This window comes from Xenopus laevis, chromosome 2S, assembly GCF_017654675.1.
Source record: "Xenopus laevis strain J_2021 chromosome 2S, Xenopus_laevis_v10.1, whole genome shotgun sequence".
Taxonomy (NCBI): domain Eukaryota; kingdom Metazoa; phylum Chordata; class Amphibia; order Anura; family Pipidae; genus Xenopus; species Xenopus laevis.
This window is the reverse complement of record NC_054374.1, coordinates 46,534,677-46,678,855: the sequence shown is the minus strand read 5'-3', so window position 1 is coordinate 46,678,855 and position 144,179 is coordinate 46,534,677. Positions and strand designations below refer to the sequence as shown.

General features: G+C 38.3%; 2 protein-coding genes across 6 annotated transcripts; both read left to right on the top strand.

Moving 5' to 3' along the window:
* Window positions 1-54,789: 54,789 nt before the first annotated feature.
* On the top strand, window positions 54,790-92,459 carry adora1.S (adenosine A1 receptor S homeolog). Of its 2 annotated transcripts, XM_018249198.2 has the most exons (3): window positions 54,793-55,067; window positions 64,329-64,700; window positions 90,999-92,459. In XM_018249198.2, the coding sequence occupies exons 2-3, from the start codon at window positions 64,366-64,368 to the stop codon at window positions 91,639-91,641; spliced, it is 978 nt and encodes a 325-aa protein (XP_018104687.1). In that variant the 5' UTR covers window positions 54,793-55,067; window positions 64,329-64,365; the 3' UTR covers window positions 91,642-92,459. The 2 variants fall into 2 exon arrangements, with proteins under 2 accessions (XP_041439673.1, XP_018104687.1); XM_041583739.1 differs by lacking the exon at window positions 64,329-64,700 and having other exon boundaries at window positions 54,790-55,067.
* A 27,551-nt stretch (window positions 92,460-120,010) lies between these two features.
* Window positions 120,011-127,487, top strand: srsf3.S (serine/arginine-rich splicing factor 3 S homeolog). 4 transcript variants are annotated; one of them, XM_041583738.1, is made up of 6 exons: window positions 120,011-120,169; window positions 122,464-122,671; window positions 122,925-123,059; window positions 125,073-125,111; window positions 126,197-126,271; window positions 126,710-127,487. In XM_041583738.1, the coding sequence occupies exons 2-6, from the start codon at window positions 122,466-122,468 to the stop codon at window positions 126,735-126,737; spliced, it is 483 nt and encodes a 160-aa protein (XP_041439672.1). In that variant the 5' UTR covers window positions 120,011-120,169; window positions 122,464-122,465; the 3' UTR covers window positions 126,738-127,487. The 4 variants fall into 4 exon arrangements, with proteins under 4 accessions (XP_041439672.1, XP_041439671.1, XP_041439670.1 ...); XM_041583737.1 differs by having other exon boundaries at window positions 126,185-126,271; XM_041583736.1 differs by having other exon boundaries at window positions 120,032-120,400.
* Window positions 127,488-144,179: the final 16,692 nt, after the last annotated feature.

Sequence of the window (144,179 nt, the reverse complement as noted above, 5' to 3'; positions counted from 1 at the left end):
CATGGCTTGGTTTTTAACCAGGTGGGGAGGGCTTTGCTATGACCAGGTGAATGGACTGTGAGCCTTTGCTGTTCCTTTTGTGAACTGTTGCCAATAGACTTGAAGATCAGATGTCCTTTTGTGTGATAAATAAACTGGAAATGAAATGATTGTAATGTCTCTTCTAGCGACAACAGGCAATGATGAACTACTGTATATTGTGTTGCAACTGGTGTTGCAACTTTTGTTGAACTCTCGTTCTGAACTGCACTTTCATAGTATATACTGTATGGCAGAATAGGGATCATCTCAGTAACTGATACTCAGCAGTAGTGATTGGCAAATTTGACCCGTTTCTCTTTGCTGAAAAATTTGCCAAATGCATTTTTTATGGGCAAAAAATTTTTTTGACATTTTTGGGAGTCCAAATTATCATGCAGTTAGTGGGATTCGAACAATCGTACATCTTACGATTTTTCGGCCGACATCTGTCACAAAATTGATCGGCCAGGTTTAAAAATCTTTATCGGTCCCAGTGCAATCTATGTTTGCAGGGCCAAGCAGGCAGCTACACGCAATATCGCCTGAAATGGTCTTTTTAGTTGATGGACACATTATACATTTAAACGATCATTTTGAGATAATCGTGGTCTCACGATAACGATTGGATCTTTTAAAAATCTTTACATCTATGGCCAGCTTTACTGATTTTCCTGTGGACCAAACAACCTAATCACTATGTAGAAATACAGGATTATACCGGTCAGCACTGACCTCTCAGGGCCATCAGTCAACATAATTTTTTTCTTTTGGCCTAAAATAATATGAAATATATAAAAGCCTGGTTCTTGTGTATCAATGCAATGGGTGATACTTATGTTCCTTTAAATCTTTTTGTTCAAGCTTTACAGGTGGCTGCTGTTAGAAAGGCAATTGTACAAGAAGTCCTTTGACTGAAAGTGAATAAAGAAATGTGCCCATTCAAGTATTAAATTAGCTCTAAAGTGTACCGACTGCTGATTTGCCTTTTAACCTAGCACTTGTCAAGCTTTCTTTCTGCAGATTGAAACCTCGTGTTTAATACCCCTACATAAAAGGCAGTGGAGAGTAATTAGGTAAAGTAATTGAATTTCTTTAGAAAACCTAATTGCTGCATATTTAAAGTCAGATTAGTGACCAGACCCCAAGATACCCATATTTACGGAATAAGGATCATGTCAAACAAATGTAATAGTATATCTGACTTTGTAACTAACCTTAACTACAGAAGAACTGGGAGTATTTTCAATTTAATGATTCAAAGTGTTCCTTACATGGAGCCAATATTTAATATATAAAATTATGATCCAACTCTAAATTATCTTAGTGGACACATTAAGAAGAATAGCAGGAACACCATGCAATCAGAACAATGCATTCTAACGTGGAATGGTTAAGTCTGATTGTACAAAGGGCATTCTCATCAGGAAGTCCTCTGGAAAACCAGTATAATACATAGATATTAAAATATTTTATTAGTATTATGGTACGTGGTATAGCTTTCATTCCAACAAATATGTGAGAACAGCTGTGCCAGAAATCCAAGCTTTTTTGTTGCTCTAATGGCTCAGATCAAGTTTACTTTTCTTTTTTGGGTTCTAACCTTGTTAATTTTTCCACACTGATGTGTACTGAAAGAATGATGCCTGATCATTAATTGGAGCTGCTACAATCTTTAATTACAATTTGCTGGCATTACTAGAAGTAGTAGAACTTCTACCTGAAGAAGTAACAATTAGATCCAAGGTACATGACATGACCAAAAGTATACAAGATACTTGCCTCTCTAACATTACTGAGTACTAAATTTGGGGATCCAGCCTGCTTCATGGTTAACTTCTGATTCATCCCATAAACAGATTCAGCAAAAATCTAATTTCTATGAGCCTCACTTTGCATACGGTGTAGAAACAGGAAAAAGCCTTCTGCAAACTATTGCCATAAGGTAAAAAGCAAGGTAGATGACACATTGTATGCTGTAACCTTATTTTATTTCATTGGAACAAGGGGCCTAGTGATGAGCAGGTTGACCCATAACTTGCAGGTGACCCACAGGTTGGGTTGGTTTGAGATTAAATTTGGCCAACCATTGCAGTTTACGTTTGGGGGTGGGTTAGACTGCGGAACTACACTTCTCGACTTCTATACTTCCTGTCTTGTAACCAGAGGTGCGCACAGAAGTAGTGTACATAGCAAGAAGATGTGGGTAACAGTCCTACAATGGCAACATTTTGCAGATTAAGCTTGGGTGCAGGTTAAGGTTTTGCAGGTTAAGATCGAGAGACCTTCATATCACTACAAGGGCCCTAGCCAAGCAATAAAAAAACAGCAAAACAACTAAATATTTATCATTAGCATTATGCATTCAGGCGGATAGTGTCCTACTTGCATCTGCATTACCCATAGTTTTTAGCAGAATTTGCTAATTGGTTGTTTTGTGTTACTAAACCGCTAGCAATCCTTGCAGCTCGTATTATACCCCCTATTGGGAATCACTGAGGGCAGGTTGATTAAGCATCACATATACTGATGCAACACTGTGATAAAAATGAAGTCCATACATCTTAGTGGGGGACTACAAAGCTTATCACAGTGTTGCATCAGTATGTGTGATGCTTAAGTACATACTAATTATTAAGATGGATGGACTTCATTGTTATACTTGCACCAGGTTTTGCACCTGGGGAATGTATTTTAATATTTAAGCCTCTGAGGCAAATGTAACTCTCAGGTCATATTAATGTGCCAAAATTGTACTAGCACAATTTTTTTTTATCCAGACCCACTAAATCCAGCAAATACATTTAACATCCACTAGATAATCATTTCTATTGATTGAGCTTTATATCCACACACAGTATATCTGTATCCAGAAGACTCCTCTGTCAGAACCAAGAATAGTAACTATAGCTCCTGAAACACCATAAATCAACTGTAAATAAAACAAAAGCCAGGTCAAAGAACCAGAGCTAAAATGCTGCAGACACTTTCAGTCTCAGTAAATATAGGGGTCTCAAGGTGCCAGCATTCAACATGATCAGCACTTTTAGCAGATCCCTGCTTGTTTGCACAGCTGCCCATTTGTCTGACCTCACGCTCAGATGGGCAATGTTTTATACTTAACCACAAAGTTCTGGGTAAACATTGAAAAAGCAGAAATATTCTACATAGTACTAGCACAGAGTCGTGTATTAACAGAACACTAGCATTTGTTTGTGAATGTTATAATACTTAATATGAAAATGCACGGTAATTATAAATTCTGGCCAACTGCTTTTCTGAAAATGTGATTTAAAAAAGTATAATTGAAGACTTCTTGTAAATTCTGTGTAATTTCACTACACTGGTCCAATGTAGGGTTGGACTGGCCCTAACTGGGAGAATTCAAATGGGCCCAGGATGGCACAAGTGTGTGTTTCGGGCAGATTTGCATGGAGGAGATGATAGTGGAAGTAATATTTACCACATCAGGGTGTGTGTGACTGATATTATCAGCCATGATGGTTAGAGAGGTCAGTGGTGGTGGGGCCCTTGAAGTCCGGTGGGCCCAAGGGACCCCAATCTGACACTGATCCAATGCCCTCAGGCTTTACATTATTAAGCCTGTGGAAATCGGTGTTGCTTGATTTCCAATCATGGTGAAGTAGGGGACCAGTAGAAGAAACAATACCGGGTGCACACTAATTGCTATTACTGGGGGCTGTTATTTTTTTAGTTATATCATATGGTACTGAGCTTTGAACCCTTGGACACTGGAGTTTAAATGATTCCTGTAAGGGTGGCTTTCTATAAACTGGGTGATGTTCATAGTGATCTGAGAGAGATCAGTGTCTGGTGCAAATTATACCATTCTCCAAAATATTTTAAATTTAGAACTGGTAATTGTAGGTTTATTTAACTAACAGGCACCCATATTGAAAGAGGGGCGTTCTGAAAGCCCCCTACTAGTCAGAATTTTATAGCCATGTCAAATCTTTTAAGGGATTCTGTCATTATTTTTATGGTATACTTTTTATTTCTAAATTACACTGTTTACATTACAAATAGTTCACTCTACCTTTTAAAATGTTATTCTAGAACCAACAAATGTAATATTGTTTCACTGTAATGTTGGTGCAGAGGCAGCCATCTAGCCTGATTTTGGGCTTTGAATAAGAGCTTTAAGTACTGCTTTGAGACAGCTATTGTTTCTTCCCTTCTTATTATATCTAACCATGACCCAAGCCATGTTCCCTAGTGGTAGACGTAATGGCACCCAAGCAGGAAAAGGCATTCCAACTGCAGTCTAGCGGTAAAGACCCAGTTTTTCCAGTTAGTTAAATCATTTGAAGTTTTCAGAAAGTGGAGTGATGCACTGAATCATTTAATTTAATAGTTGCAAAGTATATGGGCATTAATCCCTGGGTACAAGTACAAGAGCAGTAACCGGCGCACAAGTGTACACCTTAGTACTCTTTTAGAAAGCTCTTGCACCCAGAGGTTTATTGCTCTCTGCACAGTGCTGGGTCTTTTCCTATACTGATCCCAAAAGTCACTTGCTATATATCAATATTTATTATTTGAAAAAATAGTTGAATTAAGGCAGATTCCAGGTATGCAAAATATAAATAGGATGAAAATGAGTTTTTTATGCATAAGGGGAGTGCTTGGTATCATGTGATTTTCCTAACTGCAGTTTATTAGTATGTTTCTTAGTAATTATCAGCAACAACATTAATTTAACAGCGGGCAGGAAACAATGAATGAGTCAGCATCCGCAATCCATATCCTAAAGCAGGCTGGATAAAGTTGCTAGCAATAAAACTTTATGGATAGCTGCCCAGAGTAATATATGTCTATATGGCGTATTCCTGCTGGATCATTCATGTGTATTTACTAGCATATGCTACAATTTCACATTTGGTATTTAAAAGTAGACACATACTTATCTTTTTTTCTAACAAGGAAATAAATAATTTGGAAGCATATTAGGGTATTCTTAGTCTCAATATTTAACTGTTTATTGATAACAGTTTTTATAGTGTAATAATGGACACAATTCTAAGGGTAAGGGCACACCTCTCCTCTTCTTTGGGGCGGTTAATCTCCCCAAACGCTTCCCTCTGTCTTGCGCCAGCTGTAATGAAAAGTTGCCTGCGGCATGGCACACACAGCACTTCGTATTGCCTCACGAGGAAACTTCGGGCAACTTCAGAATACGAAGCGTCGCGTGTGCCATGCCACAGGCGACTTTTCATTATAGCCGCTTTGTTTTGTGAGCTGAATAAACACTGACCACCGAATCAATTGCATCAGCTGTATCACAGGTCTCTTGTTTTGCTATATACAGTTTTTGGGCTTTGGGCAGCATTCGGCCCAATACCTGATGGCACCTGACACCCATCTGGTGTTTCAGGCCTGGAGCAGCACTCCATTGTTGGTTTTCATTATAGCCAGCGCAAGACAGAGGGAAGGCGCTCGGGGAGATTAGTCGCCCCAACGAAGAAGCGATTAGTCTCCAGGCGACTAAATCTCCCCGAATCGCCAGGTGTGCCCTTACCCTTAACTTGTTATTGTGCTTAGCAATGTGCCTAATTTTATTAAATGCCCCTCTAATGCTATGAAGCAGGTATACCTCCTGGTAATTAAACCAATAAAACCAAGAATGGAAGGACACAACGTAATCTTCGATCCAATGATGTACTGTGATACATAGGAAGGCCTATTTAACAAAATTCAAATTTGCGAATTTAGAGGTATTTTAAATTCAAATAACTTGAATGTTATTTATTAAAAGAAATTTGAATGTATAAGAAATTGATCTAATAAACCATGGGTCTACAAGTTCTTCAAAAAATGTGAAAAATCTTAATTTTGCCTAGGACAGCTCCCTTTGAGTTTAACATATGCAAGCTTTTAAAGGACAAGGAAAGTCCGAACACAATACTGTGTCCATGTAAAGGCATACCTCAATCCTCTTTCATACTCTTCCTAATTCGCACAATTATGAAGCCATTTAGAAGATATTAATCTTCACTTTCCTCAAAACTGCTGGATAGAGAAAAAAAATACCACTAATGCATCGCTCCCGGTCTAAGCCCAAGATAGCATTATATATTTATATAGTTATAAAAACACAGAAAATCTTTAGTTAATTTTCCCTTTTCTTGTTTAGCAAATGTCTCCATAGTTTTTTAGGCAACCGTGGAAAATACTTTTCATGAAATATTCTCATAGCCCGACAACCTATTATCTTAATATTATCACATCATCTTTAACCCTGAGATTTTCCCTGAATAGCAGTGTTTTTGTAAAACGAGAAGCTGGAATTTGCTAAGATTTATTATTGCTTTTACAGTGTGTAAACTCTCCTCTTATAATAGTCTTGCTCTCATATAAGACACTTTTAAACTCTAAAGAGAATATAACCTAACCATTATGCAGTAAAGCATACTAAGGTGTGTGTTTCTGTATACAAAATATTGTATGTGTGTTTGCTTATGAGGGGGAGCTGCCACAATTGTTGCTCTGCTTAGTACATACCATAGCTGAATCATAAACTGGATAAACAATTAGATTTTAATGTCTGTAGAAAGGAGAAAGGTGTACTATAAAAATTTTTTCGTAAATTTAAGATGTAAGCGGGAGTGCTTAGGAAAAATCCAAGGCCAGGTCAACAATGCACAGTGGGGGGGGTAAGCAATCTGGGAGAGAAATACCTTAGCACATGTGTAATGCTTTATTATTAGTTTATTGGAAGCATGAACTGTTTCCATCCCAAGCTGAAATGCTTGCACATAAATTATTTACTTTAATACCTGATATTGTTTGTGTGAATACATTTGCAGGACTGTAGGCAACCAGGTCTTGAGGATGAAACACCAACAGTGCCTCACATACAAAACTTGGTCATCAGCAAAAAAAAATAAAAAATGACTAGCACTAAAGTAAGTAATTACTAGCACTAAATTGCCCTTAAAAGGGCAGTCTAACTCACTTCATTGTGAGTTCAATTCAAGAAATTGTCCTGAACATACTTTATATATATATGTGGACTTTGATATATTTTGAACTAAACAGGGAAGTTGGAACTACTTTCAGCTTTGTTATTCTTGCCAGAAACTGTGGGAGAGCAGAAGGTAGGTAATTAAGTTTCCAGTGCGCAGATATACCCAAATTATAAAGCACTATTGCTTAATATAAACCAAAACAGTCACAACAAAGGAGAGGGAGTTTTATTTTACGCAGAGCTCATTATCTCTATTTAAACAAACAACATAAGACGAAGCAGGAAGAATTTAGTGTGGCCACCAACGCACCGATAATATTGTATGAAAAACCTGGATATCGGTTGGCTCATCAATTGGGCTGGCTAGAAATTTTTGATTGGGCGCCTTTGAAGGCTACTGTTACTGCTGTGTCTTCAGATACTTCTTCTATTGTTTCTACCTGTTTATCTGATGATTCAGCTCTAACATGTCACCAATGGTCACAGGACAGGCCATGATTGTTACGGTCAACTACAGTGCAAAAAGTATGGCATAATACTTTTCCACCACATTCTATTTATTATCTTCATGTTGAGGATATTTTCTTCATGTTGAGGAAAAGTGTAAATATAAGTACACTTTCCTTTCAAAATTTAAAAAGCATATTTTATATAAATAAAACATATTTTATATAAAAACAACAAGTGATAAATTATGAATCATTATGAATTAAAAGTAAGGAGATTAATGTTGCATGTGGCCATTAGTGATATGCTAATCTGAACCCTCATGAGTCAGCTTTGAACCCCCATACAAAACTCCGAGTAACTACTGAAGAAGTAGAACCCTGCTGGGGGAACTGTAACTTTTTTCCTTGGTAATAATGCCAGTGCTTAAAAACATACGTTACTGAAGAGGTTTAATGCCAGTTAAGAAATCTAGTGATGTATAACAGGGTTCCTTCCCTTAAACTCTTCCATTTGCTCCAAAGCTGTCCAAAGTAGACATCTAAGCTTAATTCCAGATACAAAAATAGTGATTTCTCCAGGGATATAATAGCCATCTTGCTGATATCTAAAATAATGGCCTTACTGTGCAATGTTTTAATTGATAGCTAGAAAAAAGAGAACTAAAGAAAACTGTTTAATGTTTCTAGTGATGAGCAAAAGCACAGAGAACCATTCTCTAGTATAAGGTTGGCCACTGTGTATGAGCTGCATTTGTCAAGAAGCCAGCCCTTTTGCTTGTAGACTACATTCGCCAGGGTACTTTTTAATAATATGCTTGACTATTATTTGCAATGTAGCCCTACAACAGTGCCTAAAAGGTAGAGCAAGATCTACCAGTAGACCTTAAGCTGGTGATCAGTAGATCTCAAGACACTGTCAACAAACATTTACTAAGGGCTCCATCTTTAAAACAGCTTGTCTAAATCATGCTCTTGTTTCATGTTTTTCATTCAGATATTTATTATGTTAAGGTTACATAAGAAATAGTTGTTTGTGAAATATAGCAATATACATTTCCCATAAATCAGTATTTAAGTAATATTTTCCATGGAACTGAATACTAACAATGCTTTTATGGATGTCGAGCCTCGTGGGAAAACATCACTAAAAGTAGACCTCACATTAGAAAAGTATGGGCACTCCTGCCCTACAACATTAGGTTTGAGCAACAAAATAGTTATCCTAAGGGACATATAAGGAAAGATGTGCATGTTTGTTCCAGCTAAGGATTAATCCTCTCATATCTGGTTTTGGCTTTGGGGCAATGCTGTGCTGAAGACTGGTCGCTAGCATTACGTCAGCAATGCAATTGAAAGTGAGGATGTGCTGGCTTCATTTCTGCTTAGCGCAAATTCGCTAGAGGTCTTGCACTCAGGTTATTTTACATACGGCGGGAAATTTAAAGTTAAATGGATGTCTTTATGTTATATGTTGCAGTAAATACATTACATTTCCACTGTTAATTATACATCTACAGGGAACCTGTTATTATTGACCTTTATGTATACAGTGCCAACATATGGGGTGCCGTTTGTCTGTATACAAAACTATCCCTAATACACATAATTAATGTCTCTCATGGTATATAAGTATTTGTGACCATACACAGATAAAAAAATATACAAAAGACTTATTTCTATTAAAGAATGAACGGGGAGAGACTTAACTCTCCCATACATGGGAGTGTGACAGCTCTTTTTTTTTCTGGTTAAAGTTTTTGCTTCAAGTGTTTTTTCACCTTGTAAACTGGCCTATTTTCCGATTGGTCAATATTTCAATCCCTGTCTTCTGATTGGTCGCTTCAAAAAAAGTCGCGAAAGCCGGCTATAAAAAGGCATGCCGATCGGTCTTCATTCTTCTACGGCGGCCGATGGGAGAGGATCGTTCTGGAAATGGCTGAAGAGGATTCCGGCGGCAGACTTCGCAACATCCTTCGATAGATCCAGGCGAAGGCGGGACATAAAGACATCCAGACGCTCCGTCAGCAGTGCCAGCTTGCATCAGCGACGACTCCAGAGGTGACGTCACTTCCGACTTCTGAACCTCCGGGATCGCCGTCAGAGGAAGCCGCATAATCTTCAGGAGCCGCTTCCGACGTCGCCATTCAGCGCACTCTAGCTACGCGTGGACCAGTAAAGAGGCAGGTCATCCTGACCAGGAGGGCCACCAGAGGAAAAAAAAACGGCGAAGAAAAGAACACAGATGACGTCAGCTGTCTCCGCCAAAAAGAGGATCGTCGCTGACCCACCTCAAGCAGGAGTTTGGCCATCGGCTTCCCCCCCTTCATCGCGAGCGAGTTCCACCACTGCTGAAAGTGGTGGGCCGCTCCAACAAATCAGCTGTAACACTTCAGGGCCCTTTCCTTCCACAGTACAGGGGGAGGTCTGGCAGTTGCAAGCTCCTACTCCGGGCATCATGTCGGCCTTCACAGCTACCCAGAGCCGGGGCCCTCCAGCTGTAACACTACACTACACTACACTACTACCCGGTTCTGCCATCTGGTGGCAGAGGACGCCCCTTTTCATCATCTGCCATAAACAGCGCACCCCAGCCTGCTGGTCCTACCCCTCAGGAGGAGCCGCAACCCATCCAAGTGATTGGTAACTATACTGCCAATGATTTCACAAAGTCTTTGTTAGCTTTGTTAACCCCTGGTGCGGCGACAACGCATATAAGCACATCCATCTATTCAAATGTATTGTGTGAGAAACACACGCTATTAGATCCAGGGCTATTTAAGCACATAGACATTATTCCTGAAGCATATAAAGCCTATGGGGCTTCCTGGTTTTTGTATAATGATAAATATAGACAGAAGATGTCCATTCAGAGGTCAATACTGCCATTCGTTGTATCAAAGATTTGTCTCAGTGGTAGGGACCCCAGTAAGTCTGATAACCCCAGTAAAGTTACCAGATATGCGCCAGTACCTAGAGCTATACCCATAGCGCCAGATGGCGTGCCTCTTAGAGAGGGGTATTGAAGCTGGCTTTTGGATACCATCAGCAGACCCTGTAACCCTCATATCATTTCCAAAGAATTTAAAATCAATTTAAAATCAGTTTAAACCCAAAAGTAGTAAAAGAAAAAATTGGGAAGGAACTAGAATTGGGCAGAATAGATGGCCCTTTTGAAGATCCTCCATTCAAGGATTTCAGGTTTTTGCCGGTTAAGTACCTAAGAAGGAGCCAGGAAGCTATTGTTTGATTCACCATTTATCTTATCCTTGGGGGGCATCTGTCAATGATGGAATTGGTCAGGAATTATCTTCAGTTTCATATACAACCTTTGACCAAGCAATATCGTTAATTCAGGAATATGGTCAAGGTTCATTATTGGCTAAAAGCGACATCCAATCTGCGTCCAGGCTACTGCCAATAAACCCTGATTGTTATAAACTTTTAGGCTTTCACTATGAAGGCAGTTTCTATTTTGACAGATGCCTCCCGATGGGCTGTTCCCTATCGTGCTTTTATTTTGAAGCCTTTGCTTCTTTTTTGCAATGGATAGTTCAAAGGAAAATAGGCTCTAAGGGGGTCATTCATTATTTAGATGATTTCCTATTTGTAGGTCCTGCAGGTTCCAGTTCATGTGCAATTTTGTTAAAGGGATACTGTCATGGGAAAAAAAAAATTTCAAAATGAATCAGTGCTGCTCCAGCAGAATTCTGCACTGAAATCCATTTCTCAAAAGAGCAAAAAGATTTTTTTATATTCAATTTTGAAATCTGACATGGGGCTAGGCATATTGTCAATTTCCCAGCTGCCCCAAGTCACCTGACTTGTGTTCTGATAAACTTCAATCACTCTTCACTGCTGTACTGCAAGTTAGAGTGATATCGCCCCCCTCCCTTTTTCCTCCCAGCAGCCAAACAAAAGAACAATGGGAAGGTAACCAGATAGCAGCTCCCTAACACAAGATAACAGCTGCCTGGTAGATCTAAGAACAACACTCAATAGTAAAAACCCATGTCCCACTGAGACACATTCAGTTACATTGAGAAGGAAAAACAGCAGCCTGCCAGAAAGCATTTCTCTCCTAAAGTGCAGGCACAAGTCACATGACTGGGGGCAGCTGGGAAATTGACAAAATGTCTAGCCCCATGTCAGATTTCAAAATTGAATATAAAAAAATCTGTTTGCTCTTCTGAGAAATGGATTTCATCATCATCATCATCATTTATTTATATAGCGCTGTCAAGATACGCAGTGCTTTACTGCAGTTATAGCAAACAGGGAATAAATGGTGGCTAACAGACAAGGATTACAGAGTACAATGGGGTTTACAAACTAAAAGGTTAGGGTACAATTGAGACATTAGGATTATATAAACACTTTGTCATTTTTGATACAGCAATGATTAATTAAGGTACAACGAATAGGCCTCTTTAAACAGATGGGTCTTTAAGGAGCGCTTGAAAGTTTGGAAGGAAGGAGAAAGTCTGACAGCTTGTGGCAGAGAGTTCCAGAGAAAAGCAGAAGCCCGAGAGAAGTCTTGTAGACGAGAATGGGCAGAAGTGACCAGAGGAGAAGTGAGGCGAAGATCAGAAGCAGAGCGTAGGTTTCGTGAAGGAGTGTATTTGGAGATTAGAGATGAAATATAGGGAGGGGTTTCATTATTAAGGGCCTTGAATGTGAGTGTAAGTAATTTGGATTTCAGTGCAGAATTCTGCTGGAGTAGCACTATAAACTGATACATTTTGAAAAAAACATGTTTTCCGATGACAGGATCCCTTTAAGTACTTTAACTTGGTTTGCAAGGAAATTTGGCATTCCGCTAGCTGTGGACAAAACTATATCCCCTACTACAACTTTGGAATTCCTTGGTATTCAGATAGACACTGTAAATCGTGAATTTTGCTTACCCAAAGTAAAAGTAGCTAAGCTTAGAAACATTCTAAATTCTGCTTTTAAAATAAAAAAACTGGCATTTAAGAATCCCTCAGGTAGATAAAGATGACCTTATCGTTTGGCAGGAATTTCTTGAGAATTTCAATGGCATTACTTATTGGCAGGGAGAATGCAGCATGGAACCTGTATACAGATGCGGCTGCTACAGCAGTATTTGGTGCAATCTTCGGCACACATTGGATTACGAATGCGTGGCCATCATTCTGGGCAGAGCTTACCAAAAATCTAGTGTTGCTTGAATTTTTTCCATTGCTAGTTGTATTGGAGGTGTGGGGCCTTCAATTGGCTAATAAACATATTGTTTGGCACTGCGATAATATGGGGGTGGTTCACGTAGTGAATAACCTCTCTTCTAACTCCCCCACAGTACTGAGATTACTTAAACAGGCAGTATTCCGAGCTCTAAAATTTAACATTTTGATCCAAGCAAAACATATCCCTGGTTGTAACAATGTTGTGGCTGACGCATTATCTCGATTTCAGTTCAACGAGTTCTGGGAAATCGCCAATTACTTGGACAAGGAAGGAACACCCTGCCTGCAGCATCTGTGGAATTTAGTATTGCCAGAATTTCAAAATGGTTAAGTATGTCATTGGCAGACAAAACTTGGCATGCTTACATCGCAAGCTGGAATGAGTGGATGAAGTTCAAAGCAAGTATACCCAAAGATCGTTATCAAGGGGACAATGATGTCCTATTGTCTTTTGTACTGGAGCAAGTTGAGGCTCAGTACTCTCTTTCAGCTATAAAGAAAAAAATTAGCAGGCATAGCTTTCTTTTTAAAGGTTCAGGGTGAAGCTGACATAACTAAATCCTTTTTGATCAAACAAATCCTTTGTGGTGTTGGTAGGATAACACAAGCTGTTGACATTAGGAGACCCATCACATTGTCATTGTTGAAGGATTTAGTTTTAGTTCTACCTCAAATATGCTATTCTCAGTTTGAAACAATCCTGTTTACTTTGTTGTTTTCGGTGTCTTTCTTTCTCCTTCGAGTAAGTCTCTCATAGTAAAAGCTCCCATCGGGATATTGGAAGGGATGACATTCATTTGGTTGATAATAAATTAAAAATTATACTGAAAATACTTAAAGGAGTTGTCAATAAATTAGGTATACCACCTGACCACTATAACACACATTCTTTCTGCATTGGAGCTGCCATGCAAGCCTCATTGATGGGTTTAGGGGAAGAGTTCATCAAAAAGCTAGGCAGATGGAACTCCTCTAGATATCAACTTTATGTTAGACCTACCCTTGTTTAGTAAGTTTTATCTTCTTTTTCGTTTACAGTTTCTCCCCCATTGGTTTGGATTATTGGACACTCTTTCGTCTGCAGAGCAAGAGCAGAACCGCAAACCTACACAACAAATTAGGCATTAAAGATGTTAGAATTGTTTGGATGGGCATCCGAGGCCTTAAATGGACAGATTTATTACCAATAATTTTGCAAATGAAAGCTCGTTGGGGTTTCCAGCAATTATTCTGATCCATTTATCTGGGAATGACATAGGAAAGGGCAGAAATATTGACTTAATTAGGCAATATAAAAAGAGACCTCGCTCAGATCAAATTTATTTTTCCTAATACTGTGATAATTTGATCTGAAGTTGTGCCCAGATTAGTCTGGCTTCAAGATGCAGGCTTTCATCCCCTTGAGAGATGCCGTAAAAAAACTTAATTTTGCTATTTAAAATTTTTCCAAAACAGTTAATATTTTGGTTTATAGGCACTATGAGCTGGAACAAGGTTATGAAGGTTTGTATTGCTCTGACAGGGTACATTTGTCAGAGATTGGTTTTGACATTCTGAACATGGGATTCCAAAATGCAATAGATAGAGCTTTACATGTGTGGGGAATGGTAATGGTTTAATTGGCCTTGACGTGCGGGTATGCCCCTGGCTAGGTGGTAAATAGGCGGGCTTAAGGATAATTATTGTTAATCTTTAAGGCGGTCTGCTGCAGAGATCTGATGCAGAGGCTGGCTGGGAAGATATGTATGAGCAGGTATTATTATTATTAGCAATGGTTACTGTTCTGATTGATGTGATACTTAATTAACAACAGCTGCGGCCATTCTCCACCATGTAGGTGTCTGTGTCTATTATTTGGTTGTTATGTCATAATTTTGTTGTTGGTAAGTAAGTAATGCTGTCTGCAACTCCCATGAGAACAAAATCTGGTTAGTGCACAAAAGGATGTCATTATATTACGAACTCCATTCTGTACATTTTAACAAGCGATCTGTGTTCAATCAGTGGCCAGTAGATGGCAATGTTCTAAAGTATAAAGTCCTGGGCAGCCGTGTGCTCAGGGTCCATTTTGTGTTAGCCATGGCCTGAGCAGGCAGGGCTCCAGTGGAACCTAGACAGGTCAGGTCTAGAAAGAATAGGCTACTCACCTTAAGAGGTAACTATGTTAGCCTATGGGGACCTTCTAATGCATTTTTCTAAGTTTTTTGTAGTCGAAGTAAAATCGTTCAATCGATCGCTGAAATCGTTCAATCAAACTATTTTACTTCAACCGCAAAACGGTCAAATTCGGTAAAAAAAACTTTGACTTTGATATTCGAAGTCGAAGTATAGCCATTCGATAGTCGAATTTCGAAGTATATTTCTCTTCGAAATTCGGCCTTTGATAAATCTGCAAGTGTTAAGACTTAGGGATGTGAGGTTCCCCTCAGATTCCACTTAGGGAAAAGGCTGAAAACTGTGTGTAACCTGAGCACTTACTGTTGTACATGTTCTCTTCCCTGTGGGGACTGATACTGACCAAAGGTGCTGTAAGTATATGACTATCCACTGTTGCTGTATGATCCTGTTTGCTCTGTATGTACATTCCTTTGTGGATGCTCCTGTTCAATAAACATGTTCTTTGGTTAAGTTATTAGAACTACTGGCGCCCAATTATCGTACCCTGCACCAAGTTACAGTTGTACTACAACCTGCCTCCACAACGTTTGAGAGGGCTTATCCGTAAGAATTAAGATCTCATCCAAAGCACAGTATAGAGGGGAAGCCTATACTGTAGATAGAGAACGCTGCAATCAATGCACTATAGCACTACACCTGGAATTTTCAAATTATATAAGATAGTGAAATAGGGGGGGTGCTTATGCGGCTCCCCACACCCACCCCGCATCAACTTGGAAAAGGTGCAAAAGGAGTATAAAAATATGGCAACATGGTCCTTTCTTTGCACTTTGTGCCTGGCCAGTTATCAGTTAATGAGCCCTATAATTTTATGCTTTAGTCATACCAGTGCTACAATTCTCAAATTTGCTTGGATCTCACCAAAAAGTGGACCATATTATGAAGAAGTTTGGGCAGATATATACACCAATTTTCTTGCACCTTTCATTTTCATTGTAGCATCTGAATTTCCCAACAAGTCATGTGCACCAAAGCAATGAAAATCCTGTGAAAGTCAACAGAGATACAATAGTGGAGATTTGAGAAGCAAATATCATTATTCATAACAAACAGAGTAGAATCTCAGCCACCATCAGCCCATCCCTTATTAATGGCTAGAGATTCTTTGTTCAGTAACAAAAGATGTATTTATATGTCATACTGAAATGCTTGACCTTATAAACTATGTTTCTGAGGTAGGATAGCTAATTGCATTTAGTGTAGTATATATGTGATTATATGAATTATCAGTGTTTTCTGACAAAAGAATGACTGAGCTACCTGAGTTATTGTAATAAAAGAACAAAGTTTGTGACTTTTATTATATTACCCCACTACGTAGGAAACATAGTTGTAAAATGTGGAAGTCCATGGAAACTGTCACAGATTATGACAGTATTAATGGAATTTTTTACCATCTGAAATCCAGAAATGCCAATGCCTAGTCATTAAAAAACAATTCTCTATTCCAGCTTAAGTAATTTTTTCTATGTAGGCATCCAATTGCCGCCTCCCAAAAACTGCCACCCTTGACACTAAGGGGGTGATTTATCAAGGTTCTAATTTTAATTCTTGCCAAAATTCTACATTTTTTTGCACAAAAACTCACAAATACAAATTATATTTTTGAAAACTTGAATGTCTAGTATTTCTTAAGCAAAAAAACCTTGAAAACTTGATTTAAAAAAATCTGCATGTAAAAGCTAGCGAGTTCATGTAGAAGTCAGTGGGAGCTGTCCTAGGCAAAATTCAACCCAATTTTTTAATTAGAGTTTTCAAGTTTGTCAACTGACAAATTCAAGTTTTTTTAAGCCTATAAACTCAAAAAATTCAAAGTATTTTAGTTTTTAAGCCTATAAACTCGAACAATTTTTCACGATTGTATTCACTCCAGTTTTTTCATTTTGATTTTTGTCATAAATAAGCAAACATTCAAGCTTTTTGAAATTGTGAGCTCACAAGCATCACAAATTTTATTTTTGATAAATCCACCCATAAATCTTCCATCATGATTTAGCCCTTGATAATATGCCAAGTATGCTGGCAGTTGAAGTCCAGCAACACTTGGATAGACTAACACTGCTATAAAAGGTTTAGCTACCCTTTAACTAAAACCCAGAGAGAGAAGTTTCTATTTAAAAAATAAGTACTTTCCTGTCTATTAATGGCATATAAAATTAAATCAAATGCCTAATTAGAAATAATACATTTGTCCTTTAAGTTAACTATATGTTTAACTTATTTTTAGGATCATACTACGTTAATTTTCAGCTAAATTAGACAAGCAACATATGAATATTTTATAGCGTTGCTGGATGTCTGTTTAATTATGTAAGCAAGCTATTCCCCATCCTTTGGGAAACTTCTCATTATTTTTATCATTATATACCAATTTACTTTTAGTCTCCCTGGACAATTACAAACTTAATTTTTAGCACGTCACACCTTCTTGTCTCCAATTAATCCTACAATATTAAGTTAAGAAAGGTGAATACAATATTGAACAAATTTGTAGCTCTCTTTTAGAAGGCTCTCTTTTTTCAATTTTTATGAAATTAAATTGATGTTAGTTAGGAATTAATTTGCAATTGGACAGTTACATGCCTCCACTATGTACAATCCTAGGAAATTTCATGATTAATCCAAATTCATACTGTTAAAATCACATACAGGTGTTTCCTGGCCCAAGCTGTATCCGTGGTTTGTGATTTTAACAGTATGAATTTGGATTGATCATGAAATTTCTTAGGATTGTACTTTAATTCCTTGGAATTGCCTTTATAGTGACATAAACTTTATAATGAGGGGCAATGGAACCCCTTCTCAAACAGTTTTTGATGTTGTTCACTCAGTGATTATAGCTTATAAGCTAGAACAGGGATAAAACCAGAACATGCAGGATTCTCTAGAATTTCACTCTTGGGGGTAGGGATTGGTTTGCATTTCTCATTTCCTATTTACAGTAGTAACCACTGATAATGCAATAAAACCCCATGCTTTCCATGTTGTTTATTATAAATGTACAACTTTTGGCTTAAAAGGGGCATTTAGTTCTTGATTCTGAGTTTGGGATTCTTCTTCAGTAGATAAAGAAAGATAGATAAATTAAACATGTAATGAACTTAATAGGGAACTCTGGATAGCAGTGTGCAGAATAGTTTTTATGTTTTTATCTCTAATTTAGCATTTTGCAGGGTAACTGATTCCAAAAGCCAGGTAGTGGATAATATATAAGAAGTAGGCCTTCTGGTTGGTGGAGAGATTAATATTTCAAAAGCCAAAATATAGATATGAATTGAATCATTTCTTTGATTCCTCTTCTAGCAACAAACAAAGAGGCAAATTCCCTAAGCGGCAAAAATTCGGCATCGACGGCTTCCCAGCCATCGCAACACTTCGCCAGGTGTAAATTCGCTAGGACAATGCTAATTCACTAAAGTGCGAAGTTGCGTCCAGGGAATGGAACGCTGGTGAATTTTCGCTGTGGCCACAATTTCAGTTGCTCATACTAATCTTTGGCAGCAGATCTTGTAATTCTGCATAGATAAGATGCATAATAAGCTTTTCTGCACAGAATCTGATCAAGTTTCTCTGTGACGGGAAAATGACATGTTGCCAGTGGCCAACTCATACAAGGCGACACCGAATGACCACCAGTCCACGCCATCATTGAAATCCTTCAGTGATACCATCTTCAAGAGGAACAGCAGATTATTTTGTTCAACAGAAATAAAATGACAGTCAATCTACCACCCATGTCCGTGCCATGAAAATTGTACAGAATTAGTCAGATTACTTTTACAGGGAGGCTAAAACAATATATTAATAAAAAGTAACAAACTATAAACTAGGTATTCTATTTTAATACATTCTGAGCGTGCATGACATACATAAATATGCAGCATGTTGTATTTAAAAAAAAGTCAAAAAACGTAATCAATGGAAATGATAATCAATGGAAATGAAATTGTGTCTATGACATTGGGAATCTTTTTATTCTCTCCATTCAAGTTGTACTCCAGCAGTACTAGGTTTAAGGTATGAATATATTACTCAACGTTTCATACCTCTGGGCTCTGTATCCAAGTGTTCCTGCAGGGTCATGGTGGATCTTGAGACCAAACATGTTTTAAAGAGAGGATTCACATGGCCCTCTTCATCCAGCTATACTATACTATATTGTAGTTGGCTTGATTCAACTACAATATAGAAGTATGGACAGTTTATGTAGTATGAGAAAAAGGGAAAAGGGTTCTGAAAGAGTGAGTTAAGCTGCTGTATAAAGTTAATTATGTTAAAACATCACAAAAGAATAAAGCAGCCACATAGCGAAAGAAACCGAGCTAAATGGTGCAAACATAAGAGGAAATGGTACCTCTTATTGACTCATGTTCATAATCATGTTATCATAGTTTCTAATTTCACAAAATAACAGATCTTAATTTATACAGTTGAATCACTAAATTCAAAGTATTTGAATATTTTTTATATGAAAAAATAACATATTTTAGTCCTATATATTGTTTATTATCAAACAGTAACAGCCATATCCTCTTCGTTATATATGAGACTTTTATCTTTTTGAATTAATGTGGTTTGAATAAGGCAAAGCCACATGATGCTATTTTGCCTTATTTTGAGAAATGTGCAATTTATAGTGTGATTATGGTTTCTGAATGATAAGAAGGATCGTCTTTTAATACACTCAGGTACATTTTGTAGTTAAAGTTAATTAACTGGCATCAATAATATTACATACAATTTCCATTCACTTTTGCTTTTATTTTTTATTTTTGTTAAAGAGCAATCTGCAGCATTTGGATTTTTTCAGAATTGTAGTATTTTGATATTTTGGTTTAAGTTCTACATTAAAAATCTAAACATTTTGCAAGGAGGTAATTAGCATTTAACAAAACCTTAGGGTTGTTTTGGAGAAGGGAATTTGCTGTCTAGGTGCTGCAAATCTATAGTCAATATAAAGTGTTGGTGCAGAAAGTTCAAATGTAATCCTTTCCGTGGCCTGTACTTGGTGCTCTGGAGCATATCTGGCTTTGAGTTTAGTGATGGGCGAATTTGCGCCGTTTCGATTCGCCTAAAAATTTGCGAATTTTGCGCGAAATGGCGAAAAATTCACAAAACTGCACAGGCGTCTCGTTTTCAACGCCGGCGCCCGTTTTTTTGACGCCGGCGTTTTTCCGTGAATTTTCACGGGCGTTTCGCGAATTTATTCGCTGGCGGCGAATCACGCAAATTCGCCGCGAATTCGCGCCTGGCGAATAAATTCGCCCATCACTAATTGAGTTATGTGCCAGCCCCCCCCCCACCAAGTTAAGTGATATTTTCCAGCCCAGAGTTGGTCTTCTGACAAAATGCTACACTCTCAGTTGCTGCAGTTAACAGAGACTACTAAAAGTTGCACAACCTCCAAATTGTGTGAATACCTGAACCTGTATGTACCATAGTTTAGTGTGCTACATCAATTTTTATTAATAAAGGTTTGAAAACCTGCATGTGCTTGACAAATAAAGGCACTTATTGATGCTAGTTTCAGAATGTGGTCCTCCTTCATGTTGGCTTTGCTCTTCTTCTAATCCCTCTTTTGTGTAAATTGCCACAAGTTTCATCTTGCCTGGAAAAGAAGCCAGCTTCACCTAAGAATAGAAAAAACCCCCGAGAATTATGGGTATAGTATGAAAATTGAGCTGAGTTAATAATTGGTTGTAGTATTAGAACACTGAAGGATTTGCTTCTGAATTTCTCAGATTTTATATTTTTATTGCTGAGAAACAATGGATCATAGAGATTAGGAAACTTGTACTTGAAATACCAGGGCCTGTTTTGATTCCTAGAGTGTAGGACTGACCAGACCAGAGATGACTTTGACGTAGTTGGCCAGCTTAAATGTATTGCAATATATGGACAAACAATCCCTGTTTTGTTTAAAAGGTAAGGCATTTTTTAAGTAGCTGTATGCACAAAATGTTTCAATGTCTTAAGTACTATATATTGATAATGGGTTGAGTGCAAAGGACCTCATGTATTTGTCTGTATGAATTTTGTGGTCACAGCCTCATTGCACCCCTGCTTCATGGTTTAAAAATTTGTGTTGAGCACAACTTCCCCTTTTTAGTTATACTACCTGCTCAACTTCTCATAAAAAGAAACTTCAATTAGTCTGGCAAGATCTTTTATGCACAAACTCATAGTATTATTATTTGCAATGAAATAAAGTATCTTATCCCTTAATACCCCTTCCTACCACTAATGTCAGACTAATTGGCCTATAGTTTTGAGACTAAGAACGTTTGAATAGCAGCACCACATTTTTCACAATTCGCCAGTCTCTCGGCACCATGCCTGATCTCAATGAATCCTGAAAAATCAAGTAAAGAGTTTTGGCAATCGCAGGACTAACCTCTCTAAGTACCCTGGGATGAATACCATCTGGTCCCAAACCTTTGTTTAGCTTTACATTTTCTAGTCTCTCTTGAATTTCCTCATACTTGAAGCATGCATCATTAGTTGTATTACTAGAATTGGTACTATAAAGAAGTGAATCTTCATTAGCTGGTTTCTCATTTGTGTAGACAGATGGAAAATAACAATTCAGGATTTCAGCTTTTTCTCATCAACCAACTGACCCCATCCCCTCAGTTGGTACCACCCCTTCCTGCTTAATTTTTTTATGCTTACATATTTAAAAAATAATTTTGGATTATTTTACTCTTTGCTGCAATACCCTTTTCCAACTAAATTTTAGCTTTTACTTACCCATCTCAACACCGACATTTCTATTAAACCACAAAGGTTTTGTTTTGCGGCTATGTTCTTTGATTACAAGGGGAATATACTTACATATATATTTATTAAGCAGTATTTTAAAGACACACAGTTTTTGTTCTGTGTTTAACCCTGTGAAAAGGCTTTCCACAGTTTGCACATTTAAAATTAAGTGTTATAGTTACTCCGTTATAGAGTTGCCTCTGTAACATAATCTCAAAGGAGACCATGTTATGATCACTATTCTATAAATGCTCACACACGAAATGCTAGAGATGAGTTTAGTAATATTAGTTATTACAAGGTCCAAAAGAGAATCATTCCTAGTAGGTTAACGAGCTGAAATAAAAAGTTGTCATCCAGCATATTTATAAACTTGCTTGTTTTTTTGACTTGGCAACCCCATTACCTTAGTCAGTGTCTGGATAATTGAAGGCAACCATAATAATAACTTATTATTGGGAAGCCACTCTTTGTAAAATAAGCTGGGCTTCATCACTTATACATGGTGGTTTGTAGCATACACCAATAATAATTTTCTTTGTAACCTTTTGCCCAGTTGAAATCTTTACCCAGAGGCATTCCACACCCTCTCCAGAGCCATCCATGGTTATTTCTAATTCAGCCTTTACATATAAACACAAGCCTCCACCCTTTTCAATCCCTCTGTCCTTCCTATAAAAGGTGTAACTATTTTAATTCACAGGCCAGTCACATGTTTGCCTCTCCGAACAAAAAAAAATCACCCTTTGCCTATGCTTTAAATTATCATAAGACTCAGAAGAAAACAAGGTAAAGGGGATGATCAATGCCCAGTGTCTTTGAGCATATTAGCCAGTATAATGAATAAAATGTATACAGTACAACATACAATTTGTACTTTCAAATAACGATCTTTACATCAGTTATAATAATTCCGAATAACCCTCTCTTCAGACTTTTCTTTCTGTTTCTAGACTATGTATAATGTCAGAATATTGAAATTATTGAAATCTAGAAAATGTTAAATAGTTCACCTTTATGAGATCTGTCCTGTCCTGTGACTTGTCTATAAGCAGCAGAGGTCTTTTTTTCTGTGCTCTTCTTCTTACTGTATTTCCACATCTCTGTGTTGCTCAGTCATCTAAAACAACACAGCTAATGACCTCACCATCACTAAATCCCATGGGCTTTCTCATTTTATTCATGCACTCAGCAGTATTTGAGCAAAGAACCAACCTGCTCTTGTTTACAATATCCACTTAGTTATTGAGAAGTAATTGATATCTACATATCATAGGAGGGAGGAAGGACACAGAGATAAAAATTGATGGAAGATTAATAATTACTAAATACTATAGTCTTAGGGGCACATTTACATAGGGGCCCATTTACTTAGCTCGAGTGAAGGAATTTCGAATGGTCGAATATGGCTACTTCGACCATTGAATGGGCTACTTCGACCTTCGACTACGACCTTCGACTTTGAATCGAACGATTCGAACTAAAAATCGTTCGACTATTCGACCATTCGATAGTCAAAGTACTGTCTCTTTAAAAATTTCTTTGACCCCCTAGTTCGCCACCTAAAACCTACCGAGGCCAATGTTAGACTATGGGGAAGGTCCCCATAGGCTTCCTAACAATTTCCTGATCGAAGGAATATCCTTTGATCGATGGATTAAAATCCTTCGAATCGTTCAATTCAAAGGATTTAATCGTTCGATCGAACGATTATTCCTTCGATCGTTGGAATAGCGCAAAATCCTTCGACTTCAATATTCGAAGTCGAAGGATTTTACTTCGATGGTCGAATATCGAGGGTTAATTAAACCTCGATATTCGACCCTAGGTAAATGTGCCCCCTAGTGTTGAATATCGAGGGTTAATTAACCCTCGATATTCGACTGTCGAAGTTAAATTTTACCGCAATTCGTTCATCATTGATCGAATGATTAAATCCTTCGAATCGAATGATTCGAAGGATTTTAATGCATCGATCGAACGATTTTTCTTCGACCAAAAAAAGCTTAGAAAGCTTATGGGGACCTTCCCCATAGGCTAACATTGAGGTTCGGTAGGTTTTATGTGGCGAAGTAGGGGGTCGAAGTTTTTATTAATGAGACAGTACTTTGACTATCGAATAGTTGAATAGTCGAACGATTTTTAGTTCGAATCGTTCCATTCGAAGCCGTAGTCAAAGGTTGAAGTAGCCAATTCTATGGTCGAAGTAGCCAAATAAAACTTTGAAATTCTACGTTTTTTGCATTCGAATCCTTCACTCGAGCTAAGTAAATGTGCCCCTTAGTATAGAATGTATGGGAATGTTTTGTAACATTTATAGAAGTATGTTAGGATTGTCCACAGGAAAATGCCTTTAAAGGGAAATAACATACCGTGGACTAGGCACTTCGAGCAGGCTGTGGCTACTGGGATACAATAACATCTCCTTACTGCTCCTTACTCATTTTCCCCTTAATGAATCCCCATTTGGGGTAAACCCAAGAAAGACCCATTATAATGAAAATTTCAGGTCTCAAGCATTCTGAATAACCAGCCCCATACCTGTCTTGTACTCTGATATATGTACTAAATATGGGCTGAAGTTGAACAACATTAGTTCCATTCAAAAAGGTTCTGCAACTCAGTATTTGATATGTGTAAGCTCAAATATTTTCTCCCCATTACCTAAGGTGTTATCCTTACATGATGAGATATCCATTATGCTCTAAAATCCTCTTTTTCCCCTTCCCCTTCCCCCATAAAAAACAAGTTAAACAAGTTTTAAAAATTATTAAAAAATTAAGTCACTTGGGGTTTGAATGGATGTTATGCGATGTGTAATTCCATAGCTATACATGGTGAGAGGGGATATGCTTCCAAGATAGAATATAAAAATAAATGCATGAAGAAGAGGTAAGGCTGATTTGTAAATCTGAATAAGATAGCTTCAATGAACTGCAATGCATGTTGTTTTAATTTATAGGGACCTAAAAGTCATCAATCAAATTAAATAAAATATGTTATGTAGATCTTAAAATAATACACAGGGAGACCCATTTATCAAAATTTAAATTTGTGTAATTTTAGAGTTAAATCAGTTTAAAAAACACAACCTTATTTATTAAAAAAATCAAATACAAAAAACACAACTGAATAAAAACCATGAAAAAATTAAGACATTGAATTTGCATTTTATTCATCATTTTTAAACGGATTGAAAAGCTCAAAAAAATTTGAAGAATGTTAATTCAATAGTTTACATTTTGCCTGGGACAGCTCCCACTGACTTCTACATGACATCGCAATTTATCAGATATGAAGATTTCCATTACAGTTTTTTTTGTTTCTTTTCACGAAATATCAAATGTTTTTTAAACCATTATTCAAAGATTTTTTAAAAAAGATTTGAATCACAAAAAAATCACAAAAAAGGTTGATAAAGAACCCCCTTGAATTATACATTGGCAGTATTTATGTAACTGTAATAGTTTATATTACAGCTCAGTCTATTAAGCCACATTTTTCTAATTACAACCCAGATTATACTATACCTAACATATACATAAGTGTATTGTTGAAGTAATTGACTAATCAATGTTTTATTGCAGGCAGTTTAGACAGTAGGTGATATATAAAGATATACATTGACAAAAATATTGTAAATGCATAATAGAAAAACAACTGTATTTATTTGTGATACAGCTCAGTCTATTAAGTCTACGTTATTCTAATTATAACTCCAAAGATACAATTATAACATTATATTTCGCTGCACCTTATAAATATATGTACGCAATGTTGGCGCAGGGGCCCACCAGAAAACCCTAGACCGTGGGCCCACTTTTCAAACTATTATTCCTCCTTTCCTCACTCAACCTCTTTATTCTCCTAGTCTTTTATATCTACTTACTATATTCTTGCATTATTAATCTTTTTTTCCCCATAAAGAAATAGGGAATGACCATGAAATAGGCTTAATGGTTAGAAGCAAGAAGGCCCACTGACACCCAGGCCCACCGGGAGTTTTCCTGGTATCCCGGTGGGCCAGTCCGATACTGTATGTAGGTGTATAGCTGAAGTAATTGACTAATCAATTTTTTGCTTCAGGAAGTTGAACAATAGGTGATAGAGTAATATATAACTATTATTTCAATACAGACAAAGTCCAATGGTCACATCCCCAGAGGCTGTAATGTCATTATCACCACAAGCATCCTATAACAAGGATTAAAGCTTTCATGATACTAATCTAATTCACATATTGGCACAAACATGTACAGTATGTCAGTAATTAATGACCCTTAAAACTGTATTGGTATTTAGGTACATCAATGTTTTAAATGTGTCTTTATATAGGTGGGAAAGCAAAGATAGCCTAAGAGTCCCAAATAAAGATTTAGTAGTCAAATACTATGCCTTTATGCAGGAGCTTGCTTAAGTGGAAATTTTATTTTTTAGGACTGTGGTTGTCTCTAAAATAAATGGCCATTAAAATGATTTATTGACCATAACAAAAAATTAACTGGGAGACTGCTTTAACAATTGTCACCAGGGAAGCCACGGAAGTCAACATTTGCATCAATTCCAGATCAGAGGTAATCAGTAGAACAGAAAGTATACATTTGCCTTGAACTTTGCTTTTGTTAATTTCTCTGGGTTTTATGACAAATATTTCAATTATTTCTTACTAAGGGCTATTTGACTTTAAGTGACTTCTAGCCGCATGGCCTGGAAACACTGTGCTCTACAAGTTATAAATGGAGATTTAAGAGAAGAGTTTGACCATTAACTAACCTTTTTCAACATAGTCCCAAAGATTACAAAACACTTGCTCAACAAGTTGAGAAGCCCTGCTACACCACGGAGTCCTTAAACAGAGAAGGGCAAGTTGTGCTCACCATTCATTCTTAAACCATTAAATGGGGGTTCAAAAATTGGCGAGCACAACCTTCCCTTGTTTGTTATAGTTTATACAGCTATGATGTAGATCCCACGCTGTCCAGCTATAGTCAGGTGGACCGAGTGGTGGCTAATAAAAGGGCAACCATGTTTGGGAGTTTTAACCATGAAAGCAATTGAGTTGCAGGTTAAACCTAGTCTCTGAGTAAAATGTAGAATGAAAACAGCAGAATTCTTAATGAATCAGATTAAAGTTGAGTGTATCACTGGCCAGACAAGGAATGACTTTGACATAGTTGGCCAGCTTAAATATATTTCAATATATGAACAAACTATCCCTGATTCATTTAAAGGGGAGGCATTTTAGTAGCTTAATGTAGAAAATGTCTCAATGTCTTAAATATATTGATAATGGGTTGAGTGCAGAGGGCCTCTTGTATTTGTACTTAAACAGAGAATATGCTAAATCTTTATCTTTTAACTACTCCTGCATCTCTGCATAACTATGGAAAATTAATAATTTAAAAATATTCACTTCCTACAATTATATATAAGGGGTCAAGTGTATATAGTCATTAAAACAGATATGTCTTATAGTCCTGCTTACAAATTATGCCCTCCATCATTTTCCATTGATCATGGCTCCCAAGATGGATGTGTCCATGAGTGGAATGTGTTTTCATACAACGAACCAATGCCGTCAACATGTGACATCATCACATTGCAGTTTAACACCAAATTTCTAATAGAAATGCTTGGTTATTGCTGGAATATAGCTTTTATCTTAAAAGTTCCTGGGAGTAATCTTAATTGTGTTTTATTGTTGTGTGCTGCTTGCTTCTTTGTTCAGACTCCAACCCCAAGATAAGGACAAGTACATTGCAACTTGACAAACAACATATCATAACAGCAAAAGCTTTTTTTAAGATCAGTCAAAAGATAGATTCCTTCTGAGATTGTGATTTAGTCACTGGCGCTATTTTGTGCAAATTCCCAATGGGCTAGGGGTGACTGAAAAATGTTTATTGAAAACATTTCTATTTGTATTTTTGCAATGTTTTTGCTTGTCTACTCTGAATTGTGCAAAATCCCCGGTCCTGTCTGGGGCCCATTGTTTTCTATGGAGCTTTGAAAGTTATTTAGAAATTAAATTACCATTCCCTTTGAAACTACAGGACAATAGGTGTAATTTATTAACATTTTCAAATCATGACTTTTTTCCCTTATTGTTAAAAAAGTTTTTTTCCATGCAGTTTACTATTATGTTGTTACACTGATCATTTATTCTGCAAAGAATGCTGGAATCTATAATTTTGACACAGTTTTAATAGTGGTTAAGGCCACCTCCAATCATGCAAACACATTTAAGTAATTTAATATTTTAAATAATCGTTGTTTGATTATTCAGGCCAGAGAAGGAGTTATCAAGCCTGTGTTGTATGTTGCAGCCATTCTGAGCGCCAGTGATCCATCAAGTACACATTATGGTTTAGTGATGATCACACCATAAGCATAAGTACTTCTTGATGTTTTCCACTGTTGTTTCAGCCTTAGAATGATAATATCCTGATATAGAATGCACTTTAATTCAACACTTTTGTACTATTTAACATTGTACATAATAATGATTCTTTGCAGAAGACAACACTCTTTTTAGCTTCCCCTTTCATATGACTTTCTATGGAGTGGTCATCTCAGATTGAACCAAGCTTGCTCTACCTGTACAAAGCAACATGGCGTACAATACAAAAATAAATAATTACTTTAACATCGAAAGAGTATGGTTATTATCTTATAGAAATGAAAAGAAGTAAAACCCCTCTCTATTCAATTGGCCACCAATTAAAGAAAATTCAAGTATTAGTGCAGCAGTGTCAGAGTTTATTAACAGTTTCGTTAACGGTTACTAACCCAGTGTTGCTTCAATTATTGGGCAGCCATTGCTGGGTTACCCAATAAAGTGCTATGTGCTAGGTGCTAATAATTCATTAGCAATTAAAAATCATGTAACAGGATTAATTAATATTGTGCTATAAAGTGCTAGTGCTTCAAATGAAATTAAGAAGTTAACTTAAATAACCAGGATTAAATTGACCCAGGTGAGATTAAAGTTAATTCATTATTATATATCACACATTAAAATCCATTCATTATAGAAGATTGTAAATAACTGATTAACTGTTAAAAAGTAAACTTTACTAAATTCATTAAAATTGCTGCAAATCAATTAAGGTAATCTTTGAAGACTGCATGAAAATTGGTGAGTAATAATTAATCCATACACCCCCGTTAAAGTTATAGGGTGTTAAAAAACGTTTGCATGAAATTATTCAAAGGAGACCAGCATTGAAAGAGAAAGGAGGAATAGGAAAATTGTTAGAGGTGGAGAAGTCCCAAGTTCTAGCTGCCTGTATTTTTCTAAGTCTGGGACCCCACACGGAGGAGAAAGTAGGTCACTGGGGACTGTAGTCTCAATTTTACCTTGCTATCTTATAATTCGGAGAGCTAATCTTCCCTATAAAACTACAAATCCCACAGTGCCATTGGATAACAGGTAAGATTATAAAAGAAGAATCAATGCGGTCGCAAGGGTTTAAAATCAATAGGAAATTATTTTGCAATAGTAAAAATAAGGAAAGCGCCCAGGAGACTTCACAAAAAGCGCTTCCCAGTGTGCTAAACCCTTGCGACCGCATTGATTCTTCTTTTATAATCTTACCTGTTATCCAATGGCACTGTGGGATTTGTAGTTTTATAGGGAAGATTAGCTCTCCGAAGATAGCAAGGTAAAATTGAGACTACAGTCCCCAGTGACCTACTTTCTCCTCCGTGTGGGGTCCCAGACTTAGAAAAATACAGGCAGCTAGAACTTGGGACTTCTCCACCTCTAACAATTTTCCTATTCCTCCTTTCTCTTTCAATGCTGGTCTCCTTTGAATAATTTCATGCAAACGTTTTTTAACACCCTATAACTTTAACGGGGGTGTATGGATTAATTATTACTCACCAATTTTCATGCAGTCTTCAAAGATTACCTTAATTGATTTGCAGCAATTTTAATGAATTTAGTAAAGTTTACTTTTTAACAGTTAATCAGTTATTTACAATCTTCTATAATGAATGGATTTTAATGTGTGATATATAATAATGAATTAACTTTAATCTCACCTGGGTCAATTTAATCCTGGTTATTTAAGTTAACTTCTTAATTTCATTTGAAGCACTAGCACTTTATAGCACAATATTAATTAATCCTGTTACATGATTTTTAATTGCTAATGAATTATTAGCACCTAGCACATAGCACTTTATTGGGTAACCCAGCAATGGCTGCCCAATAATTGAAGCAACACTGGGTTAGTAACCGTTAACGAAACTGTTAATAAACTCTGACACTGCTGCACTAATACTTGAATTTTCTTTAATTGGTGGCCAATTGAATAGAGAGGGGTTTTACTTCTTTTCATTTCTATAACACATTATTTTGGTAATCACACCTCTTTCGTTCGGAAAACGTATTGCTTTTTTAGGAAGGTACACTGAACAATTCTTTCTTTATATGGTTATTATCTTGTTAAGGCACATACCATCTGCAAGGAAAAACAAATAGACTTCTAGACTCACTGAACTGTAAAGACTGTTCTGAAATTGTGAATTTTCTCCTTCCATGACTGGTGAAGCTTTGAGCTCAGAACTTTTGGCGTTCACATACCATAACAAAATGTTTTACAAAACAATCTTTTTTTAAGGAATTTTTAATGAAAGTTAAAAATAACCAATATTTTAAGGTAAAGCAACTCCTTCTCCTCCAAACTGAAGCAGCACCATTTAGCATCAATCTCTCTCTCACACACAGCATCTTGTTAACAGGCTATGGCTCAAGAAAAAAAAAAACAAAGTAACAAGTATCATGGAGCAGCTGCCAGAGAGACCTGCAATGAAAACAATGCAGAGGTAGAGAATCAGCAGTTATTAAGATCTTAAAAAACATTATCTTTACCTGGGACAGTTGTTCCCCTGCTTCTCCTCATCATAAATCCGCTGTAAGTCAGATAAGCTTGGCAGTCCTATATCATCCTGAACCTGCTACCTCTCTATAATGGCAACACTGGTACATGCAAAGGGAACTCTAATGTACACCAAGACAGGAGCACTGTACTTATTCCTCTGAACCATGTATAACATAAAGAGCTTATCTTCTGTCCAGGAAGGATGGTAACCGAGCAATAAATCATGCAAGAACAAAATGCACACAAGGTTATCAAGAAGGTGCAACAGGCAATATTGGGTATATATAGGTGCTGGCAAAATGATTAGGGTTTGGGTGCTTGACCATACATGTACTACAGTACATTAATGCTTTGGATCCAGGCACATATTTAATCCAAATTGCTTAGTTCTTAGAGTGAAAAGAATATATATATATATATATATATATATATATATATATATATATATTTTTTTTTTTTTTTTTTTAAAGTACTGTCATTTTTATTTAGCATCAGAATATTAAATGTGTTAGGTTTGAATGGATAGGCTAATGGCATATGATTATTTTCAGGCATTTACAGGCTATATATATGGCACATGAAGCCATTTTGCCTTTTTATTCTCCATTTTTTCCTCAGTACAAGGACAGCATCAAATCACTAGAATTCACCCTGCAAATATGTGTAGAATTAAGACAGTCTGATCTTTTGCCTCAATTCTTTTTAAATCCTATTTAGCAGTGCAAATGAACATTCAGTTTTCTGTAAAACCAGAAACAAAGCTCTCAGAAGGACTCTAAGATTACTTCCGTGTAAAGTCAATAATTGTAAATAATATAAATATGATTGTGCTATGCATAAAATAGACATCGTCTCTCAAATCAATTACGTAAATACTCAGCGACAACATAAACTCTGAGCTGTGACCTTAGCATTGATCAAACTAAACCAGTTACGAGACTCAGATATCAAGATTTCCATTGAACAGCAAGAGATTCTGGAATATACTGTTCATACGTGTAAGGGAGTAGATATCAATTTTCAGATAACATACAAACCTTAAAGGGACAGCATGTAGCTAGGTTTAATAACATAAAAAAATAATACTATTTCAGATCTGAGTAGTATTGGTGTTCACTATACACTTAACAACTGATAATAGATGTTTAGATTATGATAAATTTTTTGAGGACAAAAATATTCTAGTATATATAGTCTAGTGTGCAAGTGTCAAAGCTATAGATACTATTTAACACCAGATACATGTCTTTCAAAAATGATTCAAATGAAAATCCCACCCAACAACTTACTATAACTTTCTGGCTCTATGCAAGGAGCTATTCAAAAATAGCTTAAAGTGATAGTGACACTAAAAAATTTATTTTCAAAATATTAATCTATTTTAAAAGTTACATATAGGTCAAGTTGATCATTTTTTGCTGATAGTTCTGCTTTTGTTAGTAATTATTACTATAATTTCCAGCACTAGAGGGTTGTTTGCAGCGGAAAAAAATATCTAATAAAAAATAAATAACAGAGACTACCAGTGTGAAACTGAATTCTTAAAAATTCGCTACAGGTTACTGCATCCTTTTAACAGTTCCTTTTAACCCTGTACAGAAGTGTTACAACTAGTATGTTGGTTTTAAGGAAACAATAGATTATTTACTCTTCCTAGGAAGTTTTTTTCTTGATAAAGGGTCCAGTTGGGCCCGAAACGTTGCCCTTTGTGTGTTTATATGGGCTAAATAAAACACTGAAGATTTTTCAACATTACTGGTGTGCTACTGGATTTTCTCTATAGGAAGTTTTTTTTCTGACTTAAATAGACACTCAAATTGACAATCTTGACTACTCACTATAGGAGTTATTAAATGCTTCCTCACTGACATGAGAAATGCAATCAATCGTGGAGAAAATGCATATTTCATCCATCACCCATGGGAGCAATATAGGATTTATGTTGTGCAACCAAATGGAGAAATGTTACAGTATGGAATAAATTAAAATTAAGCTAATCAACTGGTTTGATCATCTTGTGAAATGGATGGAGCCATAAAAAAATGGGCATATAGGGCTAATTGGGCATGTGATTCATTTGTGGTTTGATAAAAAATCTAACAAGAGAAAATATAAAAGGAAAATATAGCAGCCTCAATAAAAACCTTGACCTTGACTTGATTAAGTATATTTTGTACTCAAACGGCAATACAACATATTAAACCTCACACACCATGAAGTATGTAGTCTGGCTATGTGTAGTCTAGGGTTCAAATAATCATCTTCAGAATTTATAATGTAGAATACAGATTGAACTGTAATGTACAGACAGCATCAACAGAAGAAGAGGGTCTACAAAATGCAATATCAAATGACTGAAACCAAAGCATGCAATGCAGTATGGCAAAGTAAATGCTACTTTGCATATAAATGTGCATTTTAGCAAAACATAGCTGTGTGGGGGCTAATAACACTTTATAGCTCATTATTGAGAGCTAACTTTTAATTTTGTTTTTAGTTCTGGAGACATAGGTTAAAACAGTTCAGACAAGAGCAACTACAGCCAAGTATGGTCTTGTTAACAATGTATATGAGAAGGATAAAAAGGAAAGTTGCGCTCAGCAAAAATTGTTTGTTTGTCACCTGCAACCTGGTCTGGCCAGTCATACGTTCAGTTTCTTGTAAATCATGTGATTATATATATATATATATATATATATATATATATATATATATATATATATATATATATAGTTAAGGGATAAAGGGATATAAAGGTCCCAGACAGGACTGAAACGTTGACAATAAAAAAATTTCTGAGTTTGACTACATTATGAAGTCCTGGAGTACATCAATTATGGGGAACAACTATATATATATATATATATATATATATATATATATATATATATATTCACAATTATAATGTGAATTATAATGGTTACCTGACATAAAAACGGTTCTGACATTTTTTCTTGAAAATTTTTAAACAAACAATAATGCATACTAATTATTAGCTAGTAAATGTAATTTGCATGTGTATGATGTACTCAAATGAGTGCTCTATTTGGTCTGTCCATCTCTGCATATTTATGTAAGAAATGCATATTGTATTATTTAACACAACTTGGATCATAAGCAACAGCTTATTATGAAAGCATCTTCATTATGAGGATTGAATCATTCAGTTGCTGACACAGATGTTTCATGTAATCTTTTGTTGATAATCATAATCAATATCTGTATTGAGTATTGGCACGGTTACAATAAATGGTATCAAGAGTCAGGCTTCTTCCCCAAAATTGAAATCCTGATTCACTTTACTATGATTGTAGATTCTGTTTCCAGCCCATTACAATATGTGCAACTGTATTATTCAGCTGAAAATGGTGTCCCAACTATAAATGAAACTATTCATGAACTGTACTGCTGTAAGGGTAATGTAAGGGTACTTTCCAGAGAAAATATCAAATTTTTATATTGGCATAGACTTATATGCACAACTATGTATGCCAAGATCGTACAAGAATATTGTAGCTTTCAGGACATAAGAAATACTAGTTCACAATGCAGTCATCAATATACTGTACAAGATCCAATAAGATAAAGAAAATATATTTGTTGTCGGATTCTTGGAAATGTAACTCATCTTTAGCAGACAAATGATTCTTGGCTCCCTGTTAAATGGGATAATGTAGAGAGTGAGTGATATTCTGAGACATTTTGTAACTGGTTTTTAGAATTATTTAGCTTTTTATACAGCAACTCTCCAGTGTGCAATTACAGCAATCTGGTTGCTAGGGTCCAAATTACCCTAGCATCCATGCACTGGTTTGACTGAGAGACCGGAATATTAATAGGAGAGGGTCTGAACAGAGAGATAAGCAATCAAAAGTAACAATAGCAATACAGAGCATTTGAAAATGCTTGAAAGCTGGAAATAGTCAGAAGAAGAAGGAACATAATTCAGAAACTATAACAAAGAAAAGTTGCTTAGAATTAGCCATTCTATAACATACAAAAAGTAAACTTAAACTACCCCTTTAATGTTTTTAATGTTTTCAAAAAATGTTAAGGTCCTTTATTGTAAAGAAATCAAACACTAATGAACTGAAAACCTCGGTGCATTTATTTCATAAAAAGAATGTTAAAGGACCATTAACCATATTTAGAAAAAACTGTTTGAAGTCTTTCTGAAATTAGTACCCTTTGTAAATGCCCTTGTCATTGAAACCAATTTGTTTGTATGCAGGATAGAAATTATTATTAGAAGGGTTTGTGTCAATTGTATATTCTAAAAGTACTAGGTAAAATACTGGCAATAGCTATAGTGTCCCATGAGTCTTATTTATCTTTGAACTTGTTTTATTCATATGAATGGCCAGTGCAACAATGGCTGTTCTAATGCCTTGCTCTCACACCCACAGTCCCATTTCATGTTATTCGTTAAAGGAGAAAAAAGTCATTTTGTACTTGGGGGTGCCAAAAGTTAGGTACCCCCAAGTGAAAGAGGATCACACAGTAGTGCTCGCTGGAATAACTCCGGGCTGGTGCAGTTTTATGCTGATAGGAGTACCGACCTGGGGTTATTCCAGTGAGCACTACAGAGCAATCCTCTTTCTGCTTCTTTGCTCTCTTTCCTGGGGCAGACTCATATGCAGTAGAATAAAATAGCTGGCTTTTTCATTGAAGTTCATCTTTTCGCGCTACTCTGCATGCTCAGCCACGAGCTGAAAGAAGAAGATGGAAGTCAATCGATCCATGGTGCTCGCTGGAATAACCCCGGGCTGGTGCAGTTTTTGCTGATAGGAGCACCAGCCAAGTAAGGTAAGTAAATACAACCACTTGGGGGATGCGTAACTTTTGGCACTCCGCAGTATACAATGACTTTCCATCTCCTTTAAGTGTATAGCTCAAATGGTCCAGTTGGTAGAATCATAGGTCAAGTGAGGAATCCCCAGATCTTTTGCACTTTTAATGATGATTTACAGAACATTTGCCAGACATTGTTTTATTTGCATATTTTCAACTTCTGGCAATTTTTTAAATGATAGAATTTAAAAATTTGCAAAATACTTATAGGGATTTTAAATTTGCTCTTTAATTTTCCATACTTTTTTTCCTTTTCAGAAACAGTTTGTTATGATTGATGCACCAGTCTTCAACGTAAAGAAGTCTTGCTTACATGAGTTGTCAGAATTCCAAGAAGAACCATTATTTACAGGACCTTGTGAAAGTTAGGACATCTTAAAAACTACATGATGTAAGACTTTAAAATGTGAGAATATTTTTAATCAAAGTATCAAAGCTTTAATTCTTGAATGGAATACAACAAATCAATTTTGTAGACTAGGAAAAAAGCAACAGATTTTACTTTGGCATTTTTTGATGCTATAGTATGTTGCATAGTCTCTTTGTGGACTACCGGCTAGGATGCCGGACTAGCATGCAGGGTGTGAGAACTTTTTCCAGTGGGGCCTATGAAAGAGTTAATGAGTGAGGCGAGATAAGCAAGATAATCTAGGATGGGCTGTTAAATATATAGAGCAGGCAGGGGGAGTTTCTCAAAAAGAATTTACAGTGTAAATGGGAGAGCAAGAGCTAATAAATTTCCTCAAACAACAATAAAATCTGTGCAGTAAACAGCACAGGGATCCACCTGCACACTGTCTGTCTTTGCTATCCTCGGCAGTCTGTCTGAATCCACTGTTTTGTAGAACATGCAGAAGAGCACAGATACCTGAATATGTATTTTTTGTAGCAGCTACTTGGGTTGCTGTGAAATCGCAAATGTATAAAATATTTATATGTATATAATGTTTCCCATAGACTTCAGTGAAATCTAGTGGGCAAAAATCAGTGCCTTTGAGGCTATATTAATCAATTACATTTGATCAATGAACCTCTTAAACATGGGGATACCAGGGTTTTTCTCAATAAGAGGTAAAGGTTTTAGGGCTCCAGCTCCTTCATATTAGGTTCTCTGGTGGGTCCTTGATTCTCTGGTGGGCCCTTGGTGTCCCAGTCTGAAACCAGCTGGAAATATATTAATATATGGGCATCGGAAATAGTCTGCCAGGAGATTCTCTTTGTGTATTTGTTTCTGTCTTGGTGTGTTTTTGTGAGTTCACATTGGAACACTTTCATCTTGACCTCTAGCAGACATCAACATATAGCTAAAGTTCCTATGGTCTTTACAGAGATAACAAAGGCAAATGAGTAATCTTTTTAAGTGATATTGCTCAAGGACAGGAAGGTTCTACTGCAAACAACTGGGTGTATATTGAGCAAGAGTTATAAATAACCCTACAGAAGACAAATGTAATTGGATATTGGAAAAAAAAAAAAAAAAACAAAGTATCCAAATAGAGATAGCCAGGAAGATAATACTAAGGTCAGTTATTATTATTATTATTAATAGTAACACATATTTATAAAGCACCAACACATTATACAGCATTGTACACTAAATGGTTGATTTCATGCATTTGAACCCATGTTTTTCTTTAACAAAACATGTATACACTATACAGTATCTACACAGTGATAAATGAGCCTCATTGCTTATAGAGGAAAATTGCCAGCTCTTTTAGATTATCAGCTTTGATTATAAAACGTTTTTCTCCATTTTGGCAATTTCGACTAAGTCTGCTCAGCACTTTCATAAAAGTGAAAAAGGCTTAAAAATGGAAAATAACGTTGCAATTTTATTTGGCAAGAAATTGAATAGAAAATTACTGATGTTTATGTCTAAAAATGTACATTGTACACAACGTTGTTAATTACCATTACAGAGAGTCAATTATCCATCCATGACTAGTGCAGAATTGACTCTCCATTAATCACCATGGGAAAATCGCATAGTTGTGAATGAGTCAATTATTGTCTAATTCTACAAGCAAGTCACTGAAATTAATTCCGTATAGGGAAATATTCTAGCATTTTGTAGTTATGCCAATGAAGGTAAAAAAATATTTTAAAATAGGAAATTCTACTATTTGGCTGTAGGGTGTTATAGGGTGTGTGGAAAGCAAAACACTGCTTTTTGGGGATGTAGAGATGTTCTATCTCAGCATAATAAAAAATATGCAAATAATGTGGCATGGTATTGCAATTTTGGAAAAATATTTTACTAAACCAGAAATGTGAAAATGTTTAAAAACAGTCAAGTTAATATGTTCCTTATAGGAACAAAAAAAGAAATAGCCAGACTACTCTGCTGTATAGCTTACTGCAGCTTCTATATACATGTATGGGACCTGTTATCCAGCATGCTCAGGACCTAAAGCTTTCCAAATAACAGATAATTAAGGTAATTTTCATACCTTAAAGGGCAAGGCAACCCCAAAATAAAATGTTGCCTGATAAAAGAAAACATAATTCTAAGCAATTTTGCAATATACATTTATTAAAAAATGTCTTTTAAAGTTATTAGTAAAAACACTTGTTTGTGAAAACAGCATTTGCTTAACTCCAGGTTGTTACTTTTTGGGGGTTATTTATCAAAGTCCAATTGTATCAACATTTTCTGCTACAATCTCCGATGAAATCCACTTTTTCCCGAAAATTTCCTTTTGGGAAAAATAAAAAATCAGATTCAAACTCGGAAAACCCAGAAAACTTCGGGGTATTCACGAAACCAGTGCACATCAAAAAGTTATTGGGACTTCTTCCTCGACAGGTCTAAGATGCCGGATTTTCTAATTTGGACTTTTCATGATTTTTTAAAAGTCCAATTTTATAGAAAAAAAAAATCAAATTTTTTTGGGGATTTTTGTATTCAGGGTTTAGTAAATAACCCCCTTTATGTTGCAAAAGTCCTGGTTCCCAAAGACAGATCTGTTAATCAGCTGCCTTTTCAACAGTCTGAGCCACCAGGGCAGAGAATAGAAATGTACAGAAAAATACTGCTTTCAATAGCAATACATATACACATAACTTAAAAACCATAGAGAATTTGTAATGAAAGTATACTATAAAGTTGCTTAGAACTATGTTTTCCTTTATTAGGCAAAAAGTTATGTTTTGGGTTGACATTCCCTTTAAGTCTACTAGAAAATCATGTAAACATTAAATAAACCCAATAGGCTGGTTTTGCTTCCAATAAGGATTAATTATATCTTAGTTTGGAATAAGTACAATGTACTGTTTTATTATTACAGAGAAAAGAGAAATAATTATTACAAATGTGGATTATTTGGATAAAATGGAGTCTATGAGAGACAGCCTTTTTTTTTTTTCTGAGTTTTCCAGATACCGGGTTTCAGACTAACAGATTCCATAACTGTACTGCACTCTAGGCTATTACATTTGTATATATGTTTGGAACATATTAATGAAAAACTGAAAGTTGGGTTTATTTTGTATATTTACATTACATTGCCTGAACACTGAATAAGAGAGTCTGTTTGGTGCCTTTCTGAACCTTATTGAACATTACATTGTAATGTAAGAAAAGTCACACATTTTGCACCAGTTCTAGTAACCCTTAACAACCTTAACGTTTCAGGTGGTGACTGGTAAATGAATCCTGTTGATTAGTTGCTATGGGTTACTTGAACTGGGATAAACTGTGTGATGTTTAATAAATGTCATACTAGGTATCCGATCCGCCTGTCAAGATTAGAGTTGCCACCTTTTGCTGGAAAAAAAAAGACAGGCATGCCTATATTTTTTTTCTTTCTTCCCTATTATTAACATTGGCATCAAACATTATTTTTACTGACCAGGCCACTAAATTACCAGCCAGACGGCAACCCTTGCCGAGGCGTGTGTTTTTCCACCTATCACTGACACATTATTACTTGACTGATAACTGCATATTGGCCAGTGTGTTCTGCTTAGAACAAACCACATTTCTAAAAATAAAAGCCCATTTTAAAAGATCATTTAGCCTTCAATTCCACTGGTATTTTACGTGAAACTTACATATCTCAGCTTTCACCAGCTTAAAATGATGTGCCCATAATGTTCACAAGGTCCCCGTCATTGTGTGGGTTTCTCAGGCTCTGTTTGTTTTCCCAGTGCTGTAAATATGTAAGCTCCTAACTCATTTATGAAGGTCACAACCTTCTTTTCCTTCACAGTTAAATATTTTTTTGTAAAACAAATAATATTTAGTGTAAGCATTCTACCGTCGAGCTGTTTCACTGAAATTTCCCATAGGCCTGGTAAATAAAATTGTATCATACTTCTTCTGCTTCTATTAGTGCCTTAGAGAACAAAAGCAATGCCCTTTCACTGTTTCTAATACAGTAGTATAATCACAAATATATTTTAAAAAGTTGCATAGTTGTTTAGTGTGGAGATCTCAATAAATTGCAAATATTTAGCTCGATTGCTGGAGTGTGTGCCATATGCTTTTCTACATTCCATGCATAGTTGTTTACTTGCTGGGCATACAAGCTTTAAATTGTTTGTTTACACACTATTACAAATTATGGAAAACTATTACATATCTCCCAACAATTTGGAAATAAAAAGAGGGATAAAAAAGTTGCTGCTCACCCCCTAATTACCTTGTTCATTTTACAAAATTTTGTAGGTTATGAAAGTTTAAACATATTTCTGTGTTTTTTTACCAAGTTATTACAGTTTTGCTAACAAAGGTGAATTGCCGTTTAAGCTGTGTGTCGAACTTCTCCCAAGACACCTTATGTCTTATATTGTTACAATTACTTATTGTTACCAAAGTATCTTATCTGCAGCTGTGCCTGTTCTGGGCTCTCTGCCAAAAGCCAATTAAGTTAGAAACATTGTTTCCAGTAAAAACGAGGGACTGTGGGTTGAGCTGTCAAAAGAGGGACTGTCCCTCTAAAAACCGGACAGTTGGGAGGTATGCTATTATCTGGGAAACCCCAGGTCCCATGCATTCCAGATAATAGAAGGGATAAGCTATTGTTTTTTTTTACAAATTGTCTCCCAATCCACCCCACAGCCCTGTGATATTTAATGGTACTTAGTTTAACTTACTAACAGAGCTGTCTCTCTGCAGTTTTGTAATGCTTGGCTGGCAATCCCTCGACAGGGAAAAGATGTCTATGCATGGCTGATAAAAACTGCCGACTTGGCACTACAAGGCCAGGTTGGCAGCTTATTGGCTGTGTATGCGGCCTTCCTGATAGTCTCTACATGTCTTTAGTATGATCTGCTAATTCCCTGGGCGAAGAATCACAATTATTTTAGGCCAGCATGTGTGTGAGTAGGGTTGTCACCCAGCCAAGCAAGTAAAATGCCATCTAAGGCTGGGGCCTGTATAGCCTTGTTTGTTACAGTAGCTAACTGGAGCTTGTGAGAGAACAAAAAATGGAGCAGCAGTTCAGGCCATGTAAAGATTTCTATAATAATAATTATTGAAAGGTGCCGCTCTTCATAATTAAACATTTGGTAAACAAGAAGGTGGCAAACGACAAATGTGGGTTCAGCAAATGCATGGTGGAAACACATAAAAGAAACTGGCTGATGGAAAAGTGGGGGTAATAGGATAGAAAAAGAAGACTTACGACAGGGAGAAAAATACTACATAAAATGGTTTGTGGCAGGTTTTCACTGGCCGTGATGGTTGGCCCTTGAGGTCAAGTTCTCTGGTGGGCCTCAGGTACCCCAGTCTAAAATTGATTCCCATAAAGTATTTAAAGGCACTATAATCCAAGAAATTCCATGTGTCACAGTACAGAGCTTGTAGAATACAAAATAAGTAAATAAACAAGAAACAATGATTACTCAATAGTCAGAGACCCCCTAACCTATCTAGATGCATTTCCCAATATGTAGGCAAGACCTATCAAAATATCATTTGCTGTTTTTCCTTGTAAAAATTAATTTGAAGACTTCTGCCTGCTGGAGAAATCTATCTAGGACCTTCCTTTTCGATTCCCTGTGTATCACTTGGAACTGCAGACAAATAGGACCTTATGACAAACAATGCTACTGGAATGCTTCAAAACATCACCAGGTATATGACAATTGATTCTCTGGGTACATGGTTTGATCAGTGGGTTGCATCATTTTTCTCTGCTTCTCAGTCTGCAGTCTGTGAGGTCATGCACTTGTTTCCGATTCTTTTATTTATATTTTTTAGAAATCCCCAAAAAAAGTTTACTTTTTGCAATCCACCAAATCAAAACATAATACGCCAAACAGCTAAAGCCATACTTAGTACGATTAGTAGAGTCTATTTTGGTAAACTGCATGCAAGCTGAGCTGTGGCCCAAGTTTTTCTTATATTGAGCATGAATGATGTGTCAATAACAAAATTAGTTGTATGTGTTCACTATCAATCAATTATAAACACTTCTTTGTTTGAAACAGTATTTCAGCCTTCCACGGCTTGGCTGAAACTGGATGTAAACCATAGACAAAAGAATTCGATTTTTTATTTTAGTTAACACAAAAAGAATCTGTAATATGCAAAAGAAAAGCAATACTTTAATATGAGGGGTAATTATTTAGATGGAAAATATGCTAACTATGATGCTTGTTGTGATAAGTTGCTTGGTAAGGCAATAAAAATTAGTCATCTATTGCAAAACATGAAACTGCCCTTTCACTCATTGAGCTGGTTACAAGCATAGCATTTTAGGATAAGCTTTATTTCTGAATAATATAACAGCATGAAGATCAACACAGCAAAATAGAAATAAGGGTTATAATAATCAAAACTCAGATTTTTAAATCATTGTGGATATATTGCCTTGACCTTGCTTAGTTTTCTTATCTCATTCACTCTCATAATTGATTCTGCTAAGGTTTAAGAAAGCCATACAATGACTGACCTTACATGTATCTACAAATTGTATATGGTGTGACTTGGCTGCGCACAGGGCTGATTATGTAGTTAGTTAGTTGTTCTTTGCTATTTGTCCTTGGAGGAGAAGGAAGTAAGTGGCCAGTTTAATATAAATGCCCTTGGATTATAATTAGAGAGCCCTAGGATTTTAATGAGTGAGTGTGTAAAAATGCAATTAAAGGGACATTTCACCTTAAATTTGACCTTCAGTGCCATAATATTCTGAAAAAAAAATTGCAATTGGCTTTAATTTTTTTGTTTATTAACACTCTACCTTTTAATTCTACCTTTCCCCAGACAGAACTTTAGAATGTCTCCTGGTTCTTGAGGTCCCTGATAACTGCAATTGGATAGCAGATGAACCCAGAGACTAGATTTCTATTGTCTTTTTTTTTTATTTTTTGGTTATATCTTTTTTTTTTTAGGTACCCTCATATTCATTCATTCATTCACCCAGACTGACATTCAACTCAATACCTAGTTGCTAGGGTATATGGATTAATAGCAACCAGCTTGAGAACAAAGATACACTACATTACTCAAAGAATCCAGGCACTTGTCAGTCCAACATCTCATTTCCAAGTCAAGGGCTTTATTATGAAGTTGGTCCTTCCTTTGCTGCTCTTCGAGTAAGGCTTTCTAATAGATTTTGGGCAATGTTTGTGGTATTTGCTTTCATTCAACCACAAAATAATTTGTGAGGTTGGGTATACAAATTAGGGAGTAATAATTTAGACCCTTAGGTGTTCAGTTCAGTGTTCTGTGCAGACTAGCTATGTTTTCACTCCCAACTCAGCAATCATTTTGTAGAGACATTACTTTGTGCATGGCAAAATTATTTTGCTAAAACGAGAAACAGGTTTCAAGCAGGAGGATCAAGATTGTCAAGAATTGATATTGTATCTTAAAGTTTTGCTTTTAGTGGAACAAGGGGCCCTAGACCAAACCTTGGAAAAAAGTTCTAGACAATTATTCCTCTTCCACCTTTTAAAGCAGGTAGTGTTCTCCTGGCATCTGCCAAACCCAGACTTTTCCTTCAGACTGCTACATGACGAAATGTAATTTATTACTCCAGAATACTGGTTTCCACTGATGCTAGGTTTGTTTGTCTCTGATTAAAAAAACACTGTATAAGAATGGTTCTTAGGTTGACATTGCTTCCAGAGACAGGTAACTCGTCAGGATGTGGTTCAACTCATCAGTGAGCATTGCAAATGCAGACAAATTGTTGCTAAAAATGTATCCCCATATATTTGATCATGTGGTATACTTAGTCAAGGGACCTGTTGAACAGGGTAGGTTTTAAGAAGCATAGTGGGACTAGTGGGGCCCTTTTTGTAATTTCAATAGATTTGCAAAACAGTGCATATTGAATGTGCAACCACCCTGCATAGCAATCAGTTGCCATTTACATTACACATTTACTACCATTCTTCATCATTCTATACTTTACTATACTGTAAACACACTCTGTTTCTTATTGACTGTCTTCAGTAATGCATATTTATTCTTACATGGGCAGGAGAGCTAACTTTGCAAGGCATCAAGATGAGTTCCATTTTTGTTTGGTGGTTCCAAGTAGTGCAGTGAGTACACACATAGCAAAACCTGTGTTAGCTTATGCATTCCATTGCGGTGAAACACAGGAAAGACCCACAACTTGGGAACTCGTGACAGAAACGTGTGTTTAAGGGCCCTTGGGTATCAGGTATTAATTCCAAGTATTAGGAACAGTTATCAGGGTCAGGTGCAAGAATCAAGGTCAGTCATCAGGATCAGAGGTCAGGAAAAAATTTAATTTTTAGTGTGAGTCCAATGTGTGATCTTAACATTGATAATGCCCTTATATGGAAATAGTACTGTCAGGAACAGGGAGATTCTTCTGTGTGTGTGCATAAACCATAACCATTGCTTCATGGCAGGAGCGGCCCTGAGTTTACTCCAGATTGTTTTGTTGCAGGTGCAAACATATGTCACATTTTGCTGGACACAAATAAGCTGCAGAGGACAGTGACATTTTTGTTTTGGGAGACCTAGAAATTATATAATAAAATCCTGGATTTTATGTTTTCCCAGAATTAACGCTGGTTTTTGTAGTCCCCAGGAAATGTAAAATTGGAGGTTTGACTGTGCATGGCAGTTGGTCTTTTTTAATATAGACAATTCAACCTAAAATAGGGATGGACTAAATCCAATATTTTGTTATTTGACTGAATCCTAAATCCTTTATGAAAGATTCAGCCAAATACTGAACCGAATTCAACCTTAATTTGTATATGAACATGAGGTTAAAAAAGGGTCATGTGACAAAAAGTCATATGATTTTTAGGATTTGGATTCAGTTCAACACGGCACATGGATTCAACCAAATCCTACTGAAAAAGGCCTATTCCTGACCAATTCCTGAACTGAATCCTGGATTTGTGTGTCCCTATCCTAAACCTTCATTGCTAGCTGCCTATAATGAACTGAATATCAGGAATCATGCCACAGGACTGTATCACTGCATTTGGAACCCAAATGTGGATTATTAAATGGCACAGAGCCAAGAGAATGGATCACACAAGAAACATACAGTTTAGTTAAAAATAACTGGAATGTTAAAATTTTGGCAGGTTGCAAATTTTGCTACAGCACCCCATCTGTCATCGCCTTAATACAAAAGTGTTGTTATCACTTTAAACCTTAATCCAATATCTGGTATTACATTTAGTTTTCTACCTTTAGTTCTAAAATACTGTAATCATTCCATCAGGACTCTATTACTCTATAACTAATCCCAGAGTAAAATCCCATGCAATAACTGCTTTAGCAATAATCCTCTAATTTTGGGAGCACATAATCCTGCTATTAGACTCCTTACATGTAAGAGGCACACCTATGAGGCCATGGACTCAGTTCAAACAAATGAGTTAATTCCAGTGCATCAGAGACACAAAGCAGATTATCTACTCATCCACGTGTTAACTTGATACTGGAAAATCTTAATTAGGTTACAATTGAATATCTATCTATCAATAAAATATTCCACCCACTCAGTAAACTAGTAACAATTCTGTGCATTTGTTTATATGGGAGCATTTAGCAAAGATCAATGTGCAGGTGTTGCACTGAGACAAAGATTTTAAAACACCTATATGATCTAATAAATGCATCAGCAGATCACACATGTTATTAATGTAGTAAATACAAATCACCATGCTTTCCTTACTCATAATGCAAAATGTGTTCCCTTCATTTCATTGTAATACTGGTCGCCATTCATGCTATTCCTGTTGTAATTGCGGCCAATGTGTCAAAACAGATGTAATTGAGCTTGATTTTTAATGCAAATTGGGTGTATTTTGTATCTAGCATTTTCAGAGTGGGTTTCAAATGTGGAGTTGACGCCCGAATACTCAAGATTTTTTCGAATTATTGCCCGAAAAAAATATTGTAGGAAATCCAGAGCAGGTCATGATATCTTCCAATTGTAAATCTGGCAATGACTTCTACATGACCATGGCACGTTTGAGATGGTATACTTTTATATTTGGACTTTTAACAGCATTGGGGTTTATTAAATCAAACAAAAAAATAGGGGTTTTTTTCTACAATTTTTTTCCCCCCTTTAAAACTCCGAACAGAAAAAATCAGAGTTTAGTAAACAACCCCCTTAAATTTACCAGGAACAGCTTTTCTGCTGTGCCTGTTAACTTGTTCAGTGCTACCGTCTGAGGCACATCTTTTAACGTGCCTCATTGGAGCAGCTCCCATGCTGCAAACTTGCACTGAAATTTTATGGAGTATTTCAGTAACTCAGTAACAGATGGGTGAGTTAAACCTTACACACTTTGGTTCAACTTTTCTAGTTGCCAATAACAACTGCCAAATTTCCAAGTGTTATGCATAGTTCCCTGTGGTACCAAATTTAGAACTGCAGTCCCCAGAGGGTATGGGGCATATCATAAAGAAGGCAGAGTTTTGGATGGATCAGGACTTTATCTGGATTCAAATAAGTCTATGTATACTATACCAATGTTAGGAAATTTGCAAATTCTTTTTGGGGGGTGTAATAAAAGTCAGTTATGGAAAAACAATGCGAAATGCAAAAAGTTATGCCTTTGCGCAAACAGATTTTGCTTTGCGCGGATTTAATATAGCTTTTGCGAACCCGGAAACTGTTTAGCCACCACTTCCGACAGTGAAGACCGTTTGCGAATTTTAGAGTTTGCGCCAATGGGCAGTAAATATAATAAAACGTCTTACTGAAAAAGTAATTATTTTTGCTCCAAAAGATTATGACACCTTCAAGCACTTCTTAAGCGTGCCCAATTAAAATTTGCAATGTAATAACAGTTTAAGGAACAAGATTACATTGCGAGATGTGGATTTTTATTCTTATTGGTGCAAATTGTTTTGCTCTTTGTGACTTTTATAACATTCCTTTGTGTCCCTGGAAGACCTTACATCATATTTTGCATGCAAGTAGCTAGAACAAATGCTATCAAGGCCAGAATTTAGGGGATCATTTACTAACAATTGCATTGTGTTTTTTTCCCACCAATCTCCAAAAATGTGTGGTTTTCCTATATTTCTTAAAAGCTCTAAAAATTCTAAATACATTTAATGAAAAAAACATAAAAACATTTGGGGGCACATTTACTATTGGTCGAATATCGAGGGTTAATTAACCCTCGATATTCGGCCGTCAAAGTAAAATACTTCGAGTTCGAATATCGAAGTCGATGGATTTACCGCAATTCGTTTGAACGATCGTGGGAAAAATTTATGGATTTTAATCCATCAATCGAACAATTTTCCTTCGATCAGAAATTGCCTAGAAAGCCTATGGGGAAATTGATGCTCGGTAGGTTTTAGGTGGGGAAGTAGGTGGTCGAAGTTTTTTTTAAAGAGACACACATTTTGAACTAAAAATCGTTCGATAGTCGAACGATTTTTAGTTTGAATCGTTCGATTCGAAGTCATAGTCGAAGTAGCCAATTCGATGGTCGAAGTAGCCAAAAAAATTCGAAATTCTAAGTTTTTTTTCTTCTAATCCTTCACTTGAGCTAAGTAAATGTGCCCCTTAATGTCAAATCTTTAATGCCAAACTTCACCAAGGTTGTCGAGGTGCTATAGGATTCAATGGAAGCTACGCTAATCTTATTAGACCACTTTTAATCAAATTGGGCTTTTAGAGGCTTTCAGATTTTTTCTTCAGTAGGAATTGTCCAAAAAAAACTCTTTTAGATCTTTTAGAGGTATTCATACTTTTTTCGGATCGTTCAACACGAACAAAGAGCTGCTGAATAAAAAGCTAAATAACTCAAAAACCTTAAACAATAAAAAATGAAAACCAATTGCAAATTGTCTCAACATACTAAAATTTAACTCAAAGGTGAACAACCCCTTTAATAAATAAGCCTCCACAACTTATATAAATATGTAAGATACACTTTAGTTAGGTCAAACATGGCTGCTGCATTTCATACTATTTAATACAAATATACCGGTAGATAAGAATTTCTTTGGAGAATGAGGAATTATCTTTAGATTTATGTAGTGCAGTGGCCACAGGGTGGGGTTGATTAACAGAATTAGCTCATAAACCTTAGAATTATGCCCAATCCCTTTTAAGGAAGGTCCCTTTTTAGAAAGATTTATGACACATGGCATTGATTATCACTACATTGTTGGTGATACTCACTTGTCCTGTGTCCTGTGTTTATAAAAATAATTTACTGAAAAATTGACTACAGCTATGGCACCTAATTTGGATCACTATACCTTAAATCTGCTAAAAATCATTTAAATATGAATTAAACCCAATCAAATTGTTTTGTCTCCATTAAGGATTAATTATATAATCAGTGTTGCATTGATAAAAGGTGTCATGATCGGCTCGCTAAATCCAGAACAGGTACTAGGCTCCCTGGTCACGGCTTTGCTTCCACCTGTAGCAGCCAACTTTGGCCTTGGGAGGAGCCCTCAGCTACTCAGATGCCACCGGGTTTTAATAAGAGAGGAACCAAGCAAGAGTTCTGGACGAGCAACGGGGCACAATCGTAATCAAGGATTTAGGACGGAAGGCAACACCAACTTCACATGGATCAAAACGGGATAGCGTGGTCAGGCAAGCCGGGTCGGTACAGATAGAGTTTAAGCAAGGTCAGATAGGCAAGGGTCAAATACCAGAATCAATACACAGATAGATTCGCACCCAGAAACTGATCAAATTAGACCTAACAACGGGCAATCACTTCTAGCCCCAGTCCCTTTAAATATTCAAAATTTGCGCCAAATGCAATGACATCTTGAGGCTCGCGACACGTAAAACCCGGAAGAAACCACGTGCTGGGCGTCCTCAGGGCTGCTCTTTTTTGAGCGGACGTAGCTGCCGAAGGGAAACATGTAACCCAGACAGAGTCTTTTGAAAGATGCACTACACATGAGTTAACAGAAGGGAGTTCCTTCAAGGAAGTAACTACACTATTTGAGTAGAAACTGGACAAGAATCTTTACACTTAGATCCCCACTGAATAACCTCCCCAGTTACCCAATCAATGTGGGAGTCATGTACCTGTAACCAAGGTAACCCCAGAATTAACGGAGATGAAGAACCATCAAAAATGTGAAAAGATAATTTCTCAAAATGCATATTGTTTATACACATGTACAATGGCATAGATTTTTGGGTTACCAGACCTGACCTGAGTGTGCTCTTAACGACAGGCACCAAATTCCTAGAAGTGAATTGGGGAGAGGAAACTTCTCAACCTAAATGGAGCTCCCCCTCTCTATTAGGCTAAGTTTTCCCGGCCTCTTAGGACAATATTTAAGGAAATGACCTTTATCCCCACAATATATACACAGACCCTGTGATCGCCTTCGAGCCCTCTCCTCAATGGACAAACAAATGACCCCAAATTGCATGGGTTCCACCTGATGAATATGAAACGAGGGAGTTGGTGATTCATCAGTAGTACATACTGTAGGGAAATATGTACCCCTTTCAGTTCGCCTTTCCCTTTGCATCTTATCAATTTGGATGGCTAACTTCATGAGGTTATCCAAAGTGGATGGAGGATAATTAACCAGGCTGTCTTTGAGTCAGAAAGCCCCACCTGAAATTAGCTATGAAGAGCTGTATCATTCCACCCAGTCTCAACTTACCAGCAGCAGAATTCTGTACAGTACTCCTCAATTACTCTTTTCCCCTGGTGGGGTTTACGAATCACAGAGTCACAGAGCAAAGGTAGAATGATCCAGGTCACTGTATAATATGGCCATGGTAGTAAAAAATACCTCTAGAGAAAAATGGGCAGGGTCAGTGGGGGGTAACCTTATTGCCCAAACTTGCGGGTCACCTTGTAGTAAGGTCATAACGAACCTTACTTCCTCCTCACCAGTAGAAAAAGTGTGAGGGAAAAAAACTGAGGTACAACTTACATGCCTCTTGAAAAATAAAAAACTTACTCCTATCCCCACTAAACTTATCAGGGGATTTTAGCGTCATGAGAACTACCTGTATTACCCAGGGTGGCTAACACCCCATCTGAACTGCATCTAGCCTGTCGGAGAGTGAATGCAGACCTTGAGTTATAAAATCCTGTTTCCTCTCTTGTTCCTCTAGGCGCTGTAGGGGGTAGATCGGAGCAGCTCAGTTTCTCTGAGAAACAGTGGTAGCGTGACCTTCGGCGTCCATTTTCTTTTTTTTCATAGGCCGTGGTACTGTCATGATTGGCTCCCTAAATCCAGAACAGGTGCTAGGCTCCCTGGTCACGGCTCTGCTTCCACCTGTAGCAGCGGCCTTTGGCCTGGGGAGGATCCCTCAGCTACTCAGATGCGCCAGATCTTAATAAGAGAGGAGCCAAGCAAGAGTTCTGGATGAGCAAAGTGGCACAATCATTATCAAGGATTTAGGATGGAAGGCAACACCAACTTCACAATGATCAGATACAGAGAGGTTGGACAACTTTGCACACAAAGGACTGTAAATTAAGTAGTCACCACTGTGTACTGTACATATAAATACGCCAGAGGAGATGGGCAGAGGCTGAAGAGAGAGAGATGGATAACTCACTAGTAGTACCACTGACTTATTCAGCTACTATAGGGACCGTGCACAACGCATAACATAGTAACACATTAACTGAGGTTGAAAAAAGATACACGTCCATTGAGTTCAAGCTTTTATGTCTTAATTAAACCTGCCTAAATGCTAGTTGCTGGGAGAGAAGGAATGTATTTGCTGTCATGCAGAAGGTGGGTAAATAAATGCCTTGCCTACATTTTGGGTGAGCCATTTCCTGACATACATGGATTCCAAGAGAGGAGTCACGTGTCTGTTAAAAAAAAAATCATAAAAAACAGTTGTTGCACCACATAAGGGTTTGATACAAGCACAATTTATTGACTTTATGTTATATAGAATGACGCCAGACTGTCTGACTTGGTGTTTTGACTGCTACTGTCATCAGACGGAAAAAAAGCTGCTGTCAAAATGCTCCTCTTCATTTGTTACCACTTCCCATATTCATCTATAACAGTGGTTTCAAAACTGTGGGATGGCTTAGAGTAGTTACAGGGTGGGGTGCAGCCTTAAACCTAGTTAGGGAAAGATTTGGTAAAAATGCATTTTTGTCTTCCTAGTTAAACCTCTACAGTCCAGACTTGGGGTAAACACCACTGTGCTCTCCTAGATATTCTTGGACATCAATATTTTATATTCATAACCTTCTACTGAGCTACATGGGGCTTGACCAAAAAAATAAACCACCAAGGGGGCCTAAAATAAAAATGCCCACTGATTTATGGGAAATGCTGTGCCTGAAGCACACCACTGCTCAAAAACCAATAATTTGAACATTTCTCAGGTCTGATTGCCATTACTATGTGTGCTAACCATAGATTAATGTTGGAACAGGTGACCAGTGGAGAGGGGCAATTTGTCCACTGCTGTTTCCCACCTGATGGCAGTGGCTCAGTCTGATATTAGCCTTAAACTTTCTTACCTTTCCAGGCTTTAAAGTAATCATTGCTATTTTATAGAAGGGCAGCTGATCATGCCTTAATGCTAAAAAGAATCCAGTGACTGGAAAAATGAAGTAATTACATTTACCCCTCTATGGAACTAGGAAAAATGGCTTTACATTTAAAAAAGAATATAAAATATTTTTAAACATACTACAAAAGGCATCTATAACCTATAAAATTAACATACCCCTTACCGTATAGTATAAGGATATTGGAAGGCTTTAAATATACTAATACAGGTATGGAACCTATTATCCAGAATGTTAGGGACCTGGCATTTTCTGGATAATAGATTTTTCCATAATTTGGATCTTCATACCTTAAGTCTACTAGAAAATCATGTAAATATCATATAAACCCAATAACATTGTTTTGCCTCCAATAAGGATTAATTATATCTTATTTTGGATCAAGCACAAGGTACTGTTTTATTATTACAGAGAAAAAGAAAATCATTTAAAACATTTGGATTATTTGGATGGGAGACGGCTTTTCCATAATTCGGAGCTTTCTGGATAACGGATCCCATACCTGAAATATTTTACAGCAAGGGATATTATTTTATTATAATACACAATTTCAATGAGCTGTGTCATTGTCATCATTATGCACTGATTACAACTAATGACATCACTAAGCTCCATGTATAAGGATATAATTTACAGGATATTCACGGTTCTTGTGTATTCCCTACTTATAATACAGAAAAGCCATGACAATCCTGTAAATTATATCCTGCATAGTAATTCCATTGGTTATTATTGGTGCTTAGTGATGTCATTTGTGCGACAAGACAAAACTTGTGTATTATGAAGAATAATTTAACCCCCAGTGTACAATATACAAAATATTCCAAAGAATACAGGAGTGTAACAAATGCATTATATAATTATAAAAGGTTATAATAGTATAACTGGCAACAGTAGAACTAATGCAATCTGAATGCATGTATTAAAGACGTCAATACAAAAAAAAAAGATGATGGGCTACATACACATAAAAGAGGAAGTACTGCAGAACAAATGGCTTAATAATTGTAATAATAACGGGAGCCTTTCTTGTGTCCATGCTGTGTACTCAGTGGAATAATAATAAGTCTATTAGGCAGCCATTTTGATTTTTGAAAAGCTCTCGATACATAATGAGATGGTTGAGTGCAATGTCACTCATTTGATTAATAAATCCAAGGCACCTTTGATAAAAAACTGCTGAAAAAGCACTGAGTAGCTAAACGTGTTCATTATATAACTGTTTCTTTGATAAGGCATCTAAGGATTAAATTATAAACTGAACCAAAGGTATATCTATATTATTGGCAACCTTCCCAGCTTGTGTCAGTAGGGTATTGCTTCTCTGATGAAATCTTACAGTGTATCATGGTATTATTATATGTTATAAATATATTTGTTATATGTATATATTATAGGGTTTTAACCTTTTTATTAAGGAATCCAAATTAAACCCGTGAGATTGCTTTGCAATCCCAAATATACGTATTTTCACATACACAGTACAGGTATGGGACCTGTTATCTAAAATGCTCGGGATCTAGGGTTTTCCGGATAACGGATCTTTCCATAATTTGGATCTTCATACCTAAATTCTACTAGAAAATAATTTAATGAACCCAATAGGCTGGTTTTGCTTCCAATAAGGATTAATTATGTCTTAGTGTGGATCAAGCACAAGGTACTGTTTTATAATTACAGAGAAAAAGGAAAACTTTAAGGGGCCGATTCACTAAGGGTCGAATTTCGAAGTTAAAAATACTTCGAAATTCGACCCTCGAATTGAAATCCTTCGACTTCGAATATCGAAGTCGAAGGATTTAGCGCTAATCCTGCGATCGATCGATCGAAGGATTTTTCGTTCGATCGAACGATTAAATCCTTCGAATCGTTCGATTCGAAGGATTTTAATCCAACGATCGAAGGAAAATCCTTCGATCAAAAAATCACAGGCAAGCCTATGGGGACCTTCCCCATAGGCTAACATTGACTTCGGTAGCTTTTAGCTGCCGAAGTAGGGGGTCGAAGTTTTTTTTAAAGGGGAAGTACTTCGACTATCGAATGGTCGAATAGTCGAACGATTTTTCGTTCGATTCGTTCGATTTCGTTCGAATTCGAACGAATTTAACCAATTCGATGGTCGAAGTACCCAAAAAATACTTCGAAATTCGAAGTTTTTTCATTCGAATCCTTCACTCGAGCTTAGTGAATCGGCCCCTAAAAATTGTGAATTATTTGATTAAAACGGAATCTATGGGGGATGACCTTCCCATAATTTGGAGCTTTCTGGTTAATGTGTCTCTGGATAACAGATCTGATACCTGTATATGGCATCAATGATTTTATAAAAACATTAAAGCTTACTTGCTTAATTACTGATATATATTACGATACCCCTTCTACATCAGTCAAAATATAGGATACGGGGATAATCTGTTTCCAAAATGCATAGACAGGTGAAACTGAATAGGAAGAATGACCTGTATAACACTCACTTAAAGTCAGATTTACCGCACTTTAGTAAACGGACCCCTATGTCTTCATGGGTTTATTTGCATGGGTGCATAAACAATGGTCTAGCTAAACATGGGTTTCCTCCAATACTCCAAAACAGGAAGGTTAATTGGTCCTTGATACAACTGACCATCGTCAGTAAGATTGTTAGCTCTTCTGGCAAAGCGGATTGTAGCCAAACATGGGTTTCCTCCAATACTCCAAAACAGGAAGCTTAATTGGTCCTTGATAAAAACTGACCATCGTCAGTACGATTGGCAAAGAGACGTAAATGTTGTATAATCTCTGCAAAGTGCTGTGGAATATGTTAGAGGTAGGTATGGGACCTGTTATCCCTGGACCAGGGGTTTTCCATTTGAGGGGACTTTCCATAACATGGATCACCATACATAAAGTCTAGTAAAAAATCCTTTAACATTCAATAAACCCAGTAAGATAGTTTTGCCTAAATATTATATATTAGTCGGGATCACATACAAGGTACTGTTTTAAATAGAAATCATTTTAAAAAAAAAAGTGAATTATTTGATTAAAATAGAGTCCCGTAATTTGGAGCTTTCTGGATAGCAAGTTTCTGGATAGCAGATCCCATGCCTGTATACAACTAAAGAAGTATAGTAATTATAGTCACGTGGTAAATTAGAGTGTTATTGGTCCATGGACCTACCTAAAGCTATATAGTTTTAGAAGTATCCCTGGATAAAGGGAAAAAAGACATAAAGAACAAGCTGACGGGATGTAAAGCAGCTTCATTTTGCTAAAAATCTCTAACACAATCCATTTTTCATTTTGCTAAAACAAGACAATGATTGCAAGCCCAGTATAATATGACAAAGACAAGACACACTGCATATTTTTGCCAAGCTTATTTTGCAGTTGCCTTAAAAGGAAGCACATAGATTAAGCAATGAGTGTAACATTGTTTACACTCCCCTTTGCCTCTGCAGGTTAATGCTCCAACTCTAACAGGATGCTATACCTTTAAGGAAATCTCAGGAGCCTAGTACAGAGGGATCATGTGATGGCTGATTGATTGCAACACTGTTGGGAGCTAGTAAAAGCTGCAAAAGCAGATTAAGCAGAGGTACATTCAAGGCAGGAATGTGCATTTTGGATGACATCCTATGCTGCAGTCTTCATCACGCTGGGATAGTGCTGGGGAGCAGATTGCAAGAGCCTTTCAAGGGCAAAGGGGTGATGCTGTGAATGAGGAATTATAATGTGGGGAGTGAATGGCACTGAAGATGCCAAATGGGATCCTAACAAAGGCATGGTAAGTAGAAATGTGATTTCTTTTTAACACAAATCTGACACACTGAGGAAGGTAACGGCTGCTATGCCTACCAATGCCTACCACTTTCTAAAGGATGCTGATATAGTAAAGTAATAATTGTTCTTGACTTAACTGCTGTCCTGCAGCTGGTTTGAACTACAATTCCCAGAATCTGCTTGTCGTTTAGTGTCATAAAGCACCACTAAGCATTCGGATATTTCTGTATACTTTAAAAACACAAGTGTATTATAAACAATGGACACAGGTGTTTTTTTTTTTTTTAACATAGGGTACTTGTCATTTCAGATAGTAAACAGCATTATGAAATGTACAGATAGGATGCAAGTAAGGGGTTGCATATTATAACCATGACTAATAGGCTTCCACTGCGTTGTGGGATTAATAGGCTCCCACTGGGTTGTGTGATGTAGGTATGAGCATGTAGTATCAGACATGGTACATGGTACATCAATAGCCAGACAATGGAGCTGTTCATTTGCTAACAAAAACGAAGCCCTTCCCTGCCTGTCTCCTTTTCACTGGCCACTCTCGGGAGTCACAGCTTTCCCTGTCTTTGTTGCTCTATCTTACGGATAAGCCTTTCTACAAAATGAAGCACATTACTGCGTTATGCACATTGCTCAGCAAGTTAATTACGGGCATCTCCGTTCAAAAACATCCGGCTCTCAATGGTGTAAAATTATGGGATAAATGTGACCTGATTCTGACCGCTTTTTCCCAGCTCTGATTTCCCAGTTGCCTGACGATAGGAAAAGTGTAAACTAATGTATTCAGGAAAGAGCGCAAGGTGTGAGTGTGGGCTCAGTCTACCGTATGTTCTTGGGTTTTGGGCAATTCAAGGGACAGGGTACATACTGTATGAATATGTGCAGGTAAGGATATAAAGATTAAATACCAAATTTTAATTTAGGACAATTGATGAATAAAGCACTATTTGGGTAATGAATCATCACAATTGTGGCAACAATTCAATGTGATTCACTACCAGACTGACCCAAATTATGTTTAAATAATTAAACATGAAGGTGACACAATAAGCCTCTCATGTCAGGCACTCCAGTAATTGTAACAGAAACTAGGAAACCCCTTAATTGCAATCAAAAAGCCCCATTTTATTGATGACACTAACATTGCTACAGAATAACAATACAGGGTCGAAAATTTGTTTAATGATTGTCCATAAAATTGGCCGTTCCAATCAGCAAACCTTCAGTAAAAGCAGCACACAACCCCCTCACAGAGGTACTTGCAGGTATTGCCTTGTCAGTTACCAGTAATGTCACTGGAGCATTCTATAGCTACCTAGCCACAACTGACATTTGGAGGGAAAAACATGAAAGGCAATTATTTGAAACAGTGCAGTAATACTAGTGATATATCAGGACTGCATTGTACCACCTAATAACCACTATGAGAGGCATGGGCTGCCTCCTGCAGTGCAGATATCTGCTTCAAATGAAGTCCGGCTTGATATGTGGCATCTCAGTGTTCTAAAATTATAATAATTTGAAATCAGGCAGATTTCATGCAAATTAAAAAAACAATATTTAGAAATTACAAATAGATCCAAATCTCTATTTAAGAACAATGCCTAGTGGGCCATGTAATTATTTTCAAATGCAGCATTTTTTCTCCTAAACTAATGAACCTACAATTTGCTCTATGGTGACAGTAGCCCAACCACCTCCACATGAGGTGTATTAAACATGTAAATATTTATTATTGTCTGTTTGCAGCAAAACGAAAAAAAATTGCAATATTATAAGCGTGTTTCCCTGTAATCCAACCAAGCAATACTGTACAATATACGTTGTTATCACGCAATCCCAACAGCTAGGTGTGATAGTGTGATGTGTGAAGTGGGCTCTTACACACAGGCGTTTTTTGCTGCGCTTGCCTGCATTCCGGTTTCTTCCGTTCAGCCATAGGGGAGCGCAGGAGTAAATGCACTCAACTATTGTCAAGGGGGCTGTACTCACACAGATGCATGTAAGTGCCAAATGCAGGTGGAATGCAACATGCTGCGTCCCACCTGCGTTTGGCGTTTACGTGCATCTGTGTGAGTACAGCTCCCTTTACAATAATTGATTGTATTTACTTCTGCGCTCCCCTGCGGCTGTAGGGAAGAAAGTGGAATGCAGGCAAGCGCAGCAAAAAACGCCTGTGTAAGAGCCATAAGTGTAGCTTGTATATGAATATAATATATGTAACACCTATTTGGGCTGCATAGCACACAAATAGTTAAACTGTCCAGCTAGCAGTAGAAGCATGGGTTACACTGCGACTTACACAACAGGGTCAGGGCCTTTGCCATGTGGAAGTGTTCCCTCTATGGTGTAGTGCAACTACATCCCCCAGGCTACTGTGCATACAACAAAAGATGGGCGCCAGGAGGTTCTTGCAGTAAAACAGAAACGGTTTATTTAACTATGCACAAGGCAAGTGACCACAGGTTTAGTACTCACACAGGAGCTGAGGCAATAGCACATTTCTCACACAGACCTGCAGGCATTAGGCATTTCTCACAGAGGAAAGGTCTCCATTAGGCATTTGCAGAATACACATTCATTCCCTAGAGAGACTATGACAAGTCTGCCCTAGTGTAACTATTCCTCATTCACGGGGTTACCTGGTCCCCGACTTCTTCTTCCAAAGCACATGGGCCTTTCTGGGCCTAGCTGTGCCCAGGCGCCCCTGAGCACACCCAGCTGGATCAGCATCCACAGGCCAAAGAGGAAGTGGCCACTCCCTACACACACTATATAGCAGTGTAGCAGGGGAGTGTCATTCTCTCCTGGCAGATCACACTAAGAAAAAGGTGGGGGCCTTAAAGCTGCAGGACAGATTAACCCATAGGGGCCCCTACATATATATAGGTCCTCATGGGATCCCTATTCCTCCTGGGCCCCCCCTGCGGCCGCAGGGTCTGCTTCGTCTGTAGTTATGCCACTGGAGGGAACTTAATATTCTAAATATTTTATAAAGATGTGACTACTTATTTTCCACAAGTTTTGTTTTTCAGGGATGTTTGTTTTTCAGTCTGGTTATTTACTTTGAAGGATCCATTGATTAGACTGAAATATTTGTGTTGCAGTGACAACAGATAGAGGCATAGAACATTTTGGGCTCATGATCTGAACCATATTTTAAAGGTACAGATCAGTGCTAGGCTAGGCTATAGTTGAGCTAGGGATTCTTCACTTACTATCCTTTCCCCTTTTTCAAATACAGGACCAGTTTCAGGAACTATGTTCATTGCACTGAAGTTGGACATCAAATGTATAAGCTATATAGCCATAATGGAAGTAGAATCACCATGGTGGCCAATCACTTAACAGCCCCAATGAACCACATTGCTAGCATGCCCGGGGGTAATTTTCATGAAGTCCATTGCCTCAGTTTGCTGGCCTGACCATGACTTGCAAAATAAAAATGCTGGGTTATCTGTGGGTAATTTCCTTAATAGTTATTCTGCACTTAATAGATTGTGCACAAAATGGAAGTATATATTCACTGTATAATTTGCCTATCCTGCTTAGGGATACTTTGCACAAGCATTCTTCTGATAATCTGTACAAAAGGTCTTGCCTCTGAATGGGCACAGGTAAGGGAGCTAAGATTCTTCCCTGACTTTCCATACAAATGAGGCAAACCTTCTCTCTTCAGCCTGCCAATAAGGTTAAAGTTCAGAATACACAAGTTTGTCTGTCTGATGTTCTGTCTATGTGGAACATCAAAGTTACTGTGTATTTCAAGCTGGTGCTCTGAGAAAATATGTTTTTCTCTAGAGGAGGCAAATCAAAGATTTATGTGGGATAAATGTTAAATTATGGAGATCTATATATATTACTCAGAAGAGCGAATGGTTATGCCCCACTATTAAGAGAGGGCAACCTGCCAGTGTGTGATGAGTTGGGCTTAGACCCAACAACAATCATTCCTCACTAAGCCAATCAGACCCTGGTGGCTGTATGAGGCCTTTTAAAAAACAGTGTTGGTTTCCCTCAAGGGGTGTAGAGATGGATACTTTTAGATACAAAAATTATGTTTTTGGTAAAATGCTGTTAAATACTCAAACTATTATCATTTGAGCCACACTAGTGCAGAGTGTTAAATTGACACTCGTGAAAGCAAATGTTTTAATTAGGCCTAAGATCACAGGCCTGAGATCAATCATGCTGGAAACAGGGGATATATGAGAATAGTTTAGCACCTTGCATGGCCCCTTTGATTGTATGGAAAAGCCTTTCCAACTTATTTGCTTCCAGTAAGGAATGAATAGGATGTTCAATATCAATTAACTAATTAGGGTCACATGAGTAATGTCAGCTCTAATTCTGTGTAGGACAAGTGCACAAAACATCTCTGTTGGCCACAATAAGCAATGTACACAGCACCATAGGGGGATTCATTGTGAGGGTGAATACAAAATTATCCGTGCACTCCGTGTTTGTTTGTGTGTATGTGTGCAGCTGTACTAACTTGTGTGCTCAGGCATGGTGAAAATGTGCTCTTGTGAGTTTAACATCTACATAACAGAATGTATGAGTGTGGTTCATTAGTCACTGTCAGACAAGCCCTTGGTTGTGCTCATTGTACAAGACTATTTGCTGAACGTATTACCTGGCCAACAATGTGGTGTATAATCCTTTAGTCAGCAATGGTTAATAGGCTGCCTGCATCATCCCACCCCCTATGGATTTTGCTAGTGGCTAGATTTACAAGCAAATATCAAAGCAAACACTTACAGTTTATCTACCCATGTGTCGACCACCTACTATGAAGATTTTGCCTTGTGTTTTACCTTGTGGCTTTAACTTTTGTTTATTTGCATGGCGAGGCAATGCAAAGAAAATAACAGAGAGGATAATAATGTAGGGCTGAAAATATATTTTAGGGAGAGTGAATAAAAGCAGTGTCGGACAGGGATGTTTGGAAACCACCCCGTCACAATCCACCCTCCCACCAGACCCACTGCATACTTCTTCTTGTGTCCACAATGTGAAGTTAACACGCCAACATTTGTCATACCCGTGTTTTAGATTATAAATTTCACATATACCCCATTAAATATGCCCCATTTTATATATATATATATATATATATATATATATATATATATATATATATATCTTTCATTTAGTATTGTAGTCAGTGAGCTCCCATCATGGTCCTATTTTTAAGGGTTATGAATCTCGGCTGTATATTCTTCACAGCTGTAAATATGACTCTGCAGTATGAAAAGCTCTTTATATGTTATTTAATATATATATTAATTTTAATGGAACAACCAAGACCACAGTGCTTTATAAAACAAAACTAGTCAAGCCATCTTTTACAACGATTTTTCCACAATTCGGTTTGGCTAGTCATATTTGAATGCTCTAAATTGTATTTTTCTAAAGTCACTTATGTACCACAAAAGCAGACAGCATTATTTAATAATGTACTTTTGAGTTGTGGGAAATCAAAGCTGGTGTTTGTTACACTCGGGGGTTTATTTTTATAAGTCCGAATGGAAAAAACTCAAAAAAATTGAGGTTTTTTTTTTACTATAAAATCTGAATTTTGAGTGGAAAAAACCCCTCAAATTTCTCTGGATTTATTAAAGCCAGATGCTGCAAAAAGTCTGAATCTGAAAATCTGGCATCTCCTGCTGAGGTTGTATAAAAGTCAATGTTAGAGGTCCATATCCATTTGGACGTTTCTGCTCTGGAATTAGCCCGAAAATCCGACTTTTCACATTTTTTTCGCTGAAAGCTCTGAAAAAATTGTATGATTCAGGTTTCCACTCGATTTTATCAAGTTTGTCCCCGATCCGATTTAATCGTGCTTTTTAATAATAAATAAGGTCACATCGTGGATTCTAGTTTGGTTGGACTTTTTTATTTAAGAAAAAATCTGATTTTGATAAATAACCCCCTTAATGTATTTTTAAAATTGTAACTTATTCCAAAACCTATTCCTATACTTTTAAGAAACATTTCAAGGACTGTGTCATGTTAACTATTGCAGTTTGCTTTTACTAGTGCATTTCCTATAGCTCTCTATGGTAACCAGGAACTGGTGTAGAGGGATATTTGACTAAAGATCTTACCTTCTTCAGCAAAAACAATTCACCAGATGACCCATATTGTTTTCTGCAGTCTTCATTATTTAGAAAGATGCCCTGCGCAACAAGAAATGGGAGATATTTAAGGCTACTGCAGTGTCCAGTCTGAACAGCCAGTAGAAGACAGTGAAAAAAAAATGATGGTGATTTGTAACTGTAGTCAAATAGCAGAGTCAAGTCATTAGTGTGAACAAGCCCTAAATTAGTGTTTGCTCCACAAAAAGCATGTCTACAGGAACTTTAATTACAGTATACTGCACAAAATCAAGATCAATGAAAAGCTTTGGAACTGTTCAGAGAACATCCCATGAGGTTAGAGGGAAAATGATAAAGAATGGAATACTCCTTAGGAATTTAAGTCCGGCATGAATAGGAAATAATACATGTTGTAGAAGCTCAGAAAGGAAATTGAACAAGGGAAAGTGCTTTTTAGTAGTAAGACACACAGGAACAAAGACCCAAAAGAACCTTCCACTGACTCCACAGAACACCCCTGAGCTTGTCAGGGCTGCTTGCACTTTTAGGTAATATTATAGGGGCCAATGAAGAGCAGCTTTAAATGTTTTGGACCCCAAGTTTGGGCAAACACTATAAATCTCTGCATGTGCCATTGTGCACAGGGGAATTTATTATTATTGTGTTACTTCTGCACAGGAATGCATATGCTAACAGAGCTCATTCTTTACTATGGGGCCTGTACCCACTGTACTACTGTGACGTGCACAATGTTCAAGAGAATCTACATAGTGTGTCTCGTGTGCATTCAGTCCTTCACTGTGGCCCCTGTAAGAGAACATTGGCACATGGGACAATTCAAGGTGTTTTGTGACCCGAGCTTTTCCAGCTTATCATGTAGACAGCAGTGCTCACAATTGAAAACAATCAATCAAAAATGATTTTCAGGAACATTTTCCCTTAAGGACAATGGCACATGCAGAGATTTTTCATTTCAGTGGTAACTGCAAAACCCAAGGGTGGATAGAGATGCAGGTATATTTTTAATTTTTCTACTAATAAAAATATATTTTTTTAACTGAAAATCTCTGGTCTTGAGGATCTGTTTGAGTGCCAGTCAGCTCTGCTTCCTTGTCTTCTACACATAAATCATTTCAGTCTGCAGCATGCATCTAAGGGCAGGACTACACGGCCGATTCCGCCGTGATCCGACACGCTGTGCAAAATCTCAGAGATCATGTCCGATGCGACGGAAATAAGGTACGGTAAGAAATTCAATTGTCAGATCGCTGTGTCTGCATTCGACAGTCATGTCGCGTTGCATCAACAATGCGACATGATCCGACACTGGCATTACTTACTTTATTTCCGTCGCATCCTACGTGAAGTCGGCGATTTTGCGCAGCGCGTCGGATCGTGGCAGAATCAGCCGTGTAGTCCTGCCCTAAATGAATTGCTAATTAGCCATGCAGGCTGTGTATTCCATATGTGTTCGGTTTTAAAGGGGTGAGGTGGCAACCTTAGCGCATATTGCAATAGCAAATATAACTAAAAAGACTTCTCCTTAAAAAAAGTTTTTTTTTCTTTTGCTTATGATATTCTCTAATTTTCTTTAATATATATCTATGCAGCATAAAATTATTATTATGAAGCATAAAATCAAACTCCATTGTCAGGGTGTTGTACCTGTACTCTATTCTAATATATTATTTTCATCCTGCAAGTTCTCTTGCAAACTCCAGATTCTACATATTACCAAAAAACTATATACATTCTTATACAGTGCTATAAACCTTCTGAACACCTCACAGAGCAGTCTACCAAGAATTCACCAATAGGATTATTTTTTTTGATACTGTTACTGTCATTTCCTTCTAGTTACAATAATACTGAAATGTGAAACTGACCCATCTCACAATATGACAACCCAGAGTGCTGCTCTGATTTATAGCATCACTGTTTCAATTTATGGACCATGAGGTAAAGAAGCAACTATTACCTGCCCATAAATATGTCACCCTCAGAGTGATCTGACGCAGCTGAACACCTGTTAGTGTAGTATACAACTGTACTTCTACTTATTCATTTATCAGGACATAAGAAGTCTCTAAGGTATTTTTTGACTTTATACATTCATGGAATTCCTTTGTTAAGTTTAATAGCTTTTTGATTGTAGTAGGGGACTGTATTATTCTTTATAATCTGCAAATGCCTGTTTATCACAAATATTAGTTATGTGGTAAAAACCAATATCTCTCTTTAATTATTCTGACCTTCTCACTGGCCAGCTTCACTGTTAGGACTTCACTAACATGCATAACTCCCAGCACCTTCATTTGTACAATTCCCAGTACTAGCCACCCCTCTTCTGGTTCCCTACAGTTTTCAATGCCCATGCTGCTACCCTCTCCACCCTGGACATTCTATCAGCTTCCCATCCATCTCCTATGCCTGCCTCCTAGAACCAGGCATCCTGTTCCCTCTTCACCATGTTGCCTATTGATAAATATCTGACTCCCCCCCCATCAGCAGCTATATTTTCTTTCTGAATGACAGCACCAGGACCCCTTCACCACTCTTCCTCTTTTTAGGATTACCGATAGCAGGGTTTACAATTAATACAATGGGCTTATTCTCAGAGCAGCAACAATAGGAGCATAGACAAATGACCTGAGGAAAGAGAGGAGCACTGGCAAGTCTTTTCTATGGGCTGATATTAATACTGATCTCACTGTACCCAGGTCCCAGCTTCCCTTCTAAAACCTCTCAGTGCTCAGTGATGCTGCCCTTTTATTTATTTATTTATTTTTTCTAAGAACACCATTGATAATGTGTCCAATTTGGGATTTGCTGTACATTACTATAATCATATAACATTTATTTCAATCTGTACAGGTCATGCAAGTCATACAGTTTTGCACAAATGTATCTTTTCTTCACAAACATTAGATATTCCCAAGTAGCCCGTGATATACAGTATGCAATCTGGATGATGATCTCTTTATTCTTTAAGAGATGTCTAAAAGCTGTAATATATGGCATTGTATTTTCTTTATCTACTCTGTACCTTGTTTTGTTACTAGTTATTACGAATGCTATCTTTTATGGTATTTAAATAACTTAGTTCAAGGGTGGATAATGAACAATATCTATCTGTACACTTTCCTTCCCAGGTCGAAGCTTAAGGAAGTCTCTTTGGACTGAAGCAGCATGGGAATCCCAGCCTCGCTTGTTGTTTACATTGTCATCGAGGCAGTGATAGCTTTGATTTCTGTACTTGGAAATATACTGGTAATCTGGGCTGTGATTGTCAACCAAGCCCTCAGAGACACCACTTTCTTTTTCATTGTGTCACTTGCCGTGGCTGATATCGCTGTAGGTGCCTTGGTCATCCCACTTGCCATCATAATAAGCATTGGACTGGAGACAGAGTTTTATAGCTGTCTTATGGTGGTCTGCATAGTGCTTATTTTGACTCAAAGCTCCATTTTAGCACTACTAGCCATTGCTGTGGACAGGTATCTCAGAGTCAAGATCCCAACCAGGTTAGTAGATCAATATTTTGAATGAACCAATAATTCGTAATACTAGCTTGATTTTAGAAAACACTGAAATTCAAATATCTCTTGCAATTTTCAAAACATAACATTGCATTACATAAGCAATTGTAAAATCAGCAACTTTTTGTATGTCTGTAAATTATTTGATTTAGCATCCTTTTTTGTTAAGGTTAATACTAACGTATAGTGTTTTGCTAATTCTGTTTCCAAAGAAATGTGCTGTAAGGCAGGCCATCAGAGGCTTATTTACCATCTGACAAATACCATATATTGGGCCAGACCCGCTCCCGCGAACGTCCGGCTCCCAATAGAAAACAATAATGCCAATTGTTCGTACATGCGTGCCGCGTGCTGGCATTCGCATATGTGTACCAGCGTTCACTCATGTGCGTAGGGGGCCCTGGAAGTTTGTAACCTGGTGGGACCCCCAATGCTCCAGTCTGACCCTGAGCACTTGAAAGCCTGTGCCTAGGGCTGCAGCTCTAAGGGGGAGGCCCTCAGATGCTTATACAGGACATAAATTATACATTGACCTTTATAAATGACAATTACAGACAATTACAGAATTTAAAATGCATATGAGTTCATAGAAAAAGCTGATTATTGGTGTAAATTGTAGCACAGATTTCATTTTGACTTTTTGGGATACTGGGTTTCCAGATATGGGATCCAATACCTGTGTTAAAACTCCTGACACAACAGCTTAGTTACTTCGAGGATTCTGCCTTTTTCAGCAGGATTCGGATTCGGCCGAATCCTTCTGCCTGGCCGAACCAAATTGAATTTGCATATGCAAATTAGGGGTGCGGAGGGAAATCACGTGACTATTTGTCACAAAACAAGGAAGTAAAAAATGTTTTCCCCTTCCCACCCCTAATTTGCATATGAAATTAGAATTAGGTTCGGTATCCAAAATTGTGGATTCGGTGCATCCCTACTTTTTACATTAAGATAATCTAACTTATTTATGGTAATTCATTTAATTTACATTAGGTTTGAAGCACTGCCACGTAATTTTGTAATACGGAAATAAATGTAATAACAAGCAAAGTTTGCTTCAAGTATAATAATCCTTAGAGACCAATAAAAAGTTTGCTTTCAATCATCAGCAACTGGAACCCCTTACTTGGCACCCTTTACCTCCTAGCCATTCCCAGGGTCCTGCTTCTTCTATAGTTTTATAAGATTTCTAAGGATCATTAATGCTGAGGGCTGAAGTTTATGGATGGAGCACACATCTGTGTAATGTACTTGTTTTCTCGCCTTGAATGAGGAAGCATAAAAAAACATATAGCTCTATATGCTACTTTATATTTTAAGCACAACCCTTATTTAAGATACACCCAAGTTATCAAGCATTAATGAAACAGAAGGGTTTACTACCCCTTTCATATGTTTTGCAGCTGGTGTCCATATCCAAATACATGTTCCCATTGTTATCACTTAAAGGAACAGTAACATCAAAAAATGAAAGTGTTTTCAAGTAATGAAAATATCATGTACTGTTGCCCTGCACTGGTAAAACTGATCTGTTTGCTTTATAAACACTACTATAGTTTATATTAAAAAATCCGCTGTTTAGCAATGTCAGAAATTGAATAAAGGCTATATGGCACAGTTTAACTAATGGATAACAGATAACACCATTATGTTCTACAGAGCTTATCTGCTGTATAACCTGAGCCTTTCAGCTTTGAATGGCTGCCACCATTGCTACACAGCAGCTTATTTATATAAACCGTAGTGTTTTTGAAGCAAACACACCAGTTTTACCAGTGCAGGGCAACATTGCATTATATTTTTATTACTTAAAAGGATTACATTTTTTGACGTTACTGTTCCTTTAATATTAATTATGGTTATTTGGCAATTTATTAGGTGTAAAGTTTGCTTATGGTCTAGTAACCCATAGCAACCAATTACCTGTTGCCTTCAGGTCAAGTAACACATAACAGACAATAAATGCTTTTGCTGATTGGTTTGGTTGCTATTGTTACTAGACATGGAGCAAACAATAGACCTGTTAATAAAACCACTGCTCTCTGATGTAGATCCTTTATACTGAAAATGCCAAAGTAATATGCTTCTAAAAGATGTCCGGGGTAATCTGGATTTCACATATTTCTCCTTATGAGCAGCAACAGCAAAGTGAATATTCCATGTATTGTTGGTGCATGACTACAATTCCAGGGTAAAAATGTTTATATTTTCTCATTACATTGACGTAGCTAGAGTAATACCATTGGGAGTGAGGATCACATTCATAGCAGCATATTTAATTAAAATGATTCAAAAGCAATGCTCATAAGAAACAATGTGAAGAATGCAAAATGTCAACTAGTAGATGGCCCCTATTATTCAAACACAGTTTGACGTGTAAGCAATTATGAGACCAGTGACAGAGAAAGAAGAGCAGATGTATGGAGCACAATAAAATGTGAGAAGATGAGGCACTGAGGTGACAAAGGATATCTAAAAACAGTAACAGATTAAAAAGCAGTTGTAGACAGAAAACAGCAGAAAAAAAACATGTATCGGAGACATCTTACTAGATGTCCTCAACATTTTGATGAGTATAAACACATGGCAAATTTTAAACAAATAAAAAAAAAATTATATATTTAGTAGTCATGAAATATTAATGATCTGGTTTCTAAACAAATGCACAAATGAAAATGAATGCAAATGAACACTGGATTCCAAATATGGCTTTAAGGATGAAACTAAGGATGAAATTAAAATGCATTGCAGTAATTCGTATAGAGCCTACAGTTAAAAGCATCATATAGATGTGATGATAGCATTTTTGATATGGAATACATGGACATGGAAACCTAAATGGCTAAGGCTAAAATTTAAAGAGCTGAATATTCCATAGATTCTAAAGGCCAAACACTTTCTGAAACAAATCTCAAAACAATTGTTGAAATTAAAAATAGAAATGCTAATAATTATCAATTGTACTTTCAAAATACATTTTTATTTCCTTTTTTAAAATTTTTTTAGCATGTAAGCATGAAAAATCTTCATTTGTAAATTTTATTTCTACCTTTGGTGAAAGTTTGTGTCAAGAGATGACTTGTGGGTCTTGAAAGAAACTAAGATTTTATTGAAAATTCCCTCATTATGCGCATTATGGTCATAGAGGACAGAACTTTCCCTCGAAAAAAGGGACAAACGACACATTTTTAATTATATTTTTTTGCAGAATTAGCGTTTTCCTTAAGTGTACAGGTATGACATCCCTTATCCTGAAATTTGTTATATTGAAAGCTCTGAATTATGGAAAGGCCATCTCCTATAGAGCCCGTTTAGGCAAATAATGCTAATTTTCGAAAATTATTTCCTTTTTCACTGTACAAATAAAACAATAACTTGTACAGATCTGGGACCTTTTATCCAGAATGCTTGGGACCTGGGGTTCTCCGGATCTTTCCATAATTTGGATCTCCGTACTTGTAGTCTACTAAAAAAACATTGAAACATTCTGGTTTTGCCATCAATACGGATTAATTATATCTTAGTTGGGATCAAGTATAAGGTACTGTTTTAGTGTTACAGAGAAAAAGGAAATCATTTTTAAAAATCTGAATTATTTGATTATAAATGAGTCTATGAGAGACACCATCCTGCAATTCAGAGCTTTCTGGATAACGGGTTACCAGATAATGGATCCCATACCTGTACTTGATGGTAGCTAAGCTGCATGAATCCATATTTATGGCAAAACAATCCTATTAGGTTTATTTAATGTTTCAAGGATTTATAGTTGACTTAAGGTAGGGTGATCCAAATTAACGAAAACCCTGTTTTAAGCATTAAGCTACTAAAAAATGGCCTCCCTTTAAACAAAACAGGGATTGTTTGTATATTGAAACTTGTTAACTAAGTAATCTCTGGTTCGGCCAGTCCTACATTAACTTTCTTCTGATTCATTAAAGGAGAAGGAAACCCTGTACAACAAAAACCCTGTACCCTCCACCCCATGTAGACCCCCCTCCCTCCTCCCCCAGGCTAACTGCCCCCGGAGAAATGTCCCATACTTTACACTTACCCCATGTCACAGATTCTGGCAGCGGACTTCACGGCATCCATCTTCTGGGTCCTCGGGAAGCTGACTGGGAGATCGGCAATCTCCGTCAATCCAACTGCATATGCGCCAACATACTGATCTCCCAGTCAGCTTACCGAGGACCCGGAAGATGGATGCCGTGAAGTCCGCTGCCAGAATCTGCGATGAGGGGTAAGTAAAAAGTATGCAGCATTTCCCTGCGGGGGGGGCGTTAGCCTGGGGGAGGAGGGAGGGGGGTCTACGTGGGGAGGGGGTATGGGTTTTTTCTACAGGGTTTCCTTCTCCTTTAAGAATTCTACTGTTTTGTTATACATTTTTACAGGGACTAAATTTTACCTGCAACATTGTTTTTCTAGGTAAAAACTCCAAAGTAGTTACCATTTTATTGCCCACCAATGGGATCACCTGACTGTAGTTAAGGAATAATAGGAGTTACATCATGGAGCTGGCCACTGCTGTTGTATTATAAGCCATACTAAAAAGGGAAAGTTGCACTCACCACCAACAATTTTAAACCACTAGATGGGGTGCAATGAAGGTGTGACAGAAGGTCATATGCAGTATTATCAAGGACATTAAGACATTTTTTTGTACTTTGTGCTGTAGAAAGAAAAATTGTTGTTATGCAGAGAGAGAATTTTGCGTTACAACCCATCATTTCACATATATTCTGACCTTCCCACCTTTTTGCATACAATTAAAAAAAATATGTGCACATGTGTAAAATTTGAGGGAAAGCTGCTAAGAAGTGAAGCTGTGATCTGAGTTTGGATGATATCAGATTTTTAAAAGCGTCCCCAACTCCAGCTAATTATTTATTTGAATTTAAAACGAATTGAAAATTTGTTGAAATTGAAAACTAAAGTAAGAAAGGTGGTCGCTGAATAGAAAGCACAGGTTTAATTAAGTCAGCAATTACACATACAGTATGTGCACATATGAAAATGCAATATGAAGAAGATGGAGGACAGCAGTCCTATGCTGCAAAGTTAATTTTACTACATGTTTCGGGCAAGCATGGTATGGTAGCAAATTATGCACTATATGTGAGAGTAGAAATGAAGGAATTATTTTTTGGATTTTAAAATCATATTTATCAAATTAACTCTAACTTTTACTGATTGATAAATACACTTCTAAAAATAAGGAATGGATTGCAAATGGGTGAGTTTTGCTATGGTGAGCTCTAATCTCACATTTTGATTAATCTGTCACTTAGGGGCCGATTCATCAAGCTCGAGTGAAGGATTCGAAGTAAAAAAACTTCGAATTTCGAAGTGTTTTTTGGGCTACTTCGACCATCGAATGGGCTACTTCGACCTTCGACTACGACTTCGTATCGAAGGATTCGAACTAAAAATCGTTCGACTATTCGACCATTCGATAGTCGAAGTACTGTCTCTTTAAAAAAAACTTCGACCCCCTAGTTCGGCAGCTAAAAGCTACCGAAGTCAATGTTAGCCTATGGGGAAGGTCCCCATAGGCTTGCCTAAGTTTTTTTGATCGAAGGATATTCCTTCGATCGTTGGATTTAAATCCTTCGAATCGTTCGATTCGAAGGATTTAATCGTTCGATCGAAGGAATAATCCTTCGATCATACGATCGCAGAATTTGCGCTAAATCCTTCGACTTCGATATTCGAAGTCGAAGGATTTCAATTCCTAGTCGAATATCGAGGGTTAATTAACCCTCGATATTCGACCCTTGATGAATCAGCCCCTTAGTGTTGAAATCGATCTCTGTCTCTCTTTGTATCTGATGATTATATTGGCTGTTGCAGCTCCCCAAATAAATGATGCTTTGTATTGACTGCAGTTTGTATATGTAGTGCAATAGTAACATAGTAATTGAAGCAAGACATTAATCCACTAATCCATCTACAGACTTTGTCCTGACATTCAATCAAGAGATATTATACAATCTCTATGTTAATGCATGAGTGTCCTTTCTTGCATTGCCCCAGTATATAAATCTCTGCAGAGAACTCTCTTCAGTGCACCAGTCTGTGTCCTCCTGCTTTACGTGTCTCTCTATCCATGTGCTCTTTTTGCCCTAAAAATAGCCCCTCTCTGTTAAGTACAGTGCAGTTTATGTTCTCACAACAAATTGCCCTTAGTTCTGTCTACAAATCTCTGCATTATCAGAACTATCAGAATTAAATTCCATTTACCGGCAGCTGAAGGTTACATTAGGTTCAAACCCAGAACCTATACACACACACTGACACTGACCCCTCTATACACTGACATAAACTATATAAACCTATATCTATACTAACTATAGATTTTAGTATCACTGTAGCCTTGGCTATTATGCTTGTCCAATCTTTAGTGTCCACAGAATGACACTGCCTGGAAATGGCGTAACTAGATATTACTGGGCCCCACAGCAAATTATTTTGCTGGCCCCCAAAATGTTTAGAGGTTGACTAGTTTTACAAATACTTGAAATAGTATATAAATTAAGGCCTCGTGTAGCCCCTATACTCCCTGGGTCCCCCTGCAGCCACAGGGTCTCCTTCCTCTATAGTTATGTCCCTGCGGCCTGTAATTAGACAACTTGTTAGCTACAAAAAAAACCTAGATCCTTCTCAGTTAAGGAAACTCCCAACACACTGCCATTTAGTGTAAAACTTGCGTTTATATTATTTTTGCCAAAGTGCATAATCTTGCATTTATCAGCATTGAACCTCATTTTTTAGTTTGCTGTCCAGTTTTCCAATTTAGTTAAATCACTCTGCAAAGTAGCAGCATCCTGTGTGGAACCTATAGTTCTGCATCATTTTGTATCCTCAGCAAAAATAAAAACAGTACTTTCAATGCCCACCTCCAGGTCATTCATAAATAAGTTGTAAAGCAAAGGACCTAGTACAGAGCCCTGCGGTACTCCACTAACAACACTGGTCCAATCAGAAAATGTTCCATTTCCCACCAATCTTTGTAATCTATTTTTTAGCCAATTCTCTTTCCAGGTACAAATACTATGTTCCAGGCCAACGTTCCTTAATTTAATCAGTAACCTTCTGTGTGGCACTGTATCACTTGCTTTAGCAAAGTCTAAGTAGACAACATCCCCTGCCTACCCAGAATCGAGGTCCCTGCTTACCTTCTCAAAAAAGGAAATTAAATTAGTCAAGATCTATTACGCATAAAACCATGCTGGCACAAATTCATCTGAAGTCCGAATCTATCTCAATATTTCTGCTACAAACTCTGATCAAATCTGCACGGGTTTTACGGTTTATTATCACATTTTCCCAAAAAATTTGCTTTGCGGGGAAAAAAATCAGATTTTCACATTTTTTGTCATCCGAATTTCTCTCTTTTTTCGGAATTTTCACCCGAATACTCAGAAAACTTTGGTGTATTGCACGAAACCCAGCGCACATCAAAAAATCATTGGGACTTCTCCCATTAATACTGACATGTATATTTATTAAGCAGCATTTTAAAGATGTCCCATTTTTGTTCTGTGTTAAACTGTGTGAAAAGCATTTCCCACTTAATATGTTGCAGAGATGCCCTTATACTGTCAATGATTGCACATCTAAAATTTTGTGTTTTAGTTACTCCTTTATAGAGTTACCTCTGCAACATAATCTCAAAGGAGACCATGTTATGATCACTATTCCCTAAATGCTCACCCACACATATGCTAGAGATGAGTTCAGTTTTATTAGTTATTACAAGATCCAAAAGAGAATTATTCCTAGTTGGTTCTTGAACGAGCTTGGCAACCCCATTACCCCACAAGATTAAATGAAATCATGCATCAAGACTACATGATGCTTATTCCAGGTTAGGCTGTAACCCTGACATGCATCATTGGAATAAAGTGGTACTGTGTTGCAGTGTCATTAGTAATTTATATTGATTAAAATTATTAATAATCCTTAAAGTACCCACTTCTGTCTGAACAGTAGCACAATGTTTAGTACTGCTGCCAGAGTACTTTCTACAATGAGTTTGTATGTTCTCCCCATGCTTGCTTTGGTTCCTCTGGGTAATCTTATCACCTATACTTCACAAATATAAAGGCAGGTTAATGAGTTCCTCATAAAATTGACCTTAGTGTGTGTGTTTAAATGTAATTTAGACCTTAGATGTGATGGATCCTGAGACTTGTAGTACCTTTGCTTTCCAGAAAATCTTTGCACCACCCACCATAGATAGCAACGGGACAGTCATCCAATCCCTTTCGCATTTTATTCTATTGTGAAGTAATGGATTCATTGAAATCCTTCTACTTTCCAGGGAATTATTTGTACTACATACTATGGAAAGTAACGGGGGGGGGGGGGGGTTCAATGAGTCCATACCCTCACAATGGAATAAGACAAGGAAGAGGTTGAATAAAGAAGTTTGGGAGATCAGATTTGTTTATGCACCTTTTTGTTTTGCTCAACTGAATTAGCTTGTGTCAGAAAGAGTGTTATCAGTGATGTTACTAACTAGGGGAAACGAGAGAAAATTACTTCTACAAATCATTGTACATCAGCAGAAAGGAAGAAAATAAAAGTTCAGTTCCATTAAGTGTGTGCAATTGTGGTAAATAATGTGATGTATGGAAAATAAAAGCAGAAAAAAGCAATCTAAAAGATGCACACTATATAAACCTAATTAACAAATCAGTGTTGAATGCATTGTCTGGTATCCAAAAAAGCATAAAAATGCTGCAATATAAATCTTGAAAATGCATGACTGCACTGGCTCAAGAGCCAAAGTCCTGCCAGAGCACTTACTGACATTCCAGATACTACATTAATTTAATTAAATGTTGAATTCAAATATACAAATTGTAAATAATGTAACTGATCTTACATTCAGCATTAATCAGTACAATGTGCATATACTGGATGGCTGTCAATTTTTGCAAGTGTAATCAAGAACCTGGTTTGAAACGCTGTCTCAAAATAATAATTAGATAATGAATTTTCTCAATTGGAATAAAAGAAAACAAATTTGAATTTACTGGCTCGCTGGCACTTAACTATAATGAATACAAAATGATAATAGCTTGGCTCCCCTTACCTGAAATTAATAAAAAAAAGGATGCTAGCTTTATGTACATCTCAATTAAATATATTTGTACTCCCAGGGAGTGTTATTTATCTGCATTTTGATACTTATGGGTAGGTGATACTTCTGTTCCTTGCAAGAACAACCCAACAACTTTTACCCATAGAATCACTGGTCTCAAGTAATCACATTTACATGATTTAAGGCATTAAAGGAAAGAATAATGCTGCTCATGCCATACAATAGTAAAATCAAAAAACTATTGGTACAGTATGTTTTGCAAAGATTATATGAGCCGTAATGGTGTTGTTGCAAAAAAAAAAAAAAAACACAGGAAAAGGTAGCGTGATATGTTTTTTATTGATTATAAAATCTTTTATAACATGCAAGCATGGACTGCTTAGGTCTCTTCCTTAGACATGTTATAGGAAGAAACTTAAAGGGTAAGATTACCTTATTATGTTCTAGAATGTCCAATTCCTAGCAACTGTCCACTTGGCCTTTATTTATTTATTCATTTATGTTTAACTATAATTATTTGCTTCCCTTTTCTGGCTCTTTTAGCTCTCAATTGGGAGACAGTGTTATTTTTACTTTATATTGGTTATTTTATTTGAGCCCTCTCCTATTCATATTCCAGTCTACCATTTAAACTGCTGCCTGGTTACTAGGATCATTGGACCCTTGCAACTAGATTCCAAACTGGACAGCTGCTGAACAAAAAGCTAAATGTTTAAACAACTCTCATAAAATGGAGTCCAATTGCAATTGTCTAAGACTATTACTATTTACATCCCTTTTAAGCAGTCCCAGAAGCTTGCATTTTAATGCAACAACCATAATAGTCTGTCTAATACTGTGTGTAAATACTTATAAGAAAGAGACCTAATCTAATGGAAACTGTAGAGCTAATGGAAACTGTATGCATACCGTTATTTCGTTAATGTTGTAAATGTAGAATAATGGGATAATTATGCAAGTGATGCAAGCTGATTGTGACATTTGCCTCTTTTGCACACCCGGAAAAAAAGATTTTGAGTCCCCATTCTAATCTGCAGTATCCGCACTGGTGCAATTTACCACTATAATAGGGTAACAGATTAAATAAACCCTACTAAACTACTGCATAAGTAGTACATTTCTTTACACATATAGTGATACTCTATATTCAGATGGCAGTGAAATAATTTATTGATGCAATTAGGTGTAGCCTTTCCTCTTTACATTTAATGAAGCCTGCTGTTTTAGCAGCATGGTTGTACACTATCTCCAAATATGGCAATAATATACAGGATCAAAGAAATTTATTTTTTCCCTTGGGGAAATAGTTAATCTGCAAGATCTCTGACCCCTCATGCATTTCTTTACTATCATCAAATGCCATCTCAGTCAGCCTTTTCCCTTATAAGTTAATGGTGCTATTATGCAATTTTAATTGATATTTTAAGCATCCCAAACCTCTTTCATGCCCAAAAAATTACTGTAGAGCTTGTGTTACTTAGCAGTGTGATCAGGGCCGCCATCAGGGGGGGACAGGGGGGACAAGCGTACCGGGCCCGGGCATGAAGGGGGGCCCGGCAGCGCTGCATTTTGAAGATCCGGGCCCCCCTTACGAGCGCCCGAGCCGTACGTCATTCCTCTTCAGTGCCGAATGCGGAAGTGCCGAAAAGCCGAAGCCGATGCGCCGAAAAGACCCGAAGTCACGGAAAAAGCCGAAGTCACGAAGCGCCGAAAAGACCCGAAGTCACGAAAACAGCCGAAGCCGAAGTCCTGAAGCAGCGCAAAGACCCGAAGTCACGATAACAGCCGAAATTGAAGTCCTGAAGCGGTGAAAAGACCCGAAGTCACGAAAGGAGGCGAAGTTGAAGTACTGAAGCCATGAGTTCAATTCTACTGAACACCAGTTTGTGTTTTTTTTTTTTTAATCCCCTGGCCACCAATGTATTATTTTAATATTCTATAGGCCCCTGCCACCAATCTTTTTTTTAAAACTTTTGTTTTTGGGGCCCCAATTTTTTTTTTAACTCGTAAGGGGCCCCTTGCCACCATTGTTTTTTTTTTGGGTTTTTTTTTTTAAAAAAAAAATTAATTTTCTTTTTGGTGGCCCCAAATTTTTTAACTTGTAAGGGGGCCCTTGCCACCAGTTTTTTTTTTTTTTTCAAAAAAAAATTTTTTTTTTTTAAATTTTTTTTTGGGGCCCCAATTTGTTTTTAACTTGTAAGGGGGCCCCTGCCGCCAATGTTTTTTTTTTTTTCAAAAAAAAATTAATTTTTTTTCAAATTTTTTTTTGGGGCCCCAATTTGTTTTTAACTTATAAGGGGGCCCCTGCCACCAATGTTTGTTTATTTTTTAGTTTTTTTTACATTTTTTTTTGTTGGGGCCCCAAGTTTTTTTTAACTTATAAGGGGGCCCCTGCCACCAATGTTTGTTTATTTTTTAGTTTTTTTTACATTTTTTTTTGTTGGGGCCCCAAGTTTTTTTAACTTATAAGGGGGCCCCTGCCACCAATGTTTTAAAAAAAAAAAAAAAAAAAAAAATTTTAATTTTTTTTTTGGGGCCCCAATTTTTTTATAAGGGGGCCCTGACCATCAATAGCTTTTTACAATTTGTGTGGGGGGGGGTTACTTTTTTAGCGCTGATGTCTGTGTGGTCTTTTAACTGCGATGTGGGCGGGATATGGGGCGGAGCTTGGTCGTCAGTGTGGGCGGGGCCCAGGGGGCCCCAAAAATTTTGTTGTACGGGGCCCCGTGATTTCTAATGGCGGCCCTGAGTGTGATAACCATAGTTTGGTTTTCTCTTACTTCACTAGCTGTCTCATCTTAACTAACTAATGATTAAGGATTGTTTAGTTAAAAAAAATACTCAATGTGAACAATTTTTTCTTTGTAAATTCAAAACAGAATATGCAAACAAATAAATTTATTCCGTCAGAGTAAAAATACTGCAAATTTTATAGATGTGCCAGTGCATTGTTATACCTCCCAACATGTAAAAAGAGGATCAAAAACATTAGCCAGCAACATTTTTGACCATTACCAAGTCCATTTTACAAAATGTGGCTGGTTATGAAAGTTTGAGTTTTAGGGAAATGTTTTATGTGTTGTAACAGTTTTGCTAATGAATCTGAAATTGCCCTTTAAGTTGTGAGTCACAGTTTTCCTAAGAGGCTTGTTTATCTTAAATAGTTACTTTTGTATCAAAAAAAACGGTTGGGAGGTATGCATTGTTTGTATAACAAAGATTCTCACTGAGAGAGCCATTATATTTACACCGTCACCCCACACCACATCAAGCTGCTGTTAAATGTGTTAATACTGTATTGCAGTGCTGTCCAAATTCTGTGGTACAGAGGGCCAAAATTTTACTGGCCTATGTGGAGGTGGGCCGATAATGGAAGTCAGTGTTGGCCACTCCCCTTTTAAACCACACCCACTGTAAACCACACCCATATTACCACAAGAACATTTCCACATTAACGGTGGTAGCACACCAAAAAACCAAATGGTTGGTGCTCACTGCAGGCAAATTGAAGTCATGTTAAAACATACCCTTAAATCCATACGCCTCATCCTCCCCTGTGGATAATACAACAGCCCCCCAACACATGATTAAACACCGTAGGGGCCCTTAACAACAATTTCCAAATGCTAATAACCCCAAGAACAAACCCCTAACACGCTTACATTCCACAGGTAGTATATGGAAAACTGATAATGGCACACACAAGCAGCACTGGGCAAGCAGAGAATGGCACACACAGGGAGGCAGGGCCGGCCAAGGTATTTTTGCACCCTAGGCAAAGGCTTCAATCAGTGCCCCCACCCAGTCCTATATTACCATTTCCCACCTTACCAGTCATATAGCCCCCTGTACCTGTGCCAGCACCTATCATATTGCCTCCATTTGTATCTATGCCAATGGCAGTCAATCCCTCAGATTGCCCCCAGGCCCCAATCTGTACCTGTGCCAGCATAAGACAAAACATCCACCATATTTTCACCCTAATCTGCACCTAAGCCAGCGGTAACCAAAAGAATCCATCATATTGCCCAATTTGTATCTGTTCCGGCAGTAGCCAAAAATCCATCATATTGCCCTCAAATATCTGTGTACCTGTGCCAGCAGCCACCATATTGCCCCATGTACCTGAGCCAGCAGCAGCCAATCCCTTATAATATCCCCAATCTGTACCTGTGCCAGCATCAGACAAAAATACACACTATTGCTTCCATATTTGTACTTGTGCCAGCAGCAGCCAAATATCCATCATATCATCTGTTTACCTGTGCAAGTAGCAACCAAGATATTGCCGACAAATATGTACCTGTGCCAGCAGCTGCCAAAAGGGAGCTGGGAGTGATTCTGTCTGGAACAGGGGGTTTATAACGTTGAAAAACTATTAAAGGCCAAGCAAAGCAGGGTTTAAAAAAGAAAGAAAGGAAATTTCCCTTAAAAGTGTGCCCACCCCATGATTGCGCCCTAGGTGGGCGCCTGCTCTGCCTGCCCCTAGTTCCAGCCCTGCAGGGAGGGAAGGCAGAACAGAGCAGGAGACAAGGAAAGCTATCATTCTAATATGTATTACATACAGTGACACAGTGCTGGTGCCCCATTAGCATTTTGAATAAGGTGTGAACAGGTGAACAATGCGGGCAGTTTCAGTCTCGATATCAGGTGGAACAGTACAGGGTTTTGGGGGAGTGAACAATAGAGGTGTCACAAGAGTGAACAATGCAGGGGGATCACAGGTGTGAACAATACAGGGGATTAGAGTCTGAATTTGAGGTTTAAACAATGCAGGGTGCGGTTTATCTCTACAGTGATACCTTTTAAAGTTTACATATGGTAAACAGACACAGCATCTGGGGGGCCAAAGAAGGGGGGGTTGCGGGCCGCCAGTTGGACAGCCCTGCTGTATTGCATTGGAATGGATGTCTAACAGAACACTAATTCCTGCTTTTCAGTTAGTCAGCGAATTTAAGGGGGACCACATGGGAGATAACTGTTATAAAAATTTAACAAACCAGGGTTACAGAATAAAAAATAGCATTGGATGGCAATCTTAATTGAGCTAATAATCTAAGGGAATCCTGTTGTAAGGTGCACTGCTGGGCCTGTGCTCTCTCCTACCTTCTCGCGCAGTGGATCACTTCTGGACGTTGCCAAGAAATTACCCCAGAATTTCCTATTTAATCCCCCTCTGTCAATCCCTCCTTGTCCAAACTGGCTTCTGGTTGTGTTCAGATCCTGCTCAAGCCTTTTCTGTTGTATAATTCTGGTTGGTGATCTCTGCCTGTCTGACTACGATTATCGCCAACTGCCCCTGACCAGTTGCCTGTTTTTTTTACCATGCCTCTTGCGTGATCCCAGCCTGTACTATGCATCTGGTCTCTGAAGTTTTGTGGAAGTTCTGTGGCCACAAAAGGGTGTCTGTGAAAACTGGAACTAGTTAAGTAATGGCATATCATGAACGTATTGTAACAGCACATTATCAGTACTAGTAACTGGTTAGCTAGTATGTGTGCTGGATAGTGATGTGTGGGCTGGCCCGAAACCCACGGGTCGGGCGGGTTTGGGCTGACTCCTGCATATAATCTTCAGGTTGCGGACAGGTCCGGGTTGAGTTCTTCTCCTGTTTCACCGTCCGAGACCTAGCACTTCTGGCGCTGAAATTTTTAGACTTGCGCATGCCCATTTTGTGACGTAACTGCATGGCGGGTGTGGGTATATAAATAGAGGAGCAGCAGCAGGCCTGGCCAGGTGTGGATTGGGATGGGGCAGGTTAGGGTCGGGTGCGCGTTGAGAAATGCTCGACCTGTTCATCACTAGCGTTGGCATTCACTGCTTTGCCTTCTACAGGGCTACTCGGTACAATGTGTTTGCTGTGTGTTGCCAGTACGGCTTTATCATGGGTATCTGCACAGTGCTCTTTAATTGTGCTGGGTGCTTTTGTGTGTATAGGGTTATATTTCTGAATATGTGTGTGTTTGTGCACCTATATGCCCCCCAGAGCAAGTTAATTGGCAGGGGACTGGAGAGTTCATGTTACACCCATGAAAAGGAACACTCTGCTCTTTCAGTCACTATTATTTTAAAAAGTGAGTGGGACCAAACTGCGACCACCTCCTTGGCTACTTTCCATATAAATACACTAAAAAATGATGTCTGAAGTTGGACAGCACTGGTATGAAACCCTGTAACTATGTACTTTGCATAAAAGATAAAAAGGCTGCATCTCTCTCCTCTTCAGTTGCAAACCTAAGTGAGTCTTGAGCAAGCAATGAATGTGCAGAGTTGATTGATATTGGAAAAAACAAGCAAATAGAAAAAAAAAGAAAACAACATGAAGTAATAATGTCTTGAATTCCAAGCAGGAAATTGGAGAGTTGAAAACACGCGGAGGAAAAAAACAATGGAAGAAATACATTTTCTACTCCAGCAGGAGGCAAAACATAAGAGAGATGTAGAGATACTAAAGGGAAGGTTAGTTATTGAAGACAAACAACCGAAAACAAATAAACTAATATTTATTAACTTTAATACGTATCTCAATACGTATCTTGCCTTACACTTTTTCAATCTTTGCAATCTCAGCCTCCATTAATTCTGCTTAATGGAACAGTTCAGTGTAAAATATAAAACTGGGTAAATAGGGTAGATAGGCATTATGAAATAATATAGTTAGCCAAAAGTGCAATCTATAAAGACTGAGGTGAACAAAGGTCTAACATACCGGTAATAGCCAGAACACTGCTTCCTCCTTTGCTGCTATCTAACCTGTGACCAGTCAGTAACCGATCAGTGACTTGAAAGAGAGCCTCATGGGACATAACTGTTTAGTTTGCTTTTGTATCTGAGCTGAATGCTGAGGATCAAAAGCAAACTAACCGAACAGGCTAACTAAAGGTGGCCATACACGTAGAAAAATCTGCTCGTTTGGCAGTTTCGACAAACGGGCGGCTCTCTCCCAGATATGCACACGTTGAGGTGGTCGATATTGGGCAGATCCAATCGTGGGCCCTAGCAAATTCCACTATTCACTTATTGTTGGAGCAATGAGTGAATAGTGGAATTCATTATTAAATAAAACTGACCTGCTTAAAGGAAAACTATACCCCCAAAATGAACACTTAAGCAACAGATAGTTCATATCATATTAAGTGGCATATTAAAGAATCTTACCAAACTGGAATATATATTTAAGTAAATCTTGCCTTTTTACATCTCTTGCCTTGAGCCACCATTTCGTGATGGTCTCTTTGCTGTCTCATAGATCACCTGACCAGAAATACTTCAACTCTAACTGTAACAGGTAGACACAACAATGTGACCTAACATGTATGGTTTGTTGGTATGTTTGAGAGTACAGTGAATCCTACGATCCCAGGGGGCGGCCCTTATTTTTTAAAATGGCAATTTTCTATTTATGATTACCCAATGGCACATACTACTAGAAAAGTATATTATTATGAAAATGGTTTATTTACATGAAGCAGGATTTTACATATGAGCTGTTTTATGCAATATCTTTTTATAGAGACCTACATTGTTTGGGGGGTATAGTTTTCCTTTAATGTAAATTTACAGACTAATTATTGTTTATTTGGTTGTAAATATCACACAACATCATGCCTTAGTGACAAAAGTATGAAAACTTGGATTATTGTGTCCTGGTCTATTATGGAAAAGGCTTTTTGACAAAACACGGTGGGCCAATGGGCCAATGTGCCCCAAATCACTCTCCATTGCCTTCAATGGCAATCAAATGAAATCATTATGTCAAGCATACAAGGCAATTCTCTCATGGAATTCTGCATTTTCAGCACACTCCGTTCCAAAAAGTGCCATAAAAGTAATTTTGGGGTATATAAGCACTGCGTGTTTTGGTTACTAAAAAACACAGTAGGCAAAACAGCTAAAATAGCTCTCTGTGACATTGCCACATTCAGGAAGGTGCAGAATATATTATGTATTGAGTCTAAATAACCATCAGTTTTCAAGGATTTTTTTCAAAGAAAAAAAGTATTACCTTGCAGAGGATTTTAAGTTAAGAGTCAGTGTAATATCAGCTAATGGTTTACATTTCATGTATATTTATCTTATATTTGTCTGCACTGACATATTTTCTTGCAAAGCTTTCTATAGATAACTATAAATAAGCATCTCTAGTGGTCATACACAGAAAAATTCCGACTTGTCAGAGTGGGCAAAAAGTATGTAGGATGATGAAATTAACAGGGTAATGTGGACAATGCTTACAACTTCTCTTTTTTTTGATGTTGCTTAACATTCTCAAATACAGATTACAGGCCTCTGCTACCTGCGGCTCTCCAGCTGCTGGGGTTTAACTTCTACCAGCTCAGCAAAGTCTGGGGCTGCCTGGCATTGCTGAGAGCTGTAGCTTAGCTAAACAGCTAGAGATCCACAGGTTAATAATTCTGGATCCATCCTACAGTTCAGGAATACATTGTATAAAATGGGTTCAGTGCATTAACTCCAGACATGACTGCAATGCATTGAACAAAATTAGTTTTGCGAATTGCATTAACCCCAGACATCTTTGTGCATTTCCCAGACGTAATGGCAACACACTGAACAAAATTACTTATGTGCAATACATTAACCCCAGACATCACAGCAATACAAACACTGTAGGGATTTTACTTTGTGCATTGCACATGTAATAATTCAATATAGGACATATTTACAAGTACAATTAGACATGTTGATAACATGTACAATATAGACGTGTTGCTAATTCAATATAGGATATGACCTTTGCACATTCATTAGCATTCATTTCTGACTAGCGAAACTTCGTTAGTACTCTTACACTAAAACAAATGTTGCATGCCCCTCAAATGGTTGGAAAAAAATAACACAAAACTCTTTAATAGTTAGGACTTTTGAAGGCAATCCCCCTTTAAAAAAATGAAAAGACGCCAGTGTTTTTTTTTTTACAACTTTTATTAATTTCCGGCATACAGGATATGATGTCACTGACATAAGATATAGGATGTAGTTTTGTTTTATCAGTTCACCTGGTCTAAGGTGGTAATGGAAACTCAGGTCGAAAGAGATAACGTTCAGTAAAATTTGCACTTTAGTGAATTTGCGGAGTAACAACCGTTCGCCTGGCGATAGGGTGCGAATCTATGCTTCCGCTAGTGAATTGTTGTCTATGCCTATTAGTAAATTGGCAATGTCCGTGTGGATGGCATTTCTGGCGAATTGTCACTAGTGACGGCCAATTCGCCCTTTAGTAAATCTGCCCCCTTGTGTTTCCAAAATCAAAGAGAATTATCGTTCTCATTAATTCTGGCACCAGCAATGTTAGCTGGACTTCTGGGTGGCAAATAAAAAAAATAGTTTATGTCCAACCAGCACTCATGCTAATGAGCATTATGGTTTTGGCCTGGATTTTCACATATTATAAAACACTTATTATAAAAGTATAAACCTTAAGTTGTAAAGCAAAAGTTGAGAAATAGACCCAAAAAAACTGGCTTAAAACATGTATGTAGGCCCATGGCACACCAGACAGAGAAACACCTTTCCCCACCTTGAGTGCTATAGGCCTTATTGTATAAAATGCAAAGGAGACCTCTATATTTTAGAATGAATGTAAATAAGACAGAATCAAATGCCAGAAGAACTTATGGATGAAAAATATACTTAAATACTTGTTATAAATATACAGTAAAAATTGAAGCAGCAGGGGAACAATTCTCTTTTTATAGCAAGTAGGAGACATTCTAGGATTTGGCATTTAAAGGAAAACTATACCCTAAAAATGAATATGGTTAAAAATGCCATTTTATATACTGAACTTATTGCACCAGCCTAAAGTTTCAGCTTCTCAGTAGCAGCAATGATCCTGAACTTCAAATTTGTCACAGGGAGTCACCATCTTGGAAAGTGTTTGCAACACTCACATGCTTATTGGGCTCTGAGAAGCTAAGCTTAGGGATAGTTGCAAATTTACAAGAAGAAAATGAGGTTTTTCTATAATATAAACTGAAACTACAATGATTATTACATTCTGATGCTAATTGCACTGGTTTATGTGCTGCAAAGTAGTCATTATCTCTTAATCAGTCTTATATTGTGAGATTTCTATTCTGTATATACAGTATTTTGTGAGTTGTCCCTAAGCTCAGTAAGTGACAGCAGCACAGAGCATGTGCAGTGAATCAGCAGAAAAGAAGATGGGGAGCTACTGAGGCATAGATTTTCCCTGCTAAAGGGCTGTGGTTGCCTTGGGCTTGTAAAGAAGCCCAAAACATAATGTGAAACATTTCTAGCCTACTTCTTCAGTTATACTTTAGTTCTCATTTAAAGGTCTATATTCACAAACAGCTAAATATTTCTTGGAAGCAGGTTTATGTTTTGTAGAAGGCCATGACTTGATAACAAATTTACCCCCTCTGCAGTAGTAAAAAGTGACCCTTTCTTTATAGGAGAACTCTGGCTTCCAAACCAAAAGTTGATAAAGAGGCACACATAACATAGAAACCCCTAATATATCCATCACAGTTACCTGTTTCTTCCAAAAGTTTGAATAAATGCCATTTTCTATGCTGAAATCTAGCTGGTTAACAGTTCTTCTGTACCAACTTCTCCACAGCTTACAGGCAGCATGCAGGAACTACTTACCCCACAATGCATTGCATTGTGATGTTCTGTTCCTTATTGAAATCAGATGTGCAGGGAATTGTGGGGTTTGGAGGATGCAGGCTGAGGACAGCTGGCTGTTGATACAAAGTAACAGTAGTCAGCCAGCTCAGCAAAGTAGTCAGAGAGATTAGCAGGAGAGCAGGGGCTAGGCTTATGGAACTGTCAGAAAGCATTAAAAATCATGAAAAGTCTGCATATTTTTTAAATGATGTATATTGCAAAGTTGCTTGAAGTTATGTTTACTTTTTAAAAAGCTTACGTTATGGTTTTGTGGAGTTACCCTTTAAGCTGTGAATATATTAACTCTTTTTGTGTTGTATTTTTCTCATTATTACATTATATTGTTCTTTACTTTTTTTTTTATCTTTGCCCCTTTCCTTTTCCTATACTACATATACATAGTTACATAGTAGCTGAAGTGACTATGTTAAAGGGGTTGTTGGCCTTTAAATCAAGTTTTTGTATGATGTAGAAAGTGCTATTTGCCCTTTTCCTTTTCCTATACAACATAAACATAGTTACATAGTAGCTGAAGTGACTATGTTAAAGGGGTTGTTGGCCTTTAAATCAAGTTTTTATATGATGTAGTGCTATTGTGAGACAATTTGCAACTGGTCTTTATTTTTTATTTGTGGCTTTTCAATGTACCTACCTTTTTGTTTAACAACCTTCCACTTTTGTATTTCAGAAGCTTTCTGGTTACTAGGGAACAAATTATCCGAGCAAAGTAAAAAGTAACAGCAATAGATTTGTAGCTTCACAGAGCCATTGCTTTTTTGGATGCAGGGGTCAGTTACCCACATTTGAAAGTTGGAAAGAATCAGAAGAAGGCAAATACTTAAGAAACTATAAAAAAAATTAAAAATGAAGACCATCTGAAACGTTGCAAAGAACTGACCCTACTATAACATACTCAAAGTTAACTTAAAGGTAAACAACCTCTTTACTGCAACCTAACTTTTAGGGAATATGAGAAAATCCATCTATAGGTTTCTCCAGTTTGCTTCAAAAAAGTTGGAAAAACCTTCAAAACAGAAGTTGATCCTTGAATCAATATTGTGCTTGTAGTTGTAAGACGTAACGGGATATCTCTTCATTCCCTTACCTCCCGGCATGTCTCCGATCGAGTCCTTGTGCACAGGCACGCGCTTCCGGGTCGCGCGCATTAGGACTCCCTTGACACTGGCCGTCATGACGTCGTCCGAAGGTGCAGAATTAAAACTTGGCGCCAAATCCTCTTTAAAGAGCCCGATCTCCATTTTGTAAGTGCCCAAGCAAGGCTTCAGTTTACCTGTACCTGCTCAAGCATTTATTCTACTTCGTGATATCCTGGTTTTGACATCTGCCTGATTTTGGCTACGATTATTGCCGCCTGCCTTGAACTCTTCGCCTGACTCGGATTACGCCTTCTCTTCATCCCTCCCTGTACCTCATTTACGTTCCTGCTACGCACTTCCTTGTTGGCTTCCACAGCAGAAAGCCCGGGGCCCGAAAAGGGCATCGGTGAACACTGTGCGCCCGCGGGTACTTTCGCTAACATGTTTCCTGATAACGTGGTCATTACAGTGGTATTAGCAACATAAAGGCCTTATCTAATAGGGAATAGACTGTTTCTCCCAGGACCATAAGTAGGGGTAGGCAGAAGAAACATGTGCATAGAGTGCCACTGATGGGGGGGATCTTCCTACCCCAAATTCAGGACCTTCTGTAGCTCATCAATGTCTCCAGTTGTCACAGTTTCCATTTCTATAGTGCTGGTAACAGCACAGTAGAGGTTAACCGAGGGTCCAGGCTTTGGCACATTCACCTTTGGCCCGGCAATGATTTCTCCTTTTGACAAAGTAAAGGACCTGGAATTGTTAAAGCCGAAAATTCATTAGTATATATTGAAAAAAAAACCAAGACAAATTAAACATTAAAATTGCAAAGCGTTTATTAAGAAATAACTTGCCAAACTCCGCTTCCGCTCCTCTTCAGAAAAGGCGATCGGGCAACCCATTGTGCGGCGCTTGACTTTTCCTCCCTGCCTTCCTTATAGGAGATAGCCAGGGAGGAGAAATTGAGTGCCGCACGATGGATCATTGCCTTTTCTGAAGAGGAGCAGAACGGAGTTTCGGTAAGTTATTTCTTAATATAGGCTTTGCGATTTTAAAGTTTAATTTGTCTTGTTTTTTTTTCGTTGTATACTAACAAATTTTTTTAAAATTTTTTTAAAATTTTTTTGATGTTACTGGCCCTTTATGGGCTTGCTAATACAGGTACATTATCTGGAAAGCTCCAAATTATGGAAAGGCCTTTTCCCATAGACACCATTTTATACAAATAATCCAAATGTTTTCAAATATTTTCTTTGTAATAATAAAACAGTACCCTGTACTTGATCCAGACAAAGATATAATTAATCCTTATTGGAAGCAAAACCAGCATATTGGGTTTATTAAATTTTTACATGATTTTCTAGTAGACATGTAGACAAAACACTACATGTTTCGGGTACAACCCTTTTTCAAGTGTAGTGTTTTGCACTGCTAATAAAAGAAACACATGCAGTTTGAAAATACTGCTTTGAAGCTGTTTGTTCCAACTTTATTACAGTATCATACTTTTTGGGAGTGTGACACATACTCCTAGGAATTCACAGCGATACACTTTTTGAACTTATACGCTGGGACCAGCAATTTGTCTTACTTTAATGTATGAAGATTCAAATTATGCAAAAGATCCATTATCCAGAAAACCCCAGGTCCAGAGTATTCTGGATAACCGGTCCCATACCTGTGTAAATAGCATCTTTTTCTTAGTGCAGCTCTAATGTATCAAATAGTTAACAGGAATTCTTAAAAACAGACTCAAATATGTATCAATAAAATATCCCCTTATGGTTCATCACCAGTAGAATATGTTGTATTATCTTTTTTTTTTCCACTTTTATTGGAGAGGGGTATCGGGGGCTCACTGAAGCTGCTGCCTGGGGGCCCCTTACCTCAGTCACAAACCCATTTCCTTTAAATATCGCCCCCTTGTGGGGGGAACACCGGTCCCCACAGTTCCTGGCAGGGGTAGTGGTACTAGGTGCCACTGGGCATATAGGTTGTACCTAAATTATAATTGGCAGTGGGATATTCCAAATTATGTCACCCTTTGTTATAACAAACGTACAGTATGATGTCACTAGTTGGACATGGGAAGGTCAAGAATCTGTACATTATTTGCTTATTTACTTGATGATGAATAAGGAAACACTATTACTGCTTTACTGCTTCTATGAAATATATGCAGTGCAAGTGAAATGAATCCTACTCAAGGCAGTGTTTTCTCTCTCTGTGTGGTTGTATTTATAATGGCATCATTTCATGAAAATAGCTGGATATGGCCCTGAACTACAAATTCTGTTGATTTTGGCCCAAAGTGCTGAGGAATCCAATGTGTCCTATCAAGTAGGTTAAAAGCAATATGAAAAGACTGATTACAGAGTTAAGAAGTTTTGTCAGTGCTGACTCTCTGTGTGGCATTTGATAAAGGACTTATCACAGAGTAATGGGGTCAGGTACCTATTACAAAATCATCAGGACTTGATCCAATAATCCTATATGAAAGCCATGTCAAACTACGTGACTACATGCCTGAAACAAAACAGGTTTGCAGGATATACTTTCATGTATACCGATGTTGCAATCACTTGCTTTATAAGCCAATTTCAATTTAGTGCTGAGCAAGACCATAAGCAATAAAAGCTTAATACTCCTCATTTATAACAAACTCCATGATCAGCTCTATCAAGTTTGTGAGATCTTCCAGATGCATAGACGTTTCATAAAAATGTGTAAGGAACATTTGCTTCATAACTGAAAGAGCCCAGTAGATGTTAATGTTATGGCAGGTTCAAACGTCATTACTAAAAATGCATTTTGAATTAACATTTTATGTCTGATTTTTTTTCTGTCTGTTAAAAGAAAAAAACATGTTAACATAAGGAGACTTATTTATTGACACAGAACAGTGTGAAAAATTCAAAAAAACTTGTTTTTTTACCAGAATTCCAGTGTATAGCCCTTGTGCACATGATTCAGCAAAATGGATGCAAATTAGTGTTTGATTTGGCATATTGCTTGCCACTTGCCCCACATGTTTTTTTATTGCTGTTTTGTGCAAATGGCGACACTACTGGCATCGATGACTTGTGCTAAGTGAATCAATTATTGACGCCTTGTTTCAGTCATGGCATTATTGACATAAGGTGTCAATAACCGATTCTCTTAGCACAAGTCATTTCAATGCAAGACAAAAAAGCAAACCCTGGAATTAGTGTTAAGTCTAAGCTGCTGGCATTTCCAGGGTTCTATGATGTCTATGTGTGCAGTTTATCAGAGCAGGCTAGACAGGTGCATTGATCACTTCAAATTGCTAAGAAGACTTTATAGAACAAGTATTTAAATTTTAGTCATTTTAGCATTATGCATTTGCACTTGCTTTTTAAATGAGCCCTGGAATTGGGAGAATTTCCCATTTGGAGGGTGGTATTACCCATTGCTTAAGAAGTGTATCCCATATGCCTTATATACAAATGGGCAAAATGCTAATGCAAAACTTGAAATCTCCAAATTTTTACCCACAATTAGGGTCAGACTGAGCTGGTGGGACATCAGGAAAAAAACCCAGTGAGCCCCAGGTCTGCTTCTTCTTCTGCGCTGATTGGGGACAGTGGTGTAGGAGTAAATTATGGCTCCCTTGTACCACAATCACATTAAGGGGGTTATTTACTAACTCTTTCTTCTGGTCAGAGTTTTAAAGGGGAAACCCAAGCATTTTTTCTCCATGTTAAACCTGCCAAGGTCATGTAGAAGTCAATGGCAGATCTCCTTTACAATTGGAAAAGATCATGATCTGTGCTGGTTTTCATACAATAATCCAATTAATTTGTTTTCGTGCGATAATCTGAAAAAGTCTGAATTTTCGGCCATCAAATCTGAAAAAATCATACGATTCAGATTTTTCCACGATTTTATTGAATCTTTTCCCGCACCAGATTTTTTCGAGTAAATGTATTGATAAATGGTAAAAATACCCTAGCCTCTCTTAACTGATGGGCTCAAAATGATCACCTACCCAATCAATTTCTGGTGGGGCATTCACCATATATTGGATTGGCTAGACAGAAAATCCGATTGACCATGGGATGGATCAGGCCATGGCCAAAAGCTCTGCTTAATTGTTTATCAAGGGTCAAACGCTCAATGCATGAGAGTTGTCAGAAAAGATCCATTTGTTTGAAGACCTGGCTGCAAAAAGGGATATTTCTATGTAGTGCTAGTTTAGCTATCGATGGAGTCATTTTAAAAAATATAACTATTTTTATGGTGTAAAGAGTGACTTTAAAGGAGAAGGAAAGGTTAAAACTAAGTAAGCCTTATCAGAAAGGTCCACCTAAATATACCAGTAAACCCTCAAAGTAATGCTGCTCTGAGTCCTCTGTCAAAAGAAACACCACATTTCTTTACTGCTATTGTGTACTCATGGGCTTCTGTATCAGACTTCCTGTTTTCAGCTTAAACCTCATTGCCCTGGGCAAGAGCGTGCTCAGTTTGCTCCTCTTCCCCCCTCCTCCCTTCTCTACTGTAATCTGAGCCCAGAGCAGGGAGAGACTCAGGCAGGAAGTGATGTCACACCACATTAATACTGCAGCTCCTATCCTAAACAAACAGAGAGTTTCTAGAGCTTTTTACTCAGGTATGGTAAAACATTCTACAGAATAAATATAGCATTCTAGCTTGCACTATTGCAGCTAATCTATTGGCAATAAAATGCCTCTGCAGCTTTCCTTCTCCTTTAAGGAAAGGACAGGCCAAATCTATTGATGGCATCATTGTGTTTGTAGCTCACTTATTGAAACGGGAACAATTGGTCAGCACTCACCCAAACCACAGTTTTATAAACAGGTGCACGTGCAGAGTTGTCCACTACAACCGGCTGAATGAATCAGTAGCGAAATCAGAGCACCATCCAAATCTTGTATAATCATAAAAAGCCTTTATTGTATTACTGGCTGGGATCTCGAACAAACGACGTTTCAGGCCTACATGGCCTTTTTTCATGTAGCACCCTTATTGAAAACAGAATGTTTTCCTTACTAAAAAAAACTGTGTGTTGACTCCTCTCCAGTAATTCCGCACTGGAATGCAATTTTAAATTAGGTAAAATATTAACGTTATTTAAATTCACAACTTTTCCTCTTTGCCTCTTTAGACTAAGAGTGATATTAACTCAGTAATAATTCCATAGCCACTGGCACTTGAGGATATCAAAGAGAATTGATATAGCTGCTAGAAAAGACACCCTTGTTAGTAAGTCAAAGTCATTACTGCACTAAACAGGGATCTTTGTGTTGCCGAAATTTGCTGCAAGTCAGTGCCTGATATTCATATTAATATTTTAGCAATTTCTGCCTTAGTATGGCAGTACTGTTGTACCATGGTTAATAAATGTTGCAGTATCTAATTTCTATTCCTTCTGCTTTCCAGTTACAGGAGCGTTGTTACAGCAAGAAGAGCAGGGATCGCAATCACGGGATGCTGGGTCCTCTCCTTCCTCGTTGGCTTGGTCCCCATGTTCGGATGGAACAATATGAACAACCTGAGAAACGAACAGAACTCCACCGAGAATGGACTGATTATCACATGTCAGTTTGAGACAGTGATTAGCATGGAATACATGGTCTATTTCAATTTCTTTGTCTGGGTCTTGCCTCCACTCTTCCTAATGCTAATTATTTATTTGGAAGTCTTCAATCTGATTCAGAAACAACTCAACAAGAAAGTATGTGCGAATTCCAAAGACCCACACAAGTATTATGGGAAAGAACTTAAAATTGCCAAATCTCTGGCATTAATCTTGTTGCTGTTTGCTTTAAGTTGGCTCCCGCTCCACACATTGAACTGCATCACTTTATTCTGCAGGACTTGTAAGACACCAATGATTATTACTTATGTTGCAATTTTCCTGACACATGGAAATTCCGCAATGAATCCTATTGTCTATGCTTTCAGGATTGAAAAATTCCAATCTACATTTTTGTACATCTGGAAAAAATATTTCTGCTGCAAACCTAGTAGGTTCAGAAATGGCAGGCATACCATTGGTGAGAGTTCGAAAAATGTCCTTTGAGATGTGAAATACACATGGCTTGTTTTTGTACACTATACTATTCCCAATAATCATAATAACCGGTATATGAACATATGTCCACCAGTTCCAATAAACAGCCGTCGTTAAATGAGAGAAGTATGTGCTGGTATCCATATTAAATAAACTGTGTTTACTTTACTCATGAGTTTATGAACAAGTACAATATAATGTTTATTTGCTTGCTACAGAAATTCTGATATCTTATGTCTAAACAGTTAGTGCCACCATGTGTTCATAATATGTATATACATCTTTTTTGGATTTGTAACCTGTATGATTTTTAGATTACTTTACTGAGTAAGAAAATTTTTTGTTTTTTTAATTGTCTTTAAAATTTGATATATAATTTAAAATACTAATAAAATTGGAAGAGATAGAAAGTAGGGCAGATCTATTAAAATTTGACTTGAGAATCCTGATGGATTCACGCACCATTTAACTCCTAAAGGGAGCTTATCTATATATTCAAACCACAACTGAACTATGATGCTACTTTGAGCAGCCAAATCCAGCAGCAAATATTTGTTCTAGTCTGTGCTTCTAAGGTGTTATGGGGAATCGTGGTCTGTCATATAAACTACTATGTTAATTACAAATGCTATTTTATGACAATGGAAATGATAATCTACTCAATGCAATGGGAATCTACTTCAGCACCATCTCTTAGTTTTTTAGAAAACTAGTTTATGATGTTTTACCTAAACAGAATCTGGTCTATAAGACTAGTGGTTGTCTGGCTACATTTCTGGGACTCATAGTTAAATGCAGAACACTCATAAAAAACTTGGTTTCCATTAGGCTCTCTTTTCTTTTCCTTTTCTAATCTTCTTTCTGTTGTTGTAAACTTAAAAAAGAGTTTTTAGTTTTGGTTCTAATTTAAAATATCAATGAACACTGTTTATAAGGGTATATTTTCAAAATTAAATGACAAAGTTACAATAAATACAATGTCAGCAGCAATGCACAGCTTTTCAATGTCCCCAGACTCTACAGTCAATTTAGATCCCTTCAGGAAAGTGCAAGAAGGATGACATTAGCTAATTTCCTGTGTATTATAAAACAGTTCCCCCAGCCAGGGCATAAGCATGTGCAGAGCCATCATCTTGAGTCCTGTGTATGCTCCCGCATTCATTGATTTTTTTCCCATAACATTGATGCAAATTGCTGCGATTGCTGTTCTAAGAAAATATTTTAAAGTGAGGAGGTGAAATATGATGAAATTGGAGAGCAATGGACGAATGTGGCATTTTAGAAGAGTAACATGAGAATAATCAATAGGCAGCTAGTTGTTTCTCCTTTCATCAGGCTTTTCTGTGTAGATATACAGTATATCTCTGATCAAAACAAATTCATCATTAAGGACATGAAACCTGCAAATACATCTTGTACAAAGATCAAGTTGCTATACCAAATACACAAAAAGTCTACACCATTCTGGACTACTATTCCTGTGCTTCATCCAATGTGGTATACATGATTACATGTACTAGATGCTCGCCAGGAGGCACATACATTGGCCAAACAGGACAAAAATTGCACACAAGGATGAACCATCACAGACATAAAATCAACACCAAATCATGTGATACACCAATGGGGCAACACTTCTGCAGTCAAAATCATAGTCTTCAGGACATGCAGGTCTTAATTTTAAAAGGGAACTTTAAAACTGAATGGACAAGGAAGATTTATGAATTCAAATGTAGGGAGTTATTTAACACATTAAGACAGGGCCTAAATTTAGGGTCAGGTTGCATGTCACACTATGTGACCTGACTGAATCCAGACTCCTGGATTATTTACAACCCAGCCTAATTACTTTTGTTTTTTTATTTGTTATTTTTGCTACTGGCTAACACGGTACCACAGTTTTTGTTTTGTGCTTATCATTAAGGAAAGAAATACTGATGGAAAATATAATCATACCAAACAAGACAATTATCTGAATTCACTATGCACATGGTTGCACTTTACAAGCAAGTTGAAAGCAAGGAGTGAAGGCGTGAAGATCAGGAGTGCAGCAAACAAGGCGAGGCATTAGTAAGTTAGTTCAATATGAAAGCACTCTATACTGTATTTCAGATAAACTTACTGAGCTGTTTCAGTTCAGCCAGTGTCTCACGTATTCTTGCTTTGTACTCATTTACCTTAGCATGTCCATGTAACTCCTTATAGAGTTAAAGATAACATCAAAGCTACTTTTGATGGCTACAATAGTTGTGAGACTTTTATTCTTCCTATTGGACACAAACCTTTCTGGTGCTTTGAATGCAGCATTTTTAAGCAGGCTCAAAATATGGAAAAGCACATCGGCTTATTACTATATGGGGGTTATTTACTAAACTCCGAATGCCAAAACCCCCCCAAAAAAGTGTTTTTGTAGTATAAAATCCAAATATTTAGTGGAAAAAAAACATTATACCTCGAGGATGGAAAAAGTCTGAATCCGAAAATACGGCATCTCAGACCTGCCGAGGTTATAAATCAATGTGAGAAGTCTCAAAGATTTTTTGATCTGTGTTGGGTTTCGTGCAATAATCCAAAGTTTTCAGGGTTTTCTGGCAAAAATCAGAGTTTTCGGTGGAAATTCCGAAAAAGTTGTGAAAGCTACCGAAGCAGTTTATTGCCAATAGATTAGTCACAATAGTGCAAGCTATAAAACTATATTTATTCTGTAGAATGCTTTACCATACCCCAGTAAACCGCTCTAGAAGCTCTCTCTGTTTGTTTAGATAGCAGCTGCCATATTAGCTTGGTGTGACATCACTTCCACATGACTTACGTGTTTGTAAACACGAAACGTGTAAGGCTGAGGATGCAATAAACATTTTCTACCCTTTTTCGAACAACCTGGTGGAAGATTGCCTGCTCCATTGATATTTTCGGTTTGTCTGCTCCCCATGCTGAGGGCTCAGGGTGGTGCACCTGGGCCACTTCCAAAATGTGGTGAGTGAAAACTATACTTTAATTGGGGACCCTCATCCCAGTTCATCTGACATCACTTTGTGTCTGGTTCTCTCCCTGCTAACTAATAGCTCTGGCCCCAGATTACAGCAGGGAGGGGGGAAGGGAGAGGGGAAAAGGTAGGGGAGTGGGAGAGTAGCAAACTGGGCATGCCCAAGCCCTGGAGGTAAAGCTGAAAATAGGAAGTCTGATATAGAAGCCCATGGGTACACAATAAAAGGATAGAAATGCTGTGTTTCATTTCACAGAGGACTCAGAGCAGCATTACTTTAAGGGTTTACTGGTGTATTTATATAGACCATTCTGATAAAGCTTACTTAGTTTTAGCCTTTCCTTCTCCTTTAAAGGGACAGTAACACCAAAAAATAAAATAGTTGTTAAAAAAAAAAGATAATATGACGTACTTGTGCCCAAAACTGAAAAAACTGCTGTGTTTGCTTCAGACAACTATAGTTGATATACCGGTAAACAAGCAATCATGTAGCCATGGGGGCAGCCAGTCAAGCACAGGATACACAGTAGGTAACAGATAAGTTCTAAAGAATCCCATTTTATACTACAGAGCTTATCTGTTATCTGCTGTGTATCCTGTGCCTTTTTCCGCTCTTTGGATGTCTGCCTGATGGCTACACAGCAGTTTGTTTATATAAACTATAGTTGTTTTTCGGATACAAACACACCAGTTTTACCAGTGCAGCACAACATTATTTTATGGGAGTTATTTATTAAGCTTCAAATTTTTATGGCCAGACTTTTAAAGGGGAATACAATTTTTTCTGAGAAAAAAAAAACTAGATTTTTTCCGGGATTTATTAAAGTCTAATGGTGTTAAAAGTCAGATGAAAAAAGTACTCCAACTCAGACCTTCCTAGAACATGTAAAAGTCAATTTTAAATGTCCCGTTAACAATTGGAAGATTTTACTGGGTTCCTGGAAAAATCATGGATTTTGGGCAATTTTAAAAGTGGCGAACATTAGATCCAAAAAAAGTATCAATTGTATTTTCTTACGATTTTATTGTGACTTTTTACACACAATAAAAAAATTTGAAGATGTATTGATAAATATGGGGGGAAAGTCATTGCTGATTTTGTTGGAGTAGTTTCCAGGAAATAGTCAGAACTTTTCAGATTTTGATAAATAACCCCCTAAATGTCCCTTACTTTAGGACACTTTCATTTTGTGGTGTTACTGTTCCTTTAACACCTTGCAGCAAGGGCCAATGTGCCAGTTGAGCTGGGATGCAAGGTAACCCAGGAATTTGCACTGCTGGTAAATCCAGGGTTCCTCCAGAGTGTTGTACCGACACACGCAACAGTGAACTTTATGTACATAAGTTTAGTTACAAAATGTATACAGGGAGTACTTGAGTTACATACACCCAACATACATACAACTCATACTTACAAACAGAGGCTATAACAGTAATATACTGTGGTTTGCTTGGCCTGTATTAGCATTTAGCTTTAATAAACCACCTGCCCCAATCCCCTCTGGCATGTGTTGTCTATTGCAGAGCACAGAAAGGTAAAAATAAATACTATATTTAAACAAACATCTGACTTGTTGCATTTAATTAGTAAATGTACATGTTTCAACTTACATACAAATTCAACTTAAGACACTGTGATTATGTAAAAAAAAATTGCATTGTGGTGATTTGTTTCCAAATTTTCCACACTGCACTTAGCAGCATAACTACATAGCGCAAAGCCCCCCTGCAAGAAAATCTTCAGAGGGGCTCAGTACTAACTGCAACCTGTAAGCAACACCCACATTCACTCTCACTATTGCCCCTTGCCTCTTCTGCCCACCCAATTGTGTATGATTTGCCAAAATTGGGTGCAATTATGAGGAATATTTATGAACATAATTGCTGAAGTTCGCTGGCACCAGTATTTGATGCACAAGTGATGTGTGCACGCTATTCTTTCGGCAAAACTGCATTGCAGCAACTGATGTAGGCTGCTGAGGGCCCTGGCCTTACCTCCTGGTCTGAAGGCATTAGTAGCTCCAGGGTTCCTCGGAATCAAAAGTACCTTTAATAAAAGTGGTGTTACGAGAAACTGTCTGCTTGGTAAGTGCAGGGGCCACGACATCGCTTGAGGACATACACGTACCCTATATTGTTTCTATACATTGCCATAATCAGGGCCGGGTTTCTATAATTGCCATATCAGGGCCGGGTCAAGCCAGGCCAGAGGCCCTAGTGTCTACCCCACCCCTCCTGCATGCATGCTCAACCGCATGTGTGCATACACATACTCGACCGCACTTGTGTGTACATGAGAGCGCATCGAGACAGAGGGTGCAACAAAAAGAGTGGCCAGTGAGAGGACTAGAGATAATTGATGGAAGAGGTACGTGTCTCCTCCCCCCACCACCACTGCACCCTAGGCATGTGCCTCTTCTGCCTACCCCTTATTCCCGCTCAGGGCTGGACTGGCAATCTGTGGGTTCTGGCAAATGCCAGAGGGGCTTCTATAAGGTGCCATAGAAAGTCAGTATTTAGTGGGCTGGTAGGAGCTGTTTGGGCCTCTCTGTGGGCTGATTGGGCCTCTGTGTACATGAAATGCCAGGGCCTATTTTAATTCTCAGTCCGGACCTGTTCCTGCCCTGATAAAAATCACTTTGGTATAGTTCCACAAGCAGCCAAGACAGCAAAATTAATTTCATGTTATGCACTGCCACCTAGTGGAACGGAGACACAGATGGAGCACAAGACAGCCCATTCTCCTGACTGCTTGGCATCAAAAGTAAATTAAAATTAAACTGAATTTGAATGGTTTTCATACTGAATTAAATGTGTAGTTCACCTTCAAATTACACAATTGAGTATCTCTCCAGTTTTGTATTTTACCAGCTATCTGGTTGCTATGGTTTTACCTTAACCAGGCAGTGGTTTGAATGAGAGACTAGAATATGAATAGGTGAGGGACTGGATAGAAAGATAAACAATAACAAGCATAAAAAATCGTTTTTTGCATGCTGGGGTCAGTGACCCTTAACTGAATACTTAAAGGGGCAGAAGACAAAGGCAAATAAAGATGAATAAAAAAAATAATGAAGACCAATTGTAAAGCTGCCAATAATAAGAAATTCTATAACATACTAAATGTTAACTTAAAAATTAAATAACCCTTTAAGCAGTAGGCATGTCCTATGAGTATCCATAAGAGCACTGGTAAAGCTTCCAAGCGACCCTCTTGTGGCTGCAGTTATAACAATCCGTGGGGCTCATTTATAAACACTGGGCAAATTTACTCCTGGGCAGTAACCCTTAGCAACCAATCAGATGACTGCTTTCAGTGTTCATCCTGCAGCTGACTGTAAAAAGCTAATCACTGATTGGTTGCTATGGGTTACTGCATACCTCCCAACTGTCCCTTTTTCGGAGGGACAGTCCTTTTTTTGACAGCTCAACCTGCAGTCCCTCATTTGTACTGGAAAGTCCCTATTTTCTCTGCACTGAACAGCGTGAGAAAGAAACAAAGTTTCTCACTTAATTGGCTTTTAGCAGAGAGCACAGAACAGCTAACAGGTGCAAATAAGATACTTTGTAACAAATTTGAGACACAAAAAAACTGTTTAGATAAGGAGAAATATTTTCAAAATTTCATAACCTGCCAAATTTTGTAAAATGAACATGGTAATTAGGGGGTGTGGCCACATAAAGGGGCATTGCCCAAACAATTTTGCTGCGCTATGTGCGAAAAAAAATGTTGTCCCTCTTTTTACTTCCAAAATGTTGGGAGGTATGTTACTGCCCAGGTGCAAATTTGCCCAGTGTTTAAAAATGAGCCCCCCTGTCTATTCAGTGATTTTGCTCATTGCCCATATGCCCTTTACTGAACTTTTGCTACACATGGTTATTAGCTGTGTTGATAAGGAATGATGACTGAGCATCAGTTTACTAAGGTGCGATAAGCAGCGATAATAGCCTGCACCAGAAAAAACTACAGAAAATCCGCAACAGCAATTAAGAGAATTTTACTTACCTATTTGACGTAAATTCCTTTTCTTCTAGTCCCGACATGTCAGTACACATGGGCATTGCCCCTCCCAGACCTGGAGGTAGGACCTATAACATAGCCAATCAAAATGAATCATGACCTATAAGACCACATGACTTCCTCCTCACCACAGTTATACTTTTGCCATAGCAGTAGAGTAACCAAAATAAATACCTTGGGATGGGAAACCCTGTGCTGACATGTCGGGACTATAAAAAAAGGAATTTACGTTAAGTAGGTAAGTAAAATCTCTCTTCCCCAAAAAGCACTAGATTGAATCTTGTGCCTCGTTGGGCATATAGCAGGGGGGCTATTTTAGCACAGGGCTAGGACCATGGGTATGCCAACACCTGCATTGCTTCCCAATAAGCGATAATTTACAGATTATGCGTCTTGGGGCATCAAGTAAATTCTTCTCCATTACCTGGGAATCATCCCTCTGTGTCCACACAGAGGTAAAAAATAAACAAAAAATACAATAGAAAAACCAAAAACTGTTTGATTTCTATCAAAATTCACCAAAAAATACAAAAAAAGAGTGAGGAGGGAGATCCTACCTCCCTGTCCAGTAGGACAAAAAATAACTGTGGTGAGGAGGAAGTCACGTGGTCTTATAGGTCATGATTAATTTTGATTGGCTATGTTATAGGTCCTACCTCCAGGTCTGGGAGGGGCAATGCCCATGTATACTGACATGGAGGGACGTAGAAGAAATTACTAATTGCGTTCATTTTGTCGCAAGAATATTCTCAGCGATAATGGCCAATGGGTTATAGACAATTTTTATTAACTTTAGTAAACAGACCCCTAAGGGTAAGGTCACACTGGGAGATTTGGGAAGATTTAGTCGCCACTATCTTCCGCCTGCTAAAATGAAAAATCGCCTGCGGCATGGCACTTGCTGCGCTTCGTTTTCGCTTCAAATCGCATAAGTGCCATGCTGCAGGCGATTTTTCATTCTAGCAGGCAGAAGACAGTAGGAAGCAGTTCTGGGAGATTAGTCGGCCCAAAGAAGAGGCTATTAGTTGCCTGGTGACTAAATCTCCCTGAATCTCCCATTGTGACCTTACCCTTAAACATCAAAAGATAGTGTAAATTTAATTCAAATCACAAGATGCCGTTGTGTATTCAGATCACAATTTAGAGGAAATTCCATAAAGATGAAATATCCACTTTAAGTACTTATTCGTTGGCTATAAAAATGCACATTTCTTAGCTATATTGCTGTTCCTTTTGATAAGTCTTCCACTGCACTGTTGTACATAATTAATCTTGCTTGTATGTTGCACATTTGTGTACAAGAATGTCATATCCAAAGAAGCAAGGAGCCAATAAGTAACACAGTAGCTATGTAAGAGATAGCTTCCACAGTAACAGATGATTATATCTGTTGGTGGGACATAAGGGACAAGTTTTTCAGGATATAGTATCACCTACTGTATTTCCTCTTTACTTGATCAATAGCTATTTATATTTTAACATTTCTTGTAATCTGGCCAGATACTAGAACTGTCAGTTTGCATTTAGCAGGATTAATCTATAGCAGTGCTGTCCAACTGGCGGCCCGCAGGCCGGACCCCCCCTCATGTGGCCCTCCACATCAAAGTCTGCCTGCTGTGTCTTTTTACAATATGTAAGATTAAAAAGGTATCACTACAGAGATTTACTGGCCCCTGCATTGTCTAAACCTCAAATTCAGACTAATCCCATGCATTGTTCACACCTCTGATCCCCCTGCATTGTTCACATTTGTGACACCTCTATTGTTCACTCCCCTAAAGCCCTCTACTGTTCCACCTGAGACCCAGACTGAAACTGCCCACATTGTTCACCTGTTGACACTTTATTCAAAATGCTAATGGGGAACCAGCACTGTGTCACTGTATGTAGTAAATATTAGACTGGTCCTGATTCCTGTCTCCTGCTCTGTTCTGCCTTCCATATGCTCCCTGTGTGTGTCATACTTGGGTATTTGTTCTGGGGGTTTCTTAGCATTTGAAAATTATTGTTAGTGGCCCCTAAGGTGATTAATCATATGCTGGGGTACTGTATTATACACAGGGGAGGAGGAGGCTTATGGATTTAAGGGTATGCCTTAATATGACTTAACTGTTTTAACATATGAGTGACATCCTTGCCAGGGCAGGCACAAGGTAGTTCAGCACCCTAGACAAGAGCTTCACTCAGTGCCCCCTGTCCTGCATTACAATTTCCCTTCTTACCATGATGGTTTTTAAATAAAGAGAGCAAGAAAGTGTACAACACTTTTTCATTTATATTACTGCCCCTTGTACCTGTGCAAGCAAGCTCAGCAGCCATCCATCATACAGCCCTCCTGCAGCCATCATATTGCCCAGAATCTTTACCTGTGTCAGCAGCAGCCAAAAATAAATCTAATCACATCATATTGCCCCCAAGTATTTATATACCTGTGCCAGCACCCAGCCCAGCAGCAACAGCAAACATATGGGCCCCAAATCTGTACCTGGCTGTGCCAGCAGGAAGCTTCACACTTTACAGTAATAGAAAGAATGTCTTCAGTTCAGTGCAACTGTGCAAGGCTGAGAGCAGCAAGAGCGAGCCACACCAAGCAGGCCGCCAGCTCTCTGCCATCCAACACATCAGTGATGTCATTGACACGTGTATGCACGTCGCACCGCACAGAAGGAGCTATTACTTGCCGACAAGAGGGAGAAGGGGAAGGAGATGGATTCCACCCATGATTACTGAAACAAATTATTAAATAAACGCTTGAAAAGTGTGCCCCTCAATGATGGCGTTCTAGACAGCCGCCTACTCTGTCTACCCCTAGTTCCGGCCCTGATCCCTGCAGTGAGCACCAACCATTTGGTTTTTTGGTGTGCTATTAATGTGGACATGGTCTTGCGGTAACATGGGTGTGGTTTAGAGTGGGTGCGGTCTAAAAACAGGGAGTGGCTAACACTGGCTTCTGTTATCGGCCCTCCACCATGTAGATTGGAAAAATTCCGGCCCTCTGTACCATAGAAGTTGGACAGCACTGATCTATAGATTTACAGTCATTACAATTTGTGTGAACATTACACCAGTCTTTTCCCTTTATTTGCCTTACTGCTTGTAAAGAGCGGCTTGGTTTAATGTAGATTTTGCCTTAGCCAAGTTCTCACCAAATTGTAAATTGGTATCATCCTAATGGGCAGTTACAAGAGATGGAGTCATTTTATAATTCTTGACAACTTTCTCTGCAATCTCTGGTGTTCCTTTCAATTAGCTAAGAATGTAAACCATATTTTTTTATGGCAGATGCTGTCTATCCATTTTTGTGGATGCTGCTATAACACTCATGAGAGTGCGTACATTCAATGAGATGTTTTCACTAAATGGCACCAATATTTTTCCTGATATACATTCAGTGCATTCAGTGAACACTGTTGCACTATAAACATACAGTAAAAGTCTTGAGTTTTTGCATAATTATTTTGCCCAGTACAAGTATTTGGCAAAAAAAGGGTATATTTTGGGCTTTATAATTCTGTACTGGAGCAGTACATCCCTATGTACTTACAGTATAAGCAGAAACATATTCTACTCCAAATGGTATCACACTCTGCCATTTCATTATATAGCATCTATCTGGGCAGTGTCATTCTGTGGCTACTAAAGCAAATAAAGTTCTGTCTTGCATAAAAAAGGGCATTGACTCAAGGGATGAAAACATAATTATGCCTCTTTATAGGTCTTTGGTAAGGCGTCATCTGGAGTAGGAAGTGCAGTTTTGGACTCCAGTCCTTAAGAGGGATATAAATGAGCTGGAGAGAGTGCAGAGACGTGCAACTAAATTGGTTAGAGGGATGGTAGACTTAAATTATGAGGGTAGACTGTCAAGGTTGGGGTTGTTTTCTCTGGAAAAAAGGCGCTTGCGAGGGGACATGATTACACTTTACAAGTACATTAGAGGACATTATAGACAAATGGCAAGGGACCTTTTTACCCATAAAGTGGATCTCCGTACCAGAGGCCTCCCCTTTAGACTAGAAGAAAAGAACTTTCATTTGAAGCAACGTAGGGGGTTCTTCACAGTCAGGACAGTGAGGTTGTGGAATGCACTGCCGGGTGATGTTGTGATGGCTCATTCAGTTAATGCTAAGAATGGCTTGGATGATTTTTTGGACAGACATAATATCAAAGGCTATTGTGATACTAAACTCTATAGTTAGTATAGGTATGGGTATATAGAATTTAATTAAATGTAGAGAGGGGTGTGTGTATGGATGCTGGATTTTCATTTGGAGGGGTTGAACTTGATGGACTTTGTCTTTTTTCCACCCAATTTAACTATGTAACTATGTAACTATCCTTAAAGAACTATAGCTTAAAAAAAAGTTAGGATAGAAATGCTGCACATTATGTTTTGGGCTTCTGTACCAGCCCACAGCAACATCTTTAGCAGTGAAGATCTGTGCCTCTGAAGGCGTCCCAAGTAGCTCCCCATCTTCTCTTCTGCTTAATCATAGCATGTGATCTGGGCTGCTTCCAGCCCACAAAAAATCCTTTTATTCACACAACATGTTTCGAGCAAAAATGCCCTTTGTCAAGTGTACAGTGGGCATTTTTGCTCGAAACATGTTGTGTGAATAAAAGGATTTTTTGCAGCAAAGTTCTGCGTCTACCTTGGTCTGTTCCACCAACTACATTTTCAATTGAACGCCAGTTCAAGGACGAGGTACAGAAACGGACCATACAGGTTAGAAAAATTGAGGGGAGAAACACCACAGCCAGTGGAAACAAAAGAAGTTTTCAATGCTTCCAGCCCACAAGCTCACAATATACTGTATATATAGAATATAAAAGTCACAGTACACACTGATTAGCAGCTCATATCCACATAACATGGCATACAAACCAGTACATCCTATATAAGAAACTAATGATTAGCCCTGTATCATCAGCTTATATGAAACCTCAATTCTTCTTGATGATTTGCGATGACCCCTAAGATTAGCTTCTCATCAGTTGCTCGGAGCACTCTGAACATGCGCAGTGTCACTGACACTCCTAACAAAATCCAAGATGGTGTCCCACAGTACACAACCTAGCAGGCCTGGATCACTGCTTCTGAACCTTTAGGATGTTGTATTAAATTCAGTACATAAAATAAAGCATTTAAACCCATATCCATTTGTAGGGTTTGATTTTTCTTTAACGTGTTCTTGGTAAATGATTTTCTGTAAATGCAGCAGATATATGTATAAAATTAAAGCGGCAGTAATACAAAATCCCTTCATTTGTAACAACAGAAGTTTACATTAGCACAGTTCTAACTAATCTATGCCGTCTAACTTGTGGCCCTCCAGTTACAGAAATAGCATGCCTCAACAGGGTACCATTGAAAGGCTGCTGGCTCAACATCCCTGCTAAGGCCAGATGTAGTCCTTCAAGGGAGTTTTATGGCCCCTTGTCTGCACAAGGGCTCCTTAGACTTATTTGTATGACATCATTTTAATATAATCTGCTGTAAAACAAATAATCAGCTCAGTAGTAATTGATCTAAATAGTTCTGAATATGAACCTAAAAACTAAAAGGCTATTTCTTTGCACACAAACCCCTTTAGAGTACCAAAATGTTGCTAAACGACTTAACCCAAATCTTTTGAATCATTTAAAAACATATCACATATTGGATAAAAGGGGCCTATCTAATTTATCAGCGTAGTCAGGGTGATGTACAAGAGGTTACACAAATGAAGAACATTACAAGCTTCTTCAGCCTTCCATTTTTAGATGCCACATTCACATACTCAATTGCTCACACAAGCAGAGCTGGCGGATAAGTGAAGATAACGCCGCTGATTGTTTTCATATCAAGAGCATTTGGATGCACAAGCTAAAAGTTCAGAGATAATTTAGAGAGATGTTTCAGACTTAACTTTAGCTAATAATTACAAGAAGCCAATCTGGTAACTAGGATGATGTGAATTGTTTGACTGAGCTTGTACATATCCTAGAAACCAAATCAAGCTTCTTCTGCACAAGTGTTTGCTTCTATATATATATATATATATATCCAGAACACAGTCAAGGCAATGATCAATTAGCAAAGTTAATTTGCCATTTTAATGAGTGAGGGGATTGGTTTGGATAGTTATTTTGGTGAGAACAATTAACTGAAAGGAAATGTATTTGCTTTGCATTTAATAACCTTAATAATCTGTGCGGTGTTCAAACCTGCAATCTTCCAGGGTCATGAGATGCACAGTAAACCATGTATTCAAAATTGCCCAGGCAACCGTACCACAAAAACACTGAATAATCAACCATGTATACCAAATACTGAATTATGTACCATGAGTTCCAATTTGGCATAGCAGCTATTCCACACAGAACACTCAGTCATGTACCGTCTATTCCAAACTGCCCTGGCAGCTACAGCAGAAAACACTGAATAATGTACCCTGTATTTAAAATAGTGAATTACGTACCATGTATTCCACATTGACCAAGCATATATACCACACAAAACATGGTAACTTGTGGGGCGCTAATTTCCCTGCTGTATGCTGCCTGAAAAATCTTACTCATTAAAAGGCACTTGCATCAGCATGTGCTACTTAAACTTCCATATACAGTAGTTGGCTTCAGCACCACTGCCTTTCTCCTGCCTACTGTTCCCAATTGAAAGTTCCCAAGTACTCCTAATGAAACAGGGAAGCTTGAAGCTACCCCCACCTATGAAGCAGGTAGTAGCTCCAGGGTTCCCACAGTATCTTGAGTTAGTAGTCACAGAGCACTTGCATAAAAGAATCTGATTCACATGTCATTTTGACGGTGAGCACCAGGAATTTCATCAGTGGGGCTTAATAAACTCTCATTGCAATTGTGTCTGATTCACAACAAAGTGCAACAGATTTGATGTATCAGCTGCAATTCTGTCAGATTTACATAGCAGGCATCCCTAGATCCGCTGACGTTCGTCGCCCCCATCCCCAAATGTGATTTGGGCACATTTTAATTGTCTAGACAAGAGCAATGGGGATTGGCGCACGGGAAATTTAAAAAACAATTTTATCTCCTGCACATCCACAGTGTTTCTGAACGTGGGTGTGGTTGGGCAGCATGCCGCCTTTTAAAATCCTGCCAACCTAGGCCCAGGCCTTGGTGGCCTCTGCATGAATCCTGGTCTGCCTTCCTGCAACCCCCCCCCTGGCAGATTGTGTCCGAAATTGCACTTTACATGCTGTAGTGTAAGTAAATGAGCCCTTCTGTATTCCAAATTGCCAAGGCATTCACAGGACAAAATCCTGAATAGTGTAACATATATTCCACATTACCCAGGCAGCCACAGCACAAAACACTGAATCATACAGTGCATACAACATTGCCAAGGAAAATAAAACTGTGTACTAAGTATTCCACAGTGTCTAAGAATAAAAAATGGAGTTCAGTGTTATAGGGAAATGACTGAGCTTGTAGGAAATGCAGTAAAATAAGACTAGAAATGTTTTTGAATTTCCAGAAGTTTTCAATTGTGCTTGTGAGGGAATGGGTGAAATGCAGGTGGCACATATACTGTACATTCACTTATAGACAATTATATTTTGTGTCTGATTCAGCTGATGCAACAGCAAGTGCCTACATATGCACCATGCAAGGGGTACCATGTACTTATCACCTGGTGCAGCAGAGTCTGCTGCATGTTGCACATCATGCATCAACATTTGGCAGAAGTAGCAATTTGCAGACACCACTTTTATACATGAAAATGAGTAGGCAAATCTTCATTGAGTATAGCATTTTAATGGATATAATTCTACTAGCAATCATATATGAGTCCTTTAATTTCTTGCTAGATTTAGTGTAAAAGAGAATATGCTCTTTAACATAGAAGGAATTGATCATTGTTTTTAAGTTGTCATGGAGTTAGTTAAACTTGCTTATCTTTTGTTTTCTCTCCAAGATGCACTTGCATAGTGCAATGGCCTAGTAAGGGAGTCTTGAATGTCTTGTGTCATAATGACTTTACGCAGGTGACATGTAATGACATGACATGATTAAAAACTTACCCTAGGGTCAAAAAAAAACTTGAATTAGTGTTCAGCAACAATAAACTACAGCAGGAGTGCCCATACTTTAGTAATGTGGGGTCTACTTTTAGTGATGTTGTCCCATTATGATCTACACCCATAATATCACTGTTAGCATTCTGTTCCATGGAAAATATTACTTAAATATTATATTAATTTATAAGAGCATTTACATTACTATATTTAAAAAATATATTTCTTATGAAGATTTAACAGAATAAATATCTGAATAAAAATAATACAGCAGAAGGGTAATTTAGTCAAGCTGTTAGATGACAGTGTCTTGAGATCTACTGATCACCAACTGAAGGTCTACTGGTAGATCCCGATCTACCTTTTGGGCACCCTTTGACTACAGCAACAGACCAAGGTGGTGGTACAAGCAACTATCAGTTTCATATAAATTAAATTATATTATAGTCACAGTATCAGAGACAAGCAAGTCTAAAATGCATGAAAAATGAAAGGTTTAGAGCACACTAGGAAGCCACATGTAGATCAGACCAAAAGTTGTTGGTTAAAAAGTACAAAAATCTTTATTTAAACAATCATACTAAAGGTAGTATGCTCATACTAAGGCTAAGGCAGAAGAGGGCGTTTCATATCCCTCAGACACTTAGGGGCATATTTATCAATGGTCGAATTTCTAATTGAAAAAACTTCGAAATTCGAATTCAAAAAGACCAACTGAATTTAAGCCTAAGTTTTTTTTGGTCGAATAGGTCCGTTTTAGATCGAATAGGTCCGAATTCGGCCAAATTTGAATTGTACAAATCGAAGGAATAGGGCATTCGATCAAATTCGATTCAAAGTTTTTCCCAAAAAAAAACTTTGATTGCCTCCAATCCTAGGAGAAGTTCTAGGAGGTCCCCCACAGGCTAAAACAGCAATTTGGCAGGATTTAGATGTCGCACAAGCTTTCGGGGTCCTGAGGAAGGGGTTGGACCCTGAAAGCTTGTGCGTTCTATACTTCTGCAAATAAATGTGCTAAAGGCATTGCCTAGCTGAATTGGTGTGCTTTTTCCCTACTTTGGATTGGATTATCTCCTCCTCCCTCTGCATTACAACAACAATGAGGGTGTCTTGGCTCAGGCAGAAATATTTGGCAGATTAGCTATGTTTGCTCAAGTCTGGGCTAAATACATGCAAGATTGCAAGGTCGTACAACACAGTTCAAAGAGGTTTTCAATTATAGTCTTCAGCTTTCTCAAGAAGGGATTATTTTCTAGTTTCTTCTTTTCAGAATTCAGAGGAGAGACAAGATCTGGTTTAGGAGTATATGAACCAGTTGTTCTTTTCAGAAGCAATAGAAACAGTTCCTCTTAACGAAAGAACAAAAGAAGGTTCCTGATAACAAAAAAAAAAGCTACAGGCAATTAAAGGTGTTGAATATGAGAAGATTGAACAAGTTTCTGAAGAAAAGAAGGTTCAAGATGGAATATTTAGCCAGGCTGTGTCAGTCAGAGGCTTACAAACATTTTTTCAGGACTTTTCCAGGACAAAGTATCTACGCTTTGCAGTAGGGGAGGTTCATGTCCAGTTCAGATGTCTGTTTTAGGTTGTCTCAGTTACTGAGAGACTTCACCAAGATTCTGGTCAATCTCATAGCCCAGCTGAGGAAGAGGGGTAAAACTGTTTTTCATTATCTGGACAACATAATGGAGTAAGAAAGATCAGGAGGAAGCAGGGTGTCACACGAAAAGGGTGCTAGATTTTCTACAAGATCACAGATGGATAATGAATGTAGAAAAGAGCAATTTATGTCCATCGAGGTCCTTTTTCTTTCTGGGTACATATTTCCAGACATAATAAAACGTAGTGAGTCTTCCAGTCCAGAAACATCAGAAGATTATACAGGCAATGGAAGACTTCAAGAGTCAGTCAATAGTGAAAGTGTGCCACTGTCTCAAGACTCTAGGACCAATGTTCTCTACAATACAGACCTTTTTTCAAGGTACCAATGCAGAGAAGCTTTGGCCGTATAAAGTCTGAGGTAAGATTAAACAACAGGTCTGATTTACATTTTACCCCCAATTCAACTGATCTGGAAGCATCTAATGTAATAGTAGTGGTTTTGGCTGAGGAGACCTTGGTTTCCATTGCTTCACAGGTTAACTTTGGGGAGACCCAATAGGATTCTGAGATTTCCAGGGTGGCTATCGCAGGGTAAAGTCCTGCATCCGGCTGGGTACGGAATACCCACAAGATGGTCGAGTTTTGGGTGGAAAGACCCCAGTATCCTGACCATGGGTGCTGTCTGGCTGCATTCCCCCCACTATCTGCAGTTAAATATAAGGATTTCCCCCGAACCTGGTTGATATGTGCTCCATGGGTTCTCCCTTTTTTATTGGACACTAACAAAACCTCCCTTTGAACCACTTCCTTGTGGAATCTCAAGTGGTTTCATTGGTTGAGGTTACTTGAGCCTGTAAAATGGGAGAATTGGCTGCCTTATGTTCTTCAGAACCTTTTACAGCAATCTTTAAAGGTGTGGTTTCAGGACCAAGCTCCTTTAAAGAAGACATTGAGCTCTTGGGTTGTTTCTGCAATTGCATAAGCGGACAGGAAGGTTCCTCAGGGGTTAAAAGCCCATTTCACCAGGACATTAGCAAGTTCCTGGGCCAAAGCATCACCAGAAGCATATTTTGCTTTCACTGCAATTTTCTTTCTGTGGTCCCTCCCCTGTGTGAGCTTTGGTAGTTCCAATTGGTGAATACATGCCATGGAAATCAGGAAATTGTTTTTAATCAACATAATTTTTTTTCCTGGTCACCGTCTAAGACAGAATTCACCAAGGAATTCCCATCCTATATGGTCAGGCTGTCAAACTAAGACAAGTGAGTGGGGGAGGTTCTGACTTTTTAACTTGTTGGTGGGAAGTCCTGTCCATTAGCCTCGAGGGAGGTTAACCAATTGGTGAATGCTGCTATAGAAGATGACCAGGAAACAGAAATTACGGTGAGTAAAAACTATTTCCTGTTATCTAGCACAAAATATATTCTGATGTGTTTTTTGGTCTTCAAATTAGCAGTTTGCAAAACTTAGAACTGTGCAATGCCCTTTGGGAAACTAAATACAGTTCCACCTATTCAGCACAATCACTTGAACATTCTTGGAATATAGGACATGCTAATGAAATAGAAGATTAGTTATGATGCAGGTAAGCAAAAAAAAATGAACGTGCAACTACTACTAATATATATATATATATATATATATATATATATATATAGATATATATATATATATATATATATCAGCCAAGCAGATCCGCACTCACTTAGTTAACCCTTTCGTGGTCCGCCCGGGTGCCGCTCCTGGGATCCAGATAAACATAGAGAAGAACGGTAGCGCACTCCAGGGACTTGAATAGAAATATAATTTATTTAAACATGGTATACAATCAATTGTATACCATGTTTAAATAAATTATATTTCTATTCAAGTCCCTGGAGTGCGCTACCGTTCTACTCTATGTTTATATATATATATATATTTAAAAAATAGTGGTGAGCACAACTTTCCCTTGTTTGTTATAGTTTATACAGGAGCAGTGACCAGCTCCATGTTGTAGCTCCCATCCTTCCCAGCTATAGTCAGGTGATCCCACTGGTGTCTAATAAAAGGGCAGCCAAGTATGGAGGTTTACTTTGAAAGCAGCAAGTAAGTTGCAGGTAAAACCTAGTCCCTTTGTAAAATGTATAATGAAGCAATAGAATTCTTAATGAATCAGATAAAATTGAGCATAGGACTGGCCAGATATGGGATGACTTTGACGTAGTTGGCCAGCTTAAATACATTGCAATATATAGACAAACAATCCCTGTTTTGTTTAAAGGATAAGGCATTTTTTTTAGTAGCAGTATGCACAAAATGTCGCTGTCTTCAGGGCCGGATTTATATAGTGGGCGTCCCTAGGCCCACAACCGTTCTTCACCCCTGTCCCCTCCAGGGGGAGAGGAGCAACGGGGATTGGCGCACGGGAAATTAAAAAAATTATTCTATCTCCAGCGCATCCCCAGTGTTTTTGAACCAATGTGGGTGTGGTTTGGCAGCATGCCGCCCCCCTAAAATCGTGCCACGCTAAACCCGGGCCTAGGTGGCCTTTCCACAAATCCGGGCCTGGCTGTCTTAAATATATTGATAATGGGTTGAGTGCAGAGGACTCTTGTATTTGACTATATGTATTTTGTGGTCACAGCCTCATTGCACAACTTTCCCTTGTTTTATATACTGTGTGTATATATATATATATATATATATATATATATATATATATACAATATATATTGTTTTTTTCTGTTAAAATAAAAACCTTTTTTTCTCCATAAGCCCTGTGTGTGCTAGCTTCTTTTGAGCCATTGTAAATACGAATACATAGCTCTGCACCCAGGCACCTTATACCAGTATGCATGCTGTGCCGGCATTTTATATATATATATATATATATATACAGTAGAGATAATCGGCACTCACCATTCACTTGGTCAATTGCTGGGTGCTAACCAATCAATACTTATTTATTCACAGTCCATTAAAGCACTCACAGCGGACGCCATCAGCGTGTATCAAAAGGTTATTTATTGGTGCCTGACGACGGCTCCAGGTGAGCCGTCGTGTATTTATTCACAGTCCATGAAAGCACTCACAGCGGACGCCATCCAGCGTGTATCAAAAGTTTATATATTGGTGCCTGACGACGGCTCCAGGTGAGCCGAAACGCGTTGATACACCATGCACCAATAAATAACCTTTTGATACACACTGGATGGCGTCCGCTGTGAGTGCTTTCATGGACTGTGAATATATATATATATATATATATATATATATATATATATATATATATATATATATATATATATATATAGATATATATATATATATATATCTATATATATATATATACAAAAATATGAACCGGTGCAAACAGAATAGAAAAAATTCCGAGGTGCTGGTACATTAGATCATAATATCAAACAACCATCCTTGTGTTACATAAATAAGTAATGTTTATTAAATCACTTATGTTGTGATGTTTACTAAATAAGTGATGTTTATTTAACATCACTTATTTTTGTAACACAAGACCTATGAGTGTGGACTCCTGTTGGTTGTGTGTGCACCCTTGAAACATGCAATCTGGCTAAATGAAACTATGCCATGGTATTCTCCTGTTGTATATTAGGTGGATGAATACGAGTGTTTTCAAGTATGTTGATTTTACTAAAAGTAGACATTACACACACACACACATAGGGGCAGATGTAAGAAGGGTCGAATATCGAGGGTTAATTAACCCTCGATATTCGACCAGGAACTAAAATTGTTCGACTTCGAATATCGAAGTCGAACGATTTAGCGCAAATCCTGCGATCAAACGATCGAAGGATTATTCGTTCGATCGAACGATTAAATCCTTCGAATCGAACGATTCGAAGGATTTTAATACAACGATCTAAGGAATATCCTTCGATCAAAAAATCACAGGCAAGCCTATGGGGACCTTCCCCATAGGCTAACATTGACTTCGGTAGCTTTTAGCTGCCGAAGTAGGGGGTCGAAGTTTTTCTTAAAGAGACAGTACTTCGACTATCGAATGGTCGAATAGTCGAACGATTTTTAGTTCGAATCGTTCGATTCGAAGTCGAAGTAGTAGTCGAAGGTCGAAGTAGCCCATTCGATGGTCGAAGTAGCCCAAAAAACACTTCGAAATTCGAAGTTTTTTTAATTCGAATCCTTCACTCGAGCTTTGTAAATCTGCCCCATACTGTGTATGTAGGTAGTTTTGGTTTATTTTTATATCTGTACTCAATGTAAGAGTCATCATTCAGAACTGCACTTTTACATGACATATGTCAAAAATCTGTATTAGCTAAACTAGAAATTAACTGATCCATATAGGGAATGAAGTGTCTTAGTCACAATGGCTCTCCATTGTTTGGTGGAATCGTGGATGCATATAAGAGGAAGGATGGAATGTCCTCTTCACAGAAGGAACTAATTTGCCAGAGGATTATCTTTGAAGCAGGTCTGAAAAGACCGATAAGTCTCTGATCTTTTATTCTTGTAAGTATTCTGAAATATTTTTATTTAGTCCTTAATGGACAGATTTAGTCCCACACATCTGTAAATATAAGTGAGATGAAGTAGATATAAAATATTTAGAAGATTATTTAAGGTGTTAGGTTCAAATATAAACATTGGTCTGCAAAGAGTTTTTATGATGCTTTCATACTAAAGGGAATATTATTATAATTTGTCTTTTATTTTAAACCGCATAATCTAAGTAGGTTTTAAAGAAGTCGCCTTAGTGCTTACCGGGATTTTGCCCTCAAAATGTTAGCTGAAGACACTGGATGGTCAGCTTGTATAAATATTTCAAGTATTTCACTGTTTTAACAACTAATATTGCATGTTTCTAGTCTGAAACATATGTCTAAGTCTATCTTGTAGCACAGTTTTGTTTCTCAAAGGGGTATGTACAATTTATATAGGAAATAGATTCTTTTTTTACCTGCAGATTTGTTTTATTTTTAACTAGGACACAGGATTCTAATTAAAGACATGCTCAAGGCAGTGATATACTGTAGCAAGCAACTTGTTCATAGACTATTGGGAAGCAATTATAGAAAAGTAACTAGTAAGACAGAAACATTAAAATGATTCTGTTTTACCACATTTCAATTATTTCTATCGAGTATCAGATGAAATTTTGGCTAAAGTTGAGGTAATTTTGTAATTCTTTTTTTTTATTAATTGCTTTGTGTTTGCTGTTAGCTCTGGTGTTTGCATAAAGGTTTATGTTGCCTAAACAAATGCCTATGTTGTATTTTGTGTTAGTGTCTTCCACCCAAAAGCAGTATTTTGCATATTGAAAGAAAATGTTTTTGTTTTATTGTTTAAATGTTTCTACCCTCCAGGCTCTGATTCCTGAAACCATATAGCAGAAACCAACTGATTAACAGACCTAAAGGAAATATTATGTCTGCTGCATTGTTTTATGATCAGAAAAGGGGTGAACAAAATATTGCTTAGAACTGGAATTACATTTACAAATAACTAGTGATAAGCAAGATTTTTGGCAGGTTTCACCACAAAAAATATGCCCATAGACTCCAATGGGTGAAAAAACATTTGTCTCGCATTTACACTTCGACCCTTGTATCATGATCTGACCCTATGTTTCATACATTTGTATATATATTTCACTGTTTTACTTTCAGTTTTATAATAAGCATGCTCCATGGCTGGTAACTACTCGGGGAGAGTAGAAGGTGTAGTTTGAGATACATTTCCATGTCTGAAAGCCCAGGGGGTGGAAGTAAAAACAGTAACGTTAACCTGTGAATGGGCACTGTAGAAGTCAATATACAACTCATTGTCACTGCTACTTTGTGCCTTTTATTTTTTCGCTAAGCCCTTTCAATTGTTTACTCAGGTGTCATGCTGTTCAAGTATTATTTTTAATCAATACGAGGAGCATGCAGTAAAAAAGTGGATTTGTATTTAACTCACTGCTGCTCGCAGCTACTATGATTCATTTGTAATTGTGTCTGGTTCCGTGCAATTGATTATGTGCTTGCAAATGAATATGCCCTTCCATATATAGCTGTGAAATTACTGGCATTTGTGTCACACGCAGAGACATAGAAAACCAAGGCATGCGGAACTGGGTAAAACAAGCACACCTAACATTAATATGATGTTCTAATGTAACACATCTCTTTTTCGTCCACAACAGATTAACTGCTAAATATCCTGACACATTAGATATTAAAGAACTAAGGGAATGGTTTCCATTAAGTGGCTATGTCTGTGGAAAGGACCCTACCATAAAGGCAAAGGAGAATAAGATTTTTGGGTGAATGACCTTTGTATTTCGAAAAAAATCTTTTATTAAAGCAGAGTGAGATAAAGGTGGTTTACACATAAATGTATGTGTGCTTCAATTTAATACAACCCAGTGTGCCTTTAATGTCACCATCTACAAGTACACTGTACAAGATACACAGAGAAGTTTATATTTTCTGTAAATCCACTCTATAATCACTGCTGTTTTCCTTGTGGGGGATGGATGCCTTGTTTGATTTTAATCTTTCCAAAAGTGGCAACACACTAATGAGGCCCATTTATTGAAGGTCGAATTTTAGTGGTATAGTATGGCACCTGTTATCAAGAATGCTTGAGATCTGGGGTTTTCCAGATAAGTTATCTTTCGGTAATTTTGATCTCCATAGTTTTCGTCTACTAAAAAAAACATTGAAATATTAAATAATATAGATAATATTTCATTTTTTAAATTTAAATTATTTGATTATAATGGAGTCTATGGGATACAGCTACCCTGCAATTCGGAGCTTTCTGGATAACAGGTTTCTGGATAACTGATCCTATATCTGTATTAGAGCTTTTAGAAACCACATTTAAACTCTATTTCTCTAAAACCATTGAAATGTATTAAAAGATCCGAATATAAAAAAAATTCCAAAAACCTCTGAATGGTTAAAAAAGTCCAAAAGGATTGGCACAGCTTCCATTGACTTCTATGGGACTTTGACTGCTTTAACTTGGGGAAGTACAGTGCTACGCAATATTTTGGCGCTATATAAATACATGTTAATAATAATAAGTCTTTATAAAGTTTTTCGTGGTTCTTACAATATTGAATTTTAAGAGTTTTAGAGAAAATATGATTTGTGATAAAAGAGGAAATGTGTATATTAGTAAATAGGCTGCAAATGTGTCAGATGTGGTAGATGCCAGAAGATGATGCTTTCTGTAAGTTATTATTGCCTTTTCAGAGTGGGATTTTTTTGTATCTTGCACTATAATTTAGCTTTATAAATGGTACCCAATATATCAGATTCTGCTTTTTCTGTCACTCCGTAGTTTTAATTCCTTAGAATGAGCAGATCTTAGCCACCTACTTGCCAAATAAAATTTGACCACCTACCCCAAAGCCAACGACCAGATCATTACAGAGGACTATGCATACCCATCAGGAGAGGGCCTCATCAACATGCCAAAAGCTTTAAGAATCTTCTAGATTATACCTAATAATCAGAACTCTTTATATTTCTGGCATTGATAAGTATTTGTTGGTAATCTGTATGTTTCATGAGTATGTCCTTCTATTGTACAGTGGAATAAAATTATGCCTTATAAATAGTTGTTAATAATAGTAATGATAATATGGCTGATTAAGTATGATAAGTGGTGTGACATTTCAATTAGACACCACACATAGAATACAGACAGCAGTGGCAGTTTCTCTATCGGACCTTGAGATCTGAAATCAGATATTTGCAATTTTGTTTGGAAAAAATGTCTCCTACATTATATAACACCATGAATCTTATTCGCTTATAATATTGCTGATTTTCTACAGATTTATAGAGACACATAAGATGTTCCTGTCTCAGAAGTACCTACAGATGGTTACTTTCATGGGCATCATATGCTATGCTTCTCTTGCTGCATCAGAGAACACTCAAAAGTACGTTTTTTCCTCTTTACCCTTTTGTTTAAATTTTATTGGATCCCATTAGGGATGCACCGAATCCAGGATTCGGTTCGGGATTTGGTCAGGATTCGGCCTTTTTCAGCAGGATTCGGCCAAATCCTTCTGCCCGGCCGAACCGAATCCTAATTTGCATATGCAAATTAGGGGCAGGGATGGAAATTGTGTGACTTTTTGTCAGAAAACAAGGAACTAAAAAATGTTTTCCCCTTCCCACCCCTAATTTGCATATGCAAATTAGGGTTCGGATTCGGTATTCGGCCGAATCCTTCGTGAAAGATTCGGGGGTTCGGCCGAATCCAAAAAAGTGGATTCGGTGCATCCCTAGATCCCATAGGTTAGTAGATTAAATATAGCCAGGTAGTATTTGTTAGTGCGTATATATATATATATATATATACATAACCCCAATAGTAAAAGCAAATAATTTTCACAAGTTGCTCGCTGTGTACCCCCCACCTTAGAAGGTGGGTTATTTATCAAAATATACAAATTTTTCAGAAACCTAGCTCAACTCAAAAAATCTTTAAATTGTTAACTGGACATCTGCCATTGACTTTTACATGTTCTTGGCAGGTCTGAATTGGAGTACTTTTGTAATCGGACCTTTAACACCATCGTATTTTAATAAATCCAGTAAAAATTGTTTTTGTTTCCTCCAAAAAAATGTATTTTCACCTTAAAAGTCCGACTAGAAAAATTCTGAGCTTAAAAAATAACCCCCTAAGAGTTTGTTTCTTTATAAAGCTGGTAAAGTAGCACACAATTGTATAGCATACATCTAATACTTTTGGTGCCTTTGTTATTTTTAGTGAGAGATCAGTTGCAGAGGCTCAGCTAATGCACGACAAAGGAAAAACAATTGAAGAAATAAGTCGCCAGAGGTGGCTACAAGGGTTGCTGGGAAGTGTTCACAACCCAGGTCGAAGAGAGGTTCCCTTGATAAAGAATTTCCGCCATGATTTACTCAGGTCAAATGAGGAAGAACAGCAAAGAATCAACAGCATAAGGAACATGAGGAATCTGCAATATAAACATGCACATAATAAAAAGCTAATGGAACGGTATCCTTGAGTGTTTACAATCTAATTTCATCATTCAGCAACAACATTTAGATAAAGTCAACATTCCATTCTTTTAATATGTAAATAAATAGTTTGGTGTATGCTGGGTTGTGGGAAGAATATGTATACATACATTTGCATAACAGGCCTGATTTAGATAAAGAGATCATACAATGTTGGCATCAAAAGGAAACATGGTGTGTTCTTTATTGCAGAGCCAAAGTAATGAAATGCACGTCATTTAGTTCAACTAACAGGGGTGCAACTTGAGGTCCCCAGAAAAAAATAATTATAAATTCTCATTAACTTTGTCCACCACCCACAATCTTTACCACTCAAAAATACAGATCTAGCAGTTATGAAGAAAAAAATATTACAATTTTGATTAAATAATCCATCTTTTCCCTGACCACCCCCCCCCCCACCTCTCCTGTAGGGAGGATGCACCCACTCTATTAGTATGAAGAGAAGTATGATTTGCAAAAAAAAAAATTAAATAGCATGTGTAACACTTGCTTCAGTTGACCTATACCAGCCAATCAACAGTAGCACTTACTGGATTGCTCTTTAGAAAATGGAGACCAAAGAAGATGAAAATTGTGAAATTCGAATTCCGGCTGTATTGTTGGGTGGCTGTCTAATGTTTCATATATAGGAAATTAGGTCATTTGGTGACATGGGAAACAAAGGTCTTTTGACCCATCTAATTAAAGCATTCACCATTGTGAACAATGGTGCTTTGGTATGCTAATCAGTGGGGAAACTACCGGGGGAGCATGCGGTGCAATTGGGCCAGGGCCCGCACCCTGCAGGGCCCCCCTGGCAGTCACGCTGGCTGGAGTCGGCTGCAGCGCCACACGGGCTGGGGGGCGTGGCCCGGCTGCACGGCCCGGCCCAACCTAGTTCCGTCACTGATGCTAATAAAAAGGTTAACTGCATTAAATGAGTTAAAATGACTTTAGATAACACAGTTTCTTCAATTAATCCCGAGTCACGACGCATTTAATACACAAATCCAAGTGGCCTCATCTGTACATGCGATCACTTTGGGGTGCCTAACTTTTGGCACCCCCAAGTAATAAGACCTTTCCTTCTCCTTTATGTGAGAAATGTGTAGCACTATCCACATACAGTATATATGGATCAGGATAAGACAGAGGGATCAACTGGAATGACAACTCCTAGGTCATTAAGGGGTTCAAGGAATCCCTATAAGACATCAATAATATTTAATATGAAAAATGTTTAAAGAGTCCCTCTGAGGAAGCCTTTAGACATTAAATATATTTGCAGCACAAATCTAATGAAATCATCTTGAGGTTTGACTCTTGTGTTTTTGCTATATCTGTAACATTTTGCCATTTGTTGTCATTGCCATACATTTGGTGAAGATTCTAGAGATAGTGCTGAACATTGAAAAAAAACATTTGGCTACTGAACTGCCATCTGAATAAACATATGAATTGTGACTTTTGAACATATGCCTCAAATATGCTCTTGCAAGCCCGCTGGGTCAGGGAATGATGTTAATAGGGTTGCCACCGTTTTAGAAATAATATACCGGGCAGTGACAAAGGGGTTGGTCAGTGATGTCACAGTGGGTGGGGTGATGGCAAAATGGGGCAGAGCTATGGCATCACACTGGGTCAAGGAGGGTTGGGGAAGTAAAAAAAGGTAGGTTTTTACTAGATTCCTGGCAGGACATAGGCCAGGGGCTGAAATTTAATTTATTATGAATTCACCAGCTACTACATTGCCAGTAAATGTGTAATACTGGCCCCAGCAGGTATTTTACCACCTAGGCCAGTAAAACACTGGCCGTGTAGGAACCCTAGGACAGGCCAGGGGCTGAACTTTAATTATTTATGAATTTACCGGCTACTACATTGCCAGTAAATGTGTAATACCATCCCCAGTGGGAATTTTACCAGCTAGTGGTAAAATACCGGCCGGTTGGCAACCCTATAATGTTAATGATGCACAATCTGTTCAAAGTGCCGCAGAATATATTGGTGCTATATAAAGGCTAATAATAATACTGTAGCTTCATAGCAACTGCAAATGTGCTTCCAAGCTGATAAAATGTAAAATCTGTAGTAGGTAGCAATACAGGGTTCTGTGGTGGGTGGTGCTACGGTTTCAGGCTGCTTAAAAATGTGCCTTCAAGTTATTATCACTGCTTAATTACAGAAACCATTGAATTCCACATCCCTTCATCAATTTATAATAAACACGTGAAGCAAACACGCATGATTTACGTGTAACTATAATGTGAACCCATTTGGTGTTACTGGAGTGACATTCATGTGAGGCATACTATACAACTGACAAGAAAGCCTTGGCCACACTTGCCATAGTATTTTCCAGGCTGTAAAAATGATACGTGACCCCAACTTTATTAATAGAAATGTCAGTAATTTTTTATGGACTGGTAAGAACATTGAGCATACTGACAGGGCACAACTCCAACAACTCAAACAAAAGAGAATCAGTGCTTAAGCGCCTACTAAAACAACACCCAACCTTCCCAAGAGTGAAATTCAAAACACAGATAAAAGGGATGACGACAAGTTAAATTTCAACCACATGAAATACAATCCACCGCCATAACCCGGATATTTCCCCACCCCCATGCTACAACATTGCCGGAAGCCGCAATGCACAATACCGCTGTAAGGTAATTTTAGGGCGTGGCTGCGACGCCATTGAATCTTTTAGAACGGTCGTGGGGGCTGGTGCCGTGACGTAACTATAGGGTAGTAGGTGGTGATCCCGCCTCGCAGCACGAGAGCCATTTTGTTCAAGAAGAAGAGCAGGAGAGAAGGTTCTGCCGGAGTCCGATATTCTCGAATCTGTATCAAGTCTCTGTCCCCTCCAGTATTGGTAAGGGGGAGCGGATGAGGGTGTGCAGATTCTCCATTAGTAGAACAGGAGTTTGGGATTGAATTACAAGAAGGATTGGTGGTATGAGGAAATAGTGTGCGAGTGAGGAGACTATAGGAAACAAAGGAAGCGCCGCCATTTTGTTTTTTTTTGTGAGCGGGAAATGGTGAAATATCACGGCTGGTGATTACGCATCGCGCACTTACAGGCAAATGGACGGCGTATCTGGCAGTAAGGAAAACTATTGATTCAATCGTTCTGTTTGTTTAGTCAGTGTTGCAGGGTTTCCCACCGAGTTAGTGAATCCAGCAGCCATGGTTAATCAGTGGCTAATATTGTCTTTATATATATCTGAGCTGATAATGTGGGTGTAGAAAAGGGTGTGCCATAGAGGATTTGTAGTAACGTGTCTGTACGCATGGCTGTTAACCTCGCTCCCATTTTGCTTAGAAAAATAGAATCGTTTATGCATTTTTGTTTATTCAACATGTTAGTGCGATCCCTCCACGTAGTATCTGTCTATTATCGAACATGACTGTCTTCTTAATCCTGAGCGATTAACCTATTTCCCACTGGGTTAGGGGTGAAGTATATGACAGACCAGTGTCGTACTGTATTTTAACCTAAAACCCTATTAAAGCGTAAACGAGTCAGATTTTCTTTGCTGCAGGTTCTCCCTTGAGTTAAATTGTGGGCAGGTCCCACATTTGCTCAAAACAAGGCTACAGGTTGGCAAAAAAATGAGTTTTAGGAATTTAATAATCCCAAGGATATCTAGGAGATAATTAGTTTTCATTTTATCCTAACAGCTTGTTCCCAGTTGTATCAAGATAGCAAATAGCCATGTTCCTCAGATGTGACCCTAGGCCTTCATGTTGGTCCCTCTTTTCTATATCTCTGCCCCCACCCCAGGAGTCCGACCCCCCCTCCCACACACACACACAGATTTGGGGAGATTAGATTAGGAATCACCTCTTCCTTGGGGCGACTAATCTCCCTGAAAAGCCTTTCCATTGCCTTCACACCGGCTAGAATAAAAATTGCCGACTGGATTGCACTCCGAGCATTTCGTTTTCCGAAGTTTCCTCGTGAGGCGACTTTGGGAAACGAAGAGCTCCGAGTGCCATCCCGCCGATTATTTATTCATTTTAGCCGTGGGGGGGATTAGTCGCCCCCGAAGAAGAGACTTGTTGTCGGGCGATTCAATCTCCCTGAATCTGACCGTTTCTCTGCCCTTAAACAAATTGTAAGGATTGACTAGTACTGCTTGATATTTTCTATTTAGTAGGCCATTCTCTGGCCTTTTGTAAAGCCTACTACTGTGCTGTTGCTCTTTCTCTCCTTCAGGTGGCGCCACATGCCCAGATTTAGAAACAATGAGAACTGCCTTTGTTGTCTAGGCCTCAGTGTTTGCTTCCTCTCAACGTCTCAAATTCCACCCAATTTCTAAGAACATGCATGCTTTTATAAGGGGAAAATTATGTGAGCAAGTTGGGTTAATATAGAAAGGTTGCATAAACACAATCTGAACTTCTGGAAAAAAAAAATCTTCATTCTATAGTCCAGTGACCCTTGGTAGATATCCTTGTATATAAAAACTAAAACCATTTTCTGCTGTGAACCTGTTTTTGTCCAAATGACTGCCCCTGTAGCTACACAGCAAATATTAAATAATTTTTTTTTTTCTTCCTCCTGATCCCCTTTGTGAAGTGATGAATTCTGGGACTTGAGGTCCCTCTGCTTTCCAAAGAATGCATGCACCAACCACTATAGAAAGCAGAACTGTATGTTCCAGAATCCATCCCTTCACAATAGAACAAAATGAGGGATGGGTTGCATTACACTATGAACATAAGGGGTGTTGAAAAGCAGTTTGACTGAGTAACAATTTCCTTTCACTCTGTGGAATCTGGTATGTCTGTGTCAAAAAAAAATAAAAACCCCAGCTCAGACACCTGCAAGAGGAGCAGAATGAAGTCTTAAGGCGGCCATACAAGGGCAGATTTAATTTACCAATTTGGCAGTTTAGGCAAGGGTGCCTGTTTGTTAGAAACACCCTAGAAAATGCAATTGCTTACCAGGGTATGTTCCCACAGTCACCATCTTGACTGCATTGCTGCCTGTGCAGTATAATAACATTTCCATCTCTACTGCACACATGCTCTTCTGTATAGCATGCTAATATCCAACTGATAGGTGGCTGCATGTAATAATATACTGTCATGGACATTTAAAGAAGTGTCAGTGTAGTGGTTCTCTTTTAAGAAAATAACATGTCTTTTTTTTCATTACAGCCATGCATCGTGACTCCTGTCCCTTAGACTGTAAAGTCTATGTTGGGAATCTTGGAAACAATGGCAACAAAACAGAATTAGAAAGAGCTTTTGGCTACTATGGACCTCTGCGCAGTGTGTGGGTTGCAAGGAATCCTCCAGGGTTTGCTTTTGTAGAGTTTGAAGATCTCCGTGATGCAGCAGATGCTGTTAGAGAGCTGGATGGAAGGTAACAATTTTGTCTGGGGAGAAGCCCTGGCTGTCCTACAGTAAGATGTCGTCTGTATTTTGCAATAAAGTACATAATGTTTGGCTAGCTTGGTTTCCACACTTGTCCCCCGTAGAACACCACTGTTAGTGGCACATAGAACATCACAGTTCCTACATAAGATTTCAATATGTATATAGGCAGAATGAAGTGCACGTATTCTGATATGTATGCCTTGCGGTTCCTGTTTTGACTTTGTGTCATATTATTTAAGGACGCTTTGTGGGTGCCGAGTTAGGGTTGAATTATCCAATGGTGAGAAAAGAAGTAGAAACAGAGGACCCCCTCCTTCATGGAACAGGCGGCCCCGGGATGACCATCGTAGAAGAAGTCCACCACCAAGACGCAGGTACCTTATGCACTTCAGCAAATTTTATAATTGTTTATTGAAGTTAGGGTTACGTAGTGCAGCCTTCATTTATCAGTTGCATAGCTATTGGATATGTTGGTTCTCAAGCATCCCCCCCCCTTTCCCTTTACAGAACCCATATGTCTTTGCTCATTCAACCTACATGCAATAATCTTTGTTTACTTGGTGTTTTTTCGTACCTCCACACCCCAATTGGAGGAGAATCATTTGTAGTTTTATAGTCCTTATATTACATAGGGATAGCTATTGTGATTTGTAAATGCTTCTCCTAGCCACCAGGTGTATCCAGTTAAACAGGTTAGGGGTTACCTTTTTTTTTTTTCCACCGTGTCAGCTAATGGTGCCTATTATTGAACAGTTTCCAGATGTCTATGTAATAATCATTAAGTTCACAATGCTGGCACATGGCCCATAAGTCCATTTGTTGTGCCTCAATTTGTGAACAGAATAGGTGTGCCTCTTGGAGACTCAGTTCATACATAGATCTGTTCAGTCCTACTTTTATTTATTTTTATTTTTTTCCTGTTTAAATTAAGGAACCTATACCATTGTAGTTTGCTTCACTGCTTAATATGTCATTGTATTGTGGTTGACTAGACAAACTTGTCCACAATGCAAAAGCTGTTTTTATTTTGTTAGTACAATTGGCCCAGAATCAGTGCTCTAGGACTCCTTTTCTATCCATCAAATAAGCTGGTAATAGAAAATAGATGCTTGTACTGATGGCTTGTTTTTTTTAAAAAAAAAAATTTTTTTTTGTTTTCATGTGTCTATTTTTGTGCTTTGGTCCATCTAATAAAAATGAAACCCGTTACAGAGTCACCATCATGTCTCTTCTCACCACCCTCTGGGTCTACATTAGCCAGTCAACTAGCCCTTTCAGCGTCATGTGACCAGCGCGCCCCATTCAGCTTGGCTGGTGTCGTATCACATGACCCAGGCATGGCCAGTCATCAGGTTGCACCGCCCTATGGTTCCCGAGCATGCTGTCCACTCAGCCTTCCTCCTCTCCAACCTTAACCAAAACTCGGCAGCAGCCCTCCTTCAGCGCCCACACATTCCCGGCCACTCTGCTCGGCTGTTAACTTTGTCAAAATGTCTTCACAACAACTGCAGCGCCAGCCTTCGGCTAACCAAAAAAGCAGGAAAAATCCACAACATCCCCCTTCGCAAACCATCTAAATTCAACGCAACTTCTGGCAAAAAAACTTTTCAACAAATTCTACTTGGCCATCTGTCCGGCATCCTCACCATTTCTAGCTTGTTGAAACCCCAAAACTAGTAAGTTTTTTCCTGCTTATACAGAGTTTACTGCTGGTTTAAACTGACTGGGCAGCTTTTTCTAAAAGTCATCTTTGTTGATCAATCAAAGGCTGGCTGTGCATAAGCAAAAAGGTAACAAACACTGTATATGACCTATGAAAATGTTTAAGGGTGATAGGGGAATCTATTTGAGCTGAGCCACATTTAGGAGCTGTATAAAAGCACAGCTGTACACTGTGTCCTAACTTGGCTTGTCTTTCATGGATCTATCATCTTTAAATGTTAATTTTTTTTTTCTTTAAATATACTAACCTAATCTGAATTTCACATAACAAGATTAATAACATTTAAGACTGGTAAAAACATTTTAGTGCAGGTGTTTTTGTTTTTTAAGTCTATAATGGCAAATAGGTGTACACAACATAAAGCTTTCTTGAAGCCAGTCTGGGTACACAAGTGGTGCTTAAGGGTTACTTCAATTAAAGACACTTTTTACAGACTATTTAATAGGGACACTAGCCCAAGTGCATTCCTTGGGGGCATTTTCCATCTTGAGGTGTTTTTTTTTCCTTTTCTCCCCAATCCTTCTAGGTTCTAGTCATGTGTGTAAGTGTATTTTATATAGGTACACATTCCATGGGTCCCACAGAGAGCAGAAATGTGGATGTTCCCTTAATGGAGATATTTTGATTAAATCTGAAATTTGTTCCTTACTTTTTCTGGTTTTAGGTCACCAAGGAGGAGAAGCTTATCTCGTAGCCGTAGCAGGTAAGATCCGATAAAGCGTTTTCTTTTCTAAGTTGGAATAATTTTTATTTCTACTCTAGTCTTAACAAGATTCTAAATGATTTTTGCCTCAGGAATCTGCAAGTTAGTTTGGGTATCATATAAAAACACAGTTGTAGATTCCTTCCTGTTCAACAAAAAAAGAAGCTGTAAATGTTTTTTTTTTGTTTTTTTTTATTGTAGCCTGCTTGATAAGCAAATTTTCTTTTGATACCACACACTTTATAATTTTTATATTACCTTTCAAATATTTTTTGTCTGGCTTTAGATAAATTGTGCCCCATTCTGTCATACAATTTGTATAGGTTTTAAAGGAACAATAGCATAAGAAATAACAATATAATATACTGTTCTTTGCACTGGTGTTTGCTTCAGAAGCTCTACTATAGTTTATATAAACAAGCTGCTGTGTAGCCGGGGGGGGGCAGCCACTGTACACTACAGAGTTTATCTGCTGTGTATACTGTGCAGTTTCTCCTTTTCCAGCTTTAGCTACACAGTAGCTTGTTTATATAAGCTTATTGTGAGTTTCTGAAGTAGATATATCAGTTTTACCACTGCAGGGCAACAATACATTATATTGTTCCTATAAAACACTTTCAATTTTTGGTGTTACTCTACCTTTAAACATTTTTTTCTAGTATCTTTAAATGCTAAGGAAGACATTTTTTATGTATTCTACCCCTGCCATGTTATGCAAACCCCTACAAAGACTATTGTTCAAATTGTTCTCTCAGTGGAGCTTACCATCTAATATCCCTATCACATTACACCACACCCATGTTTTATGGCCAGTGTCATCAGGAGCCTTGTGTATGCCTGTATGTTTTAGACTGTGAAAACACAAAGCAGACTACTGCTTGATTTTTAATAAAGTTCAGTTGTCTCCTTGCAGTTAATGCCCTGGGCAGAACTAAACTTAGTCTAGTGCTGCAATCACTGAGCAACCATATCTGTTTTCCAATACTTGTTTACTTTACAAAAGAACATGTAAAATGTATTTGTGTTTATCTGATATTTTCATTGTCTTTAGTGATCTTATTTATTTTTTCAAGGTCTCTTTCTAGAGATCGGAGGAGAGAGCGATCATTGTCCAGGGAAAGAAACAATAAGCCATCTCGCTCTTTTTCACGATCAAGAAGGTATGTACAGTTTTTAAAGGGATACTGTCATGGGAAAGTTTTTTTTTTTTTTTTTTTTTTTTTTCCCAAAATGAATCGGTTAATAGTGCTGCTCCAGCAGAATTCTGCACTGAAATCCATTTCTCAAAAGAGCAAACAGATTTTTTTTATATTCAATTTTGAAATGTGACGGGGCTAGACATTTTGTCAATTTCCCAGCTGCCCCAAGTCATGTGACTTGTGCTCTGATAAACTTCAATCGTTCTTTACTGCTGTACTGCAAGTTTCTATGCTTTGCTGTCATGTATTGTTAAGGTACTGATGTTGTCATGCTTCAATTGCCATTAAATATATTCATGTTATATTCTATTGGCAATTTGCATTTGACTTACTAACCAGTTTATAGTTGCATCTTAATGTATATGTTAAATATTTTTGCTTACATCGTTTTCTTTTTAGCCGTTCTAGGTCCAATGAGCGAAAGTGATGCAGCTACCTTCAGCGGTGTACAGACAAATACATTCAAAAAGGTTTTCTGTTTTTGAAATGTCCTACACTTTTTAAATTTTTTTCTTTTTATTTGCTTTGTACTGTAACTTGTAACAGGTGATGAAAAATGTGATTCTGTATATGGTTCTAAGCAGATAAATTCAAATAGACCAGTTTACTTTATACTGTTAATGAAAATATTTTTTTTTTTTTCAATAACCCACCCCCAATTTTCCCTAGGAAATGTAAACATGGCACTTGCATAGAACTAAAAGAAAATGTACTTTAATGTGGCCAATCTATTAAACGTTTGGAAACCCAATACAAGAGTACTCTGCAACTACACAAAGGGTAATTTTCCACTTTATGTCCAGATATGTTGAGGCAGGGTATCTTCAGATGGTCAGTCTCAGTAGTTATATTTGTATTGTAACCAGTTTATCAAAGCTTTCTATGCAAGTTGCCATGTCCTTATTTGTGCAGATTTCACTGCTCCACTACAATTTTTCCCCCTCATTATGCTGTAAACCGCACTGCTTTACCATTTGTAGAAATCCTTTTTTTTTTTTTTATAAAAACGTTTTAGTGCACCTTAGATGTGTCTTGATGTTCTTGTGTAGAGTCTTGCAGTATACAGCAATGATGTAAAGTTGTAAATGTGTGGCTGTTGCAATTTGTCTCAGATCTTTTAAACCATGTGACTTCTGGATTTTTTTTTCCTTGGGGATTAAAGTTTTTGGTTAAAACATTATAGTGTACTTTGTTTTCTTTACAGAATTGTGTTTTTTTTATTAAAGATTGTGCATTGTAATATGCTCTTGATATCTGATTTACATCTACATATATTTAAAGGTGAACAGAAGTTTGATTAATTCCATGGTCCCTTATGCACCATTAGGGATATCGTGTATATGGTTATAAAAGGTGGTGTTGGATGTGTCCCATTTCATGCCACTTGAGATCCTCTTCTGCAATCTCCACCCTAGAACATGCAGTAGAAGCCATGTTTGGGTCAGACTTCATTGCACAAGTTTCTTTCAGGAAAGTATGTATAACGTTAAAGGGCATATACAGCTATTGGATCTGTTATCCAAAAAACTCTGAATTATGGAAAGGCCATCTCAAATAGACTCCATTATAATCAAATAATCCAAATTTTGCTTACCCTTTTCTCTGTAATAATAAAACCGTTCCTTCTACTTGATCCCAACTAAGACCAACTAAGATATAATTAATCCTTATTGGAAGCAGAACCAGCCTATTGGGTTAATTTAATGTTTACATGATTTTCTAGTAGATTTAAGATACGGGTATGGGATCCGTTATCCAGAAAGCTCCGAATTACGGAAAGGCCGTCTTCCACAGACTCCATTACAATAAAATAATTCAGGTTTTATAAATTGTTTTCCCGTTTCTCTGTAATAAAACAGTACCTTGTACTTGATCCAAACTAAGATATAATTAATCCTTATTGGGGGAAAACCAGCCTGAGTTTTTTTAAGGTTTACATAATTTTTTAGTAGGCTTACGTTATGAAGATCCAAATTAGAGATCCGTTATCCAGACCTGAGCATTCTGGATAAAAGGTCCCATACCTTTATAAAGATCCAAATAATCAGCCCTGTAGCAGCAGCTTATATGATAGACAAACCTCATCAAGTGCTCTAGGGATTCACTGAATCCTCCTGCCTGGCTAAACCGACACTGAATCCTAATTTGCATATGCAAATTAGGGGTTTGGGAGGGAAATCACCTGACTTTTATCACAAAACAAGGAGGTAACATTTTTTTACCCCTTCCCACCCCTAATGAATGAATCGGTTAATATTGCTGCTCCAGCAGAATTCTGCATTGAAATCCATTTCTCAAAAGAAATTTTTTCATATTCAATTTTGAAATCGGGTGACATGGGGCTAGACATATTGTCAAGTTCCCAGCTGCCCCAAGTCATGTGACTTCACTCTTTACTGCTGTACTGCAAGTTAGAGTGATATCACCCCCTCCCTTTTTCCCCCCTATCAGCCAAGCAAAAGATCAATGGGAAGATAGCAGCTCCCTAACACAAGATAGGTTGTGTGGAGGGTGTGCTCTATTTTCTGTGTTTTCTCCCAGGCCCTTGCGGTTCTGGGAGATAAGCTTTCCCTTTTTTTTTTTTTTTTTTTTTTTTTGAAAAATCATTTCCACTTGGTTGATTTGTTCTTGAAACATGGGGGGGGAAAAAAGGAGTTTTGGCCTCTGGTGGTGTACAGAGAACCTGGCTGGGTGCAGGCAGGAGGGCTGCTGAAACCAAAATGGCCACCCCTGGAGAGCATGCTGCTGGAAGGAGAGTAAGACAAGCAAAGGCAAAAAATTTTGGTACTGCTGAAATGGACTGTGACTAGCAGTGATGTGGTGAGCCTTGGACCTGGCAGGGTGTCTGAGCAGGGAGCTGATGCTGGAGTTTCCATGAGGAGCTGCAGTGGAAGTGCACCCACAAAGAGGCACAAGTCATGCTGGAAGTGTCAGGGAAAGGCCTTGAAACCAGGGAGCTGTGACCCAAGAGCAAGCTCCTGCTCGCAGTGGAAGCAGCAGAAAGCGCTTTGCAAAGCAGCAGTGAGAGACACTCGGCACTGAAACCAGGCGCCAAAGAAAAAGCTGTTACATATGAGAGGTGAGGGGGTTATTTCAGCTGGATATTTACCTTCTAATGGGGGAACTGATGCAAAGACTGCTCCTTCATATGAGGGGAAAGCGGCAGTTGCTAAAAACTTTGTTTTTGGAGGTAAAAGACTCTTGGAGGGACTATATGCACAGCTGGAGGGAAGGCTAAAGAGACTGCATGTATTGCTGGTGAGGAGGCTGGAGGACAGGCTAAAGAGACTATACACTTCTGGGGGAGAGGCTGGAGGGAATTTATACACTGCTGGAGGGCAAGCTACTGATGCAAAGACTGGTTTGGCTGCTGGTGCATCTACAATTGAGAATGAAAAGATTACAGCACTGAAGGAGTTAAAGTGCTTGGAGGCCAAGCAGGGGGCTCTGACCAAAAAAAAAAAAAAAAACCAGACATTCTCATTAATGACCTTAACTTGCTAAAAGGGGAGAGAAGGGCTGTTGCCATCAAAAAACTGGTGTATGTGAATAAGGAGCTGGAGGAGACTGACACACACACACACATACAGACTGTGCTGAGTTGAGCCATGGAAAGAACTTTACGACAATAAGAAAAAGGTTTGAGGAGATGCAGCAGGGGGGCGGGGAGGCTGCAAGTAAGAGACACACAGGTTTCAGCTGTACTAAGCAATGATGCAGGGAAGGGGGGGGGGAGCAGGTGAATAACGAGGAGCAGAGTCAATTGGACAGGAAGGTGGGGGCAGTTACAGGCACTGATTCTACTGCTGCTGCTGTAGGGATAAGTGTGTGGGGAAGGCAGAGGCTGCAAGAGAGAAATCAGGAGAAAGCTATGGAGGAAGAATATGGGAAGAGTCGGAATGTGGTTAAGATGAAATGGGTTAAGGAAAGAGCAGATTGCCCCGGTAGGAGACTTTATCAGTAGGCTTTGGGCTTTACCCCAGATGATATCTTTGCATTATTAAGTATCACTGATGCAGAGTTTGATGTGAGTTTTCAGTTGGCACAGGGTCTGGAGGAATTCTGGCGGAGGAACAATCTAATAAAGGGGGCACAGGAGTGGGAGGGCTTCCGAGTGATACCCGTCTCTAGGCCTGAGACCAAGAATGTCACTATCATTATAAAGAGTGAAATGGTGCACCCAGAGGACATTCTCATTTGGCTCAGGAGGCAGTGCACTGTCTTGTCACCCCTTCCCAGGATTATTGATCAATAAAGTTTCTGGGTGGGAGGCTACAAGGTGCAGGTGAAATTACACTCAGAGGGGTATGTGCAGAAACATTTGCTCAATACAGGGGGGTTTGTTATTACGTTGGCCAGCAACGGTTGTGCTTTAACTGCGGCTTCAAGTTCCATCTTGCAGGTAAATGTAATGTACAGAGGTGTTCCTTTTGTGGGGAGACTGGCCATGTGAGTAAGGCGTGTGAGAGACAAATCCAGTACAATTTATGTCTGAAGTGAGGCCATGCCTATAAGAACTGCCCCGAGGCTTGGAAGAACATTAGGAAGTCTTGCCCCAATACAGAGGAGCTGATGAGCAGAAACCTTGGTGAGAGTGAGTCCGTGCAGGACACGGCAGGCCCAAGCACTTCTACAGAAGGTTCTGTGTTACCCCCGGAGGGGCAGGAGATGCCAAGGAGGGAGGTTTATATGCCTATTAGAGATAAAGGCAGAGGAGGGGAGGACTGGAAGGTGGTGGGTAAGGAGACAAGAGAAAGAAAAAGGAGCCCAGTGGGAAACTGACAATTGAGAGTGAGAACAGGTTCTCGGTGCTGAGGAAGGTTTCATTGGGGGGAACTGATGGAGGAAGAATCAGAGATGCTGGAGAGGATGGAGGAGAGGGAGAATGTTCCTGCCGGGGAGAGTAGAAATAAAAGTAAAAAACGATCAGGAGCAGTAGTCTCAGGACTTAGAATGGGAGTCACTTGATGAAGGGGAATTTAAGGAAGTCAGTGAAGAAGTGGGTTTAGGGGGCAAGGTGTAAGGGGAGTTAAGGGTTAACACCGAATTATGAAAGGGTAGGAAGGGGTTAACACTGTCACCATGGAAACCCAACTTGATCCAGAGATTAAAGTCCACACTCTTGATGATAAAACAAACTTGAACTGTTTATTTGGACACACTTTCTTTCAGATGACTCTTCCACACATCAGGGCATACAAATATACAATCCACGGCAATGATACACTTCTCCTTTGCTGGCTAAGCCGACACTCCAAACACACAAAGGTTTTTCCCCGAAACCTTCCGAAGGACATCCCTTTCCAGGGTTACTCACCACCTCCCTGCTTCAGCCGGGCTAACACCACGCCAGTGCACCACTGACCTTTCAGGGTAGGAATTTCCTTGTGACACCTTCCGGTCCTACCAGTCCGGCATACGACCTATGCCCCTCTGGCCTACTCCGGATAGGACTTTTCTTTTCCCCCTCCTTCAGGATGTCCTTTTTCCTATAACTTCCACTTGCACCCTCACTGGCTTAGCCTTGGCACATATGCCACTACCTCCTCGTTGGGGTCTTAACTACCCATGCTAAATAGTCCTGACTATCTGAAATACCTAGTATTTCACACTTGTGCCCTCTCTCTATCTAAATCCAATTGCATGTGAACAACCCTTTGGGTGTGTCTCCCCTTTAAATACCTTCTTCAATTAAACACTACCCTGACACTTACTGTGCATGTGCTGCTCTTAACTCTGTGCATGTGCTTTCCCTCTGCTATCCAGCATGGAACCTCCTGAACCATAGGTTTGACACCACTGCCACCTTGTGGTAGTTTCTAGTAATTACATTCAGATATTTACAACAATTTCCAAGCACTTCACACTTTGCACAATCCACAATCACATTTCCATTTAACATTCTGCCAATCACAAATTTTGCATAACATCCATTCAGATACATATTCAACACTTGACCAACCCTCTTACACTCGACCCTTTTTGAATCAAGCACGTCCTCGTGCACACAACCAATAACACATGAATAATGAAACAGACACAAAAGTTTGCATTTCTTAAATAACTTAGTTTTAGTAACAAAACCTTATTACCTTCATAAGGTTAGTAAAATTTTCAATATAAAACTGTAGAACAAGACACACTTGTATAACTGAACAATAAGTCCACGGTTAACCCCGACTGGGTAACCACTTCAACCTAAGGGTATGATGCATCCTCCAACTGGATGCGAAACAAGTTCCAAACATAAAGTCTGAATGGATTACCCCAACTGGGTAATCCTTTGAAATGTTCAAAACCAAATAACAGTCTCTGTAAACTTTGCACTCACCAACAGTTCTGTGCAATCAACTAACAGTCTCTGTTCTCAAATCATCCGAGTGAACCAATTCTTGGTATTGACAAACGATATGTAGTACCTTGGGTGAGGTTTTTCAACAGTACCTCCACCCTCCAAGGGTACATCGACACTGAGGTGCCGCTCTGGGGTGTGCTTGGTCACACTTCGTACATAGTGTCGCATCACGGTGCACCCTTGCCACCACATGGGAACGGTCTCCTCCAGGAGATCTTTTGCCCTCTTCCGAGTATCACCATCGGGGTGCACCAAACTGTACTCATCCAGTTTCAGATATGAGAGAATATCCTGCCGCACCCATTTTTCTAAATTCTTCTCAATCTCGTCAAACACATACTCTGGGGCGTACGGCATGTAGAATCCCCATTTCTTACTAATCTCCAGGTTGATCTTCTTTTGAACCCGGGACACGGCCCGAAATTCTTTTTCCTGGGCTTTCCCAGGTAGCACCCAAAATGTGCTTTCATCGTTCACCATTTGGGTGTGTGGTGACTGATACACACTGCTTCGGGGTCTAACATCCAACCATAATACACTCACCGGGGGTGATACCCTCTGCTTAACCTCGGGAACCACCGCCTTAACTGACTCAGTTACCGCGGGTACCGCCGTCACAGATACGGAGACTTCTGGGCTTCCCGTATGGGGTCCTGCCTCCCAATCCTCTTCCCACGGGGCCCCTTCTGATGTCCCGGCACTGTGCAGGTCTAGCCAAGAATCCACCCGAGCGATGGAGTCCTGCACCACTGGGGGTATGGGAACACTGGGCAGTGTACTGCTACCGCCCATACGCCACGGCTTGTCGTTGGTGCGCAACGCCTTATGCATCATACCTGCTGCCGAGGTTGGTCGCGGGTCAGGCACTTCCACACCGCCATCCTTCACAGTATAGGGCGGCAGAGCCTCGTGGCTTGAATCGGAGCTCAGCGGTCTGGTTACCGCCACCTTGCCTGCTATCCGCGCAGCTTCTCCCTCCGGTACAGTAAGACGCCAGGCCTCCCATGCAGTCAGGCGCCGGTCGATGTCCTTCATCGATGCAGATAGCTGGGTCTTTAGGTAGACCGGGCCAGTGAAGTAATCCCGGATGCAAACCAGGCAATGTCCAGCCGCCCGCACTTCCGACCACTGGGCCTCGTTGCCGCAGTTCCCGCACATGGGAACCATCACGGTGGATCCATTCCGGCCGACTTTCTGGGCAAAGATACCAGTCCACATGAACCGGCGGCCGGTATCGGCCAGCTGCTTGTCGGACATCTCAGCTGCGGAGGTACCCTGCATGGTTACAATCTCCGTGCCTTTGCTTCTTCCACTCGCGTCACCACACTACTGCGCCCCACCTCACAGTCTTTAGTCTTTTAAGATGGCCACACTCCTGTTTCCTGTTCCTGTGGCGCGAAGATGGGTCTCAAGTTGCTTGCCCTCTTCCTGCCTGGCACCAGACGTTGCCTCACATACGTCCTTCCTGTCACAGCAATTACAGGCAGCCAAACCAGGAAACAGCGCAATACACAGTCTCAAAACATACATCCAGGTCTTCACAGGGGTTTCCCAAAGCACATACTCTTCCTTACCCTGCTCGCAGCGCCAAATTATGTAAGGGGAGTTAAGGGTTAACACCGAATTATGAAAGGGTAGGAAGGGGTTAACACTGTCACCATGGAAACCCAACTTGATCCAGAGATTAAAGTCCACACTCTTGATGATAAAACAAACTTGAACTGTTTATTTGGACACACTTTCTTTCAGATGACTCTTCCACACATCAGGGCATACAAATATACAATCCACGGCAATGATACACTTCTCCTTTGCTGGCTAAGCCGACACTCCAAACACACAAAGGTTTTTCCCCGAAACCTTCCGAAGGACATCCCTTTCCAGGGTTACTCACCACCTCCCTGCTTCAGCCGGGCTAACACCACGCCAGTGCACCACTGACCTTTCAGGGTAGGAATTTCCTTGTGACACCTTCCGGTCCTACCAGTCCGGCATACGACCTATGCCCCTCTGGCCTACTCCGGATAGGACTTTTCTTTTCCCCCTCCTTCAGGATGTCCTTTTTCCTATAACTTCCACTTGCACCCTCACTGGCTTAGCCTTGGCACATATGCCACTACCTCCTCGTTGGGGTCTTAACTACCCATGCTAAATAGTCCTGACTATCTGAAATACCTAGTATTTCACACTTGTGCCCTCTCTCTATCTAAATCCAATTGCATGTGAACAACCCTTTGGGTGTGTCTCCCCTTTAAATACCTTCTTCAATTAAACACTACCCTGACACTTACTGTGCATGTGCTGCTCTTAACTCTGTGCATGTGCTTTCCCTCTGCTATCCAGCATGGAACCTCCTGAACCATAGGTTTGACACCACTGCCACCTTGTGGTAGTTTCTAGTAATTACATTCAGATATTTACAACAATTTCCAAGCACTTCACACTTTGCACAATCCACAATCACATTTCCATTTAACATTCTGCCAATCACAAATTTTGCATAACATCCATTCAGATACATATTCAACACTTGACCAACCCTCTTACACTGGGTTCAGGTTAAGAGAGCCAGAACTGGGGGGCTGAATACTTTTGAGAAAAAATATAAAAAAGCATCAGTCCAGAAATAATTTAATGTTTGCAGCAAATGTTATCAGTTTCTGAGTGGGTGTTGCAAATGCAATGTTTGTGATATAGTTGGTAGCAAAACATGGGAAATTGAGAAATCACATGTGAAGGGTTAATTTGATTTGATGCTTTATTAATTGATGCTATAAGTTTTGTTTGATATTTTTCTGTAATGATTGATTTTGTATATAGTTTTAATACCAATAAAATTCCCTAACACAAGATAACAGCTGTCTGGTAGATCTAAGAACAACACTTGATAGTAAAAACCCATGTCCCACTGAGACACATTCAGTTACATTGAGAAGGAAAAACAGCAGCCTGCCAGAAAGCATTTCTCTCCTAAAGTGCAGGCACAAGTCACATAACTGGGGGCAGCTGGGAAATTGACAAAATGTCTAGCCCCAAGTCAGATTTCAAAATTGAATATAAACAAATCTGTTTGCTCTTTTGAGAAATGGATTTCAGTGCAGAATTCTGCTGGAGTAGCACTATTAACTGATGCGTTTTGAAAAAAATGTTTTCCGATGACAGGATCCCTTTAATCACATTCTTTGGGGGCTTGATTTTTAAATGCTCTACACATTTAGAATGCTAATCTAGCATTGCCAAGTGATAAATCTTTGCTAATGCAGAAATATCCCTAAAATGCATTTCCACCCACAAGAATGTGAATCGCCGGTGGGATGGCATTCACGTCGCTTTGTTTTCCGAAATAGTCAGAAGTTTCCTTGTGAGGAAATTTCAGAAAACGGAAGCAACCCAAAGCAACACTAGAGCTCCTGAGTGAAGGGTAAATGCACAAAGGTCTTTCTTTCACATTGGTTGCTGGGGGACTTGATTTTAAATGCACTACAAACTTACAACACTCGCAGATAGTTACATAGTTACATAGTTAAATTGGGTTGAAAAAAGACAAAGTCCATCAAGTTCAACCCCTCCAAATGAAAACCCAGCATCCATACATACACCCCTCTCTACTTTTAATTAAATTCTATATACCCATACCTATACTAATTATAGAGCTTAGTATCACAATAGCCTTTGATATTATGTGTAGGTGTATAGTGTAGGACTCGCATACAATGAAGGGCCTTGGCGTGGCACCTGATCTTACAAATTTTGGCCAAAGTGTAGTACTAACACCTCATTTTTGGTAATTCTTTTTAAAGGCAAACACTGGCAATCCTTTTTGTGTGCAAACCTAATTTTTGTGACAACCTCTATGCTTTGCTTCTGAACAGCTGCAAAAAGTACACTGAACATCTGCGTGTCCCAAACACTTCAAACATAATTCAAGATGAAAAACCCCTGTGGCAACTTTGAAAGCTTGGATCATTCCTGTTATAGAGATGCAGAGCTTTTAGACTGGTTTAATATGAAAAATAAAGCAATTCTAGGCATATTAATTTTTAGGGTTTAGTTATCTTTTTAATGGGGACACGTCACAGAAAAAGATATTCCAAATTCTAGTTTGTCAAACAAAAATTTTTTATTTACACTGTATAAATTATTAAAAAATCTCGTTTCCTTCGGTCTGGAAACTCATAATCACAGCAAACAGACAGGAGCCATATTGTGGACTCTATTATTAAGGCATCATCTCAAAATCTTGTTTGTGTACTAGAATGGAGGACCTGATGTCCATCCCCATGCACTGGTTACACAATTAAAAGGTAAAGAGAAAGGGAAATGTGAGGAGAGCAGTGACATCTAGTAAGTGCTGAATGGAAAGTGAAAGTAATTGCCTGTCCCGCCTCTATGCCTAAGGCATAGAGGAGGTTATATACAAAAGCAATGGTAGAGTGCTTACATCCCTGAGCATATACCTTTTGTGGTACCAGGTGCTACACTGGTTTCTTCTAATAGGAATGAGTGACCTCGCGTTAGCTGGAAAGACCTACTGCTAAATACAGCATTAGAGAGATTATTACATGATCCACTTATATATTTATACATAGTTATCATATCACCCCTCATCCCATCTCCAGTGTGAACATCCCCATGAACCAATGCCCCTTTTAATAAAGCTCTAGACCTTAATTGTCCTTGATGATGCTGACTGAATTGCTTGCTACAATTATCTACAAGGACTCCACACTTCCATTATGGATTTGCCTAGTGCAGTCCCATTAAGGGTATAAGTGGCTTGGATATTTTCACATCCCAGGTGCATGACTTTATATTTATCAACATTGAATCTCATTTGCAACTTAGCTGCCCAGATTGCCAGTTAGTCAAGATCGTGTTGCAAGGATGCCACATCCTGGATGGAATTAATTTGGATGGATAGTTTTGTGTCATCTGCAAACACTGATACATTACATACAATATCCCCACTAAGTCATTAATGAACAAGTAAAATAAAAGTGGACCCAATACAGAACCCTGAGGGACCCCATTAAGAACCTTACTCCAAGTACAGAATGTACCATTAATAACCACCCTCTGTACCCGATCCTGTAGCCAGTTTCCTATCCATGTGCGAACAACTTCATTAAGTTTTTGTGGGGCACGGTATCAAACGATTTGACAAAATCCAAATAGATCACATCTACTGCACCCCCACCAGGACAAAATTTTGAATGTGATCCCTTAACAAGCCTTCAAATAATTTGCCCACTACAGATTTCAAACTTACTGGCCTATAATTGCCAGGCAGAGACAGCAATCCCCTTTTAAATATTGGAATAACATCAGCTTTTCTCCAATCCAAAGGTACCATACCAGATGAAAGCGAATCTGAGAAAATCAGAAATAGGGACCAGTCTGAAACGGAACTAAGCTCTCTTAGAACCCAGGGGTTTATGCCATCTGACCCTGGCACCTTGTTTACATAAATTTTATGAACCATATCCTGAGTCAGCCACTGACTAGATTGAGCTGAGTCATCAGTGCAGCTATGAAGTGAGCCTGTGAACTCGAACTCCTCTATTGTATACACTGAAGAAAAGAACTGATTTCACACATTTGCCTTTTCTGTATCTGTTACAACCATACTAGTACCATTATTTAATGGAGCAACACCCTTGGGTACAGAAATATCTTTCTAGAATGGAACACACAACTAATCTTTCATCTGAAACAAAGCACGTTTTGTTGGAGTCTCGTTTTCACCCACTAGGAGTCACTAAAGGCCTGTCTATAATGGATCCTTCTGTAATTTGGATCTTCATACCCTATGAATCCTACAAAATCATGTAAACATTAAAGGAATTGTTCAGTGTAAAAATAAAAAGTGGCTAAATAGATAGCTTGTGCAAAATAAAAAATGTTTCTAATATAGTTAGTTAGTCAAATATGTAATGTATAAAGTCTGGAGTTACTGGATGTCTAACACAACAGAGCATAGCCCAACTTTCTGCTTTTCAACTCTCTTGGTTTCCACTGACTGGTTACCAGGCAGTAACCAATCAGAGACTTGAAGGGGGGCCACATAGATTATATCTGTTGCTTTTGAATCTGAGCTGAATGCTGAGGATCAATTGCAAACTCGCTGAACAGATATGTCCCATGTGGCTCCCCTTCAAGTTGCTGACACTCAGTGTTACAGAGTTGAAAAGCAGGAAGTAGTGTTCTTGCTATTATGTCACACATCCAGTCACTCCAGCCTTTATACATTACATTTTTGGTTTTGTCACACTGAACTGTTCCTTTAAATAAACCTAGTAGGCTGGTTTTGCTTCCAATAAGGATTAATTATATCTTGGTTTGAATCATGTACAAGGCACTGTTTTAATACTACAGAGAGGCACCATTCTTTTTAGCCCATCGACAATAGCGGACATCAAAAGATTTGCATACATTTGTTGAGTTGTGACGTGTGAGTGAAATTTTCAGTTTGGTCAGAAGATGGCAGTAACGCCAAAAGTTGCCCTTAGCTAGTATTTTCACGAGTAGTTACTACCAGTGGGGAGGGTCTGGGGATGAGGGAAGGTCTCTTTAGCATGATTTAACATCTAAAATAGGCATTTTAAAAGTTCGGAGGCAAGTGCTTCCCCAGTGCAGGTGGAGCAGGTTGTTATGGAATAGTGTCAAATAACAGCTATAATAGCTGACTTATCTCAGAGGTGAGAGGAGAGCAGGCTTGTTAGCACAGGCAAGTGTAACCCCTCTAAGAAAATTAGTAGGGGAGTTATCACCAGATTGCAACTAGTTACTTATAGGATTAGTTCTAATGAAACCAATAAGGTGAGACACATGCACTTTGCAATGACTTGCCCAATTTCAGATGCTATGCTTGGCATAGTCTTATGGAAGATTCATTTTTATTAGTGGAAATAACTGTATGTCAGCAGCAGGAGAAATGTTTTATGGTTCATACATTTGAGAGACGGAAAGAGGAGCCTGTATTGACAAAGGCAAATGTTAGTGCCGAACGCAGATGAAATGCAGCCCACACTCCGCGTATGTCTTTCGTCGGATCGTGTCGCAGGAGACAAGTAACGCAGGAGACAAGTTGGATGTAGTCAGAGGCGTACAAATATAATTGGAGTGAAAAGTCGCAGGTAAAACCGATACACACGATAAGACTGTCGGATGAAGACACACATCCGACAGTCGTGTCATGTCGGATGGAATGTAGTTCCGATGAAAGACGCCCGTGGAGTTCAGCCCTTGCACTCCACCTGCGTTTGCCACTTACATGCACTTGTGTAAGTACGTGCCCACATGGAACAGTTTGCTGCATTCCTTCTTGTGCTCCCCTGCGGCTGAGCACTTTAAAACGGAACACGGGAGCACAGGTTTAAGTGCTCATATGTACAATCTCTTATAGTTTTCATTTGAATTATTAAAATAATTTGAAATTAGGAGTTTAATTGTTTATTCAGTTGCTTGCATGGGGGATCTATAGCTGGTGGCTCTCCATTCCTAAAGCCAAGATAACAAGGAGCACGTAGTATAAGGGAAACAATGATAGGGATAGCAGCTATGATTATTACATGTGAATGAAGTGTCATTTCAGACCAACATGTTAAGATATTGTGGCTGCTTACAGGAGGAATTTTACATCTGCATGCAGCATTTTGCATGAAGTGCTAAATGAAAAGGAAAAGATAACATATGCCTGATGATTCACAGACATGACCTTTTGATTTTAATTCCTAATAGATGTAAATCACGCATTGCCTGCAAGCAAATAACGCCCAATGCAACCACAAGGGCACATCTGTCCTGCTTTTACATACTTAAATCTCACACTATGGAGCTTATACAGGTGTGGGGCATGTTATCTTTTGTAATTTGGATCTTCATACCTTAAAAATCTACTCATTTAAACATTAAATAAACCCAATAGGATTATTTGCCTCCAATAAGAATAAATTGCATCTTAGTTTGGATCAAATACAAAGTACTGTTTTATTTACACAAACAAAAAGGAAATCATTTTTAAATATCTTAAAGTTATTACATGTTAATGGAGTTTATGGGAGATGGCCTTCCTGTAATTTTGAAGCTTTCTGGGTAATGGGTTTCCGGATAACAAACACCATACCTGTATAAAAATATTGACTAATAATTTTACCCCATTTGGTACATATTTTCAAAATTCTCCCTTGGTTTATCAACCAAAATTTTAACCAGGTCTGAGATGGCAAAAATCATTAATAACCTATAAGCAAAACTGTTGCAAGGTTACCCAGACGAAACACTGTGGACCCCTATGGAAATTCACTCTTGGAGGAAAACTAGTAATTAGTAAATTCCTGAGAAATAGTGTTGGGGAGGGGCATGTTTTAATATGCTGAAAATTAAAAAAAATGCACACACTTCCCTGGCAAAAAAGTATGCATAGATCAAGAATTTGCATGCAGGCATGCATCCAGCTTGCAGCATGCTTATTCCAGGGGGGCATGCATGCATTCGAATGCCGGTGGAAGCCGCACTTTTTTTTTCGGGCCGGCATATCAGAGGAGGAGGTCTAGGTTGGCTGAGGCCCACCAGCAGGGCCGGGCCAAGGGGTAGGCAGAGTAGGCACGTGCCTAGGGTGCAAAGCTGGGGGGGCGCCAGCCACCAGGCATGTATCTCATCTGTCGCCTACCCCCAGTCCGGTGCTCGCCGCTCTGTGGTTTTTACGTTTTCTTGCGCTCCTGTGCGCGAATGCATGTTCTCTGCAATTTCCATATGTGCACGTTTGCGCCAATTCGCGCATGCCCAGAAGCGCAAAAGAAGTAAAAACCACTGCCTTTCTTGTGCATGTGCATGCGCATGCGAGTGCCACCTTGCGCATGCGCAATCGGGCTAAGCCGGCGCCTCGTCCGACGGCTTGCCCGGCCCACCGGGTTTTTTCCCCGGTGTCCCGCTAGCCGAGTCCTGATCCTAACTTGTCCTGATTTTAATGAGGCTGAGTATATTAACATAAAGCATGATATCTTCTAATTTGTGCAAGAAAAGAATTGGACTTTTCTCTATGCAAGTGTAAAATGAGCCACAGCTTTCACAAAATGTCAGCAAATCATGTTTTCTTCCAAACTAATCTACTCTAAAAACAGTGTACATTACTAATTGGCCATATACACATTTTTTTTTATTATAGTGTCTATTTAAGTGAGCACCAGGTGGTGTCCCAGTAAGTTTTTTTTCTTCATTAAAGGTCAAGTACTATTTATTTATAGTAGGTTTAAGTAAACTTAGTGGTGAAAGTCATGGTATGTAAAGGCTCAGTCTGTTTAGTATGATACATCTCAAATTAACCTTTTAAAACTGAGCTGACATTTAGGACCTGCTATACCAGGTTCGTAGTGTGCTAAACACCTGTGCATGTGTTGTGTGCTCGCGACCTGTGGTTTTTCCAGATTAGGGATCTTTCTGTGATTTGGATCACCATACCATAATCTGATAAAAATACAATTGGATTGGTTTATCTCGGATAAGGATTAATTATATCTCAGATGGGATCAAGTACAAGGTACTGTTTTATTATAACAGGATATAATTTTTAAAAATCTGAATTGTTTAAAATGGAGTCTATGGGAGGCCTTCCTGTAATTCATATCTTTCTCGATAATAGATTTCCAGGTAATGGATCTCATCCCGTATTGCTGTCAAAAATGCACCATTGCAGGGTACATTTTTCGAAAATCAGAGCTTTTTGTTCATGGTAGGTGGAAGTAGGGAAAATTCAAAACAGCTTCATCGTGCAGAATGAGTGGAATTTTTGTTGGAGAGGAAGACAGTCTATTTTAGCGGAAGTTCTCAGGATTAATTTATGATAGGACTTGACACATGAAACTATTTTGTTAGTTTATAATATATATTAATTCATTAATGGGAATCCTGGTCAGTCCATCCTTGCAGTCACTGTCCTAAGCATGGCACATGTAGGAGAGGGGTTCTCCCCCACAATGGATTTCCCCTGGCATTGTACAGCACCCGCTGTGAACAAGATGCCCTGATTGAGCGGAAAACTAACAGGCAGTGGTAGATTGGAGTGTTTGATGTGGCATCCTTATCCTTTGGCACACGGAATTTGTATTACATGAGCTTCCTTTAATGATAGGGATGATAGGATGATGATGGGACCTTAGTTACTCTTAAAAATGTAATCTTTTAAATAATTATGTGCTTTAGGGAAATGGCACAGGTATTCTGCTCCTAATATGCCTCAAGGTATTCTAATGATGCTTTTTATCCAGTGAAAGTGTGATTTCTCATGGGTGACATAACCCTCTGTGTGTCACTGCCCTTATTATGCTTTTATATGGTCATGGAAATCCTCGGTGACTTATAATATCCTTCTATTTTAAAATAGGGTTAGGGGGTACTTTATTCACTATATAACCTTGTTTAGGAGCAATTTATACTCAGAACATGTCCAGGCTAAAGCTGTAACAATATAACAGGACAAGTTCCAGCATGTTCACCCGTGCTCACTGCCTTGGTTGCTCTCCCCACCCAAAACCTCAGATCTGCCGGCAGCACTCCTATAACTGCTCACAGTTATATGGCTTAGGATTTCTAAACCCAAATGTAACAATATCTGCAAATCATTTATCATTTATAGCTAGTCATTTTATAATATATCATGGTTGTTAACTTAAATATTTTATTGCTCATTCATGCAGGCTACATGATCTTTAATATTACATACCTTTATTTTCCTTTTTTCTATGCTTACTGTAATTTGCAAATATGGGTATAGTATCTAAAATGCTTCGGGGCCTTGGGTTTTCCATATAAGGTATCTTTCCGTAATTTGGATCAACATAGTCTGCTGAAGGATATCCAAATATTAAATATACCCAATAGGATTGTGTGTAAACCAACATGGATTCATGAAGCTTAGTTACCATCAGATATTTTTTATTATTTAAAATGGCCATCCTGTATTTCAGAGCTTTCTGCATAATGGGTTTTTGGATAAGGGATTCTATACCTGCAAAATTATTTATTATTAACTTGCTATGAGTACTGGTTTTAGAATAAGCCTAGCAATAGGTCCCTGAATAGTGATGTTGAGACTTGTTCGTTTAGTTGTGTTCAGAATAATAGTGTGTTATGATGGGCGAATCTGATCCATTTTGCTTCATCAAAAATTGGAGAAACTTAGAAAATTCACCAAAATGCATTGTCTATGGTTGTCCAAATATTTTTGTCATGCAATGCGGAGCATCAAATTTTTTTGTCGCACAAAATTTTTTTTCACCCATTGGAGTCAATGGGCGTAATTTTTGTGGCAAAACTCAGCGTAAATTTCGCTCATCACTAGCAGTGTGTTTAAAAAAGTGAATAATGCTCAAAATTCTTATCATTGCTTTTATTTCCATTCACGCTAATGCATTGGGAACACTGCACATTTTATTCCAAATCAAAACATGAAGAAAAAAAAGTATAAAATTTGTGGTAAAAATTGTGAATAAAAGGGAATATTAGGCTGTTTAAAAA

What these genes read in the sequence shown, in the direction of transcription:
- adora1.S (XM_018249198.2), top strand. Translation starts at nt 64,366, where the DNA reads ATGGGAATCCCAGCCTCGCTTGTTGTTTACATTGTCATCGAGGCAGTG. An exon ending in AGAGTCAAGATCCCAACCAG is followed by an intron (nt 64,701 to 90,998) that starts GTTAGTAGATCA and finishes TCTGCTTTCCAG; the next exon opens with TTACAGGAGCGTTGTTACAG.
- srsf3.S (XM_041583735.1), top strand. An exon ending in AGTCCACCACCAAGACGCAG is followed by an intron (nt 123,060 to 125,072) that starts GTACCTTATGCA and finishes TTCTGGTTTTAG; the next exon opens with GTCACCAAGGAGGAGAAGCT. An exon ending in TTATCTCGTAGCCGTAGCAG is followed by an intron (nt 125,112 to 126,184) that starts GTAAGATCCGAT and finishes TATTTTTTCAAG; the next exon opens with GTCTCTTTCTAGAGATCGGA.